General features: G+C 44.9%; 2 protein-coding genes across 2 annotated transcripts; both read right to left on the bottom strand.

The window, feature by feature from the left end:
- Positions 1 to 21,422: 21,422 nt before the first annotated feature.
- On the bottom strand, positions 21,423 to 35,035 carry DMRT3 (doublesex and mab-3 related transcription factor 3). Its single transcript, XM_044756984.2, has 2 exons — positions 34,547 to 35,035; positions 21,423 to 22,642 (listed from the first exon to the last, which is right to left on the bottom strand). Exons 1-2 carry the CDS (start codon positions 35,001 to 35,003, stop codon positions 21,678 to 21,680), a joined length of 1,422 nt encoding a protein of 473 aa, XP_044612919.1. The 5' UTR covers positions 35,004 to 35,035; the 3' UTR covers positions 21,423 to 21,677.
- A 6,993-nt stretch (positions 35,036 to 42,028) lies between these two features.
- Positions 42,029 to 143,669, bottom strand: DMRT1 (doublesex and mab-3 related transcription factor 1). The gene is made up of 7 exons (XM_070495695.1): positions 143,337 to 143,669; positions 139,676 to 139,859; positions 126,356 to 126,361; positions 104,820 to 105,103; positions 84,512 to 84,656; positions 43,671 to 43,821; positions 42,029 to 42,266 (listed from the first exon to the last, which is right to left on the bottom strand). The coding sequence occupies exons 1-7, from the start codon at positions 143,667 to 143,669 to the stop codon at positions 42,029 to 42,031; spliced, it is 1,341 nt and encodes a 446-aa protein (XP_070351796.1).
- Between the last annotated feature and the right edge of the window lie 510 nt (positions 143,670 to 144,179).

Genomic DNA, 144,179 nt, shown 5'->3' with positions numbered 1-144,179 from the left:
GGAGGGGCTGGCCCTGTGGCCAAGTGGTTAAGTTGGTGCGCTCTGCTTCAGCAGCCCAGGGTTTCGCTGGTTCGGATCCTGGGCACGGACATGGCACCACTCATCATACTCTCCGAAAGACATATGCAAGCCATGCTGAGGCAGCATCCCACATGCCACAACTAGAAGGACCCACAACTAAAAATATACAACCATGTACCGGGGGGAGAAAAAGGAAAAATAAAATCTTTAAAGTAATAATAATAATGATAATAATGGAAAGGAAGTGGAGATTTTTGGAGCCAAGATCCCAGAAAGAGGAAAGGCATGGAGAGGTGAGCCTGACATTCAGCCCCACTCCTCCCCTCAGGCATTTTCCAATACGTAATTGGTGACCAAGAGGCTGAGAAGCTAAGCAGAGTTTTTAGAGCTGGGGAGACAAGATTGGAGTTTAGGAGGAAAGGCCTGTGAAACACCCCAGGTTTCCTGTTAAGATCCCTGACAGCCTCTACTTCAAGACTAAGGACAATGGAAATAAGCCAGTTCTCACACATACAGAAAGCGAGCTTCTAATTAGCCCCAATCCAGATTGAATAAAGTAATCCACTCCTAGTCCATCTGCCTCCCAGAATCAGAAGACATGACCGTGGAAGTGAAAAAAGCAGAAGAATCAACACATCAACTATTAGACTGAATAAGTGAATTTAGCAACATACTTGGATAAAAGGCCAAGGTACAAAAAACAACCGTATTTCCATATATCTGTAAGAAAACATTTCTAAATGAAATATTTATAACTGTACCATTCACAATAGCATCAAAAAATCAAATGTCTGGAAATAAATCCATCAAAAGATATGCAAGACCTCTATGTAGAAAACTACAAAATATTATTGAGTGTAACTAGAGAAGAATTAAGCAAATGGAGGGACACAGCCTGGGTTGGAAGACTCAACTTGATCTATAGATTCAATTTATTCCCAATCAAGACCCCAACCGGCATTTTTTTCCCCTGAATAAGTTGACAATCTAAACCTAAAATTTATATGGAAATGCAAATGACCAGGAAAAGTCAATAAAATCTTAAAGAACCAAACCAAGGAACTTATATGGCAGGATATCATGACTGACTATACAGCTATAGTAATTAAGGTGATGTAATATTGGCAGAGGGATAGACAGATTGACCAATGAACCCAAAAATAGTCCTGAAACAAACCTGCCTATAGTCGCTTGATTTATGATGGAATTGCAATGCAGTGGAGGAAAGACAGTCTTTTCATTGGTGGTGCTGGGTCAACTTCAAATCTATATGGGGAAGAAGAATTAATCTTGACCCCTACCTCAGCCCATACACAAAAATCAGTTCCAGATGGATTGCAAATCTAAACATGAAATGTAAAGCAATAAAGCTCCTAGATGAAAACATAGGAGAATACCTCGATGACCCTGGATTTCATTAAAACTAAGAACTTCTGTTATCAGTACGTCCAATAATAGACTTGAATTCACAATATACAAAACTGCTACAAATTAATAAGAAAAAGACATATAAACTAATTTTTAATGGGAAAAATGTGAATAGACACTACATAAAAGAGAATACCCAAATGGTTGGTAGATATATGAGAGCTAAGCTAAGAAGCAGATCTTAAAACTTTTCATCACAAGAAAAAGAAATGTGTAACTATGTGTGGTGACAGATGTCAACTAGACATACTGAGGTGATCATTTCACAATATAAATGTATATCAAATCATTATGTTGTACACCTGAAACTAATATAATGTTATATGTCAATTATATCTCAATAAAAATAAATAAAAATTTTAAAAATAAAAACATATGAAAATGTGCTCAACATCATTGGTTGCCAGGGAAATGCACATAAAATTGCAGTGAGATCATCACTGAACACCCACCAGGATGGCTAAAATTAAAAAGACTGACAGTACCAACTGTTGGCAAAGATATGGAACATCTGCAACTTTCATGCACCACCGGTGGCAGCATAAGCTGCTACAACCCCTTTGGATAACTGTTTGGCAGCATCTTCTCAAACTGAACATACGTATACTCTGCCTGAGCAACTCCACTTCAACGAATATACATAACAGACATATGTACATATGCTCTCCAAAACACATACGCAAGAACTTCACAGAAGCTCCATTCGTAGTAGCCAAAACCCAGAAATAGCGCAAACGTCCATTCCTGGTAGAACAGATAAAGCACGGTATATGCATTCAACAGAATACTATACAAAAATGAAAATAAACTACAACCGCATGCAAGGATATAGATGACTGCCACGGAGGTAAGGTTGAGTGAAAGGAGCCAATCACAAAAGAGGGCAAACTGTATGATTCCATTTTTATAAAGTTCAAAAAGGCAAATGGAATCTAGCATCAGAAACCAGACTTGGGGTTGCCTTTGTTGGAGGAGCTGATGACTGGAAGGAGAAACAGGAGGTGCCTCTGAGGTCCCAGCAAGGCTTTAAGTCTCGGCCCAGGTGCTGACTGCGTGGGTGTGTTCATCTTGTGAAAACTCATTTTGCTATTCAGCGATTTGTGCTCTTTTTTGTGTGTATTTATACTCAAAATCTATTTTTAGGTTGTTGTTGCTAATCGGAATTTTACTGGTTTTGTTTGTATTTACTATGAGGATAGGAAGATAATATCTAGTCATATTGATACATATTTAAATTATAACAAAAGTAATTTAGGACGTGGGGACAAGTATTAATACCTTAGAATCATTTTTTCACACCTTGCTTGAATTTTAGAGATTGCTAAATGATGCCAGGTAAAAAAATCCAGGAAATTAAACGTCTTAAACCTCCTTCCACCTTCCTCCCCCAACCTTCTGTTTTTGTTGCTGTTGCTATTTTTATTTTACTATATCGTCTTTAACTTTTGCATCCTATTCGATAACCACAACCTCATGGCTGTTTTCTTCTTAGTTCTGGTTTGTATTTTTCACTTCTCACCACCCATCTCTTCATTTCACTTCAACTTTTTCGTTCCTGAATTTGTCAAAGGATGAGACCACCATTCAACATCTAAAATAAAAAGACAAACCTGGAGTTACTGCTTTATTAGAATCTCTCCCAGCAGATCAGCCTATCATCTCACATAGGGTTTGGAGAGAGGTGGAGCTTGGGGGGGGGGGGGGTGGGGGCGGTGTAAGTGGATAACGTCATCGAACGAGACTATTGTTGATTGGTTGGCACTCAGAGGCGGGTTTATTGGAGTGAGTCCCTCCCTGATTGGCTGACTTTCAGAAGTGAGGCGCTGGCACTGATTGGTTGGCTTGTAAAAAACGTGTCCACCGAATTCCAGTGTTGTTGATCCGTTGACAGTTTAAAACCAAGGATATGTCTCAAGGCTCTTTAATTTGTAATGGATCCATTTTCATGTCATTTTGTCATCCCGTTTTTGAATTCTCTTTGCTTTTGGGTATTTTTTCTTCTAGAATGGGTTGTTCATCTATCTGCATGCTCTGCCTCTCTCGTTCCTTTTCTTTTCTGTAGTATTTTATACATTTGCCATGTCATTTCTTTTCATCTTTTTCATGCTTAACAGGGGCAAGTCCATCCAGACAGTCTACATCAAACTTGCACCTCATGAAACAAACATGTATTTCGTTTGGTCCATATAGTATTTTATACAAAGTGCAACTTTGTTACCAACCTTTAAAAATTGGGAGGTTCCACGTAAAATTCCAGAATTAGAGCTCTTGAAAAAAATGAGAAGACATGACAATACTGCACCTGCATTCTTAGATGGCAACAATCAGCTAGAGACTTTTTACATTGCCACTTCTCAAACTCTAGTGAGCGTCAGGAACATCTGGAGGCCTTGTTAAAACAATTTTTCCTAGGCTCCACCCTCCAGAGTTTCTTTAAGAAATTCGCGTTTCTAATAAGTACCCAGGTGATGCTGATGCTGATGCTGCTAATCAGAGGACCACACGTTAAGAACCACTGCTGGAGATGAAGCTTTTGCTCTCTACTTACCATGGACACACCACTCCCTATTGTCTCATGCCTAACCAGCAGCACTTAGTTACAGCACCTGCCTGGTCCCTGTAGGCAATGATGTTTATAACACCTGTGATCTATTTGATCTGAATTTTCCTTGACAGCCTGACACCTGGTCATCATAGCAGTCCAAGCTGCTATTGGAAGATTGCATAGTGTGTTTTACCCACTTTTCCCAGCCTAAAGGCATAGAGAGCTTCACAGGGGCTGTGTAGGTCCTTGCTGAAGGTTCTGGGCTCACCGGTCAACACAAGGTTTTGTACATGTCCTGTACAGGGAGATGAATCTTATTCCCATGAGAGGACACCCTCAGGGGACATTCATCCGGTTCTGATGGATCACTGGAATACACCAGATCTGTTGGTTTTCTTGCCTTTGCTGAAGTCTCAAGAACTCACCACACCTTTAACTTTTCCTTTAGGCTGCCTATTTACTCTTTAGGGCTTGTTTGTTTTTCTTTATACTGGTGGGTAATAGTGAGAATTCTCAGGATTTTGTCACAAGCCTTCTTTCCTTAAAACAACTTCTGGTGGGCAGGTTGAGGCAGGTAGGCAGCTGTCTATCCCACACCAGAATCTTCTAGGCCACCACGTTTCGAAGTTCCTTGGAAGAATTTGTACCTCTTTCTCAGTTTGTTTACTACTGGAGCATGTTTGCTGGGTTTGGACCTCTTGTTTTTGTTCCTCTTGTGAGGTCTTCGAGGAGGAAGGGTCTGTGGTCCAGCTTCCTTGAACCATCGCTTGGTGAAGTCCAGCTCCAGGAATGGCCCTATTCTCCCAGACTGTCCAATGAAATCAGTTTGGTATGATGCCTAGGTATCAAAATATTTAAAAGCTCCCGGTGTTACTCTGATGTTCCCTGAAAGTTGAGAACCGCAGCTATAGCACAGTGCTTTTCAAATTTTAATGTGCATACCAATCACTGAGGGTCTAGTTAAAATTCAGATTCTGAATCAGAAGGTCCAGGGTGTGGCTCAAGGGTGTACATTTCTAACCAGCTCCCAGTGATGCTGCTGCTATGCCTGGTCCTTTGACCACCCTTGAAGCAAGGTTCTAGAGCTAACTTGGCTAAGAATCTTGCCTGGATATTCTTGGTCTCTCATGCCCTCAGATGGATGCAGTGGCCAGTGCCATCCCCTCCGAGTGGCAGACGCCCTGCCTGAAGCAGGATACAGTCATGTATGTAGACTCTGCTTTTTGGGAAGTACTTGAGACGTGTGTGGTGGTGCTGGAAATTCCCAAATTCTTATGGTTCAGAGAAGGACACATAAAAGATAAATGCATCCCCTTAAATCCTAAGAATAGATTTACACTGTTTTTACCTGGGTACCTGGCATTTGTCCTCAATTCTCCCAAGCATAAATAGGGCCACAGAAATAGAATGGCATCGTGCGTGTGGCACCAATGCTCGTGATGAGAGGCACAGGAGTGAGGCGGTGCCAAAAAGAGAGAAATAGCGAGTAACGTGTCATCATCTCCGAAGCTGAAGGAGGCCGGGCACCTGACTGCACTTGCTCTATTAAGTGTAAAGACAAGAAGATGTCACAAAAACAGGGATTCTTGGGAACGGTCTTGGTAAATCAGAATGGATATAAAATCTAGCACCACTGCCGAACTGTGTTAGCACAATATCACCACAAGGTGTCGCCGTTGCCTCGAGGAACATAAGGCGTTGGTAAGGGTCGGTGTGGATCTTGTTCCAGCCCTCCTTCAGGGGAACAATCATCCTTAGACAGGTGAAATGAAAATGATAGGAGTGAAAAGGCAGGGCTGCTAGAAGCTGCTTTACATCCGACAAGTTACCTCTGACATTTGGAACAATCCAGCCACGTCTAAAGGGCATCCAGCTGTTGGGGGCTGACGAGGGAACTTGTTTATATGGCAGAAGGATCCTGGAGAAGTTGTCTGGCCCCCGGATTAGTGAAAATGGAATCTTTTCCTACAAACACTAGTAGAATCCTTTTGTGAAATGAAAAAACTCCAACATTGTTTGTTTTCAAATTCTTTTTCAAAGTTGCTTTGTATTGAGGGCTTGTGTGAGTGGAAATGGGTTTGGAGCTTGAAGTGCATTTTGCACTTAAATCTTCATAATTCCCTTGTGGCCTTATTATTATCCCCATTTTACAGGTGGGGAAACTGAGAGCTGAAGAGATTAAAGCAGCTTGCCCAAATGAAGAAGCCAGGACTTGAACCCAGTTTGCTCGGCCCCCAAATCCTGTGAGCTTAACCACTTACTACCTCCCAATCAGTAGTCATTCACAAATGCACATGTCCATACAGTGGACTTTCTTAGTCTGGTATTCTGAGACTTGCAGCAAAAACATCTTACATGAAACACTGTGATAGGGAAGAATGGGTACTCTAGGTGCCCATAACAGGGGCACCTAACCCATTCTCGAGTAGCAAAAGTTTCCTGGAACATCTTTATCTCTTTCTCTTCTTCCTAGTACTTCGTTATAGCATGAAATGCCCTTAGCTGCCTTTACTAACCCAAAACTCAGCCTTCTTACAACCACCCAGGCAGTGCCCTGTACACAGGAACTAAACTCTCTCTGTTCACTGCTTCCTTCCCAGGCCAGTTTCTCCCCACTGACTCTCAAAGAAATTTCTTTTTCCTCAATAAGCTGATCTGAAATGGAAAGCAAGCTGGTTGCATTAATTCTCACTAAAGTGTATATGACTGATAGCCACTACAATATGTTATCTAAAGAAGAGATGTTTTGTTTTGGATCTAAAAGACTATTCAGTCATGCTATTTCACTCTACATGCTTGTTTACATCTCAATACTTTGCTTATTCAAGGATACTGACCCTGAGGAGAAGACAAAAGGCAGGGAGAAAGGATAAGACGAGCAGTTAAAAAGAACCAATTAGTAATTATGAAATTACACACACCGTTGGTGCTGAACATTCAATGATAATGAGTAAAGCTAAGAAAGCTCTCTCCTAGGCTAGTTCCAAGGTCTGAACACAATATGGTCCTCTTTTTATATTTTTCTCAACGGGTAAAGGAGAGACTAATTAAGAAGCAAAGAAACCTGAGGAAATCATTGGCCATTTTAAGAATGGTATAAACTATTCCAGGATGATCAAATGGCCCTGGTTTTCTTTATTTATTTTTTTTCTTTGAGGAAGATTAGCCCTGAGCTAACACCTGCCGCCAATCCTCCTCTTTTTACTGAGAAAGACTGGTCCTAAGCTAACATCTGTGCCCATCTTCCTCTACTTCATATGTGGGATGCCTGCCTCAGCATGGCTTGCCAAGAGGTGCCATGTCCACACTCGGGATCCGAACTGGCGAGCCCCGGGCCACCGAAGAGGAACGTGAAAACTTAACCACTGAGCTACCAGGCTGGCCCCTCTGGTTTTCTTTATATTAAAAAGAAAAAAATCTAGCCAATAAATGTAAAAGGAATGACAGAACTAGAAAATCTCCATTTTTCAACCCCTAATGAAATAACTGACTCAGGCGACACAGTCGGGGGAGGAGACCATCATGTGGACAGTTGAAGAGGAAGGACTGAAGGGGAAATTTGCAGTGGAGGGGTCTGCTGGCATCACTTGACCTCCCTGATCTTGCACAGTGGGACAAAAGACCCACTGTGTGCCTTCCAAACCGATGCAGTAGGAGGTGCCCAGTGTGTCCTGTGAACTCTCACCCGAATGTTTGAGCCCATAACAAATAAGCTTCTAGAACCAGCTTCTCCTCTAGAGGAAATACAAGGGGTACAGGAACAAATTAAATGACTCCACAAGGAAGCAAATATTCAAATTCAGAATGGATGGCATTCTGCCGAATGGATGGCAGTGGACTCAGTTTCCTCACCAAGGGGAGAGGGTCTGCTCTGAGACAGAGGACGCTCAGGAATCCTCAGAACCAAAGCACTGTGTAAACCCTGCATGAAACCGACTGACGGGAGAGGGACGGAGCCCTGAGACAATGGGGACTTTTTACCGGGACTCGGCATTCGAAGACGCCAAGGACTCACTGCTCATCCTGTCAGATCTTATCATAGCATTCCAGTTCTGTGTGAATACATCCCCTCTTCAGAGAGGTTTACTGAAGCAGATATTTGCCCTAAAATGTGAATCAAAAGGAAGAAAGAGGAAACGGGATCAATGAATCCAGTGTGGCATAATATTTAGAATGGTTTCATCTTGGTGATGTGTATATTGGGACTCACCCTGCTATTCTCTATATGTGTATTTTTTGTTTCATAATAAAAAGGGGTTTTCTAATAACCAAAAAGTAAAATGGCATGCCCACTTCCATGATATTCGGGGGGACAAAAGAAACTCAGTGGGTCAATGAGATCACTTTCTGCCTTGAAGGAACACACCCACAGCAGATACTAGGGCTCCGTCAGTATTAAGCCAGGACCCAAATGTCCCCCGGATCAAACTGCTTATCCATCTCAGAGGGACAGATGGCGCCATCAGCCTAGTTAGCACTGGATTTGGTGCCTCCAAGCACTTCCAGTGGAATGCACTATGAGCAACTTGCTACCCAGGACAGTCACCTCTGCATCTCGGTGACTGGCCGCAGCGGGTTGTGCCAGCTTTGAGCTTGGGTCAGGGGTCTGTTCAAAGCCAAGTGTTCTTCCAGAACTCCGAGAAAGAAATGCTCGGTGATGAAGATGGCTCTAAAACATATGGAAGATGCTTACCCTCACTCATAATAAGAGAACGCAAATTAAAACATAGTGAGATTTGCAGGTGGTAGAAAATCAGAACAATTGAAAACACGTTCACTGAAGATGTAGGAAAATGGATAATCTCATCCTCTATTAGTGGGAGTGTAAACTGGGACAATCCTACGGGGGACGGTTTGGCAGCATCTGGTATCAGCTTCCAGTCTCTGTGCCCTCTGGCGCAGGAATTCCTCTTGTACGAAGTTATCCAACTGGCACTCGCTCCCACCTCAAACCACATTTGTCTAAGGTTATTCACTGCCACATTGCTTGTCATCGTAGATGATCTGAAAACTTAAATACCTATCAGGAGACTGCTAAACAAACTGTGAAACAGCCACACACAATGGAACACTATGGAACTTTTTTTAAATGAAGAAATCATTTCTATAATTATATCAGACCATCTCCAAGACGTGTAAAGTGAGGGAAAAACAAGATAAAGCAACTGTGTATACAGTATACAATCATTTGTGTAGAAAAGGCAAAAAAGAATACCTCTGCTTGCGTATCCACAGAATATTTCTGGAAAGATGCCCGACACGTTAGTAACACTGGTTGACTTCAGGTAGCTGGCAGGAGAGGGGTTTTTCTCCTGACTTTTGAACTCTGTAAATGTACGGACTGTTCCAAAAGTAAAGATAAAAATAATTTTCTAACAACCAAAAACAGAGTCCGTTGACTTGCAAATGGAGTTTAAAGGGAAAGAGTTGTTGTCTGGATTCAGGGCTGGGCTGGGGCAGAGAGCTGGAAAATGTGCTTGCTGGAATGTGGGCTACTATGCAGCAAAAAGAACAAAACATAGTTCAAGCTCCCTGGAGGGGGAAACTATAATCCATTTGAAGTCAAACTAAAGCCAAGTCATTATAGCTGGTCAAACTAACGCTGGTGTCGTCTTACACTCAGGCTGGAGTCTCCAGATGAGAGGGTCTCTGAAATCCTGAGCAGTGGACTCTGGGAGCCTGCTGGAGCCGTCAAAGCCCCAAAGCCCAGTGCTCCTCAGGTCAGCAATGGCAGAGCCATCAAGAGCGGGGCTCTGTAATGCCGCCCTCAGGAGAGGAAGACCAGTCCCCGCCACCCAGCTGTGTGACCCTGAGGAAGCAACCTCCGCTGGGTACATGCACACGGAAAGAATGAATCGCTGGAACAGTATGCAGTGGCATCAAGGTCATTTTACAAACATGTCAGTTCAAATACAGACAGCGCCTGTTTTTGTAAATCTATAAAACATGTACCTGTAAAAAAATAAAATAGTTATCAGGAAAAAACAGTATCTCCCGGGTAGGCTGCTGGGAAGATCAATGAGTCAATGCACACATCTAGTGAGAATTAAAATAAAGGGGAGCTCTCAGTGTCAGGAAGGAAAGACGGGGCCTGGGAATGCTTAAAGATCAGAATACCCGGGGCATCTGTTCTGCTGGACGCTATCAGTCCTTGCAAAGGGCGAGCCGGTACATCTACAAACCGCACCATATGACCACCCCAAAGGACAGGATGCAGGATCTTGGAGCTGAAAGGGGTCCCATAGGCCATCCCGTGCCCTGGGGTAGCCCCTTTTAGTGCTCATAGATACATTTCTCTGCTCCTTCCCGGGCATACAGAAAAATGTGCAGCCCTTGCTCTTAATGGAGGCCATGAGACTGCATCCAGCCAGTGAAATGTGAGCAGAGGAGGGGGCATCGAAAGCCCTTTGGCAATCTGTCCCCTGCCACAAAAGCCACAGGGTGCGATGGCGGAGCCACAGGAGAGAAGGAAACTGGCTCCTTGGGTCACCCCTTACAGAGCTACATTTTGCATGGGCTTTAACGTTTCTGTGTTAAGCCACTGAAACTCTGGAGTTTGTTTGTCACCACAGCTTAGCCTAGACTAACCTGACGGATAAGACCCCCACCCGCTAGTGGCTCCAAAGGCAGCCATGGGGGACCTGAATGTGTTTTCAGCAAGGTTACACGAGCTTACAAAATGTTTTTGCTTTTAGAGGGAATTTGATCAATGAGGTGTGGTGACACCAGTGAGCTCTCAGGCTGGCCAGAATTCACAGGCTGTTTGTAGTATATGTCATTTTCTCAGGTAAACAAGATCTTTCAAAACATTGGGTCCACAGCGGCACGAGGTTGATAAAACAGGACTTTGGGGACAAAGAAAATGTTGGGAAACATGCATTCGCCTCCCCCGCAGTTTAGAGATGAAAATGGAGACGCAGAGGGAGGGTTAGGGACTTGCCCATGTCACGTCTGGGCCCTTCGGAGGAGCAAGTTACCAGGTCAGAAGTGGGGGGTGAGAGACAAAGAGCCCCCACGCCTTACATCAACCTGATCAGGGCCAAGAGTCACTCAGGGCTTTCAGGACCAAAGAAAATTCCTCCCTGCCCCAGGGCGAGATTTAGGAAACTGTGTGTTTCCGATGAGTCGATCCCCAATTCAGCCACAGGAACCAGGAGCAAATGCGCGAGACCACAGCAGGCACCAACTGATTTGTTTCCAGGCAATATTGCCAGATCTCCCACTTTTTCCAGAAAAGCCCAAATACCCAGCATATTTGTGAGCGCTCCCTATTTTTAAATGAAAATAAAAATTCCATATGGGTCAAACAAAATACATCTGAGGGCTGGACGAGCCCTCCAGCCCAGCTGGTTAGGCCTTCGGCTCTCCTGCTTCCTTGACTGCAAGGATACGACCTCGGCCATGGCCACAGTCAGGCCACAAAAGCACTGTGTTCCTGGTAGGGTTGCCAGATTTAGCAAATAAAAACAGAGGACATCCGGTTAAATAGGTGTTCCGATGAACAATGAGTAATTGTTTAGTATAAGCATGGATAGTTACATATAATGATGTTTCAGTCAATAATGGACCTCATTTATGATGGTGGTCCCATTAGATTAGTACCATATGGCCTAGGTGTGTGGTAGGCTATACCATCTGGGTTTGTATAAGAACACTCCATGATTGCACAACGATGAAATCGTCCAATGATGCATTTCTCTGAACATATTCCCTGCATTTCTGAGAATGTAGCCCCATCGTGAAGCGACGCATGACTGCACAAACATTACTTATATAATATTGCCCAGGACAACCTTATACTCTACAAATACTGATGCATGTATGCATACATATACACAGATGCTGGTACAAATATTGCCTGGGACATACTTATACTAAAAAATTATTCACTGTTTATCTGAAATTCAAGTTTACCTGGTGTATTGTATTTGGCTGCTGACCGAGGCAGCTTATTAGTGAGCTCTTCTTTCTTTTACCTCGATTGGCCAGGAAATCTAGAAAACAAAGGGGTTTGGGGCCAACTAGGCTTAGAGCAAGTCACCAAAGCTCTGTAGTGTGAATGACCGCCTGGGTCAGTACAGGAAGGAGTGAACTTGATCCCACCCACAGAGAGAGATGCTCGTGGGCAAGTGGGGCCCTGGACCACTGGAATTGGCTATCTGCTCAGGCCCCCTAAGCAAGCTGGTTTCCCTCCAGGTAGGTCTTCAGGCCACAGTGGGAGTACATGTGACTCTCCCCAGCCCTTCAATGCCCTGGGGGCCAGGCCCACAGCCCTCCAAACACTCCTCATGCCCTTGGGTCCTGGTGGGGCCCCGTGGCGCTGTGGAGCTCTGCTGGGGTTGCTCCAGATCTGCTCCTCCCACTCCCTGAGAGAAGGAGGCCAGCTCAGAAACCACAATCCTCTCCTCCTTCCAGTGGACTTTACCATCTGACATTGTCCATCGTCAGGAAGGAAAAACTTTTCCTCTATGCTCTTATGTTAAGTGACTGGGGACCTGCAAATTAAACTGACAAAAGATAGATTAACAGGAGAAAAGGCACCCAATTTTTATTAATATTTACATACATGTGGGTTCACAGAAAAGAAGTGAAACTCAAAGAAGTGGTTAGATGTAGGGGCTTTTGCATTTTTTTTAACAAAGGAAAGAAGGTTTTAGCTTCAAAGGTGATAAATTGTGGGGAAGTGACTAGGAAATATATTCGGGGAACTAAGGGAAAATAAGGGCTATTTTAGTAAGGTCTGTGTATGCAAACTCATCTTAGTGTTGACTCCCCATCTTCAATGAGAAGAGTCGCTCTTCTCTCCCCAGAACAGAGCAGGCACCTTCTTCAAAGGGAAACCAATGCCCTGCTTTGATGCGGATGTAGCGTGGCAGAGAACTCTTCCTGCATCTGCTGATTCTCAGTTGCCTTCAGCTCAAAATAATCCTTATGCCAAAGTGGCATATTCTGGGGTGGCATGTTCTGAGCCCCTTCATTGCCTGCTCCTGGAGCTGTGGTGGATATTCTTGTCGGCCAGGAAGCTGAGCAGAGGTCCCAGACGCTACCGCTACCACCTCAAACTCTGGCACAGACCGTAGACCTCTCACAACCGAGCCGGGTCTGAACTGCACAGCTAACCGTGGTGGAAGCTCCACTCTGCCCCAGGGACAATCTCTATCTTCACCGCCTCCTTTCCCCTCTTCTTCCTCCCGCCTCACAAGGAGTCCCCCTGTAAGGCAACCTGGTCCTCCACCTACATTTCAAAACCCTTACAGACTGGATCTAACTCCAAGTTTAGAGAGAAGAAAATTCTCCCGGAGTAATTTTTCTTGTAATTGAGCAAATCAATCTGCAACTGTCAAGGGTAAATAATTGTCCCCTCACTCCAAGCCCTGTGGGGGGTGATTCACTTAATGTTACTAGTTACTTGCAAACTCTGATGTTAATATCCTCCCCTGGCCCCCAGTGATTGGACAAATTCATTTGTGCATTTACCCCAAGAGAGTGTTTTCTTCACCTGGGTGGGTAATTTAAAGATGAGCAATCTAGCCTCAAAGATTATGAGTAGATGTGTCTTTTCCTCCCTCTCTGCAGGGCTGGAGTGTGCTCTGGAAGGCTGTTCTGCAGACAGGAGAGGGTTTCAGCAGTTCTCATTGCCACTGTGGATTGGGGGAGGGGTCTGTCTGCTCCCAGAGGTTCCGACTGTCAAGGTTTGGGAGAAATCAGGGATCTAGACTGTTAACAGACGTCTCAGGACATGCCCGATGCAGGAATTCATAGACAACACTTTGAGAAACTTATTAAATGACCTTCCTGATTTTATATTATTTGTCTAGCAGCTTTAATAAGGTGACTTAAAATTTCCTGGTGGCTTTAGAGAATACATATTTGAATTTAATCCAGGTGCCATTTTCCTGTCAGTTTACTGGAGATCCGTGCTTCCGGAATCTCTGTGGTAAACAGGCCAGCTACCAGCGGGAGAGAAAATCGCTCCGGGATGAGTTCACTCGTCAATAGGTGGGGGCTTCTCAGGAATCTCCTGCAGGTCCAGTGTCTCGGGGTGTGTGACTGCTTTGGTCCGTAATCACAGCTGTCCCGGAAGAGAGATCCTAGAACTTGAGTGAAATAGAACACAGCAAAGATGCCTTTGAAATAGCCTCACACCTTTCTTGTTTGGCCAAGGGATTAATTATGACCAAGGAGCAGAGGGAAAATGCTGATGTCATCCATTTTACCCCCGCGGACCTCCAGGGGGCAGCAGAGCCAGGAAGAACATCCATTGATGTAGGCGGCTCATCGTCATCATCAATCCGTCCAGCTGTACTTGACTGGCTCGCCGATGGAAAAGGAACACAGCGAGGGTTCTGGTTGCTTGAATGCCCAGCATTCTGCAGCCACAGCGGCGTTTCCCACCTCTGATGGAGCCGTCTTGGGATCCAAGAGAAAACCAGGGGACTGAGCTAAAAAGGCACAGGAGCTCCAAAAAACCCTGTGAGCTCTAAGCCCGCAGAAGGGATCCAAACCCCTGAGCCTGAAACCCCAACTTGCCTTGGGCAGGTTACTTCTTTGTTTCCTCATCCAACAAAGGGAAATAGTAATACTCCCGACCTCATGTGGTTGTTGGGAGATGAAATAAGTTCATAGATGTTCATCACTGAGAACATCGGCCAGCACAGACTAAGTGCTTTATAAATGACTGCTCCTGAGTCACACATAACTCCAAACCATTTTTGGAAAATGCTGGATTCTGGGTAGCATTGGTTTTAATGAATTAATTTGCATTTGCATTGGACTTAGACAGATATTTTTAAATAATAACATCTAACAAGTGCTTTGAACTGCTAGTTTGAATACATCTGTGTTGGATAAACAAGATTTTGTCTATGGGAATACATGGACATATAGAATATGTTTCTGACAGATACACAAAGGGTACTTTGGCAAATCAATATTCCATTTAATCGGGAGTTATGTATGCATCATGCTCAATTGCAATTTTCAAAACTCTGCCTGTGATAAAATATCTTTAATACTCAACCACATTAGACATAATGTTTCTTGAAGATTCGGGGTCTGCAGAAAGTCCCAGATATTACTGTATTGGAGATATGCAGATGGGCTGGTCCAGAGCTCTTGGAGATAGGAAACTGCAGGCATCTGTGTTGGCTGCAGGCATTTTCACTCATCCATCAGCTTTGTTTTCCATACACTCTGTCTACTCAGGCAACCCCAGATGCTATCTGTCTGCCTGGTTGCTGGTGGCCTGAGCTGTTTCTAGAGCAGAGACTATCCTGAGAGACACACTGACGTAGGAATGGAGGCCTGAGATAGCAAATGCAAGTAGTAGTGCTCAATAAAGGCGAGTCCTCCCACACCTCCACGAGTTTCTATCTCAACGCCCGTGAGTGAGATTTTTTGAAACTCTGAACTGAAACTACTTTCTAGTTTCTCAAAGGGGCAGCCAAGGGAGACGGGGTGGTAAAGACTGATCAATAGCTTTGATCACTAATTCCTTCAATGTTCAAGCTGTTCTCTTGCAACTCATTCACTCTTTTTTCTTCTCCCTATCTTTTTCCAGGGTCCCTGCTATACTTTACTATACCTTTGTGCAAAGTGGAAAAAGGCATCTCCCAAAATGCACCCTTCCTTGTCTGGCAAATTAGAAAAGACCACTCATTCTGGATCTGAGCCCCCACTTGTGCTCTTAGCTGAGCCCGTTGGTGCAATTCACAAAATGCACCACCACCCACAGCGCCAATGTCACCAGGGCCCCCTGAAGGTAGAAGCCAATGAGGAGGGCCAGGGCCTGCATGGGGAGCCAGTGGTCTACTGGTGGAAACACAGCCCACTTGTATCGGCCGTGGCAGCCTTGGGTCCAAACAGGAACCATCACACGTCAAACTCACCTGCCCTCCCTCCACAGAAGCCATCACTCATCCGGTTCTACTATGTTTGGCTGGGAGACAGAGATTCCTTCTTTCCCCCAAAGAACCTTCCACAGACCTTTGGAATCTTTCATTTAAATCACAGTGTAAGTGTGAGGGCGTGGTCTAAAGCCACGAAGCAGGGACTCAAGGCTTCTGCAGGAATCATTTTTCGGAACAGTTGCTAAGTTTACTTTTGGGTAAGTCCAGTAGCCTTGCCCGTGGGATACAGGAAACTCTTGACACGGTCTAACAACCCTGGAAACTCTCGGCATCCAATTAGTAAATAAGCTCCGTTGTGATTTAAGGAAAAACCCTACCCTTGCTATTTACCCTTCACACTGAAACAGGAAATGATACTGTGGGGACACTGAAGCACTCTGCTGAACAGACCATCAGCAAAGGCAAGATTGCCTCTTCCGAGGCTGCTCTGTCCTCTAAGATTGGAGTTTGGGGAGGATGCATTGGGAAATGATTTTTTTTTCCCCATAATGACAACGTTCAGTACCACCTAAGAAATGAAATTGAAGCATTGATCTTACTCTTCAAATACAGGATAGCTTCAATATTAAAATTAACATATAAATTCAGCATCCATCTTCTTTTCGACTCACTTCTGCTGAGTAAATGCACATATAAAGAATGAATCACTGAAACAATATGCAGTGAAATCAAGTTCATTTTTCAAATATGTCAGTTCAAATGCAGTCAGCGCCTGTTTTCTGGGCACCCAACAAATGTTCCCAAGACACCCCCCGCTCCCAGCACCTCCCGCCCGTCTAAGCCACAGGGCAACCTGGGGACCTTGGCAGATGAGTCCCTGAAGAGCAAGCACCATAATATGTGATTGCCACACTGTATACCCCTTCCTCTGCTCCGAGTTCTTTTTATAAATTGTAAATGTTCCAGGCTCTTCCAAGCCTGCCAATTAACCATAAGAGCCTGGACCACAGGTCCAGAATCACAGTCCCTTTTCCCTGGCACCTGTTGCCTCTCCAGGTCGCTCTACTGTTAGTTTCAACCACAGCTGTGTACCTGGCCAACAAACGCCTTGCTTCTCAACCTTGTGTGAAACTACTTTTGTTTTTCCCATCATTAAGAGAGTCAATATTTCACAATGAGATATCACCTCACACCTGTCGGAATGGCTATTATCAAAAAGACAAGCGAGGGGGCCGGCCCGGTGGCACAGCGGTTAAGTGCGCACGTTCTGCTTCAGTGGCCTGGAGTTCGCCGGTTCGGATCCCGGGTGCAGACATGGCATCGCTTGGCACGCCATGCTGTGGTAGGCGTCCCACATATAAAGTAGAGGAAGATGGGCATGGATGTTACCTCAGGGCCAGTCTTCCTCAGCAAAAAGAGGAAGATTGGCAGCAGTTAGCTCAGGGCTAATCTTCCTCAAAAAAAAAAAAAAATGACAAGAGATAACAAGTGCTGGCAAGGATGTGCAGAGAAGGGACCCCTGGTGCACTGTTGGTGAGAATGTAAACTGGTGCAGCCACTTTGGAAAACAGTGTGGAGGCTCCTCAAGAAATTAAAAATAGAACTATCATGTGATCAAGCAATCCCGCTCTTGGGTATTTATCCAAAAAAAAAAAAATTACTATCTCAAAGAGATATCTGAATCCCCATGTTCATTGCAGCGTAATTCACAGTAGCCAAGACATGGAAACAACTAAGTGTCCATTGATGGATGAATAGATAAAGAAAACGTTATATACTAGTGAAATAAGCCAGTCACAAAAAGACAAATACTATATGATGTCACTTACACGTGGACTCTAAAACAGCCAAACTCATAAAAACAGTAACTAGAATGGTGGTTTCCAGGGGTTGGGGGAGGGGGTGGGGAGATATTTGTCAAAGGGAACAAACTTTCAGTTATAAGATGTGTAAGTTCTTGGATCTAATATACACATGGTGACTCTAGTTAACAATACTGTGTCGTACACTTGAAAGCTGCTAAGGGAGCGGATCTTAAATGTTCTCACCACACACACACACACAAAAGGTAATTATGTGAGGTGATGGGTGTAACTGACCTTATGGTGGTCATAATTTCACAATATATATGTATACAAATGATCACACTGTACACCTTAAATTTGCACAGTTATATGTCAATTATATCTCAATAAAGCTGAGGGGGAAAAAAGATTGTTGATATTTCTTAAAACTCCAAGTTCCTGGGAAAAACCTATTTCCAGGTGTCTCTAGTAACCTGGGGATCCTGCAAGAACTGAAGGATCAGCACACTAAAAAACCTGAGGACCTTTAGGTGCACTCCCCTTACAGGAAAGGGTGGCACATGTATGCTAATATCTGGTCCTTTCTCAACCAGAAGTTTCCAGAAACAGGCATTTCTGATCCCAAATGTGTCCTCAATCTAGTCACTAACATTGATGCCGAAGTTATTTGAACTAAAGCTAGGGCGTGCACTAAGACTGCTTGCATGTTGAATTTTACTCTTGCCACAGAAAAGTAGATGCCAGTGGAGGGAGAATTTAGAAATCTCCAGCCTTAGAGTTTTTATCCCTCAGCTCTTTTACTTGGCATACATCTAAGAAGAAAACCTGAGGATGTGATGCAGAGTGAGGTACTTCTCAAATCTTAGTGAGTTTAAGAATGACCTGGAGAGGATGGTAAAAATGTAGGTGCTCAGGCTACGAGGGATTCTGAACTTGACCAAAATTAAGCACTGGGGGCCTGGACCACACTTAGAGACAAACTGCTGTAGAAAACATGACTAACCCACCCTCACTCACATCTTAGATGAATGAAGCATTTCCTCCAAGACTAGCAGTGGGCAGGGCCTCACTACAAGGGGCTACACGCACTGTGGTGTAATGGGAATTAACTCTCTACCAGGCTGGCTTGACTCAACTGCAGTTATACAGCTGAGCATCCAGATATGTTGTCTGTGTGACAGCTGAGATTTAACTAGAAGGAGCCATTTTGTTTTTCTCTTTTCATCCAGATGTTGAGTTTTATGTGAAAGAGTAACCAAGCAGCCATGGGCAGATGAGTGTTCATTTCCCTTGAACTCTACAAGCCATAGTAGGATGGTCTTCAAGAGGTGAGCCAGAATCTTAGAGGTTTTGTCACTTTAACTGAGGGGGCTCAGTGGACAGGACTGCAGAGGAAGCAAAATTGACAGCTGGAAGCGGGACACAGGATCTCGACAACCAATTTCTCCCTTCTAACCCGACCACCAGCATCCCACCTAAGATGACGTTTTTTGCTGCAGAAGATGATATTGCGAATCAAACATACCTGCACTAGCCCATGAATAAGCTGTCTTACAGATAATTCCATTTTTCTGGCCACTGTAAAAAGAACTCAACGACTCTGATGATCTGTGGGTGAAATCAAGCTGTAAGGACACTGTATCTTAAGCTGAGTTTTGCTCCTTCGGGTCATTCAACCCGAAGAAGTAACAGCCGAAGACAGAGTTTGGAGGCCAACCCGGTGGTGTAGCGGTTAAGTTCGTGCACTGCACTTTGGAGGCCCCGGGGCTCGCAGGTTTGGATCCTGGGTGCGGAACTAGTACCACTCAGTCAAGCCATGCTTGGCATCCCACATAACAGAGGAAGATTGGCACAGATGTTAGCTCAGTGACAACCTTCCTCCAGCAAAAAGAGGAAGATTGGCAACAGATGTTAGCTCAGGGTCAATCTTCCCCACACACACACACAAAAAGACAGACTTTGTAGCACCATTGGCTCACATAGGACTTGTTATCAGTGTTGTTTGTTAAATAACATAGGTAAACTTTTGAGATATAATATCTTTGAAAATACATTTGTCATAGGTAGGGCCAGACATTAGCCCATCACTACCACAAAAAAGTCCTGGACATGTGTCTTTAGAATCAGAGGTCAACTTAGTCTCTTCTCCCCTCCCTCCCTTTCTTCTTTTATGTAAAATCTAATGTTGAAATATAATCCTAACAAACTGTGTTTACCTTTAAACACTCTGATATGTAACTATGTCAATTAAATACACAGTAGTCCAACTAAAATAAGGAATTCTTTTCCCTCAAAGATTTCTCATTCCAAAAGTACCTATAGAAATAAAAATGCGATGGTTCTTTTGTTTTAAAGATCTCTTTTTCTCCTGGGACCCATTGAAGGGTGGGGGCGGCAACTGATGTCAGCGCCTGTCCCCAGCTGAAGGAGCATCTCAGGCCAAGATGATCAGCCCTTCTCCCTCCCAGACAGAAGGGCCTTTCAAGACTCATCCTTGCCCTGCATCCTTGTCATGCAGAGGCTTTTATTTATTTGCTTATTTACTGTCCCTCCCACATTCCGACCTAAGCAGTCTGACTCAGCAGTCATCTTTCCTTTCAAACACTTTGAAGAACGGAAACAGTAAGAAGTGGTTGATGTGGGCGCCATTGATCATAGTTTGAAAACGCACTTTTAAAAATATCTGAGCCACCAGTTTGCCATATACAGCACCTCCAAAAACGCTTCTAAAATGAAGGGGAAAAGCCCTGGTTTTCAAGGTTTTGGTGTGGTCATCCCTCAAACTGCAAAGGCATCTTCTCCAAGTGAGAATGCGGGAATTCACTTCCACATCCTGAACGCACAGCTACTCAACTTAATAACAGGAGTGACAGCTCTCATTGACTGAGTGCTTTCTCTGTGTCAGGTACCACGTTACTTCCTCCCCTCGCTATAAGTGTTTCCTGTTTACTTTGTCTTTGATGGGATTCTCCAGTCCACTCACTGCTTATCTTGGACTCACAGGCCAGTAACTTGGACAATAATACACAAATGGCATTCTCTTATACACAGTAGGCATTCAGTAAGTATCTGATGAAGAAATGAAGGAATGGATGGAGGGATTGAGTTAACTCTATTCTTGAACAATAAATTCTCCTTCTGAATGCAGCCCCAGAACTTTCCCACTCACATTTCCCAATGAATGTCCCATTTAACTCAGACCTCGATTCCTGGCCCGTGCACTACTAAGTAGCTTTTATGTCAACTTTCTATTTTTAGAGATCCTCTATCCACAAGTAGAAATGACATAAACCAAGATCATCTCCTTAGTTTATTTTTTCTAGAGTCCTTAGCATGCTACATTAACCTGACAAAGCTTAATCTTGTGTTCATTTCACAATACACTTCATGCAGTTCACAGCTGTGATTGGTTTTACATTGACATTACACATGTTTCGATTCGGTCATGTGAAAAGAATAATTCTTAATGGAGTTTGTCTCTGAAAACTGTCCAAGCTTAAATAAGCATGTGAGCAGTTCACTCTATTCTTAAGTGCAGTCTCTCTTTTAAATGCAAAGTTTTTAGCCTAAGAATATAATGTCCCTGTTTCTGGTCCATTTGCAACCAAACCACTTCCTTTAGGTTTCAAATATCCTGAGGAATCCTTTTTTACAAAACTGCATTCAAGTATACAATTTTATTGAACATTCCAGGTTGAGTTTAGGAGCAAGGCTGACCTTCAGCTTTCCATCCCCAAATAAATCTTCCGTGGACCCAGCTTTCCCAAGACTATTCTTAGCATTAGACTCTCTTTTACAATAAACATTCAGCACTAAAGCCACAGAGCAGAGCTATTTGGCATTTTCCAGTGAAGTGCAAGAAATTAAATAAGTTATGTTTTTATTGCTAAGGTATAGAATCAAGCACAGTCACTTTGTCAAACAGAAGGAAAGGGTATACACAGGACGAGGCTTCTCCTGGGGAGGGCAGGGGGTCAGAGTTCAAATGCACAGAAAATGTCACCTGGTCACCAGCCACCCGGTACCACTTTAAGATGATGTGTTGAGTATTCTAGAGTCTGAGGAGTCGGACCTCTCGTCATAGTCATCCTCGGTGTAAAGAGACTGCTTTGACACAATCGGACACCCATCGTCAGGGATGGAGATCCGAGGGTCTTCGGGGGCGCGCGTGGGAAGGACAGGCGAGCTTCTGAAGACGCTGGGTGAGCTCCCGGGGAAAGGGCTGACGTACTGGGACCTCAGCTGGTACTGCTGCTGCAGCGTCATGGTGTTCCACAGGGTGACATCATTGGGCAGGAAGGGGCTCGACTGGTTTCTCGCCAAGGTATTCCTCAGCATCAGAGGGTACCGGGGCGGCTGGGGGAAAGGATGCTGCAGGGGCACGGCCAAGGGGTTGGGGACAACGTTACTAGAGTCTGCGGAAAACCTCAACGTGTCTGGGACCCTGAAGGCCGATCCCACGGACCATTTGGAAGAGGAGATGGGGTAGGAGCTCAAGGTGTGTTCAAAGATGTGCCCGTTGGAGGGCAACACGAGGCTCTCGGGCTCTGCCGAAGTTCGGTCGGCGGCCGAGGCCGAGGAGCGGCTGGAGAGGAGGACCTCCACGGCGCTCACCAGGTCGCCCCCACAGCCCTTCAGGATGAGCTCCAGCACCGTGGGCTTCTGGTTGGGGAAGATTTTTTTTAACACTTCCAGGGGCGGTCTGTTGGCTTTCAAGCTGAAGGGCAGAGAAACGGTCCCCGAGGGGCCCTCGATCAGGAGGTGATTCTGTTCCCCGTGGTACTTGGGACTGTCGGGGCGGCTCTCGGAGGTGCCTCCGTTCTTCTGCACCGCATACCCGCCTTCATCCACAGACACGACCTCGGGGCTCTCCGGGGTGAAGCAGCCCTTACTTTTCACCACATCTGGGGAGCTCCTCTGGTCGGTGTCTTTGTCGCTGAAGGTCTCTGTGTTGTCTGCGGAGCTGCCGTCCCCAAGTCGCTCCTCAGTCAAATCTGGAAAGCAGAGAACAGCTGGGTTAATCCTTTCCTGGTGTGCATAAAAGGGAACAGATGTGCTCAGGAGAGCCCCACACAGGCTTCTTGGAAGGAGAAATGCATCTCAGTGGGTTATAACATAGTGCAAGCCTTAAGAAAAAAAAAATCCAAATTATGTCACTGGCAAATGGCAAAGAAAAAGACCCTGTAAATAAAGATCTAGGGGTCAGCCTGGTTGCCCAGCGGTTAAGTGCGCATGCACATTCTGCTTCGGCAGCCCAGGGTTCACCTGTTCGGTGCTGACACAGCACCGCTTGGCAAGCCATGCTGGGGCAGGCATCCCACATATACAGTAGAGGAAGATGGGCACAGATGCTAGCTCAGGGCCAGTCTTCCTCAGCAAAAAGAGGAGGATTGGCAGCAGATGTTAGCTCAGAGCTAATCTTCCTCTAAAAAAAGAAAAGAAAAGAAAAAGATCTGGAAATCAGAGTGATTTCTCAGAAGGATGTGTGCAAGGAAACTTGCCTTCAACACAGAACAGCGACGTGATACCTCTAACAATACAAGATGTGACTGTGTGGCAGTGACAATTTCTAAATAGGAACCCTCTGTGGGGCTGCGGATAAACAGGCCCAGGGAAGGATAGGGAAATGAGCTCAGGCTTGTCTTTCGGCTCCTCTTCTCCAAACGAGGCAGCGGCTGTAATCTAAGGACATCATCGGCTGATGCATGACACATAGGCCCACAGGGGATTCTAATATTCTAAATCCACTTTCTCACAGGCTGATTTTGTGTTTAATATGTCTTGTGAACTAGTACTCAGTATGTGTCATCAGGTTACCATGTACAAGAACTAGTCAATATAATTGCCAGAGTGCAAGAAAGAAGCCTCTAGTGGTTGAAATCTGTCTTAAAAAGCCACTTGAGGGACTGACTGTGGGTTGCCTGTAACTTGCACGAGAGGCCAAGCAAAACCAGCTCTGAGTTCTGGACAGGCTGCAGGAGAGAAAGAAGGAAATGGCTGGAGAGGGCCTTTGAAAAAGTGCACAGGGAGCGTGACCCATCCATGAAACAATGCGTCCGGAACTCCAGGACAGCGGGGTGCAAGAGGTGGGTGTGTTTTCATGAACAGTTTTATTAGTAAAGTTCAGGGAAAGGACTTAAGGATACCTTCTTGAATTACATTGAGAGAAAAAAAAAGCTTCCCAAATAAAGCAGAGATTTGCCATGAAGTAAACCAGTTGCAAATTTAACATTTTGACCTAAGACATTATCTCCAAAGGGGTATTACGGTGCTAAAGCAGGCAGAAACCAGTAGATAAGACTGTTTTGCTTGCAGAAGTAAGCTCTAAAAGACCTTTATAATAAAGGAACATATTCTTTATTAACAAGCTATATGCAATCGGATTTTTATCCTTTCTAAAACAAGTACTATCTGTGTCTACTCAAAGCCAATGTAACTGATCTAAAGATGAAAATTATTCATGACCCAGTGGTCCAGTTGTAAACAACCTGTTGGCCTGTGTTTTCAGCGGCCCTGCCTGAATCGCCTCATTGTCTCCTTCTCTGTGGGCACACCTGATTATGTGTAGATAGCCAGCCGCTGAAATTTCATCAAAGCAGCTTCTAAAAATCCATCTCCTCCCATTTGCTGTTGTTGATTTTAAAAGCCTGAAACAACGGCCCATTTATGAACATTTTTCTAATATGGGATATATCTCAACTATGATTGAAAAACAAAACTTTGGTTCTTCATGAAGCAATAAATATGTGCCAAGTGTAAATAAATACTCTGAAAAATATTCTTAAACTATATCAGTGCAAGTTTCAATCATAAATCTGATACGAATTCACACTTATCTCAAATTTCCATTTTAAGTAAACTGCTTCTTTTTCCAATGCTACAAGGTTTCCACGTGGGGATCGTTTGCGGCCCACTCATATCAAGCCATCTTTGCTTTCTTTAACAGCTCTGAGATGCGCAAAAGACCTGTTTTGCAAAAGAAATTTGACATATTCTCTCCTGCAACTTTCTAGGACAGGGGACCCAGCTTTCATCTCTTGAGTTAATGTGGTACTTGTCCTTACTCCCAAAGAGAAAAACAGCAACAAAAAGGTTTCTACAGATTCGCATTCTAATCAGGTAGACCTATCTAAATTTTTCTGACTCATGACCCCATGCATATGTCTTGGCTGTTACTCTATTATTAAACACTCGAAAAGGAGTGGACAGTGACAGTGTATTAGCTTGGCAGTGAACTGAACACACAGCTGGATTCTGGCCTCTGCTCAACAGAGCTTGGGAAAACAAGTCAAATACTCTCCCCAGGTAAATATGGACATAAAATAATGTTTTAAATACTATGTATCTCTAAACAGTCTTATTTAATTTTGGCTTTCATTATCTATTATTATCAGTATCGAGTATTTGTATCCTTATGATATGCAAGATACAGAGGGAAAGAGAAAAAAAGGCAGAAAAATACCAGGAAGTATAAGACCTGCCCCTAACTTGTGGAACTTCTTAGTGAATTGGTGAGATAAGATGCATGTGCAGGGGGAAAAGCAAACCCAGGCAGGCAGAATTTGCTAAGCATCAAATATAACACACATTGTACATGAATGTTCATAGTAGCATTGTCCACTATAGCCAAAAGGGGGAAGCAACCCAAGTGTCCGCCAGTGAATAAACGGACAGACGAAATGGGGTCTGTACATACAATGCGATATTTATTGTTCAGCCTCAAAAAGGAATAAAATTCTGACACATGCTACAATATGGATGCACCTTGAAAACACACTAAGTGAAGTAAGCCAGTCACAAAAGGACAAATACTCTATGATTCCACTTATATGAAGTGCCTAGAACAGAAAAATTCAGAGTCAGAAAGTAGAATGGGGGGCTGAGGAAGCAGGAACGGGGCCTTACTGTTTAATGGGTACAGGGTTCCAGTCTGGGGTGATGAAAAAGTTCTGGAAATGGACAGTGGTGATGGTTGCACAACATCGTGAATGTACTTAATGCCACCACACTGTACCCCTAAAAATGGTTAAAATAGTCAATTTTATGTTATGTATGTTTTACCACAATAAAAAGAAAAGAGAAATATGACACACAGTAACACAGGAAATGGTGAGATTTCCTTAAGCAGGAGAAACAACTGGTTCTTCTAAGGAAATAAAAGGTACATAAGTACAGCTAAAAAGCTCAAAACTTAGCTATTTTTAAAAGAGACATGTGAACCTAAAAACAGCATCCTATTTTAAAAGGCAAACGTTTCCCCACCCTGGATGAGTTTCACATTTGAGGAAAATGTTTTGAGGTCTATCAACCAAATTCACTCATCCACAGAACGCTACAGGCTCCAGAGGAAAGTGATTCAGAGAGAAGTTCAGTCGCAGGGGAACTAGGGAACGATATTCTGGCTAATCTGACATATCTACCATGACGACAATGTAGTATTTTTTTTCAAGATGGTAAAGGACACACTGTCCCAATCAACTGGATTTAGGATGGCAGGATTATAAATCTGACAACACGAAATTCCACTTTTGAACCAATTTTCCTGTTTTGCACAACAGGCCACAGTGGAATCTTACATGGATGCGCACTTGTTCGTCAATTGTGAACCCCAGACTGCAAAAGCCTGTCTCTTATTTCCTTGTGCTACCCCTTGCCCCTGCTACTGTGACATGAACAGTGCAGCATGCGCTTCTGGGTACTTCTCAGGGAGCAGGGGGTGGATGGTGCTGATTCATCCAGACTCTCTCCATAGGTTCTGGGCTGATAAGCCTCTCCCAGTGGAAGTCCAGATCATGTCAAAAAGTGAGAAAAGCTAGCAAGATGTCACAGGAATCAAATCTACAAATTCAGAACATCAGAGTTCAGCACTGTTTACACTGAGCTCAAAGGGAAGATAGAAGACGTCGAAAGAAGCAATGAGTGAAACACACCTATAGTGTCATACACCTGAGCGGCACATAAAGTCTTGCTAAGGGGGGGTTGGGTGAGCAGAACCCCAATCCACACCCAAGGCTATTGGGTTTCAAAACTGGGAAGGGAGGACTAGCCTCTCACCTTGACCAAGAAAACTTCTTGGCCAACAGCAATTTCTGAAGGGCAGAATATACAGTCCCTGGAGTTTTGTGTCTAGTATTGGTTGTAATGTTGTACCCAAACTAGATGTACTGTAAATTATTCTACTATAAATACAGACTTTCACAAGTAATTATAGAGGGTGAGTTTTGAGCCCAGTGATAAGGCGTAATTTAATAACAGATGTTTCTTTACATCTCTAAATTTTTTCCTAAATGAACTTTATAAATTGTTCGTGTTGGTTTAAAATACAAAGGCCTTTCTAGATATAGAAATGTGAAACTGCCAACTAACAAAATGAAAAAGGAAATACTCACCCAACACTTTACCCTCTTTCTTCTTGAAACTGACACCCTAATTCCTTGAACATATAAGTAAGAGTATATTTCAACTGATAATATTTTTACCCCTAATATACGGGTGCAGAAAGCAAAAACTACTAGATAAAAAGTAGAAAGAAATCAATTTCATCTGATATTACAAACCACCTTTGAAAGTGATACGATCTGCTGTTTCTAATGCTTATCACCTGGATATTTTGAAAATCTTACTAAATGTTCACTCTTCAATTTCATATTTTTCATGATGTAGAAACACTCAGAGCCACTCATGAAATAAACTCTTTGCTGGGTAAAAGGAGTAGATACTCAATTAAGATGGAATATTTTTCTATGAGTAATAATACTACCAACTTCAAAATATGTATATGCCATAAGATAGCTACAAGATTTTAACTAAGGAGAGAAAATGAACACACACAAAAGTGACTTCCAATCTAAAATTATAGTTTGCAAAATCTAACTTTCTTTAGAGAATTTTTTCATATGAAAATGCAGTTAAATTAAAAATTGCAGGTATTCATTTCAGATATTTAAAAAGACTACCACATACGTGAAACAAACATTCTGCTCAAGACATGTAAAATGGAAAATCTTTCTGACTTAAATGTGGTGGGTTTTATCCATTCTATCCAATGATCAAAACCAAAACATATCTTACATCCAGAATTAAAACACAAAAACATTAGCATAGAGAGTAATGTTTCCTAGTGCAAAAGTCACGGGACTTTTTTCTTTAATTTTGAAATCATGTCACACCTTTTGAAACATGGATTGTCATGTCCTCATCTGTTCACTCGAGCCTTGGGGACACACCTCTGAATAACTGTTCCCTGATGGGTCGTTTTCAAAGCACACAAATCCTACAGCAACAGCAGGGAGGGAGCCCCAGCAGGACGGGGCATCCATTGCCCAGTCAGAATTCTAACAGGAGACGTGCTTTTCACCATTTCTCTTATCTTTACCTCCCACTAGAAGTGCTGAATCATAAAAACTGAATGGTTAAAAACCTAAAGTAGAGCAGGGCAGGAATGTCGGTCTAAAATCTTTCCTTTTCCTCCTGAGGGAGAAGAAAACTTGTGAAAAGCAAAAATAAATAATCATGCTTTGCTTTTAAAAAGTTGTTAACAACACTGGTTTAATAATGTATGGAGGTATCAAGATGGTTCCTGGGGCCCAATATTTTGGGGGACACTGGTATAGAAAGGGCTGAACTTAAGGAAGTTTGGCTTGCAACTGTGCACTTCCTACGTCCTGCAAAAATTTAGTTTGGACCTCTTTCTTGAGTTACAAAGGAGCACTTTTCAAGAAGCAGGAGGGAAATTACCTATAAATCTAATCTACATGTTTATTTGGTACTTACAAAATTGCAGCTGGCTACTCATTCATCCATCTATTTAAGAAATATCCTTCAAGCCCTCACGATGTGCCCAGGCATCATGTTAGGTAAGATGACACAGAGAAAATTAAAGCATTGCCTCTTGGCCACTGAGAGGCTTACGGCATACTAACTAATCTTTTGCAAAATGTCCAAGTTATCTGTGCAGTTGGTCAAATTTTACATTGAAACACAACATGTAACTCAAAGGCCAGGAGCTGGGCAGACCATGGTGTGTTCGCGGGAGGGAATTTTATTCTAAACATTCTCATATAAAGACTGTGGGTGCAACAGATATTCATACTGAACTAAAATAGTCATGGGGGGGGAGCAGAACACAGATCCCAGCTTTGCAAATTTATGTCTGCTTAGTCTTTAGAATCAACAGAGATTAGAGATTCAGTAAAGAACTCATGTTCTGAATGTTTTCTGTAATATTGTTATTCAGTAGTTGATTGTGCTTATTTTTTATAGTTGTTTAACTTACGATAAAATGCAAAAAGAGAAACCCCACCTAGTTATGTTTTAGTTTCCCTTAGCTTCTTCAGAGAGCAGCAGTCTGCAATGCTCAGACAAGGGGTGGCTCACTAAAGCCATATGGACTCGGGAGTGACATGACAGAATCCCAAGTGGATGGAGCTGTGATGACCAGCTGTCCTACCACTCAGGCCTCAACCTCTGCCATGAGTGCCCATGCATACCCCGTTCAAGGCCCACTCTGCACTAGACATAGGGGTCCAGGGACCTGAGTGGCTGATGGCTGAGGGGTCACAACAGGTTAAAACGGAATGCAAGGAAGAAAGGAAGAGGTGAGAAGAGGGAAAGGGGAGGCAGGCAAGCAAACAGATTTTTACTGAGCTCTGTCCTCCTCTCTGTCAGAAAGAACTGCAACATTTCCAGAAAGGGGCTCCAAGTCCTCCCGGGACGCTGATTTATGAAGATTTACTCCCTTTGCCTCTGTAAAGCTGTTAACGGAAAGTGCTGACTGGCTGCAGCAAAGAATTTCTCATCAATGCTCTTTGATTGTATTTTGCAAACAAAATGCCTGTTGCTTGGTAACATTTCACTTGAGCCTGACCTTCCCCGAAAGTTATTGCTATCGGATTCGATTTACACTGTCCTCCTGTGATTACTGTAATCTTTTAAACCCGGGAGTTCATCCATCAGGGAAAAAGAAAAGTTGGTTGTGTAAGTCGAGAGCATGGCTATCCGCCAGATTTATAACCCGGAGGAGTGTGCTGTGGGGAGAGATTTTTCCCCGCGAGTGGAACTCTGGTTCCTAGACGCCGAAAACGCTCTCGTTTTTGCTTTCATCCCTGTCCTCAGACCCACAACATGGTCACCAGCGCCTCTCCGATGCCTGCCCGGGGCAGCTCGGGCTCCACGGAGAGAAAGCGGCGGGGAGACGCGCACCAGTGCCCCCCACGCCCAGGGCGCCTTGCAAGGCGATTGGGGCTCGATGGGGACCGCCTCGGCCTAGGGTTGGCAGCGGAAATAGCAGGATGCCCAGTTAAATATGAACTTCGGATAAACAACGAATTTTTTCGTATAAGTATGCCCCATGCAATATTTGGCATCCTGGGGTGGTTTTTTTTGCGTGTATTTGCATGTTTTTTGTTAAATTTGACAACCCACCGAGGCTCGGGAGGCCGGCCCGGGGCGGGCGCCGGCGTCTCGCTCCCGGCCGCGTCCCGGGTCGCCGGCAGGGAGCGGGGAGGCAGCCCGGGCCGCGGCGGCGTGCGGCGAGCAGGGGCGTCCCGGGAGCGGCGGCCAACGAGCCCGAGCGCAGGCGGCCCGCGGCTCGGGGCAAGGGGACAGCGGCCCGTGCAGCCGCAGGGGAGCCGCGCGCCGCCGCCCGCGCCTGTCCCCGGTTCCCGGAGCGCCGCTCGGGGAGAGGACAGCCCCTGCGCCGCGGGCCACCGGGGCCGGGCCCGCTGCCCCGCACACCGCCCGGCGCTCGGCCGCGGGGGCCCAGGAGCCTGGCGCGCAGATCGCCCGGCGCCCGCGGGAGAGGCCGGGAGCTGTGAGCGTCCTGGGGTCCCACTCCCAAAAGCCAGCCCTGGGCAAGGTTTGAAAGAGACCAGTAGTCTGGTACCGCTTATCCCTTTTCATTTAGGCCGTTTTGTGTTTTAAAGTGCAACTCTGAGTCAGGCCCCTCGCCCCAAATGAAGTCATCTTAAAACCAGACCCCGTTTTTAAATCAGAGGTTCACTTCAGGAATGACTGAAGTCTTCCCTACTTTTTGTCTGCTTCTAGCCTATAGTCACAGAGGGTCTCCCATCCCGGCCTGCACCGGTGATCCCATAACACTCAGTATATCTGCAGATACCTCTCTCTCTTTAAGTTAAAAATAAAAATAAGGAAGCAGACTGGACAGGACTCAGTCAAACAGGAGCCGAAAGGCCCAGAGCACGCATAAAGATGCTAGGAGGTGCCGGGCAGGAGACAAGATAAAACAAAGGCACTTTTCCCAAATCTCCTAACTTCTCTCCCTATAGTTCTCTTGTTCTCTCCTTTTCAGGAGAAATAAACAGGAAAGGAGATTCTACTCTCCTATTTGACCCTGCTTTCCTAGTCCTAACCAAATAGGATGTTTTCAATTTCTTTTACCCTTAAGGACACTTTAAAAGAACTTGTGTACATGTTTATTTTGATGGGCACATGTAGAGCCTAGAAGTATCTATAGCCACAGATCGGTCCCCTCACAGCACCCCCACCTCCTGGAGGAAAAGTTGGGGGTGGGAGAAGGGAGCGAGAACTCAGGAATGTAACTTTAGCTTCTCACCTTGGTCGTGACCCTTAACTTTCCTCAGCTCTCAAGCCCAGGTCCTGAAAGGCTGGCTTGGCGGGTTGACGGTGCTGACTCAGATACACTAAGAGCTGAAACATGTTCAGCTTCCCACATTTTCATGGGGGGGGGGGAAGTGGTGTGAGGAGGATGAAGAGGGAATTTAGGAGGATAAGTGAATCACAATCTAATAATTCCAGGCCAGTCATAGATGATAATCAAGAAGCATGGGAAATCTACACCCCAAAAGAAAAAAATGCTTCAATCCATAGCTAGAAGTAATAACCATTAGAATATGAATATTCTCCTTAAAACCACCACCACGTTGAAAGGGATGTTCAACACACTACACTGTTAGATAAAATAACCTCTGTTCCTTTAAAGAAACTGAAGAGATTTCGCCCAGCTACACAACCAAGTTTTGGTGTTAATGTGTCGCTCCCTGAACTGGGTGTTTTTTCCTCCAGTGGTGCCCAGCAAACATACCCTTCTTTAGGGCCTGTACTTTTTTCTCAAGAATTTCTGATGAGGGAAAAAGACTTGTGCACCTGCATTTGTATCCAACAAAAAAAGCATATGTCTCTACAGCTATGTACTAACGAGGCCCTTTGCAAAAGAACAACCCACGTTTTGGACACAGAGATCAGAAAGAAACAGAGCTCCACGATTTGCCAGCAGATGTTCAGAGATTCCTCATGGCCTGTGAACTTACTGTACATGGGGACCTACCACTAGAACAGAGCTTCACTCAGTTCTCTACCTGCGGGGAGCTGCTTGTCCAGGAGTATCTGATATACTTCTAAATATCCGTGGTGTGGTACATACAAATACATTATAAGAACAACTGCAAAAAAAGGCCTAATACAGACAGCACCAGCTAGTCTCATCCACGAAGTTTTCTCTAACTTAAACTCCAAATGGGCTTTCTTACAAAGCATTGCACAGAAATGATCCGCCTGTGTGCTTGCCTTCCTAGTGGAAAACAATTATCTGTTATTTTCTTGCCCCCCTCATTGGATTGATGATAGGCTGCCTTTTTTTAAAGAATGGAATTATGGGGTCAAACCAATTTAAAGAAGAAAAACAAAACTTATATAAATGAATGTGCAAGGTATGCAGCATGGCCAGGTGGGAACGGAGCCTTGGTCCCTGATGGCTCAGTCTCCTAAAGACATCACTCTGACCTCTCCTTCTGATAAATCCTATTCTCCTTTGCAATCACTTGTTTTCAGTTTGGAGGGCTCAGGCTATCCTTGAATACTAGGTGGGAGGAAAAGAGAGAGCACCAGGCCTGGTTTGTCCAGTTGAAATCAGTCTCCCTCTTTCATTCTCCCAAACTATGTATCCTTCTGATGCTGCAGCTGCTCTCTGGCTTTTCTTCCTGCCCTCACCACCCACCTCCCAGGGTTGTGTTTGGTTTTGTGACTCTTCAGAAACCACCAACTTGGCTATCCCGGAATGGTTTGAAGAGCAAAGGATGGGAAAGGATTCTTGGACAAGGACCCCAGAACCCAATGCCCCTATTACAGGGGTGCCGCTGGGCAAGCAGCCACTGCAAAATGCTACCACTGACATGAACTCAGCCTCCTGCCCTGGTACTGGGGGAAATGGAGACAGGGAAACTGGAAACAGAAAGGTTGGGAAGTTACTGGCATGGATCAACTTCCAGAACTGAGACACTTTTCTACTTACTTGTTCTAACCTAAAGGAGAAAAACAAAACACGATACCCTCCATTCCTCTGTGGCATATCTATAAACTAACTGACAAAAGAGAACTGTGGGGGTGGGGAGGGGCATTACTCAGAGAAATGCTTGCATCCTACCTTGGATTAAATTGCCACAAAATCCATGCTCAGCAACCTCTCTTCTGTCCTTAAAATACCCAGCTGTGCTCTTCTCATAAGATGTTCTCAAAGCTTCAGGCCTGGAGAGCATAACTGAGCAAGAGGGCAGCACATCTATGCCTGCCAGGCTGCCTATCAACCCACCTCCAAACCAGTAAGTCTGCATTTCCCCCAGCTCCACACAGCAGCCCAGTGCTCCTGGAAGCCTCTCTCCAGAAGCCAGAGGTGCTGTCTTTTTTGGGGGGAGGGGGAGGCAGAAGTTCTACCACAGTTCCACCTACATAGAGCTCTGGGCCTTCCAGGCCTTCTCTCTGTGAATTCCAGCATATCCTCTAATCCCCTTCCGGAGAGACTGCCTCTTTGCCTTTGTACATCCGCCCAAGTGAAGGAGAAACACCATCCACAAGTCCATTGAATTCCAAGATCCTAAAATCAAAGGAACACTTGGGCTGGACAGGATGGCAAGCTAGAGATTCCTCATGAGGAAAGAGACTCAACTGCCAGCGCCGCAGGCTCCGGAGGCCTGGAGTGGGGAAGGAGATAGAGGCTTGGGGGGAGGGGGGGGAATCTGTCTACCCTAGGGCTCAGGGTAAATTCTCTCTAAAGCACAGCAAAGGACGAGAGGGAAGGAGAAGGAAGAGGAGTCCGAGATCGTTGGCTCCAAATTGGCAGTTTAGCAGATTTCCCCGCCTCGAACGGGGGAAAGGGCTTCCGCGCTGTAGATTGTTTTGTTTTTATTTCTTTAAACCACAAACACAGCTGAGGGCGGCCTAAGGAACAGTGGTCAAAGACCTGAGCGGTTCTGCAAAAGGAATTGACTCTGGGCGCGCCAGATTCTGGGTCCTCGCTATCAGTTTAGGCACCTTTCTGGCCTTTTTTTTACTACTGCTTCTAAATGGGGCTTCTTTCAGCGAATTGCAAGAGAGTGGAGACCACAGAGTGCTACTAGAAAGGCTTCGGGGTCGCTCTTGTTAACCCCGGGCCGGGCCGGGGCCGAGAAGCACGCCCAGGTCAAAGTCAGACAAGCCTTGGGCCCTGGCGCTTTTCCTGGAACTACCCGTCCCAACCTCCAAATGCAAGGCCCTCTAAGCCCGCCGCCAGAAAAGCCCTGCCGCGCGGGGGCTGTGTGTGCCCGCTCGGATTTTAATTTGGTGCCGTCTCGATCTCTTTACCGCTGAAACGAATAAGTCCCCGTTTAACCTGGGGAAGGCACTTGGGATCCGGAGACACAGTCCAGCCATTTGGCGCGCCCGTGGCGCCTTTCCCACGGGCGCCTGGCTTCTACCTGCCCGGTATCCAGACTGATGGCCGGCTTCTGCCCGGAAAGAACCGGCTTGCCGGGGATTGTGGAGGAAGGCCCGGCCAGGCCAACTTCCGAAACCTTGCCTCCAGGCCTCCCAGGCAGAGCCGCAGCAAGAGCTCCGAAGTTTTTGCGCCCACGCGCCTGGCCTGGCGCCCGCCCCGCGGAAGCTCTTACCTGGCTTGGCGAGCTGCGCCTGCAGCGCCCCGGGCTGCGGCTCGGTGGCCCAGCGCAGCGCGGCGGCCGCAGCCAACTCGGCGGCGGGACGCTGCGGCGGCGGCTGAGACGGCTGCGAGGTCGGCGGCGGCTGCGGGGCGGCGGCGGCGGCGTCCCCCGGCGGCGGGGGGCCGGGCAGAGCACGCAGCGAGTCGGGAATGAGGCTCTCGAGGCTCTCGTTAGCTTGCTGCCGGCGCAGCGCCACCTGCGCCGCCATGACCCTCTGCCGCTCGATGATGAGGATGCACTTCTCGCAGGTGCAGTCCTTGAAGCGGCAGTAGCGCTTGTGACCCTTGAGCCAGGACAGCACCCCGTGGTTGCGGCAGCGCGCGCACTTGGGCGTGCGCTGCAAGGGCGCCCGCGGCGGCTGCGACACCGGGCCGCCCATGTACAGGTAGGGGGAACCGTAGCCGTTCATGCCCCGAGCTCCCGGAAGAGCTGGCGGGCTGGCGGCGGGAGCGGGCCAGGGGGCGCTGGACGGCGGGGCTGGGAGGCGCGCTCAGGGGCGGCCTCCGGACGGCGCGGTCCTTGGTCCCGCAGCTCCGGCGGCCGCGTGCGCTCCGGGCTGGCCAGAGATGCGGCACCCGTCTTTGCGGCGCTCGCAGCCTCAGTCTCCCGCTGGTGCTCCGCCAATCCCACGCTGGTCACGTCTCCGCCAGCCGCTGCTTTGGCCGGCACGTCCTCCCTCGCCAAGGCGCTGCAGCGGCTGCGAGGAGCCGGCGACAGCTCGGGTTAGGGTCTGAGCGTGCTCGTCTGCAGCTCCCGCGCGCGCTGGCCAGGCCCAGCGCCTCCTCCACCGCCCTCCCCACACTCCTCCCTCCCTCACGTCACCCCCACCCCCCGAGGTCCGGGTCTCCTTGCACTTCCCACCCTACTCCACGCCTTTCTCCTTCCTTGTGCCTCTCGAGTCCCTGCACTTCACCTTCCTTGCCACCTGCAGCCAGGCTCCTCTCGCGGGGGCGCTCACGGCCCCCTCCGCCAAGTTCTCTGCGTTTCCCCTGCCCGCGGCGGGAGGGACTGCGGCGCTTCGGGACGCGGCGGTGCACGCGGGGCGGGGATGGGGAGGCCCGGCGGGGGTGAGGGTGGGGTGCCCGTAGGCGAGTGAAGTGGCCGTTCCCCAACGCTCTTCTTTTCTCCCTCCAGGCTGATTTGGCGGCACCAGGCCTGAGGCCGCTTTTATCCCAACACTTTGCCGAGAAACTCGGCTCGGCGAGAGCCAGAGCCTACTGGAGCGTGGCAGGTGCACTGGGGACCCGGCAGGAGCCGAGAGGGTCTTAAGTTGGGGCGAGCCAGGCCCCGCGCAGGGCCACTGGCAGTAGGGCGGTGATTTGTAAAATTTGGGCTCTTTCTTGATTTCCTTTTGCAACATATTTTGTCTTGCTGCTGTAGAAGAAAATGAATGTTGTTGAAAACCTGCTGGCCCAAGATGACAACCCATTTTGCAGGCTATTTCAAAGGGAAAAACAGTCCTCCTCCTTTGGCGCTGAGTTTATTTTTCTACACTCTTCCCCACGTTTTAGTTAAAAACAAGTCTCTGTCCTGAAAGGCCGGGGAAGTGTTCGTGTGGAGGATTTGCTTAAGTACTGCATCTTAACTTTCAGAGTGGACCAAGGAGCCACGTTAGCGTCTGGAAAGTTACCGGACATGACCTTCCCTCTCCCCAGCAGCCACTGAACCAGCAAACGGAGGTCTCGCGTCACGCAGTTCAAACCCCCACGGACTCAGTGATTTAGTTATAGATAAGGGATGGGGTCACTTCGTCCCTGCCGCCCCCAGCGTCTTTGGATAGTATGAAACTTTGTTTAAACTGTTATTTGCATATTTTTAATCTCCTCCGAGTACCCGAGTACCCGTTTGACCTAATGCAGACTACTGCCACCAATACACAGGGACCTCAAATCAAAACACAAAGACAAAAAACAGGTGGATTCAGCGGCGCAGGGTAGCTCAATGGCTCTGTGCGAAGCGGGTGAGATGGCAATCCCGGAACCGTCGGTCCCCAAGCTTCTGAGAGCGGACATGAGCTTATCACTAGGCGGTATGAGCGAATCGAATTCGAGAGGAGAGCGGAGACGAGTTCACTGCAATGGCCAACCCTGAGGCTTCACCACGGCCCTTGTTCCCTCGGGGAGGCCACTTTTCTCTGTACTGTCCTGGAAGCAAGCAGGCAACCCGAAAACGTCTCTTCTGTGTTCTCTGTGAATTCAAGTAAAAGTACAGCCACGCATTCTACTAGCCAACCCTCCGCCTAGAAGGGTGATTCTGGGAGGCAGGAGGGTTAAAAAGGGAACCTTGAGTGCGTTTCCTTTGAAGCCCTTAGGCGTCCCCCGTTTCAGCCCTGTCCGGGAGCTGGGGATCGCTGGAGGCTGCCCTGGTGGGGCGTGGGCGGGAAACTCTTGCACAAGCGTGCTAACCCTGGGAGGGCTCCCCTCAAAGCTGCGTCGGGCAGGGACACCTGGGTCTTGCCCCTTACCCCCTCCCCCCCACCCACTTCAATATCTCCTCTCCTCCCAACCTTCGCTAGGAAAACAAGCCCTAAAACACTACAACGAGAAGGAACTTCATATGTTCTCCGGACTGGAGGCAGAGGTCGCCCACAGCCTGGTGGGCCAGAGGCCAGGAATTGGGGAGTTGGCAGCCAGTCACTTCAAGTGATGAGAGACCTACAGGGCCTAGAATGACACTGAATCTGGGAACTTCCGCACTGACATCTCCAGGTCGCTTGGGAACGCGAGGAACATGGACTTTTTTCAAAGCCAAATTTCTCCCGATTTTCTCCAAATGGTCAGCGAACCCGGGGGAGTATAACGGCCTTGGGAGTAAAGAATTTTTTAAAGGAAAGCATCAGAGCTCTGCACCAGGTTTGAGGGCATTCCCACTACCAAGATGACCCCCTTTCCTTCCTCGGTCACCTAGCCACCCTATCCCTTTGCCACTCAAACAGTCTGGCATTATTTGCTCCGGGGCCCCGTTTCACTCCAGTGCACATCGGGGGCTGAGATCTAAATACTCATTTGATATAGCGCAATAATCCCTTTCTCATATTTGATGGGAATGTTTTCCATATCCCAGTATTTGACAACATCTCCCTATAGGGACAGGTTTGTATTTATGTTGGTAAAATGTCCCCTGCCTCAAAGTCTATTGTAACCCAACACCTGACAACCCCAAGTCCCATTTCTGTTTGCAGAAAGGGTTTATTCAAGCACATAATGGGATCCCAGCAGAAAGCCTTTCAGAACAAGGGGCTATGGTAAACTTCACCACATGAACTCCGTTTCCAGGGCTATTAAGCTTTTAATTGGAAAATAGCAGAGGAAATTTCAAGGTGACTATAACGTGTTAGCAGTTAGTGCAGAGAAGAAAAGCCTGGAGCGGGAATGAATGTAGAAAGCATATGGTCCGAATCACATTTAGGAGGAGCGGCTCACTTCTACTAAGTCCCAGCAGCTTATACACTTATGGGAAAAATCATCAAAGAAATTGGAAAGGGAGGAGGGGAGAATTACAAATGTAACCTGACTAGACTGGATCCACTCGCGTTCTGCTCTGGGTGGGGAGTGTGTGTGTGTGTTTTCAAACCACAATTAACCAGGTAGAATTGTGACAGGTATTAACAGTGAAAGGGTGAAAGATGACGTGCATATGTGGTTCTCTTTCTCTTGGCACACACACAATCACATGGTGTGTGTATATCTAAAAGCTGGGAATGCAGGTGTCCTTGCTGAGAAACTGAGGATGTTCTGCCTTCACATCTGGGAGTGCTGGTGGCTGCTCCTCACTGCAAGCAACATTTAATCAAAAGGACGGTTTCATATTGTCCCGGATGTATACGTCAGGAAATTTTCTGCTTTGCTGGACGCTCTTGGAGGGGGAGGTCAGGGTGCCTATTTTGCCGTTTTAATCGCAACCGCCGTGTCGCTGGAGGCCAGGGCGTGCAGAAACCCCTTGCAGGAAAACGTAAACCACCTCCTCGCGGATGAACTTCTCAGCTCTCACCCTGTCCGTGCCTCTCGGCATCGCTCTTTGACCAGCTTCTAAGGGAAAGGGAGGAACAAATGTCTATCGAGGCGGTGGGACAACCAGCAATCGCTCTTTTAAGGTGACAGTAATGCCCTTCTTCTCCCTCAATTAACTGGGGAGAAACTCGTGTGCACCCCCCCATGGCATCCCCGAAGCCACCCTCTGGGGCGCGGGGCAGAGAGCAGAGACCGCGTGTGACCGGGGGTGAGGGAACGTGCATCAGGCGGCCCCGGGGGACGCCACCGAGCAGAAGGAAGGGCCTAGACGGTCACGTCCTCACATCATGTCGGCAGTGGACGGCCTGAGGTTCCTCAGACTGAGGCCTTTTGGAGCAAACAGGGGCGTAGAACGGCCTGCAGCCCTGCTGGCCTTGTGCAGACCAGGCAGGTGCTGCTCCATCTTTCATGCTCTGGAACTCTGGAAGCCAGCAGTGGCGTCACGCCCGGGAGCGAGCGCTCCCACCAGTGCAGATTCCAGAGGAGACACTAGGCCGCGCGCGCCCTCACATTTTGGGGTGGGGGTGTTGCTCCTGCATTACTTCATCCGAAGGGATGCTCCCACTGAGCAGCGACCCCACCCCCCCACCCGAAGGGAAGGACTAGAAAAGAGCGCCCTCGGAGCGCTCCCCACTGGGCCTCTCGCCCCTGGAGGCCCGGGCGCAGCCGCTCACTCCCGCTCTGGCATCGGCCTGTCCACTGCCGTAAAGTCCCCGGGGAAGTTCTGGGCTCCCGCCCTGCGCCCAGGAGCGCGTGCGCGCTCGGGGCTCCGGAGCGAGCGGGACACCCTGCGCCGGGCAGCAGGAGGGCGTGGGGGGCTGAGGCCGTCGGGCACGCCTCCCCCCCATTGTGAAAGAAAGTCTCAACGGTCGGCCTGCAGACTCTGCTTTTTGTGCAAAGGAAAAAAGAAACACGTACCCGCTCAGGTAAAAGGAAAGCAGTCCCGACTTTAAAACAGTTGGAAGATAACCTTTCTCCTGCGATTTAAAATTAAAAACAAACCCTAAAAAGGCTGAGGAAATCCTTTTAGTTTATTAGAGCAACATTCAAGGGATAACAGTTTCTTTTCCCCAGAGTGTTTGCTCTCGCGGAGCTGGTGCAGTTCTATCCCAGGACGAGCCCTTTTTCCAGAACTCTCTTCTGCTTCCCCGCCCCTGCTGTCCCGGAACGACGCCCGGGTGCAGAGAAAGACGGCGGATGTGAAAAGAAGTCTTTGCTCAGTTCAAGGGGCCCGGGACTCATGAGGGGAAACGGTGGGCGCCGCCGGCACCCCAGGGAAAGTGGGTGTGACATCACGAACGAGGCCAGACTGGTGGCGGGAGAATAACGCGACAAGGCCGAGGCGCTGCGCGGGGACGAAGTGCCTGGGGCTTGAGAGACTCGAGGGGCGCCCCAAGGCAGGGAATCTCGGCCGAGCCCCGCCCCCTTCGCTGGCTTTGCCGGCGCCAGAACTTCTAGCGCAGGGCGATATCGGGAACACTCGGGGCTCCGCCCACTCGCCCAGCGCCCCGCCCCAGCCCTGCTCGCCCCGCCCACCTGTCCAGGACCCTCCCCAGCCCCCGGGACTGCAGCTTGGGACCGTTGAAAAGTTCGCCGTTTGTTGAGGGTGGGGGAGATTTAACGAGGTAGTGGCTGAGTAAAGGCCATTAGGGTTTCTGAGGGGGGGGGGGGTGGGAGGAGGATGGCAGCGGCTGAGCGCCAAGGGCGCCGCTTCCCGCGGCCGGCGCAGGGCCGAGTGGGCTCAGGTCCCGTCTGCGTGCGTGCGCGCGGAGGGAGAGGGGAGGGCGAAGGGCCCGCGCAAGTTGCCAAAGCAAACTTCCCAGGGGGGCGGCAACGCGCGGGTAGGCAGCCGCGACCCCATCCGGCCGGGCGGACGTGCCAAGGGGGGGAGCCGCTGAAATCCTTGTCCCTCGACAGAGTGCCCTCCGAGTTTCTTTGTGCCGCGAAGCGCATTCCATAAAGCGCTTTTACAACCACTTGATGCAGAGCGTCAAGATGCAGTGCAGTGTCCGTGTACGTGTGAAACCTGTCTATTCGGCACTGCAGTTCGCGTGGCGCAGAGGGAGCTCGATTTCTACGCGTGGGCGCGCCTCGTTTCCACTAGGCGCGAGGGAGACGATGGTTCGGACTCGGCGAGTCTGGCCCACTCTCCTGGCCCGAAATGCGGCTTCGTGCGTGGGTTTGCGGGTATGGCAGTGGTTGTGGCAGCGAGGAAGAGAGTGTCACCAACGGCACCCTGGGCCCCGGGGTGGCTTTCCCTGAGGCCCTCGTTGCGCAGTGCGGGGTCTACAGCACGTTAGTGGGGTGAGGGCCAGGGGCCCCCGGTGGGGCGCCGGCCCCTCCGCTGTAAGGGGGGAAGGGTCACGCTCGCCCCCAGCCACTGCGGGAGCCAGAGGCGACCCTGGGAAAAGGCGCGCCCTTCGTTTGCCCACAGCCCCGCGTCGCGTGGCGGCAGCTTGCTCAGCGCCCAGGGGAGGAAGGCCTGGCGAGTCCGCCTCGGTTTCCCCGCCGGAGCACAGAAGTGCCTGTAAAGGTTCAGAAAGGGCTATCCCGGCAGCCCGCCAGACGCCCACGCTTGCACACACGTGTTGTGTGCACTCATACGGTACACATCACGGATACCGCCAGCTCAAGAAAGTGGCAAGTCTCTGTTCGCAGCGGCAGAGCTCTGAAAAACTGGCTGCCCCTCAGATGTGTGTATCAAAATATGGTGAAAACCTATCCTGTCTGTGCTGTACTGTGCGTTCAGAATTTGAGAAGTTCGTAACCCAGTCCGCCGGGGCCAGGCCCTTGGCCTGCCTAGCACCCTCCTCCCAAGCAGTCGAGAAATAAACAGCCAACTTGCAAACTTGAGCGTCACAGGGCCACTCCACCCCACGGGCGCGGGAGGAAGGCCCCAGGTCCGTCTTTTACGGGGCTGTTGCGCAGGGAAGCCAGATCTTCCCGCGGCTCCGCCTGGGCCTGTCGTGGTCCTGGGGAGTAGCCCTTTGGGGCGGGATCCTCGACAGGGGGCCCCGCGCGGCAGCGGCCCGGATTTGGAACCAGGCTAAACGTCAGGCGAGGCAAGTGGACCCTCGGGGGCCAGGAAACCAAAAGGACCTCTCCAAAGAATGGGCGCTGCCCACCCGACAGCCTGATCCCGGAGCGCTGGCGGCCAGGAGGCGAGCTCGGGCCAGCAGCAGGAGGCCGGGAGGGGCACTGCCCGCGAAACCGGAGCCCGGCCCTCGGGGCGCACCAAAGGTCTAGCAGTCAGGGCTCTGAGAGCACTGGCACGCTTCTCCAGGCTCCGCCTGGCTTTCCAGAAACGCGGGGGCACTTTAGGAGGCTGTGTCGGAGGGGACATACACCCCCCCCCCCGCCACTGAGGGGGCGTGCCGAGCTCCTCCAACAAAACCACCTAACAAAATGAGTGTGTTGGGGTCATCTAAGGAATGGTGGCAACGGGAAGACTCCTGGATCCGCAGAAGCCAGGATTATTCAAAGTAGAGGGGGACCTGGGTAGCGACTGCGCGGGTGAGCGAGGGGTCTTCATCTCCAGAACGCCACCGTTAACGCCTTGGAGGTGGCGATTCCGCGGCCGGGTCCCTGTCCTGCGCGCCCGGTAGCCTCCCGGCGTCGCCGTCACAATAGCTACAGCTACAGCCGCCCCGAAGGGCACACGGCTGCAGTAGCAGCAGCCTGACAAGTGTGATAAAATGATCTTCCTTAACTAAACTCGTAAAGCACTGGGCAATAAAACTCAATCTTCTGTAAAATCCAATTAAGTCATTATCTGACTGATTGTATCTTTAATTGAAAACAGAAGTGACAGTAAATTTCTGTGATATATCAGGATCAATCGATACCGCTATACGATTCAGCCCCAAGAAGTGATTTATAATGTCAAACCTATATAGGTAACTCCACATTATTCTCTCTAAAACCACTGGTGGATGAAATTAAGAGTAAGTGCATTTAATAAAAAACAAGATGGTCAGGTTATTGATTACAACAGATGGGGGGTGAAATCAAATAGATGTTTTCAAAGCACAGAGCGAAGAAAATACAAGTAATTTCTTTTTTTCCTGTTTAATACCGCTCACCAAATATACACACAAGAAAATTCAGTCATCAATAACATTTTTATTTCAGGTACAGCTGCAACTACACAGAACAATGAATTTTTTTAAGACTAGTTTCATTTCAGGATGGCTTCTGTTACATAAGGAAGTACTTCACAAGCAATTTTTAACAAAATAATGAACTCAGAAATCTGTAGTAACTTTTAGAGATGTACTTATTTTCAAATCAGATTACAACCTAAGGTTACAAAATAGTCTAGATTGCATCCATTTTTTCCCCTAGTAGAAAGAATAAGTATGATAAACTCAAATTATTCTAGAAACAACACCCAGGAACTCTGCATTACTAGGGTTACTTTAAATTGTGTTGTTTTCAAATTACCCTTTACAGAAAAGGTAGTGATTCTTAAGGGCTTTCGTGTTTTTCTCCCTCTGACTATATTTCAGTCATGTTTTGGAGTTGGAGCGGGGTTAGGCTTTCCAACAGCCACACAGTATTTCCATTTACTCTGACCTTCTGCATATAGCTAAAATAATCAGTAACTTTGTCTGCTCTTTTCTTCTCACCGGTCAGGTCCTTGGCTAAATTTATATTTTTGCAGTTTTATTAAAATACTAAAATTCAAAAACATCTAAGGCACCTAAGATTTCATTTTAAAACTAAAAGTAACATCTAATTATGACACATTTAGATGCAAACATACTGCTCGACTTGAGTGAATGATTGTATTTCTTGAAAACTACAAGTAAACCAGTGTCATAAGAAAAAAAAAGGGACAACGCTATTTAACTCTGTGGGCGAGGCACTTAATTCTGGCCGGTGGTAGTCACGGATCCTGAACTACTCCAAATGTGTTTTAGCCTCTGGGCTAAGCTCTAAGGAGTGTAAGCCAAACACATTCTCAACAGTTAAGTCAAGGCAAAATATTAACAACAAACCCTGTGTATTAATGGAATAAGCCTGCTATTTCAAGTGAACGGCCAAAGGCATCGGTTGCTGCTTACGCGTCCTCCTCGATGACGGGAGTGACCGTGAAGCTGCTGGGCTCCGAGGCGGACTCACATTCGAGCACTCCCTTTGTGCTCTCGTTACTAATAGGAGAGCTGCTGGAGAGGGAAACCAAGCCAGAATCTTGACTGCTGGGCGGCGAGAACACTGGGAAGTGGGGAGAGACGGAGAAGAGTCCGTTAAAAGTGGCTGGTCTTTCTACATTCACTATTCAATTAGGATCCACAAAGAGGCACTCTGCATTTCTACTCCAAGTTGAAAGGGTTTTTATAGACACATTAAAATACCCAGGGCTTCTTTGGAATAAAAAAATAGTATTTCTGCAAAATACATCTATTTAACTCAAGGGGAAAGTTAGGAAGCATATAGTTCCAGTTTTATGCTCATTAAAAACAAAAAACAGTCTGCTCCCTCCGCTTTGGGGAAACTATTTCCACCCTTCACTGAGACCCTCCCCTTTATGTAAAGGATGTTAACGGAACTTGTCAAGTGATCCCCTGACAAATTATGGTGCCAAGCAAGACTCCACCCTCATCTTCCCACCATTTGACAGGCAACTCTAGTTTTTCAATAGATAGCAAGTGAAGATGATATTTTATCAACTTTCTTGTTATTTCTCTTGGATAGAGGACGACAAACACTTGGGAGGGGGTCAGCATACACAACTTTTAAAAACTAAAAAGCAGTAACTGGGACGGAAACTTTTTAAAAACAAAAGAAGTAAAAGAAACTGAATTATACCACACTAAAATATTAGTCAGGTGAAGATTTTAAAAGCAAACTTGTGAACATAAAACTCCACTGGGAAAATGACATTAAATAGGAAGGATGCAAAAGTAATAATGTGTTGAACAATTTTTGCAACCTTACAAGCCATAGTAGATACAAAATTTAAGCAAAAGGGTCTCTGACCTTCTTAACCTTAGCTGAGTTCAGATCCACCCCCAGAACTCCCTTCCTGCCTAGTGTGAATGTAATTAAGGGGAAGCTGCAGTGGTAATTTCTCTCCTCATTAACTTCCTGATTGGTTTCAGCCTCAGGATTTTGCCGGGCAGTAGTTTGTCACCAATTCCAAATGGCCAATCGTTAATACTAATGTTTGTGTAACTAACTGCCAGCATCTGCCACGGCTTCTTGTACAACAATAATGGTGAAAGGGTACATTAGTGCTCCTGTGTTAATTCAGCTTGTGTTCATCAATAGGGAAATCTATGATGTAATTAGCAAAATGCATTGGGAGCTGCGTGCTGAAGTCATTTGTAGAGAACTAAATCATAGTAGGAGCTGTACTGGGTCCTGATGTGTTTGCCATCAATACTTATTATGTTTGGAATTTAATAAGGTATATTACCATGCTGAAAAGAGACCTTTTTACAAGAGAACACTATTTACGCTTGTTATGGATTTGGAAAAGGTTTGCTTCAGCCAGTGAAACCACACAGAAATAAAAGAACAGAGCTGGGATTTAAGCAGCAGACCTTTAACCACTCCACTGGACCAAATTATTTCAGAAAACCCCTTTCCTCTATTGTGACATATGGATGGACAGACAGATGGATGGATAGTTTTGTACAGCTACGTCAATATCCAATAAGGAATGGTATGATCTGAAAGTTTAGTAAGTGAATAAATTTGAAAAACAATTTAGGCAATTTCCTGACAAGCAATTACTTTTCATATTGATAGTATTTGTTTAGTAACTGAGATAAAAAGCAAGGGTAATATTTTAAAGCTTTTTTTTTAAAAAAAAGGTAAAGAGCCATTCAATAGTATTTTATAGATGTCAGAAAAGCATGCACATGAATATATAAATATATAGTGGCAACCAAGAAAAACCAGGAACCTATGAAATCTGAAGCCTTCATTTTATTGCAGTTCATAAAGGCTTCTTACTACATTTGAATTGTTATATGGATTTAAAATTCCCTGCAAATCCAAGCTGATTTATGAATTGTGTTACATGCACAGGGATGATGTATATACACAGAAATGTTTTCCAAAGGCGGTAGACTTTGCTCTGACATCTTGTCACCATACACAGATCTGGAGAGCGATGAAGACCCAACCGGAGAGTATGAGTTAATCTGCCCACCCCCATCCCCACCTCAAACCAATGACAGAAGTTCCTCTACAAACAAGTGTGGGGAAGGAAGTGAACATTTACTGACTACTTCCTGGATGCCACATACTTTAATGAGGTATTTAATCCTCAAGCCATTCATTGAGAGAATTCTCTCCATTTTACACAGGGGACTGACCCTGTGGAGCTGCCGAGGGCAGTGTGGCACGGGTCAGCCCCACTCTCTAGCTTGCTCCGTCCCTGCACCATCCCACCCTTGGGTACCCCATTTAGTCACTGGCCACTGAACCTTCCTAATCTCCGTGTGAGTTTAAAGAGGCAAAATAACGGACCCTTGTCAGACTAATGCAGAGGCTATAAAGGAACAGGTGAGTGTCCTTCTGACATATTCTGAACCCCTGGCCTGCCTTCTTCCTTCAGACAGTAGCTGACCTAGGAGATGCCCTCCACTCCAGCCACACACCTCCCACTCCCCATTTAGCCTATTTGGGATTGAAAAAGGGAGGGGCAGGAATTCTGCAAAAGAAAGGAATTAGGGGATGACCCCCTTTTGCTCTCACTTGCCTTGTGGGTATTTTCTTGGAAAGTATTCCTGTGACTTGGGGCTACAAGACATGCAGAGTATGTCACCTGCATGGACTAGGGAGGCTCCCAGCATACTTAATGCATGACTGCACTCAGAGAAGATGCAAATAAATGAACTCAGCCTGTTTTGAACAACACCTGTATTTTTTAAAGCGTTTCTCCACTCAAAATTTAAATCCATGTTATTTTTACTTTTGTTCAAGGCTTAGCATTGTCTCTGAGTAATGGGCTGTTGCAGTCAGGGATGGTATCTGTTTAACTCACTTTGTGTAGCACCTCATAAAAGCAGTTCTGAGTACATTAAAGATTTTGTAAGTGTTTATCTTAGGGACTAATGTCCAAAATCTATTTTACTAGCATCCTTAAAGGTATCCCCCCCCATTTTAATACAGCTTCACTAAACTTTGTTGGGGGAAAAGAGTAATAATTGATTATTGTCAATCATTTTATACCAATTAAAAATTCAAAAGTCAAAATTACTGTTTTTGCTTTTTAAGTTGATTTTAATGAGCCCTGCCTGCACAAGGCTAATTTCAACTCAAAAGGTTCCTCTTAATTATTTTGTAAGAATGCTAATGCCCAGTGTCAGTGGGACTGTGAGGAAAGATATGCTGTTGGTAGCACTAGAAATTGGCTCAATCTTTCTGGACAGCAATCTAGTGACATGTAATAAGAACCGTAAAACTGCTCATACCCTCTGACCTGGTAATTCTACTCTGGGGAATAAGGCCAAAGAAAGAAAGAATAATTGGTCCAGAGATGCTCAACACACTACTATTTGCATCAGTGAAGATGTGAGCGCTTTGCTAAGGGGGTGGGGATAGGGGCAGCTGTGTTGGGGTTGGCAGGGGGCAGGAAGCATTCACAGGCAATAAACAATCAGGATTATGCTACCCTGTAATCATCAGTAGGCTCCCAGCACTTACAGAAATGGAAGAAATGACTTCTGGAGACCAAAGTAGAGACTGAAAAGTAAGAAAAAGAAAAACTTACCCAAACTGATCTGTTTTCCTGTTACAATGAAAGGTGGGTAAACCTCTGAGACTGACCCTTGTCTGAACCAGCAAGCCTAGGATAGGTTTTCTCTCAAATAGCCTATTTGTCTACAGAAGCTAGAGTATTCCTTTATTATTATTTAAAAACAAACAAAAATCTTACACATAATCACTTTTACCTATGCTGAAGAAAAAAAAAAGAAACTTGAGATGATTTCAGTAATGCCATCTAAACATCAGTACTCTTTTTTGGGAAAATATTATATACTGCCCCCCCGCCAATCTCTCTAAAAAACAAAACAAAAACGTCTCTAACTGCTAAATCTTTTGACACGGCAAAGACCCCTGACTTTTAACTTGAATGATCTGTTGGAAGTCAATGGACTGGAACGAATAATTCTCTGCCAGTGATGTGAGAAAACAGGGTATTCATTCTTGAGGAAAAAAGTTTTCTTCCTCTGTATGTTAAATACTATTAAATTCCCACTAAGAAACCATTTCAAAATAAAACACGTAAGTGGCATTCCTCAATTGTTAGGAACTCTTCACTCAGATGGTGACAGGAAGAAAATAAAAGTGCTGGCCTCTTGGGTTTCCTTGAGTTTGCAGGCGTTTAAGAGTCTGGTGAAAATTTCTTCAACAACAAATTCTTCCGCTTTGTGATAACCATGGTGTTTGGAAATAAAATCATGTCCAATAAATACCACTTAGCAGATATTTAATGTTTCACAATAGAACTCTTTTCCAAAGTGGAACTGCTGCCCTTCTCACTAACATTTAAAATAATTAGGTTTATCTGAGCCGTCGGAGGCTTGGCAGGTTCAGTTTGTACTTTGAAACAGCATTAATTCTTGGCACTCAGAACAAGGGATGAAAGGTAAAGATATGAATGGAGATCTTTATTCAACCTGATCTATCATGGATTAGCTCATTCTTTTCCAGTTCATGCCTGCACTCTAGTTAAGAGGAAGGCTGAGCTGTAACTGATGTAATCAGAAACCACAAGCTGAGAAAAAATAGCCCTTTATTAATCTCCCCCATTTACTACATATTTACTAAAAAAAATAATAATCTTTGAAACAATTAAATGTGTTTTTTCCACTAAGTGTAATCAGAGAGTAATGATGAGAGAGAGGGACTGTTTAGGATTATGCTTTTCCTGAAGATGTATCTTAATTGTCAGTTCTAAAATCTAACACCAGTTTTGAGAGGGGCCAGCTCTGCATTTTGCATAATGGAGAGAGAAGTGGCCAAGCCAGGGCAGACAAGAGCTCCTGCGGATGGAACCACGTCCATTATCAGTGCTTCCTCCTTGATACGACTATCACAGCCTTTGTCACGGGAACTGCCATTTTTAAAAACTAAGTGAACTTACAACAGAAAGTACATATTATGCAATATCAACAGTATCTCTTTCCCTCTAAATTCCTTGTATAACATTTGTATACAATTCACAAAACAATAGTAGAACAGCTTTTTACTTCTCAAAATAAACAGAAGGCTATCAAGCGTCCTTCTGTAGCATGTTGGAGAGAGCGCTGACCTGGGAGTCTGCGGACGCGGGCTCACAGCCTGGCGCAGCTGTGCTGCAGGCTAGCCATCCTGCTGCTTGAGAAACTAAGGGACATGCACCGAACCTACTCCCTCACCCACCTGCAGAGTTCAGCATAAAGGGAAGAATCTTTTTTTCTTTGTTTTTATATAGTACACAAAAAGGGAAAAGAGAGAAGGGACACCATTCAGGCTTCCTCACCACCTGGGACCCAGGCAGAAGCATCTTGGGGCCAGGCCTTCCTCCTCCACCCCCACCCCCAAGCCCTGCACAATAGACCCTCTCAGACTACAGCATGGCAGCTTCTGAAGCCCCACCCTCTTTGTTTATTTCATAGACTGGGTACCAAAACCAACCTGAGTCTTCAAGCCAGCCCATGAATGAGCACTGCATCCATGACAGCAGCCCTCCCCAGACAGGGGCTCAGCACCCTCCCAGTACGTCCTCACTCCTCACCTCCCAAAAACCTCCTGCCCATCAGCAGCAGTGATGCTCCTGGCTGCTCCCTCATCCCCAAACTGTCACCCATCAGTTGTGGAAACTTTTCTCTCACTGACTTATTTCTTCCCGAATACTTTCCGAAGTGAGCAAGTGTGTACGTGATGGGTTAACTCATTATCCTCGGCTCAACTGACTAGTCTCATGCAGGGAGGCAGCATTTGGTGACACACACAATCCAAACATTCAAAGAGCCTCCAATTCACTGGGTTTTAACCAAAATATGCTCAGTCTCGAAACCTAAACATAGTGTTCCTTTTACTTCTCTTCGACAACAACATCCTGAGGTAAATCTTCACATCGGCTGACTCAGCTCTGTTTTCTTCTTCAGTGAAATAACCACAAAGCAGACTCTGAAGAAATCAGCTATACTACCTGGGTGACGGACTTAAGCATCCCGGGCCTCAGTTTCCCCAGCTGTGAAATGAGGCTAACAACAGGTCACTGTGATATACTGAGTATATATTAGTTCCCTTACTTCCTTTGTCTGCAGTCTCAGTCTCAATGTTTTAAAGTTAGAAGATTCTTGTCTTTTTTTTTTTTCAAAGATTGGCACCTGAGCTAACAACTGTTGCCAATCTTTTTTTTGTTTTTATTTTTCTCCCCAAATCCCCCCAGTACATAGTTGTATGTTTTAGTTGTGGGTCCTTCTAGGTGTGGCATGTGGGATGGCGCCTCAGTGTGGCCTGACAAGCAGTGCCATGTCCATGCCCAGGATCTGAACCAGTGAAACCCTGGGCTGCCAAAGCCGAGCGCGAGAACTTAACCACTCGGCCACGGGGCCGGCCCCCAGATTCTTGCCTTTTTTTTGAGGAAGATTGGCCCTGAGCTAACATCTGTGCCCATCTTCCTCTACTTTATATGTGGGACACCTACCACAGCATGGTGTGCCAAGAGGTGCCATGTCCACACCTGGGATCGGAACTGACAAACCCCGGGCTGCCAAAGCGGAACGTGCGAACTTAACCACTGCGCCACAGGGCTGGCCCCCAGATTCTTGTTTTTGAAGGTGCCAGAATTCAATCAGGATTTAGTACAAGGTCCATTCACTCCAGGCCACAAACATGTGCACCTTTTGGAGAGCGCCAGGAACCAGGAAGAGGAGGAGATAACTTCCTTTTGGGTCTATGTAATAGCCAAAGTGTCATATAGAACCTATTCCTCATTTGATGACAGGTCCCTCGTTACACAAGCTCTGCCTTTTTCATTTTTGGGGGGAGGGGTTGAGAAGATGGCTGGTGTCAAGTCAAAATCAAACAGCAGAATGTCTGTAGACATGCTTTATAAACCACACAAAAAGTAGTGTTGTTACGCAATGATCAAGCAAACCATCCCTTCAGACAGCAGTATCTGGGAGCAGGCAGGATCTCTTGTTTTTGAGCCTAAGTTTGTCCTAAAAGTTGGGAACTCTGGGAAGTACTGTCATGGGCTTCTGTGTTCCAAAAGAAGTAGGGCTCTGCTCAGTCCCTAGTCTCCAATGGCTGAGTCCCTGGAGCCCTGGCTGAATGCGGCTCGCTGGGCTACCAGAAGCTGCCCCTCAGTCCAAATGGAACGGAGCAGAGCAAGGGGTAGGCATGTGGCCTCTGGAGGTGGAGGAAGCCCCTGGACAAGTCCCTTACCTCCTCATGCCTCAGCTTCCTCATCTGTAAAATGGAGACAGAGTAGATGGTTCTACAAAAAGCACTGAGGCCCCATTAAGCCCGATACAGCTGAAAAAACCCACATTACAATTGCACACAGCTTCACCATGTGGTCACCCACACATGTGGCCTGGCAACATCAGCACCTCAGCAGCGGATGCTGACCGAATGAAGCCCTGTTCCTAGCGTGACTTCCCAGCCCCTATCCTGCTCTCCTCTGCCCTCGTCTACAGCCACTCCTGCCCTGCTTCATCTTTCTTGAGCGCTTGAGGGGCTAGTGCTGAGGAAAATCAGGCCGCTGTTCCCAGCCCAGCTCCTCACTTCTGGGGAGGCAGACCGTTTTCCCACCCTGTAAGTACACTGATGAGGGCAGAGGGGCCAAGGGTTGTCCTGCTCCTAGGTTGGGCTCTCCTCACTTTGGAGGGTCCATTAGGCTAAGCCAAGCCCTGCTCCAAAGAGAGTGGGCGTGTGAGAATCAGTGTGGAAAGACCACGAGCTCCATCATCACACACTAACACCTCAACGCACACTTCCGAGTCTCAGTTTCTTCAACTGTTTGTGTTATCTCACAAAGTTGCTTTGAGGATTGAGGAGGATATATGACAAAATAGTTTGTCAATGTGAAGACTCAGTACACCTATCTGTCAAAATGTTCTTTGCTGCCTCTCCTCTGGCAGGAGCCTGTATACTTCTCTAGGGAAGAAGTATGACTGAGTCTCTGTACTCCGCTGTCTGAGACAAGACCAAGAAATTACTAAGATTTTTATTAAATATTGATTGGTAAAGAAACAAAAAGAATGAGTGACAAGACAGCTCAAACATTCTGGAATGTTCTCCAACAAGTTTCAATTCTGATGTTCAGGGAAAGGTGGCTTTTACTTTATTCATCCTACTTTATAGACCAAAAGACTGAAAGTTAAGATAAATTCCAAACTTAAACCCGAGCCTGTTATTTTGTGCTTTTGACAGCATCATGCACAGGCCTTCAGTTACACACGACGTTTCCTGAGGCTGGGCCAACAGGCCAGGAGACTTGGCTGAACCAGGCTGTGACGGAGGGCCATGAGAACCACCTCGTGGCAGAAATAGGAAGAAAGCCTACAAGGTTCAAGACAGCATCTGGCAAACTGAAATGAAGCTGAGAACATCCACCATACATTGTCTAGTACAGTGCAGTGCACACAGTAGGTGTTTAATAATGGAGGGATGAGTGGGAAAGACTATGGAATTTAGTCTTCACGACACATGCTGTCACCCCAAAACAGGGCTGACCCACACATCAGCAAGGACAGTCTCAAGCCTAAAACCAGTTTTGAGGACTTTAAAGTGAAAGATTTTATTTAAGTCCATCTGTTGTAATGCACAGAGACTCTATGCAAAGCCCAGGCCCTGAGGCAAAAAGAAAAGCTGCAACAAACACACCCTGGGACAAGTAGTAGAACCATGACCTCAGCTGGGGCAGAGGCCAAAGAGCCTGGCTCTCAATGAGCACCCGGGACCACGTTCCGCCAGGACTCTGCAATGCAAGCGAGGGCTCAAGTGCACATCCAGTGCCATGCCTGGGTGGTCACATGAGCAACTGGATTTGAAAACAGAGTTCAAATGCAGGTATGATCATCTCAGAAAATAAGAAAGACCAGGCAAAGAAGAGGCTCTACAAGTCCTCCCTGGCATAGATTTCCCATGTGATTCTGGGACAGCTGTTTTCTCAGATAAAGCAGGCTGCGGCATCTGCCATCCTAGAAACTGGGGTGGCCCTGTCCAGATATTTTGCAACAAAAGAAATTTTTCAAGTAGCCTTGCAGAGAATTTTCTTTACACTGAGAAGAAAGAGTCACAGATGCTTCAACCCTAAGGGATAATATACGAGGGAAACCTCAACCTTGATGGGCATCTTACTAAGGCTAAGAAAAAGGATTAAGGTTTTGGAGTCAACACCACTGCCAGGAGAGCGGGTCACAGTGAGAGTGAACGCGGCCTTCTAAATGAGGACCCACAATCAGCTCGGTTTCCCGCTAACGTGCCAGGCTGCAGTCAGCTTTTCACTTTGGAATTACATCATCTCCCAGCAAACACAGTTACTCAAAACAGGGAAGATGCGCAGCTTTAGCTATATGGCTTTTAGGAATTATTTCATTTAAAAATATTCTGAGACTTTGCAATTGAAAGAATATAAGAGAAAGTTCATCATCTATTTCTCAAGTAAAACTTGCATAAAATTTGCAGCTTATAGTGTGAAATTAAATACTGTGCCCCAATTTGTATGCTAGTAGCAAGGTAGAGAACTGTGTCAGGTACATTATCTTATCTTTACTACCAGGAGACTCAGTCTTCTTCAAAAAGCAAATACAAAACTTTGTCAGTATTGGCTATCATACTATGCCAACTTTTCCTTCTCTTTCTAATTAGCATTACAAGAAATTTAAGACTAGTAATTAGTCATGTGTCGCTTAATGATGAGGACATGTTCTGAGCAATGCATTGTTAGGCGATTCTGTCCTTGTGTGAACCTCACAGAATGTACTTACACAAACCTAGACGGTACAGCCTACTACACACCTCAGTTACATGGTGCTGATCTTACGGCACCACCATCATCTATGTGGTCCATCGTTGACCAAAATTATGCAGTGACCGTCACTGCATAATGCAAGGTTAACATTATGACATTGACTGTCATTATGCATTGTTTTTATTAATATTTTTCTCTGATACAGAAGAAGTTGGCAAACAACAGGACACATCTAAATAAAACATGTATCGGATGAAATCAATCAGGACAGAAAATTCCAGGCATCTCCAGACAGGAGAATACATGTCTCCTCGCAGTCACACAACTTATTTTACCACTTAAATACAACACAGCCACCGTGGATGGATAAGGGAGTTCAGATTACAAGAGCGAGAGTACACTCTTTTGGAATGGTTCACATTAAGGGTGAATAGAAATAAGAAAATAGTGCAAACGGTACGTTTTTCCAAAAGACTATTTCTACACTTTGCATAAGACCCCAACAACTGAAAAAATTGAATGTATGTATTTCTTAAAATATTTTCTTTAAAATGCCATCTGTTCCATTAGCCCCCAAGAAAGGACTTCCACCCTAAAGCTGTTAATCTGTGGGTGCTGGAAGGCATTCAGGGAATGTGAAGGCACGTGCCCTCTCCAGGTGTTTATGATTATTTTTCAATTGTTTCAGGAGAGAAAAGTTCATGTTTGAACAAGTAGTTTAGTTTGCCTTCAAGAAAAGTTTTCCTTTTTCTCCCCAACTGCATCCAGTCTGAAGGCAAACTTAACGGTAGCCTTTCTTTAAGGGCTTCTCAGAATAACCACCAATGGTGTCTGGGTGAGAGGTTCCCGGACAGGGCCTGCGGGCGCTGGTCAGCCAGGCTCAGCTCTCACCTCAAGGAAGGAACCTAACGCTGGCAGCTATTTACCAAAGCACGAGACCAATTTTTACTTAACTCTTCCTTCCATTGGTCAACAAACTGATTTCCCTTTCAGGATTAAGTTTTCTGTTTTTAATTTTTTATTATGGTTAAATACACATAAGAAATATACCATTTTAACCATTTTTAGGTGTACAATTCAGTGGTATTAAGTGTATTCACATTTGTTGTGCAACCATCACCACCTGCCATCTCCAAAACTTTTTCATCTTCCCAAACTGAAACTCCACACCTATTAAACACTAACTCCCTCCTCCCCCGGCCCCAACCACTCTTCTACCTTCTGTCTCTATGATTTTTTCTTTTTCGAGGAAGATTAGCCCTGAGCTAACTACTGCCAGTCCTCCTCTTTTTGCTGAGGAAGCCTGGCCCTGCGCTAACATCCATGCCCATCTTCCTCTACTTTATATGTGGGACACCTACCACAGCATGGCATGCCAAGCGGTGCCATGTCTGCACCTGGGATCTGAACCGGCGAACCCTGGGCCGCCGAGAAGCGGAACGTGCTCACTTAACCGCTACACCATCGGGCAGGCCCCTGTCTCTATGATTTTGACTGTTCTAAGTATATAAGGGGAAGCATACAGTATTTGTCTTTTTGTGAGGGGCTTATTTCATTTAGCATAATGTCCTCAAGGTTCATGCATGTTTTAGCATGTGACAGAATTTCTTTCCTTTTTTAGGCTGAATAATATTCCATTGTATGTATATACCACATTCTGTTTACCCATTCATTTATCAATGGGTATAGGGGTTTGTGTCTGCCTTTGGCTGGTATGAACATCCGTATTCAAGTCCCTGTCAATTCTTTCGTGTATATACCCAGAAGTGGAATTGCTGGATTATATGGTAATTCTATTTTTAATTTTTTGAGGAACTGCCATCCAGTTTCCCACAACAGCTACACCATTTGACATTTCCACCAGCAATGCATAAGGGTTCCAGTTTCTCCACATCCTCAATAACACTCGTTATTTTATGTTTATTTATTTATTTTTTAAATAATAGCCATCCTAATGGGTGTGAAGTGCAGGATTCCATTATTGATCCTTTTCTATTAACCCTTTCCTCCATTTCTTCCCACTCTTCCCCAACCCTAACCTACTGTCCTGTCTCTATTTTATCACCACCAAAGGTGACTGAAGAGTCTGCCTCGCCGCCACTCACTGGGTGACGTCTGACAAACGCAGCGCTCTTATTTCCAGAAAAATGTTCTCAAGGTCACCCAGGACCTGCTCATCACCAAAGCCAATGGCCTGTTCTAGTCTTTTCCTTCTTCCCTCAGGAGCACTGGACAAGTGACCATGCCCTCTTCTCTCCATCTTCCTCCATCACTCTCCAGGTTTTCTCCCCTCCTCTGACTATCTCTTCTCTAACCCGTACCCTAAGCACAGACTCTCTCCAAACTACCTGACTTGGTCCTCTCTTGTCACACAAGCTTTCAATATCACCTCCTTGCAAACAACTTCACAATTTATATCTCCTGCCCTGCTTTCTCACTGAAGACTACTTCTGCATTTTAAATATCTGTTCAACATCTTCACCTGCATGAACCTCCTGCAATGCAAACTGTCTTTAAAATTGAACCCACCATCTTTTCCTCCAATAGTAAACCTGACCCTCCCTCCTGTCTTGGGTTCTGAGGACACCCACTTCACCTGCTCAGGCTCTGAGCCTCAGGCATTATCTTAGGAACCCGACTCCCCATCTCCTTCTCTCATAAGCAGCTGCTAAGTCCTGCTCTCTTGAGCTCCACGGAGCTCTTGCACGTCTCTCTCCTTTTCAATTGCCCTACCCACCACACTCTAGTCTGAACTGCCGCCCTTATTATCTTGTACTTCATCTGCTGGCATCTGGTTGCCCTATGCAGTCTTCTCTCTCTACTTCACTTTACTCAGGATGGCCCATTACACTTCCAAAAGCATGTCTCTAACAAGACACTGGTGGCTTCTGAAAAAGTCCAAAGTCATTGGCCTGGCGTTTGAGGAGCACCCCGATTTCCTACCTCTCCCCTGCACTTAGCCATGTTCCAGACTCACTCCTGCTCTTGATCCTAGCACAGATCTCAGTTCTCAGCTCCTCTGACACTGAGCTCATGTTGGTCCCACTGTCTCCCCAATCTCCACAGCTCAACACCCAGCTCAAAAGCCAACGTTCCCCAATCTCCCTCAGTAGAAACAACCTCACCTCCTTCTAACGCCCCAAGTATTCTGCCTGTGCCTTTCTTGTGGCACTATCCCTTTCACCTTCCTGTCACCTCCCATTAGAGAATGAACAACTCCCATATAGGACAGGGTAGGTCCATGACACATTCATCTTTGAGGCCTTCAGTGGTCACCAGTTAAAAGCCTTACTCATGTAAGCCCTCAACAAGGTGGAGTAGATGAATGAATGAACTAGTCATAGCAGTTGGTCAAAACCAGCTGATCTGTTTCCTAGACCCTCAATCAAACATGACCAGCATACTTTATGAGGATGCCTGAAAAGAATGGTGGAGGGGCGGCTATAACGACAAGAGAGAAGTGACAGCTGCCAGCCCTACACGAAGGAAGCGGTGAGGAAAACCTAGAAAGCAGGCAGGGAACCAGGAGAGCAGGAGTACAATACTAGATGTGACAATGAACCTGAACCCTCAAGAAAGGACCAGCATTCTGAAGGCAAGAAAGAAGAGGACCCATTTTATAAACATCCCTGCCATCACAGGTTGGGAGGCAGGGAACTCTTGGCAATCGCAGGAGAAATGGTCAGTTATTTGGAAAATTCATTTATGTGAAACAGATCATTTCTCAGTGATGGCGAGTTAAGGGGACATCATGAATCTACTCATAAACTCAGTCCTTGGTAGGATGTAACTTTACTCTGGACACTAACAGAAATATCACAATGACTTAAGCTGGAAGACAGAAAGGTCTATAGACTTTTTTTTTAAAGATTGGCACCTGAGCTAACAACTGTTGCCAATCTTCTTTTTTCTTTTCTTTTCTGCTTTTTCTCCCACAATCCCCCCCAGTACATAGTTGCATATCTTAGTGGTGGGTCCCTCTGGTTGTGGCATATGGGATGCCACCTCAAGGTGGCCTGATGAGCGACGCCATGTCTGTGTCCAAGATCCGAACCAGCAAAACCCCGGGCCACCAAAGTGGAGTGTGCAAACTTAACCACTCAGCCATGGGGCCAGCCCCTATGGACATTTTTTTCTCCATAGTAAAAGAAGCTTATTAAAACTACTACCTTAATAAGTAATGTGGATTTGCTTTTATTAGTGATTGACTGATTGATGCTTGATTGAAGCTGCGAACAACACACTACGTAAGCTTGATTCAACAGACATACATAAAACTCTGGCCCCAACAATGAGCGAACCCACAGTCTTCACAAGCACACGTGGAACATCAATACGAAATGAGCGTGGACTAGTCCACAAAGCCAGTCTCCACAAATTTCAAAGATGTATATCTTTCAAGCCTTTGAAGTCTTGGAGATTTAAGTCTGTACTCTTGTCAGAATAACTACTAAGGAGAAAACCTTCCAGCTTTAAAAAATGATAAACAAGAAGAATATAAATTTCATTGACTCTGACTAACCAACAGGCCGACATTCGGTCACAATATAATTGATTTCACCCTTAATGCTACTGTTGAAAGTATTTAAATGCCTGGGCACTGACTCCAACCCACATACTCCTCCTCCATCCCACATTCCAAGCAGATCAGGTATTTTCACACTTGGTTCATCTTCAGTGAAGACTGTAATTAAATCTTTAATTTGAAAACAAGAGTGGAAGTCCAGCACCCCCTACATTATTGGCTGCCCTCGAAGCTTAGAGCAAAGAGCAGTCAAATAACAAATGGCGACCTCAGCTCCTTCAAGCTTAAGTAATCTGCTAATTTCAGAAGGTACCAACCAATTTACATGTGGAAATGTTTTCCACAGTTATCTGCAAGCTTCCGGGGAATCAGAAACGTTATTTAAATTGCATAAACTGTCAAGTTTACACGCTGCCTGGCCCTTTGATTACACCATAATTTTTAAAGCGTGAATTTCAGAACACACTTTATTTCACGTCCAAGGTGTTGGAAGAGGCCTCTTAGGGAGCTGAGTAGTCTCAGGAACATGATGACTACTGTTGGTCTTCTTTATTTCTTAATCTACCTCCAGAATTGGCTAAAACTCTTCTTAAGCATGAAAGAAGGCAGTGGAGTGCTACTTGGTTACTTAATTCACAGAATATTTATTGAGCATCTGCTGTGTGCCCACCACTGTTGCAGACACCGGAAACAGCCGTCAATAAAACAAGTCTCTGTTCTCCTGAGGAAAACGCCAGGGACACTTATAATCAGAGATACCTGGGACCAGATTTCGGCTGGGTCACTTATTAGAGACTGTGGGCAATAACTTAACAACGCTGAACCTCAATTCCTCATCCATTAATGGAAAACAGTATGTCAAAGGCTGTTGGAATTAAAACTAAAATATACCAAGGATTCAATCGACACTAGTTCCTTCCTCTGCTTGTCCCTTTCCATAATAAGAGGTCAGACAATCAGGAAGTGCTTCAAATGTACACCAGGGACCATGTGAAGCAAAATCCTTGTCTCAACTATTCTTTGCGTCTCCCTCGCTCTTCGAACGTTTTTTTTCTATTCGTAGGAATCTTGTGTTCTCTCATCCTCTCCCCTGGTCTCCTCCCTGCCTCTCTTCCCCTCAACCCACTCCAGAAATAGCTGTACTCTTGGAGTACACCGTTTGGAGCTCTTGATAAAAAGCATCCAATTAAACTAATTCACTCAAGAGGGAAGTGCAGGCCGCATGCTCTAACCCTCTTGTTGACAGTTCATTTCAAAAGGGTGGCTTCTAGACACTGCAGAGATCGCCATCTTTGGGGGCAGGGCAAATTTCTAAAGTGTTGCCCATATCACTCAGTATACAGAATGCACTGCTATTAAGTGGGTAAATCCTTGAGTTTCACTTGTACTACGTCAGGTTTTCGTAATTTACAGAAAAGACACATTCTTGAGGAGTGACGTTCTGGTCCATGCCTAGTCTGCATCCCCACCTAGAACGGAGTCACAGAATCTCAAGCTGATAATCCGCTTCCCTTTCACTCTGCCTTCCAGGAACTTAATTAGAATGTAGTCCTATGGATAACTAGAAAACAACAGGTATTTAAAGAATAGAATTACAAGACTACTACTTTCCGCTAACAATAATTCTCATATTTTCCAGTGCTTCAATGAGGCTCCAGAATTCTAATGAAGTATTTGTCAGAGTGCTGAATAAAATGAACTTTTAATTATTTTTGTTAGGAAATATGACTAGTTACAACACTAAACCAGATAAAATTGAGAGAAAAGGAAAAAACACAAATATTAGCATTAGCTAAGGAAGGTGTTTGGTAGTTATGGGGAAAAATTTTTTATAATGCTAAACCAAGGTCAAATATTTACATAAAAAATACTTAGAACCTTCTGTGTCAAAACAAACTATTAAATAACAAAGGATTTAATTTGCTTTAATAAACATGCATTATTTTTGTACTAACAAAAAAGGCAGAAAACAAGGATAACAGGAAATCAAAGACAAGAGAAGCCACTGCTGGAAGCCTGGCTCTCCTCTCTTGAACTGGAGGAGTGAACCGCTCTCTCTAATGAATGTGGCTGGTGGACACTGGGAGAAACAGGAATTCCTATCCTAGCAAGGCTGGTGTACCAGCCTCAGGCAGGAGCTGGTTAGTGCTGACTTAGGTAAGCAGGCTTGTGAAATGCGGTTCAGCCCACATTATTTATTAGCATAATTATTAATAATAATTGCTATCATTCCTTGAGCCCCAATCATGTTCCAGGTATTGTACTTTACTTATCATCTTCACAAAAACGCTTTGGGGAGGTGACTATTAATATCCACCTCTGACAGATTTTAAAAATTGAGGCTCAGAGAGGATGATTAATTAGCATCCATGGTCATACACGTGCAGAGTGTCAGAGACTCGGGACTTGAACATGGGACTGTCCGCTACTAGGCCACGGGACATTGTGGTAGGTTTGCTGGTTTATTTCCTCTGACTGCCTACTGCTGACATGCCCCAGGGGACTCTCTGTCATGAGTTTTCCTCTTCTGCACATTCATGGAGTTGCTGCCCGATTTCGTCTCCAGAAAGCCATGGTTTTCCTACAAAAGGACAGCTCTGAAGTCCAAGGCACTGCCTGAGTTGCAGGTTTGCCTTCTGAAAATGACTCCAGGGGACCCCAGTTCCCACATCTTTCAAATCGACTTTCCAAGCACAAGAGACTTCAAGGATCCATCATGTGATTCAGTGGAGTGAAGGGTTCAGGGGAACTGAGCAGTTTGCTGCCTATCAGATTCCAGGTTCAGAAAATAGGGGTCCACTTGGCAGAACCCTGCATTCTCTTCAAGAGCAATCTCTTGCTGCAGAGCCTTCTGAGCTCCAAACCAGCAGAACACAGAGGATGGACAGTCTGTCCTGGCCAGCAAGGAGGCTGCCAGGGGCCATGGAGAGGAGGCCGACTCTACTAAGACTCCTGAGCATCTGGTAGGAGAGTCTGAAATGGAACCATAGGATCTGGGAATTTGAGAGCTACCAGACACGAAGATGTCAAGCAAGAGCGTCCAAGGGATCTTATTCTTCCCAAGTTACAGGTGCCTGGGGAGACGAGAGGAAAGGGGGACAAAGACCCTTCCCAATACAAAATCTTTGACCCTTCATCTGACTCAAGATAATGATGACATGCATTGTTCAGCAAAGCACACATCCGACAGAAGAAGGAGAGCAGGGACTGAGCACGCAGCGGGTGGGTTGGCACCAAGGCCAGTTCCACCCCCGAGGCCTCACACTCACCGCCACATTCCCCAAGCACAAGGAGGCACAAGAGGGCGGAATTCTGGGCAAATCCATACAGGTGAGTTTTCAGAGTAGATAAGTAATTACCCAATTCCACCTCATGTGACCTTCCATGAAGTTAGGATGGAGACAATGAAAAATGAACCAATTCACCCCAGCAGGCTCCAGCACCTCCCGGTCAGCAGTATCAAGGGCTCCTGATACATCTAACAGAAATGCCGCGGTGCCTGACCGGGGCCACCAGCGGGAAAACTCTATCAATCAATGAAACTAACAGAGAGTCCAGCTCACGCTCAAATCTAAAGCTAGACATCACGAAACGGTTCGTTGCACAATAATAAACTCTCAGATTCATACGGTATGTCTTTAAGACTATCCTGTTTCTCGGCTAAGTCATCTGTGGGGCCTCAGTTTCCACATCTATAAAGTGAGGGGGTTGAGCTCGATGACTTCTAACTTCTCTCCCAGAACTAAAATTCTCTGCATTATGGTTTCTCATTGTGTTATGATTTCTCAAATCTCCATTTCTTTTAAGCTCCAAAGGTTTAAGTGCCCGCTCAAAGTCAGAATTAATGAGTAAAAACAGACCTGGGTAATTTAGCACCAAGCGATTACTTCCAAATCAAGAAATTAAGACTTTTTCTTCTCTATTAGAGACATTAATATTTTCTGTCAATAACGGACTAAGCTCTTTCCAATCACTGAGATTTTGCCACTAAAAGGGAGGTTCAATTCCTCCATCTTGGTGCTGCTGTAGAAAAGTAGCTTTAGGTGACATGTGACAGCCTCTGCCTCAAAATCAAAGGCTGATCATGTTATGATGACTCGGTGGAAATCAGATCATTAGCTAACTTTTCACAACAAATGTCCTAACACTACCAGTTCTTCAGTATCTTGATCGGCTCAATCAATGAATCCAGTCTTTGGTGGAGTGTCAATCACCGTCTTTTGTGTGAATCTCAACTATTGTCCATTGTGACCTCGAAGACCTGGATGCCCACCCATTAGCACAGAGTGGACACGTCCCTATATTTTCCTACCGAGGAGGCAGCACATTTTTAGCCACATTGAAAACACAGTTGTCCCCACACTATGTTAACGAGAAAGCAGGTGAAACTGCCTTCTGCATTCTGGTTTTGGGCTGTCTTCTAGCAGACTAGATCCTCTAGTAATGAGAAAGCAGCTACAAGCAATGAAAATAGCTAGTCTTTGCAAGCACTTCTGCTCGTATAAGAGCTGGTGATTTTATGTGGAGATGGATTGGGATTCAGGGCAAGCTGACTGTTAGGCAGAGACGGACTATGCTGGGGGGCTTGTCTTGTGACCTGTGACCTGCTCTTGCACTTTTCTTGCAGGGAGAGGAAGGAGCACTGGTGGATGACCTGGCGTCTCAGGCACTGCCCAGATGCTGGATGGGGGCACCTCCCTTACTGCCAGGCCACTCAAGAGGTACTCTGGCTTTCTGATGGAAATGAAAACCACTGAAAGACTCCATTTTCCACCCAGCGGCCAGAGAAAAATGTAGATGTACAATAATGTCACACTAGCAAAGGTTGTCTGAATGTGGTACTTTCAGATACTGCTGCTAGGAATGGAAACTGGTGCGGCCAGTCTCGGGATTAATTTGGCAGGATTTAACACAATATAAAATGCAGGCTTTCTTTGAAACACGTCTTCTTTGCACTTCCACAGGAAAACAGCAGCACATGTGTACAAGGAGACTGCAGCATTTGTGTAAAACAACATGACAGTCAATAAATAAGGAAATTAACCAGTAAAATAGGATCCGTCCAAACTGTGGAGTAGTATGCGTCAGTTAAAAAGAATAAAGCAGACCTACATGTACTAACATGAAAGATCTCTAAGACACACTGTTGATTGAAAAAAGTAGATCTGGGCATCAACATGTTCACCATGACTCCTCTCATGTTAAAAAGCCAAGCAAACTATATATTTCTACAGAAACATGTATCCGCATGTGACTTCATAGCAAAAAGTCTGAAATGACACACATTAAAAGTTTAGCTCTTGGGGACCAGCCCCATGGCCGAGTGGTTACGTTCGCGCGCTCCACCCCAGCGGCCCAGAGTTTCGCCGGTTCAGATCCTGGGCGTGGACATGGCACTGCTCATCAGGCCATGCTGAGGCAGCGTCCCGCATGCCACAGCTAAAAGGACCCACAACTGAAAAAAATATACAACTATGTAGCGGGGGGATTTGGGGAGAAAAAGGAAAAATAAAATCTTAAAAAAAAAAGTTTAGCTCTTGAGGCAACTGTTAAAATAAACAAAATAAAGGAACAGTAGGCATAACACAGTATGTACATCAAGATTACAACTGGTAAAAAAATATATATGTGTATTAAAAAAACCCTTGTCAGGAATTATAATAGAAAATAAAAATAGTCTTGTTCTGTTCATTTAAGAAAAAATAAAGTTATTTTAACTGTACGTTTAGAAACACATTCTAAAAAAACACAGTTTACCAAAGTTATTTTTAACTACTTGCTTTTAAATCTCTGACTTAAAAGGTACTCTTTAGAGGAATAAAGTACAAAAGATAACTGCATAACAAGTTTCATCTTGATAGAAGTATGAAATGGCTGATTATAAACTATTATGAAAGAGAAAAACATTACCTGGAGTCTACTTACACTGTTAATATAAATCACTTTAAACTATTTTGATTTTTGAAAATGGTACTTTCCAAAAGATCTAACTTGCTGACGAAATTTGCAATGGATTTCATTATTGTTGCTGATTTGTTACAAGGCAGCAGGTCTTCACCTAACAGAGGTCTGCACAATTCCTTAGGTTAAGTTAACCATTTTGGGATGTGTACTTGAGACAACTAGATTAACTAAATTATCTTGTTAACTTAGTAAGTAGTCATGCACCTTCCAAAGCAAACAACTGACATTTACAATAAGAATATATTACAATGTCTATGTTTGAAATATTATAAAATAATGGTATTTTGTGACACATAGCCTGTTATTATAAGGGTGTGATATCATAATAGGGACACAAATATGGTATTTGGAATAAAGTTAAATTTAAAGCACTTCCAAAACCAGGATGTTAGAATCCGGCTTGGCTCCATCTGTGCAAAAGAGGTGGTTACTTATAAAAGTGATTTGAGATTCCAGAGACAAGAGATTCTATCCTCAAAATATGCCTGGCAGCTAAGGACCAAAATATCTGAAATCCCAATATTAAAGATTTATTTCTTCAGAATAAAGACCCACGTCCTTTCAAAATGCAAATAATCAGGAGGACTAAGGCATGAAATTGATATTATTTTACCATGTTATTTATCAAATTGTTTTTTCTCAAAAGAGGGAGGGGCAAGATGGGAGTAGGGTAATGGAAGTAAGAAAAAGTCCTATGTGTGTGACGTGCCCTTATTGTGCCAGGATGTTGGAGGAGAAATGATGGAAGACCAACCCTACTAATCCTTCCGTTTCTTTCCTGGAATTGGTCCTGCCTGGAACACTTTCAACTGCAATCTTTCTAAGAATTTTGGCAGGCGCAAACTCAATTAGGAGCTTACAATTAAAAAGATCATGGAACTCCTGAAAAACCCATGAAAGTAACTACAACTTATTGAGCACTGACCATGTGCCATATGCAGTGCTAAGCCCATTAAATACATTACTTTACTTAATTCACACTAAAAAAATGAAATGCACACTATCACCTCCAACAACAGAAGAAAAAACTAAGGTTCAGAGATAGGAAGACACTTGCCCAAGGCCATGTGGCGCTAAGTGACAACCCAGGTCTGGGAGCCAACAAACTCAATGCTCTGAACCATTACGCAATGATGCCTCACATCACACCCCTGCCCCCTAAAAAATACAAAGGAAGATAAAGCACTTTGACCACAAGTCAGTGCTTAAGCCCCAAAGCCAACCACATTCTCTGAAGGGTCACTCATACCTTTAAATTCATCTTTTCTTTAAATAGATATATTTTGGTTAAGAAAGGTAAAAATAGCTTCTTTCCCATGGTGCTTTTTCTGCCTTACCAAAACAAATCTTCTCAAATGGAGTACACTTCATCAGTAAATTGGAATCTGCTGGTAAATCTTCCACATATTATTCTCGATCAATCCTCCCAGGCATTCTTCCCCTGGTTGACATTCCCAGAAGAAAAGGAAGTCCATTTTGCAATGGAGCATGTATCCCACCATCCCAATGAATTTCAGACTTTAAGGAAATAAAAATAATTCATCTACCTAAAAATCCAGGACATAAGTGTTGGGTGGCCATGAGTTACCTTCATGGAAATCAGAGTTGGGTAAATGCACTGTCATGCGTGAGTTCAAATATATTCCCATAAATAGACTGTGCTAGATGTCTCTGGTGCCCCATTCCCATTCTACAGGTAAGACCTCTGTGCAAGCTTCAACTCACCTCCCTGTGACAGCATCTCGCATCAAGAGTAGACTATGGGTCACTTAGTTCCTGCCCCAGCGCTTCTCTGATGCCACAGACAGTATCCTTCCTCCGGGATTCAAACTCAGATCAATCTTTAAAGCTCGCTCTCCCCGACACCACTGTATTACACTGCTTGGTGGGTTATAAAGGACATCTATGTCCTCACCTGGGTTCTACTTAAAAGCAGAACTCAAGACAAGGACTTGTGTGGGTAGTATACCGCACGGTAATTCTGAGGAGGAAGAGTGAGGAAAAGCCAACATAAAGTTATGTTATTGAAGTCACTACAGACAGCAAGTGTTAGATCTGGAACCTTCTGAGGCGCTCCAAGAAAGCCTCTCAGAATTGTCCACCTGAGGATAAAGCAGGAGAAATATTTATTCATAGCTCCCATCCCCCAGTGGCTGAAGCACTAAGCCCCCTCACTTCTGAGCTGCACATGTGTCCTGGAGGAAGGACTTTTGGGGCAAGAGACCATGCTCTCTTTTCAGAGCTCAGTGCATTATTGGCACATATTAAGTAGTGGTGTGAGACGAGGCTGACACCTAGAGTTGGTATAATTTCAATAACAAGAGTCCAGCCTTGAAAATGACTTTGGGATAATTTCACTTACTGTGTGGGGAGACTTTTCCACCTAACAAGACACAGAATTTCCTCTCTGGTTTAACAGGAGCAAAGTGCTACTCACAGGATTAAAACATGAGCAAATCATTTGCCTCCATTTCCTGGAGACAAACATTTGGTTTGATAAGTAAACAAAAAGTCATTTATACGCAAAAGACCACTTGGATGGATATAAACAGTTCTGATTTACTCCAATGGGTCTGGAAGCGGTGTAATTTATTACAGTCCACTTAGAGCTGTAACAACTGCTTTTCAAAAACCGACACTGATCCATGAAAATGAACATACGGACTCTCTTTGCAGCATAAACCCCAACCGCCTCAGGCAAGTGCTGATGGAAATGTAGTACAAGGCATTGCCAGACCAGTATGCGGAAGCGAGCAATTACGCCGTATTTAACCCAATCTATCGCTCATCAGAAAAGCGCTTAGCACGGGAGTCAGACCCAGAAGAGCTGACAGGAGCACAGCCACTTAACTGTCCCCTCCAGCGATTACACTCTCTCAACCCAAGAGTGTGTCAAATTAAAACAACTACACATTGACTTTTCGCTTCTGTAAACATTAAGGGGTGATTGACAACTTCGGGCTGCAGCCAGCCAGGCATTATCATCCGCCTCTCTCTGCTTATCAGTGCTTAGCTCTGTAGTCTGGTTCCTTAGGAAGATTCCCCTATGGGACCCCAAAGGATTTCTGAGCTTTGCCCCTGGGGCTCACCTAAGGAGGTTCTACCCTTTCTTACATATAAGCAGCTTCAGATGACCCTTAAAAACTGAGTATTTTAAAAATTAACATTTGTCATTTTCCATTAGAAAAATGGAAAATCAGCCACAGTCTCCTACAAACACTTCTATTTTCGCAGCACTCTGATCCTCATTTTGGAAGGATTCCCTTCCCTTGTTATGCTATTCTTTATTTCAGAACTTGTAAGGAGTGGAAAAAAAGATAACAGTTGAGACAGAAGAGACAAAACAAAAATTAAAAAATAACCGAAAAAATCTATTCACACAGAGATCCAGGTGAATCATCTACCAGCAACCTTACAGGCTTGTTGTGCAGATTCAATATTCAACGTCTAGTGGTCTCTGATGGTTACAGGGGAAGGCAACAGGCAAGTGTCAAACCTTAACTCTTCTGCCACTTTCCCTTCTTGGAGCCAAGACCAATGGATGGGGAAAGGACAGTCTTTTCAATAAATGGTGCTGGGAAAACTGAGTATCCACATGCAAAAGAATGAAGGTGGACCCTTACCTTACACCATATATAAAAATGAACTCAAAATTGATCCAAGACCTAAATGTTAGAGCGAAAACTATAAAACTCTTAGACGAAAACATAGGAGGAAGCTTCATGACATTTGATTTGGTAATGACTTCTTGGCTATGACACAAAAGCAAGGTAACAGAAGCAAAAACAGACCAATTGGACTGCAACACAATTAAAAACGTTTGTGCATCAAAGGACACAATCCACAGAGTGAAAAGGCAACTCACAGAATGGGAAAAAACATTTGCAAATCATATATCTGATAAGGGATCAGTGCCACTTTACCCTCTTGGTTTGTTTTTTCGGGTCTTTTTTGCTTGAGGAAGATTAGCCCTGAACTAACATCTGTGACAATCTCCCTCTCTTTCGTATGTGAGTCGCCGCCACAGCATGGCTGGCAAGTGGTGTAGGTCTGTGCCTGGGATCCAAACTGGCGAATCTGGGTCCCTGAAGTGGAGCACACAGAACTTTAACCACTAGGCAACAGGGCCAGCCCCTACCCTCTAGGTTTTAATGTAAGCAATCCTTGGCAAGTCTGCAAGGCTGCATATGTCCATAAGACAAGTTTTCCACCCTGGGCAAGTACTATCATTCTTGGACTGAGATCAACCAAGTTCTAGATTACTCACTCACTTCCACCTGCTATTAAAAATAAAAAGTGTGCACCACAGTTAGATGCAAAGATCGACTAATGTTTATCAGTGCTCAATTAGCCCATTCTCAATCAGTCGTCCTCAACTTGACAGGCTATTTGAATAAGAGCTGATATTCCCTCAAAAGTAACACTTTTACAATGGTGTTTGTCGAACCTAGGGTACTTGTGTCACTCCTTTGTCTCATGTTTAAACACTGTGCTGCCCCTTCCCATCACTCTGAAAGTCCATAACAAAATAGCCTTCACCTAATTGTCTGAGATAGTGCTGTCCCATAGATGAGTCTGTGATGATGGAAATGTGCTATTTCTGCTCTAGGCAGCATGGTGGTCACTAGCCACACATAGGTCCCAAGCACTTGAAAGGTGGCTACTGTGAGAAAGGAACTGGATTTGTAATTTGAACTAATTTAAATTTACAGATCCCTATGCGTCTAGGAGCTCCTGCACTAGATGGTGCAGGTCTCAGACAGCAGGCTAAAGAGAAGAGTTTCAATACTGGTGTGAGTCTGAGAGGGACAGTGTCCCAGAGGACATGGAGTCAAGAGGGAGAAGACTGTCCAGCTCGACTCCCAGCTGTGTCACCCATTCTCTCTATTCAGCAACGTACTCTTCCCTAAAACAGGGTCAGTGATTTCTGCTCTACTCACCTGTGGTATCACAGAAAGGTTATTTGTCCCACTTCCTGGAACAGAGCTCCCCAAACCCTTGGAAGTTCCTGAGTGATCTTTGGTTCTAATGAGGTGACTTCTTGGTGGACCCCTACATAGTTTTAGGATGGGGGCTACTCATAGCTTCAGGATGGGGACTGATCACAAGAAAAACCCAGCCCTGATTAGAAGCCTGGAACTTCCGGCCCTACCCCCCAACCTTGAGGGAGGGGAAAAGGGCTGGAGACTGAGTCAATCACCACCGGCCAGTGACTTAGCCATGCCTAGTAATGAAACCTCCATAAAAACCCCTTAATGATAGGGTTTGTAGAGCTTCCAGGTTGATGAACCCATCAAGGTGCTGGGAGGGTGGTGCCCCCTAAGAGGACATGAAGCTCTCTACCCTCTTTCCATACTTTTCCCTACGCATCTCTTCCATTTGGCTGTTTCTGGCTTACATCCTTTACAACAAACCAGTAATACTAAGTAAAGTGCTTTCCTGAGTTCTGTGACTCATTTTAGCAAATTATCAAACCAGAGGAGAGGTTGTGAGAACCCCCCAATTTGTGGAAGGCCAGGTAGAAATGTGGATAGCCTGGGCACCCCATTTGTGGCTGGCATCTGAAGTTGGGTGTGGGGGGCGGTCTTGTGAGACTGAGCCCTTAACCTACGGGCTCTGGGCTAACTTCAGATAGTTCGTGTCAGAACCGAATTGAACTGTAGGACACCCAGTTGGTGTCAGAATTGGTTGGTGTCAGGAGGAAAAAACCTTTCACTACCCAATACGATTGTTGTTAGGATTAAACAAAATGATGTACATCAAAGTGCTTCATAGAGGAAGAGATTATTTTTCGCATTTGGCTGATAAGTAACGGAATGAGCTAGTTCATAAATGCTAACCATGATAGGTTTACCGTGAAGTAACCTTTGCATTGGTTCATAATAACATCTGGAAACGATGCATTGCTTTCTCACTCATTTTCCTATGTGGGAAGGCCCTAATTCTCTGCCACATTTGCCAGGAAAACCGGCAAAGACTCTAATTTGTAGCAGTACATCAGAGTTAAATTGTCTAAGCTTACGCAGAGCACTTCAAGAGCAAAGATGGCAAGGAATCAGAAATTCTTTTCCCAAATTCAAAGACAGAGCAAAAACAAAAGGAATTCTAGCGGGGAAAAATGAGGAAAAGAAGAGCAAGAATCTGGAAAAGAAGTGCTCCAAGTGAGTGGAGTGTCCTTATCCATGGAGCTCTCCATCTCTGAAAAAAATCCTTGCTTTGAGGTCCCGGTCTCACCTGCAGATGAGGCCTGCCACCGGATGGGCTTGAGACGTCGGAGAGCTTGGGGGATGAGTGAGCAGTCAGCAAAGGCCAGATATTAGGCCATAACATCAGGAAAGATACTCTATTCATTCTATACACATTGGCCCACCAAATCTCAGCATCATTCTCCCAGTTCCGAAGAACCTCATTGAGAAGAGAAGACTTCGAGAGACATTAAACCCTTCAACAGTGTTACGGACTGAACTGTGTCGCCCCAAATTCATTATGTTGAAGCCCCAGCCTCCAAAGTGACTGTATTCAAAGATGGGGCCACTAGGGAGATAAATGAGGTTAAAGGCGCTCTTCAGGACACAGCCCTAACCTGATAGGTCTAGCGTTCTTATAAGAAGAAGAAGAGAACTCAGAGCTCACTTGCGCTCTCTCTCTCTGCAAACACAGAGCAAAGGCTGAAAGAGAGAGGCCTCACCAGATACCAACCCTGACGGCACCCTGATCTCAGACTGCTAACTTCAGAATTGTGAGAAAATAAATTTCTGTTTTTTAAGCCAGCCAGTCTGTGCTATTTTGTTATGGCAGCTTGAGCAGACAAATATAAACAGTATTAGCATAAAACAGGAAAACAACACAACCCAGCTTACTCCATGTCCACACATGCACACCACACTCCTCTCACTGCATGCAGTAGGTTCTACTCATCACAGACATGCACGTGTTGAGCTGAAAGAGCTGAAAGCTTAATAAAATGGATAAAACACATATTTCACCTTGAGAATCTTATGATTTAGTAATTTTGCTGGGCCCTGCCATAGTTTTTGAACTCAAAATAAACCAAGCCCTTCCACAGAATGGAATATTACTTGGCCATAAAAAGGAAATGAAACACTATTACATGCTACAACTTGAACAACCCTTGAAAACATGATGCTAAATGAAAGAAGCCAGACACAAAAGGCCACATATTATATGATTCCATTTATATGCAACGTCCAGAACAGGCAAATCCACAGGGACAGAAACTAGAAAAGTAGTTTGCAGGGGCTGGGAGGGAGGTGGGAATGAGGAATGAGTACATATGGGATTCTTCTTTGGATGATGGAAATATTCTGGACTTAGACAGTGGTGATGGTTGCATAACTTTGTCAGTATACTAGAAACCACTAAACTGTACGCTTTAAAGGGGTGAATTTTATGGTATACGAATTCTATTTAAATAAAGCTGTTATGAACAAACAAATAAAATCAAGCCCATCCCATCTCCATGGCCATATAAATAACAAAGGTGAAGCATACCTGGAAAGGGCTGCCTATATGGAACATCTATCCACAGAGTTTGGTTGTGATACTGGTTTCTCTAAATTAGGAAGGAAACTCTCACTTAGGTTCATGGCGAAGACCCCAACCAAGGCTTAAATATAGAGTGAGAGAGCCGGGCATGTGGCTACTCCCCTGCACGCCCTGCAGAGGCTTCGAGGCAAGCTTGTTCTTCTGCGGACGGGAAGAGAAGGGCACGTGTCCCTACGACCTGCTGACATTTGGGGATCACTGCAGATGCTCTCTGCCATGGTTCATCTCCTAGGCATAATGTTAGGTCCACAGACACATAATTGGCACTCGATGAATTTATTACTTGCTTATTGACTGAGCCATCAGTTTATATCCTGGGGCGTGGGGGGGAGGAGCTTCAGGAAAGAGACAGAGAGGAGCTAGTCCTACCGGAGAGTTCCAAGAATCACTGTCACGCCTGGCAAAGCTACAAGGGGACAACGGACCCAAACGCACGAAAAGTATAAATTTCCATTTTGATTCTGAGCAGCAGGGGGTTATATTAAAGGAGCTGACCTATAAAACACGAAAAAAGAAATGTCTGGACCTACTAGTTACCTAAAAAGAGGCTAAAACAATACAGTGAATATGTGCAGGGATAAACTATAATCCAGAAACTTTTCACTGAGAAACCCGTGAATGGCTTCAACTAAAACAGGAAACCGTTCCACGCAGGATCAGCACGGCCTTTGGGACTGTTGTTGTAGAAATATAAATGAAACAACTCTTAAAACTGCTGAATATGCTTAGAGAAAGGGCTGCCCTCCTCTGTCTACTTTCCCTTCTCACCTTCTACTGCAGGGCCCTGAAATGGTGGTTTGGAGAAGATGTGCATGAAACACAAGGTTGCCAGATTTAGCGAATAAAAATACAGGATCCTGAATTAAATTTTCAATTTCAGAAACAATAAATAATTTTTGGTATAATAAAATACTGTGAACATGCTCATGTTAAAATAATTTTTGTGGTTCATACGAAATTTAACTGTAACCGGCCATCCTGTGTTTGATTCCACAATGCAAAATGAAGTGACTGCCCTGGATTAACTTGGGGCTAGTCTCTCTCCCCCATGGAGCTTCTGGCCCTAGCCCCTGAGCCACCCCTAGAGGCCAGCATTGTACACCTGCAATTGTGTCCTGTGCTGCTTCAGGAAGCTCAGACGTGGGGCACCGTTAATCAATCTCCAGTAGGAAGACACTGCAACTAAGAGGACACATAGCCAGAGAAACAGCAGAGGGGCATGGCGGGAAGGCTGTGTTTACCTCTGCATTTAAGGGGGCAGGGGGAGGCAGCCCTACCCTAGACTTGGTGTAAACAGGGGAGAGATCCTGGATTCTATGTGGCACCAGATATGTACAGACCACAAAATGGTTCTCCTAACAACCCTGCTACACTGAAAAGAGAATTTAAAAATATGTGTGTTAAGAAGATGATCATGGAACTGCAGGGTCTGCTGTTATCTCTGAATATTAGTTTTTTATGGAGCTCATTTTTAATATCGGCACTTTTAGGGTGAATGTAAATAAACCTGATCATGCAATAAATTCAGTGTGCTCTTTTATTTCACAGATTTAAGCTAAGACACCATAAGTCTTCTCTTGGAAGCTGCATCTTTCAAGATAACAGAGGCAGCTAGGATTTTGATACCCACTAGAAAAATAATAAATAAGCAACTGGCTTCAGAGACCTCCCCAAGCGCATGTGCTCAGCAGGACAGGCCAGGTGCTCGACAGCGGAGGAGGAAGAGTCCTATGAGTTTCTTCTCTTTGCCCTCATATCAAAGGGATCATGCTAGTGTACCACGATAGTCCCAGAAGAGAGGGGTCCCTGGTTTTATAAGAAAGGATGGTAAATATGAGACGTTACACACAGCAAAATCAAACCCACTTCTACGATGAAATAACCATCTCCTCTAGTTCCCCCCAAAGATTCCATTTACGCCAATTTCAACGAAACAACAGTTGGAAGGTACATAAAAGCTGGTCACCATTCTTTACAGCAGAAGCCCACTTGGAACCTGACCTCAGCATATATTGTATACCCGTGTATATGTGCAGGATGGGAAGTATATGCCTATATATAAATATAAATACATATAAAGCTAACTTTCAGTGTTCAGAAAACAAAAGCTATCCCCATATAACAGCCAAATTCTGACATAACTCAATTTGGACACCTCATCTGGTGTGCACCGTACTCATTTCCAGTGTAAACCCCAGCGCGCCGGGCAATGATATACTGTAATGTCACATCGCAATCTGGATTTACTATAAAGGGCCGCTGACGAGCTTCAGAGCAGTAAACATTGCAGCGAGGTGTATTTCACACTGAGCTGGTTTTTATGAAGAACACTTCACCGCCCAGGCACGGCACCTGGATGATGAATGGTGAAAGATGCATGACAAGCTTCATCATTGTTTGTAAATCTTAACTGTTCCCGCTCACTAACTCTGGAGGCAATTTTCAAAGACAGCGGCCGACAGAAGGACAGCACAGCTTTCCTGAAGGTTATTCAAGTTGTACTTGGCCTGGCCCGTGCCTCTGAGGAGCCGAGGAGGGAAAATAAACTCCGGAGTTACTCCATACCAAGCCCAAAAAAGTTGCTGAGGCCCAATGGATTCAAGTCAGGCTAGAGTGAAGGAATCTCATGCGTGATGACGTCGGATGCTCTAACCCGAGGGGCTACTGTCATATCCAAGTTAATGCCTCCATGGGCGCTGCTGCTTCAGAATTCTTAAAAATAGACGGTCACTGAATGAGTGACAGAATCAGCAAACTTGATGATGTGTGATGTACCTACAATACATTGGGTTCCCTGCTCTGAGTAGGCAGGTAGGAGACTAAATGTCATACTTGAATTCCATCAAGATACAATTAGCATTGGAAACATGGGCAAGCAATTTTCTAGTCCTTATGTTCAACCTGGTAAGGTCAGGCCACTTAGGAATTCCTAAAAGTGTACTTTCCAGAGCTTGCTCCCTCTGCGTCCTGCCCCAGACCGTAATCTTTAGCCCAAAGGAAAACCCCTTCAAAGGTGCCCTGTATACTGAATTTAGACTTTTTAAAAAATAAGTTAAACTTGTAAGAGCACCTCATAATAAGCCACTGACAGAATAAGTAGAGTGTCAAATGCTATCTTTCTCAGAAATTATCTGGGGAAAATCGACAGGCCTTTTATTCACACTAATTTTAAAATGATAGCATACATCTACGGGAAAAAAAAGAACTATAAAAAATTAGTTGATTGTGTTCCCATTAGCACTTACAATTTCAAAGCTAATAACTAGTTATTTCATTTTATAATGTCTGCCTTATTCAAATGTTAACACTTGCATTCACTCACTCTTGTTAAAGAAAATGCAAATATAACCACAAAATTAGAAGTGAGTTTACTGTGTTAATCAAGTCATAAAGGGGTTTTCAAGTTTACATCCAGCTTCGGGAACAGCAAGGTAAATACCACACCTGATATGATGGTGGCTTTTTGTAAGGCGATTTTTCAGGCTCTTTTGCTGGATCACCAGCCTGCAACAGAAAGACACCCCTAGACGGGGGCATTTCTGCATGAGGCACATGCTGGGGGAGCAGATTCTGGAATGCTATCGTTACAGCACAAGGAGCATTACTGCATCCACGCCTTCAGTCCAGCAGAGAGGACATTTCCAAGTGCACTCTCAACCTCCAATCACAGCCATCATTTCTTTGAAAATATTTCAAACATGAGAACACCAGATCGTAGCCGAGGGAGGCCTCAGACAACAAGCTAAGCCATCACCAGTTTCTCCACCTGCCACGTGGAAATGAGGACCCCTTCTCCTCCCTACCTCACAGGTCTTGTCTCTACGCCTCAGTGTCCTAATCTGCAAGATGGGAATATTACCGTTATTAGGAGAATAAAATGAGTCATCCTCATAACATGCACAGGACATTGTCTTACAGACACTGAGGGCTACACGGTGTTTGTGAGAAGAGGAAAAGGAGGGGAAGGGAGGAGGAAACCACAGGATACACTCGCAGAAAGAACACAGGGAAGTGGTTCAGAGATCCAAGTTCCTCTGCCAGCTCCTCTTTCTCCCTGCACCCACCCCCAAACCCTGACTCCCTACCCCCCACCACCCCGCTGAGGAAGATTCACCCTGAGCTAAGATCTGTGCCAATCTTCCTCCACTTTATATGTGTGTCACCACCATAGTGTGGCTGACGAGTGGTATAGGTTTGTGCCCACGATCCAAACCCACAAACCCAGGCCGCCTAAGCGGAGCACATGGAACTTAACCTCTACACCACAGTGTCTTCTTAAACAGCACAAACGAGGCTCAAAGACGTCACACATTCTGCCTGCAACTGCACCCAATCTCTCTCAAGTGTGGATACTGATTAAGCTCCCCTTGACCTTGACTTCTCTTCCAGGACAGTGTTATTATTCAAAAATCATAATATGCAAAGAATTATGTCTTTGAAATTCGAGTTTTCCAAACAGAAGATTCTACATGATACGAATCCAGGATATGTTGCAGCCTGAGGGTTGCCCCCTGTGTTTGTCACGTCTGATTTATTTCACTGAATGGTTTATCAGCATGCCTAACTCTAATCTCTTGGATGCACCAGGAGAAAGCTTCAGTTGCTTATTCCTTCAAGAAACCACGAACCATCCCAGAAGCCCTCCGAGAACACGGCAAGATGCTAGGCACCTGGTGAAATGCGAAGCTGAATGACTCTGATCCCTGCCCTCCATGTGAGAATACACCCTGAGCATCCTTGCTAACGTGCTGCCATGAGTGAACTTTTTCCTTACATGAGTGAGTCTGACCTCCCTCGGACAGGCCCCTGGGAAGTGCCTGCTATTTCTAGACTGGCGGTGGCCTTGTCAAAAGGCAGCGTTTTACAGAGGATATGATAAGGGCCTGTCAGCTCTCTCTCTTTTCATGGAAGAAAAACAGATTTGAAGAAAAGCCAGAAAGAAATCTGTGTGCCCTCATCAAACAGCATCTCAGCTTGCCTTCTATACTATTCTCTCTCTATAAAGGGTTCTGGTATCCTTATATACTCCTCTGGTTGTTTCTTTTGCTTTATTTAGGAAGCGTATCATACGTGTGATATATTAAAAATAAGCCGTCAAAGCTGCCATTTCTAAATGTTTACAATATGCTTAAAATTAGTGTGCTTCATCTTGCTCACTCGGCAAACTATGATGTCTAGCTAATTTCGAGAATCACAATACACATATGGTTAGTTTCAAAAAGGGGCCCTGTAGGGCTAAAAATGAGCCCCCCTCAACGATTGTCGTCACTTTCACTTGTACAGCCCACTGCCAGGCACTTGCTGAAATACAGAGATTTAAGACATGGTGACAGGTCCTCACGTTAGAATAAGGGAGTCGACAGCTTCTATTGTGCTTTTACATAATTTTGTGTGTGATCCATATATAAAAATAGGTAAAGCTGCTACTTTTTTCAACACTGCAGATGAGGGATCTGAAGCTCCGAGAGATTAAACAAGCATCTTGTAATCAAGCCCAGAGCTGGGAGGATCTGAGACAGATTTCTTCTCCTGAGTGGGCATCTATTCCCTTGCACAGTGGCCTCCACCACTGTTGCCACTAAAGCTGAGAATAAAAAGGTACATAAGGAAAATACGTTTACCAGCCCAGTGCTCTTTCTTCGAAATGTAGCAAATGATAAGTCGTTTCCTAAAGTAGCAAGCTACACTCAATAGTTTCTAAATGTGGCATAAAACCCATTCAGCTTTCTTTAAAAAGCAGGAAAAGAAAAGGGCCAATGTTGTTCGCCTCCTACAGGCTTGGCATACAATTCAGAGTGGAACATACACAACAAAGGCAGCCCTCAGATGCCTTGGCCTGCTCTCCTTCCTCTCTGAGAAAGAGTCTAAAACATTTCCAGAACATCCTTCTCCCTGACAAGAAGAACGGCCTGAAACATCATCACAACCCTTGCAGAAAGGAACGGCGAAAGTAAGAAGAGCCTCCTGCCACCTCTTGTTGCCTTTTCTGATTTACAGAGCTTGTTTACATACGGGACACAATTTCATCCTCACAACACCTGTGTGGGATTGCCAGGGCCCACCCCCTCAGCCTCCTCCCTTAACAGGTGAGGACACCAAGGCTTAGAGACCAGAGTCTGACACTCCCAAGGCTGCACGGCTGGCGAGTCATGGCTCCCTGCAGATGCTAAGCAAGCACAGAATGTTTTTACCCCCCTAGCCAGCCACTCAGGGCAGAATATTTCATCCCCTCACCTAGAAGCCAGCTTCAGCATCCTGGATTGTGAGCAAGGAGATCTGAGGGTGCTTCCAACAGGCAGCACAACCTCACTGTTCTCACCTGCAAAACTGGGAGGTTTGGCCAGATGACCTTTTGCTAAAATCCAACTCTAACGTGTAGCATTAAGCAAATCCATTGCATGGAGCGACAGCTGAACCATTTTGCATTTAATCGTGACAACTGTGGGGGAGGCAGCATATGCCATCAGTGAAATCAAGCACTTCTAGACACATTGGCCTACAAAATTGCTATTGCTGAATGGATTCAAAAAGTCCTATTTGGGAACACACAGGCCTCTGCAAGCTACCCAGACATCACAGAAGGAGATGAGGCTTTCAACCCAGAGATGCCCTTCCACTGACCTTGGCCATCTGACCTGGGGTAAAATGTAGATGTTCTGCCCCTTGCTGTACAGAGGTGTTGACATCCCTTGTGTGTTAGACGAATAATACACGAGCAGCTCATGATACATAATAAGCACCTCAAATGTGTGCTTCTTTCTCCTGGAAAGAGCAAAGGTTGAATAGAAAGGAAGGCTGAGTTTGCACAGGGACCTAATACCACCGTATCTGAGCCAGAAGAGGCCAAAGAATCAGAAGAAATAGGATACGTCATTTCTAACTTTCAAACTGGGATTGCAAAATAAACAGACCCAAAGATCTAAGTATGTTCATCTTTACCATTTTAAACCTAAACCTTTTGCAGGTGTTGGCCAACTAGGTGTACTCCAAGAACTTATACTCAAGGAGTCAACATATAGAGGAAGATGCCTATTTACAGATACGAAATGCCTGCCAGCCACCTGCAGACACGTGTGCGTCTATTAACACAGAGGTCTTATTGTGGCACCTACCTCTTTAACCCTAGCTGAGGAAGCATTATTTCCAGGCTGCCCTTCCACCACTTTCTGAACAACTTGCCCCTGTTACCAGGAGCAGGCCACACTCCTCCACCAGCCAACCTGCCACCCGAACACCAGATCGGTGTTTCTCAAACTATCTGTGGGGAGAGACCTGTTTTGTTTAAAAATTTCTTTTCAGTTTCCAAACCACTACGGCCTGATACTTTTATAAAATACAATAAAAATGAATTGCTAAGTCATAATTTTAAAAAAACAGAAAGCAGTAAGTGTTGGCTGGAGAAACTGAAACCCTCATCCACCGTGATGGGGACAAAAAAAGGCACACCCGCTGTGGAAAACAGTTCGTCAGTCCCTCAAAGCGTGAAACACAGAATGCTCATATGGTCCAGCAATTCTGCCCCGAGGTATAGACCCGGAAGAAGTGAAAACAGGTATTCAAACAAAGACTTGTGCACGAATATTCACAGAAGTGCTAGTCACAATACCAAAAAAAAAGGTGGAAACAAGCCAAATGTCCACCAACTGATGAACAGATAAAACGTGGTCTATCCATACAATGCAAACTTATTAGGCCATAAAAAGAAATGAAGTACTGACAGATGCTACAACTTGGATGAACCTTGAAAATGTTATGCTAAGCAAAAGAAGCCCGTCACAAAAGGTCACATATTGTATGATTCTACTTACATGAAACACCCATAAAAGGTAAATCCATCAAAACAGACAGCAGATTAGTGGTTACCAGGGGCTAGGGTAGGGACAACTGGGAGTAACTGCTTAATGGGTATGGGGCTTCCTTTTGGGGTGATGAAAATGCCTTGGACCTAGATAGAGGGGATGGTTGCCCAACATTGTGAATGCACTAAATGCCACCGAGTTGTACACTTTAAAATGGTTAATGGATAACTTTATGTTAGGTGGATTTTACTTTAATAAAAAAAGTAAAAAGCCAAAAAATCCAAGCCCCAATTTTTTTTATTAGATTTAACAGACATAAAATTGCTCAAACAAGTTGCAATGAAGTTTTTGTTTACTCTTAATTCCCTTATCTCTTCTTAGACCAGTGACAAAACATCCTCAGACCCACACCAGTCCGCAGCCCCCACTGCCCTGGATCCCATCCCATACTTGCTTATTCAGGGACACTGCCTTGTCCCCAACAGTTGCGCCCCCACACATACCTTGCACTAGCTCATTTTCTCTCTAGTGGATCACTCCCGTCAGCAAATAAACCTATTATATCTCCCTTCTTCACAAAAAGGGGAAAAGGACCTTCCTTGAACTCACCTCCCCCTCCAGTACGGCCCCATGTCAGCAAAACTCCTTGAAGAACTGTCTGTACTCACACCCCCAATCTTCTCTCCCACACGCTCCTGAGTGTACAGTCAGGCAGTGGTTCCCACCTCCCCACCACAGTGGCCCCTGGTCAAGGTCATTGATCATTTCTACCTTGCAACAGCCAATGGTCAATTGCAGCCCTCAACTCACCTGACCTACCAGCATTATTTGGCTATTCATGGAAACACTGTCGTTACTTGGCTTCAAAGACAACATTCACCCTCAGTTTTCCTCCTACCTCATCTGCTCCTTACTACTTTCTCCTTGGCTGGTCCCCATCGTGTGCCAGACCTCTCAACACTGGAGGCCCCAGGGCTCAATCCTCAGTCCTTTATTCCTCTCCACCCACACTCACTTCTCCAAGCAATCTCATCATATTAACTTCAAATAACATCTGTGCACTGAACTCTCAAGTTTTTATTTCCAGCAGGGGTATCTCCCCTCAACCTCAGACATCATACATCCAATCCCTACTTGACGATCCACTTGGACGACTCATGAACATTTCCAACTTAACATGTGCAAAACTAAACTCTGAATTCCCACAAACCTGTTTTTCCCATGGTCTTCTTTACCTCAATAAATGGAAACTCCAACTTTCTACTTAGGTAAAAAATTACGGCATCATCCTTCACTCTTCTGTTTCTGGCACATCACAAATCCGTCTGCAAATCTTACTGGTTCTATCTTCAAAATATATCTAGAATTCAACCACTTGTCATCTCTACCATACTCCCACCCTGACTAAGCCACTGTCATCTTTTGCAATTATTATTATTTTTTTTAAGATTGGCACCTGAGCTAACAAATGTTGCCAATCTTATTTTTTTTGTTTTTTTTTTTTTTGCTTTTTCTCCCCAGATCCCCCCAACACATAGTTGTATATTTCTTTGTTGTGGGTCCTTCTAGTTGTGGTATGTGGGACGATGCCTCGACATGGCCTGACAAGTGGTGCCATGTCCACGCCCAGGATCTGAACCGGCGAAATCCTGGGCCGCCAAAGCAGAGCGCGTGAACTTAACCACTCAGCCACCAGGGCCGGCCCCCGTCTTTTGCAATTATTACTGTAATTGCCTTCTAACTGGCCTCCCTGCTTTCACCTCGCATCTCTACAGGCTATCCTTAAACCATAACCAGAGGAATTTTAAAAACCAAAGGGACAAACACATCACTCCTTTGCTGGAAAACCTCCAATGACTTCCCATCTCACTTGAAATAAAAGGCAAAGTGCTGGCAATGGCTTACAAAGTCCTCCACCACTGGGCCCTGCCATCCTTCTGATCTCCGTCCTAACACTTTTCAGGATACGGAAAGGAGAGGGCATGGCTCCTAGCCTTTTTACAAAGAAAAAATTAAATAGTAGCAACACGGCAAAAGAAAACCTTGCCCTGTAATTCTTTCCCCCCTACATTCTATTTTCATGTTGCAATCTTCAGCAAAACCAGAGGAAAATCTTGAACTTGGACTCATTTCTTTAGATGGTAAAGAGAGGTTAAGCTTATCCTTAAGGAAACTAAAGAAAAATCGATTTAATGGACAAATTTATAGCTAAGACTTTAAAGAAAACGTTAAACCTACTGAAAAGTTTCTACAATTACTTGGAAGTCCTCACTTAGAATAATTGATACACTATTTGCAAATCATAACTTATTTATTAACACAACCAACCAAAGGACTTCAACTCAAATTTGATAAAACTGATGAATGTAACTGATAAATGGTTATCAGCCAGCCTTTGTCACCTCCTCACAAATGAAAACACTGATGTCCCATGCCCACCGCTGCACCCTGCCACGGCCCCACTTATCAGAAAGGCCTAACTTGCCCCAAAGTCGTCCTCACTTGTGTCAATCCTGATAATAAAACTGAGGATCCAACACCCCATAAGATGATCCTGGGGTGTTCTCGTTGACCCCCGAACACAACTTTCTCTTTCCTCTTCCCTTCCCAATCTGCTCTATAAAAATTTCTTGCAATGCGGAAGCCTCAAATAACAAATATTTGGAAGTCAGAAAGCCACATTTCTTTTAAAAATTACCTAAGATTTGGATTTTCTACTAATTCATACTCTCCTCCTGCATGACAATTCCCAAGTAGGCATCACTGAGATTTCACTGTACTTCTTCCTAGCTACCTGCTTATGCCTGAGGCTTGACCCTCCTAATGAATTATCAGTGAGTTAGAGGGGTACCACAAGGTTAGGCCTGAGGTCTCCTGACACCACACTTTCCAACGTACACATCGCCAGAAAAGTTTTAAGAAATCCTAGCTGTTAGTCACCCAGTTTTTCCCTAGGAACACTGGTGCCGCTGTCTCCTCTTTCCCAGACTGTAACCTCTTTCCTTCTGAGTCTTTTCCTTTTCTGCTATAAATTCAAATGCCTACTGCTGCTCTCCAAATTCGTTCCTCTCTGCTCTAATAAATTTCCTCTTATCTGTTGGTCTTACTGCCCTTCTCTGAATTTACACCTTTGTCTCAAGAATGCCAGTGCTTCTAAAAATAGTCCATTATTCCTGGAGCAAGAAACTCAGGCAATTCCTTCCTGAAAGCAGGTTTCTTTCCTAATTTTTTATATGAACAAACGTTTCTTTAACTGTTTCATTCTCTAAATTGTGCGCTGGCTCCATCAGACAAACAATGAGTTAGGATACTGACCTTTCAGCACTGTGTTTCCTTACAGAACAAGCTTACTTGAAAATACTACCTCATTCATTCATTCATTCATTCACTCAACCAATAAATAATAAATAAAAGGAAAAGGCATCATAGCAGGTAAGAAGGTATGTAAGATGTGTTCTCTGTCCTTAAGGAAGACACCATCTAGAAAACTATACAGAATCAAAAGCAGTATGAATGAAGGACCATATGGGCATACATTACATGGTATGAATATTTATAATACAGAATTATGCTTGTCCATTCCTGACAAAAAGTAATTATTAATAAAAGTCAAAGTGCAATCAACAACGTGTAACTTCGGTCTCTCTACAGTTCAAATTGATCAGTTCCCTTGACCTATATATTCCATATTAATGGAATCCTTTATTTTATTTTAGTGTAGTAAATAAAGCATAACTTGCCCAGCTTTTTTAGACTTCATTGTTTTGAATTTGGAAATGAAAGCATGGTTCTGACTCTCATTTTCTAACACTTCCTTTACAAAGAAAACAAGTTCTCTAGAGAGAGTCAAATTATTGAGAAAACAAACTTCTTTCATTTCGTACAGGGTAAGTTCTAGTAGTCACTTTCTCCACCAAGTCACTCAGTATTGCTCTGATTTCCACTTACTGCCTCAACTGTGTGTTTCTCATTTTCCTAGATCAAAATTTGATGCTTATACAGCCGGCCTGGTGGCACAGCGGCTAAGTTCACGTACTCCGCTTTGATGGCCTGGGGTTTGCCAGTTCAGATCCCAGGTGGGGACCTACACATTGCTTATCCAGCCATGCTATAGCAGGCATCCCACATATAAAAAATAGAGGAAGATGGGCAAAGATGTTAGGGCGGGGCTAATCTTCCTCAAAAAAAAAAAAAAGATGATGCTTATATATAAAGAGCTTAAAAACAGGGCCTGGAAACACAGCAGCCATAAAAGACCTGCCTATCATTGCAGCATAAATGTTGGGGAGAAGGTTAAACCCGAAGTTGAGGAATTGTATATTTCAAAGTACTTTGGTTCATTGAACAGTCATTTTTTATTTTAAAGCATTATATCAGAGTTATTTGCTACTGCACAAACTCTGAGGCCTATTGTATTAAAAAATGTTTTATTATGTTATTTTATTTCCTCCTCAAAAGACGAACACACATTCAATTTTAAAATGAGAAAATTTTGGAAAACAAGTATTCGATATACAGAAATTCACTTCACCAAAAATATCAGGACTTGAATCATATCTAAAATGCCCCTGTGTTTCTTACTGATCCTCCAGAAAATATACTTTTAGCTTCTGATGAGTCTCTCATCTTATTCTTGTGACTCTGGGCATCCAGAAAAGAGAAACATGACATTAAAAATCTGGCAAAGTGGGGCTGGCTGAGTTAGGCATACAAGTTCCGCTTCGGCGGCCTGGGGTTTGCCAGTTCAGATCCTGGGTGCAGACATGGCACTGCTTGGCACGCCATGCTGTGGTAGGTGTCCCACATATAAGGTAGAGGAAGATGGGCACGGATGTTACCTTAGGGCCAGTCCTTCTCAGCAAAAAAAAAAAAAAGGAGAATTGGCAGCACATGTTAGCTCAGGGCTAATCTTCCTCAAAAAAAAAAAAAAAAAGAGAAAAGTCTGGCAAAGCAAAACCATTCCATAACTGAACACTTTAGAGAATACTTATGTAAGATTTACACAGCAATAAACTTTCCAACGGCTCCTAACCAGTAAGCCATTAGAGAGGGCTGGAGACCCAGTGTTGGATGCTCATCCTCTCTCCACCCCAGATCTAGTCTGTGTAACTAGACACCTACCAGTTGCTTTGGCTTCCGCGTAAGAGGGGCCCTCCTCAAAAGTGAAGATCTGGGACACGCTCTGGCCCAGGTAGGAGGGAGGCGGGTAGTAAGAATGCATCCTGTACTGGGAACTCATTGCGTGACGGTTCTCGGAGTTTTTCATCTGCTTAAGAAAAAAGAAAGAATACATTGAGATCAAAGTTGCATTTTACAATTATTACAAGAAGCCTAAAGGTACAAACCCCCAGTTACAAAATGAGTAAGCCCTGGAAATGTAATGTACAGCATGGTGACTATAGTTAATACTACTGTGTTGCATTTTTAAAATTTGCAGAAAGTAGATCTTAAAAGGTCTCATCACAAGAAAAGAAAAGTTTGTAACTATGTGTGGAGATGGATGTTAACTAGACTTACTGTGGTGATCATTTCACAGTATACACAAATAACGAATCATTCTGTTGTATACCTGAAACTAATATAATGTTTTGTCAATTATATCTCAATAAAAATAAATTTATTTTTTAAAAAAAGAATTGCCTAGGGCCCAGCCCAGTGGTGTAGCGGTTAAGTTTGCGCACTCCACTTTAGCGGCCCCGGTTTGCCAGTTTGGATCCTGGGCATGGACCTACACACTACTTATCAAGCCATGCTGTGGCAGGCGTTCCACATACAAAGTAGAGGAAGATGGGCACAGATGTTAGCTGAGGGCCAGTCTTCCTCAGCAAAAAGAGGAGGATTGACAGTGGATGTTAGCTCAGCGCTAATCTTCCTCAAAAAAGAAAAAAAGAAGAATTGCCTAATTCTTTAAATTAAGAGGATAACCTATTAAAGTTGGAAGCATCCTCAACCACAAATCTGCCCCTCCAGTGCACTGGTCCTAGAAATATTAGAAGGTGCATTCTGAAGGTGCCTTTTCTACCTTGGGGTCCCCTCTAAAGAACCCCTAAAATTCCAGGTGATCATTTGATGTTCAGTTAATAAGTACTAAAGAGAACAGAGTCATAGAGAGGGAGCAGGTCTGCTTAGGAGCCAACGTAACCCGCTGTAACACTGAGCAGCCTGTTTGACAAGTTAACTTCCTCACGTGTTTTCTCATGTGTGAAACTGTCGTCTTATCTTGGTTACCTTACAGCATTCATATAGAGAATATTTTAAAAAACAAACAACATGTAAACTGTGAGTGAGGGCATGGGTAAGCTGTTGTCATCAGCATGATGCCATGCTGGATACTGTCACTCGGCGTCCCTCCCCACCCCCTTCTATGCTTTTCCTTGCAGCAAGGAAGGGAATCTGGGATCTCTGTGTCCCGGGCTCTCCTGTCATCAGGGTTCTGCAGGTGATGTGGATTTTGGAACAAGACATGGAGTGAGGCCTGGAAGGCAGAAGAGAGGGCAGAAGGGAGGCACATGCCGCCCCTCCAGCAGCAGTGGCAGCTGACGTTCGGCAGTCATGCATTTTTCCGGCAATCAGACCCTGCCTTTGGGATTGTGGGGCATCTTTTACATAAGAAGCAGTCCCCACAGCTTCTTGACCTCTCGCTCAAAGCTAAGGAGATGCGACCTGAAAGCACAGAAGGGGCCCTGATTTCTGCTTTCTCGGCCCTTCCTGGCTACTTCCACAAACATCTAGAATTATTCTGTTCTCTCCTCAGACTCTAGTACAGACTCTGAGCCTTAAACACGTGATCCTATCTTCACAGTAAGAACAGCTGGACTTCGATTATTTATACTGCCTTTGAAAAACTACATTTAGATGGTACAAACTTTCTTTTTAAAAAGCCAATCTAAGGGACTGTTCAGGATAAACGAATTTTGCTCAAGGATTAAGGAATAATTTCGAAATCATGTTTTTGAATCAAATCTTTACAAGGCTACCTGATAAAGAAAATAGTAGTAACTTGACAGAGCCTGGCAGGAGAAAATTAAGTACTGGGCTTATTCAAGATTTTCTATGAATACCTAAATTTTGGACAATATCCCAAATAATACAGGCCTAAGTGTACTTCGACTACTCTGGCAGTGCTTGGTGGAAAGGCCTAAGTCCCCGATTTCCGCGTGCTCATTTGAGGAGCTCATTTTTGACCCTCCCAACTGCTCCCAGCGCAACTATCTTCTGATGCGTGGATTATTCTTGCAGAAGCAAAGAAGACTCCATCCCACCTGATTACTTCCTCTCAAGTGAAGTTTATCTGGCAGTTCCCTTTATCCTTTCTAGTTTGTTTTTCTGAAGCACATAAAATGGTATCTCTTCTAGCTTAATTACCCAATTTTCATTTTCCACCATCGTATAAATCCTTACTAAATAAGATGGCTAGCCAGCTATACCAGAAATAGCCAAAGGGGAAAACTGGCTGCCTTAATGAGTGAGTGCAAGTTGGGAGGGTCATTAAGGGGCCGTGAAATCCTTTAAGAGGGAAGCGGTGATCAATGCTCAGTTTACTGCACAGAGCCTAGTTATCAATTAGATCAGTGCTTTCCAGCCTCTCCGAACGTGCATATAAATAGCCTAGGGATCCTGTTAAAAAGTAGATTCCGATTCAGTAAGTCTATGGTGGGGCCTCCAGAGTCTGACATGCTCCCAGGAGACGCTGATTCTGCTGGCTCACAAACCTTGCTTTGGTCACAAGGAACTAGGATACATGATCCTGTCTCTCATACTTAGTGCCTGCAGGGGCCCATGACCAAAGGTGGACCTTCTAAAAAACTCTTTTAAACAATTGTTTACAACCATCCACTTTCCATCTGAATTGAGGGATGGTGGAAATGATGTAAATAGCATTTTTAAATTTTTATTGTTTTTCTTTTTATACATGAAATTCCCCGGAGCTTTTTTCCAGGAGTCTTCCACCGTCTAGAACTGCTGCAAAGTAATAACAAACTCAAACATATTTTGCGTTAAAGAGCCATTTCTGCCTCTGTAGTCTTCCCTCAAGTCAATTATACAGCCTAAGCAATGAACATTTAAGTACGTATGAAGCGCCATAATATAAATGACAGAGATGGGGCCAGCCCTGTGGCCAAGTGGTTAAGTTCCCACGCTCCGCTTCGGCGGCCCAGGGTTTCGCTGGTTCACATCCTGGGTGCGGACATGGCCCTGCTCATCTGGCCACGCTGAGGCAGCATCCCACATGCCACAACTAGAAGGACCCACAACTAAAAATATACAACTACGTACTGGGGGGATTTAGGGAGAAAAAGCACAAGAAAAATAAAGAAATAAAAATAAATAAATGACAGAGCCTCTCCCTTCTGGGTGCTGAGTTGGCCACATCGCCTTCCTGTTTGACAATATCTTTGAGTCAGTTCTTCAAGGAAAATGCTTTTCAATTTTCCCCATGTACAAGAAAACAGAGGATATGAGCCTGCAGGCTCTGCAAAATGCCGGGTTTTTCTCTTACTATGAATTTTGTATAAATCTCTTTTCAAAATATTTGAAAAATGTTTACTGTGAGTCTAGAGCAGGAGTCAGCAAACTTTTTTCTGTAAACAGCCAAATAGTAAATATTTTAGGTTTTGCAAGCCACAGGGTCTCTAGACTATTGGTAAATGGATGGGCGTGGCTGTGTTCTAATAAAACTTTATTTATAAAAATGCACCCTGGCTCTCAACCTTCACTCCCACTGAAATAGAAAGAGGGGACCCAGCACCGATGCCTGGGCCCCACCCCTAGACCATCTGATGTCACCAGGCTGGCATGTGCCCTAGGCCTTGAGTTTTCTCAAAGCTCCCCAGGTAATTTTACTGTGACACCAAGATTGAGAACCAGTTCTATTCTATTCTAGAATAGATTCTATTCTAGTTCTATTCTAGAACTGCCTACATACTTCCCACACCCCGAGAAGTACGAAATCCCAACACGCCCAGGATTAACTCAAAAATGCAAAAGGTTAGGTCTGACAAACAGACAGGTCAACTGCTGTCAATCCCAGCGTGTACGTTATTTGAAAAGAGATTCAGATAAACTATGGAGTTCTTTTTTCCTTCTTTTGACTAAAGCTTACAGGAAAACAAACACAATTTCAAATCCATGCATGTGTTTATTTTTCACTTAATTCTTTTTCTGTGTTTTTAGAAAGCACCAAGCAACAAAGATTATTTAGAAACAGGAATTGAGTTATTTGAACTTACACATTCAATTTCCCCAAGATCACTGAGCTATAAAAGACTTCCAGGTAGAGAAGAGATGCAAAGGTCAGACTCCATGTGAGGTTCTTAAAAGGTGAACTTACAGAGGCCATCCACCACTCCAGCTACATCCAACTCGAAGAATAATCTGCAGATAACCCTCCATGTAACAACTTGACCATAAGAAAGAAGGATGGTTCTATGTATTTCTAAGTGCCTGAAGAAACCTCTGAAACATGAAGTTAACATCAAATTATGATTCGTCCAGAAAAGGGCGTGGCAGAATGCGATTTAAAATTCTAGATCACTTTTTGCTCTCTTCCAACAACAAAAAAAATCACAGTCCTACTACTTTTGGCTTAGACAAGATGAGTAAATAAGGAAACCTTTGAAACGCGTTTTACTTTAAACCAGTAGTACTCAGCTGGGGGCAGTTTGTCTCCAGGGGACATTTGTCAAAACCTAGAGACACTGGATTATGACAACTAAGGGAGGGGGTATGTTACTGGCATCCAGTGGGTAGAGGCCCAGGGATGCTGCTAAACACCCTACAATGCACAGGACAGCCCCACAGCAAAGGATTACCCAGCTCAACACTTCAATAGTGCCCAGACTGAGAAAAGTTGCTTTAAACTAACCTAACACTACCCCCTTGTGCTCAGTCCCTCGCCTCCAGCTAAAATAGCAAAGTTCCATGGAGGGACAGAAGTCGCAGACAAATTAAAGGAACAGTTCAGTTCTGCTAAAAAGATATAATCTTTTTCCTTTACACAATGCTGACTTGTTTCTTAAGATTTTATTTTTCACTCCTTTAAATTAAGCAAACAAACCAAGTAAAACCTAAAAAAAGGATTCCAGGTGAATTATGCCTACTATTATTATTAGCATGTGGTAGCTGGCAAGGAGGATGTTTTATAGTCTTATTACTCACCCCAAGTCTCTGAACCAGAGGATGACCCGCAGAGAGGAGCTGGGCTGGCAGAGAACGTGCACGGTGTTAGTATTAACCCCGGAGGAAAACCTCAGGGCTTTGGGTTTTTATTTTATTAAACTGTTTGAGAACATACAGCACAATAAATCTGAACCATAGCTCTCCTTTATATACACCCGTCACCTTTTTTTACAGTAACAATAAAATCTCAACAAAACATAGAAATGTTAGAACCCACTTCCTTTAAAAAGAATTCCTAAATACTATTCATGACCTGTTATCTGTCTATTAACGCTTCAGATAGGAAGAGAGTCTGTTCTTACACTGAACTGGCCACTCCATCTAGGTAATGGCTGAAAAGAGATTCCTGAAGACCAAACTGTTGTCTAGTTGTTTACTGAGCGTGGCGCAGCTGCTCAGGATGCCAACTGAAGAAGAAAGGGAACGGTCTTCACGAGAAGAGTGACGGTTAGGACAAATTCCTAACTGCAAAATCCGACGGTGAAACGGAGAACGTGAAGATCCCCGTGGCACTGACACGTGGCTCACACTCTTTTAAACTCTGCGAAAGTTGCATTTGGGACAAGCCTTTGGTTTTACGAACAGAAAGCTTTTTTAAGAAGAAGGCAGGGCGCATCACACGCTGTGGTAAATTCTTGGTCTCCTGGTGATGCTAAGAGTGAGGGTTGGGGATGACTTTTGCCCTCATTAAAGGACTTCTTTAGTTGTAATAAAAGCTTCTTTTCAAACTCTCTGAATGGGATGCCTGTCCCCACGCTCTCCTAATCACACACTGTGTGCCCTCCTGGTCCACAGACCTTCCCTGTGCCAGGGACCCCCCCCCCCACACACACACACCTGCAAGTGCCCACTCACCTCCTGAAATGCCTGGCTCCTCCCCTGGGAGTCCACACCTCACAGCTGCAAGGAATTATTCTTAAACACACAGGCTAGAAATGATTGCTATTATGCACAGCTTTCAGAGATGACCGGCACACCAACAGGCCACATGCTAAGGCATGTGACACAGGCGATTCCCTAGGACTACAATACTTCCTTCCTCGCCTGTCCCTCTGGTCCTCTGGAGGTCAGTCCTCTCTCCCCTAACTTCTTCCTAACCTTGCTTTCTCTTAGGTGCTCAATCTATGGAAAGCCCTCTCCTCGCTAGAGAGAGAAAGAGACAAGGAGACTGAGAGAGGGAGACTGGACTTGTAAGGACTCAGGCCCTCGTAAGGGATTCCCAGAAAGCCTGGGTGGGCTCCTTCAAGGAGCCAGGGGGAAGGTGCTGAGCTGGAGGGTCAGCACGTAGACGCTGGGGAGCATAAGAGCCGTCTGCCCACAGACGGAAGGGATGCTCTTCCTCCCCAGAGAGGAGGTGGGAGGGGACACAAGGAGAGAGAAGACAGGAGGAGGATGCTCATGCAACATGGCAGAGAGGACAAACCATTCAAGAAATGACACATCGAAGATGTTTGAAGTCTAAAACCCCAAAGCTTCAGTAAGTCTGTGACACATGAAAGGCAAACCAAACTTGTGTGGGTGGGCTCTGCGAAAAGGATTGAAGAAAAGCTAAATTCCAGGTTGGATTAATATCAGAATAGATTTTAAAAACATAAAAAACAGCCGAGAGGATGAACCACAGAGAAAAACAGAAATCCTCGGAGAGCACGGAACAGGGAGTCATATCACTCACAAGCGTGTGTAAACTTGGTATGAACTTTAAGGATGGAAACTGTGTCTGATAGCAGTATTGTGTTTATTAGTGGTCCATTTTGTTCGTCCTTACTAAAAAACAATTAAGATGTGAATATTTCCACATTTTAAAAAACCCAAATTAATTTTTTAAAACTTGTGTCGCTTAATTGGTTGTCTTGACCATCCGCATCCCGGTACTGACAGAACAGAGTTTACTCCTCCAGATAACGTTTTACAAAATGCAGCATCGCCACCCTTTTGTGGGTCCAAAAATAGGTCAGAGGGTTGCAATCGACATATATATTTTTAAGAATAGTATGGAAATGAATGGAATGAAACAGAATAGAATAAAATGGAATAGAAATACGAGAATTTACTGTATACAGTATAGGTAAGAACTGTTCTATGAAACTTTTCATTTTGTGTTTTTGTGTATGTATAAATATATACTGGATCACAATATAAAACATTTCTTACTGTGGGTCTTGATCTAAAATGTTTGAAAGAAACCGATGTATATAAATCAGGTAAAGGAAAGCAAGGACCTTTAAAATTGGTACATAGTAAGAAAAAGCCAATTTTAAGAACAGTTCCTTTTCCTGGAACCTGGAAGGGTTCGATACATTTAAGGGGCTCACAGAAGAGAGAGGGGCCATCCGTTTGGACACAGTCTCCAGCTGGGACCAGCCCAGCGCCTTCCTCATTTTCCCAAATCACAAATCTATATGCAGGATTTTCTAGCTCCAGGCTCAGAAACTTACATTTGTGTGATTCACTAATCTAAAACACAAGCCCGGACTTCCCAACTGAGGTCATACAGAGGCAGGCAGCATGATGGGCGTAAAAGCCAACAGGCAAGAGCTTCAGTAAAAGAGCTGGTCTGGTGGCACAGTGGTTAAGTTCACACACTCCACTTTGGTAGCCTGGGGTTCACAGGTTCAGATCCTGGGCACAGACCTACACACCACCATCGGGCCATGCTCTGGCGGCATCTCACATACAAAATAAAGGAAGACTGGCACAGATGTTAGCTCAGGGCTAACCTTCCTCAAGCAAAAAGAGGAAGATTGGCAATAGATGTTAGCTCAGGGCCAATCTTCCTCACAAAACAAACAAACAAAAAGAGCTGGTGGAAGAGGGCATGAAAAAGTTTATATTTTTAAAATTGGGTTAATAACTATCCAGACACAGGACTCTCGACTCTCTCTAACAGGCTGAGTCTCTGAAAGCATTACCTAACACTTCTTAAGACAGATGGAAGGGGCTTGTAATGATGTCATTCTTAACGCAACTTTCCTGAGAAATGGAAGGACTAATGGAATTTCAGAGGAAAAAAACGAGCATCTATTCAAAGATACTATAGAGACTTATCCTGTTATTTCATGGAGTCCTCATAACGTAATCATCGTTAACATAGAAGAAACTGCTCAAAGAGACGGAATAACTTAGTTCTGCTCACAACGGGATTAAGCAGAGAAGGCAGGATTCAAAGCAATTCAGTCTCAGAAGCTTCTATTTTAAATTAAGATACCTGCTTATATAAAGACCTATTCACTGCCTTTGGCTTTTGACTACTCTTTACATTTTCACTGCTTCAAGATCAAATAAGAAACTTTTTTTTTTTTCTGGAGACTCTGAAAATGAGAAGAAAAGATGCTTGTAACCACACATGCAGGAACTTTGATTTTTGGACGGAACTATCCGAGGGATCCATATCTGTTCCCATCTTGATGGACAAACTTAATTAACCTTTGCTACTCTGTCCCAACCTACTGGTGGAGACAAAACTAGTGACCCACAAACAATATGCTACCATCAGAATCAGAATGGCTGTGACGCCAAGAGAGATGGCTCTATCAGCACTATCGGGAAATAAGCCACTTGGATCAGCCGCTCTAAGAAATATGGGTTATAGTCATGTCACACATGAGCTGTCAGAAACATTAGGATACTTTTAGCATCAATCAGCAGTGTGAAGGGTATCTTATGAGTACTGAACATGACATACTGCTGGGAGGGCAAGGTGAGACTGTCTGGGGCCACCTTCTAAGTGTAAGCACACACACTCACATACTTTACACGCACTGGTATGAAAATCTGAAGGCAGGCTGGTGCCCGCAGATGGGCACATCTAACTCACGGTGGGTTAGTGGCACGGAAGGGCCCTTCCCACTTCGAAACCATGATGGAGAGAGTCCACCTCTAAGTAACCAAAACGACACAAGAATGAACCCAAATCTGTTTCTCTAACATACACAGAAGTGCGAGTGTGTGTGTGTGTGTGTGTGTGTGTGTGTGTGTGTGTCTGGGACCACACTTGAGAGCCATATGTGTAGTGCCTTAAATTTGGTTAATGCCATCAAGACACAGGACTCTCCTCCACTCTCTCTAACATGTCAAGTCTCTGAAAACATTACATAAGATATGTTATGTCTTATAAAATCTTACATCTGCCATAAGATACAAGAAAATCTTATATAACACTTCTCAAGGCCTCATACAAGGAAAACCAAGAACTTTGCGCTGCCCTATGAAGAAGGCAGAGATCCACTGGCAATGAACATGCCCTCAGCAGTCAGGCACACCCAGGTCCAAACTCCAGCTTCCCCACTTACCGGCTGTGTGATACCGGCAGGTTATTTCGTCTCCCTGAGCCTCAGCTTCCTCACCCACAGAGGGGCTCCCAACCCCTGACACGGCTGTGCTTAAGGGTGAAGCAGAATATGAGACATAACAGGCCCAGCCCCATAAGGCTGTTCAGTAACTGTCCTGTCGCATCCTCCCCTTCTCCTCATGGGGCCTCCTGCTGTGGGAGCATCAGTGGGAGGGTGGTGGCCACACTCGAGGACCCTTCTTTTGGGTTTGTTACCAAATACCTCCGAGCCCTATCACGGGTACATCAGGAATCCAGTAACAAAGAGGGAGACAGGAAAACCTGCCCACGGCATACTTCAAAAATTATCGTAAGTATATGTTCTGTTTGCTATTTGAAAGAAAAATCCATTCTCTGAAATTTTCCTACTTTTCAACCTTAAAAAGTTGAAAAACAAACTCAAGATCCTACAGTGACGCTATCTAACACAGAGAGAGAAGAGGGTCTTTAACAGTTTTTGCTTTTCTACCATTACTTAAGACATGAAATTACTATGTCTGCCTTCCTTCTCTCCGTATTGGCTAATAATAACTGGGATTTGCCAAAAAGAATGTCTGTGAGATGAACTGTGATGAAAGAGGGTGTGAAAAATAAAATGAGGAGATAATCCCTTTTTCCTTGTTTCTCAGTCTTCGTATAAAGCCCCCTCCCAGGACGCTGTGCACCTACCTCAAGGGTGATGCTCACAGGATCACCATATACCAAGGAGGGGGTGCTGAGAGCAACCCATCCTGGGTGCAGGCCATAAGGGGGGGGGGGGGTCACTCTTTGTAGAGAAGTTCTAAAAATAATAAAGCTTACTAAGCCAATCTGCCTTTATTGTTTTTATTTTTATTTTTGGTGAGGAAGATTGGCCCTACCGCCAATCTTTTCGCTTGAGGAAGATTGTCCCTGAGCTAACATCTGTGCCAATCTTCCCTTATTTTGTAGGTGGGATGCCACCACAGCATGGCTTGAGGAGGAGTGTGTAGGTCCACACCCAGGAACCAACCCCACAAACCCCCAGCCGCCAAAGTGGAGCACACAAACCCAACCATGCGACCACTGGGATGATCCCTAAGCCAATCTGCTTTCATCACCATACAGCAGCAATTCTAAATTATGATAGAATATTTGTCCTTGCCCCACCTTGTCCCACCCCTTGGCATGCCACTGCACAGGGCCCACCTTTCCACAGGCATCACCACCCTCCCTGGGAAATCTCCAGACTGATCACAACACTGATTAGAGAATTAGAATTACGCATGTCCTGTAATTCTTTCTCATCCGTTCCACTGTGAGCTGGGACGTGAGAGTCTGGATAGTCTGGCACAGTCCTGGGCCCAGAGTGGCACTCGATAAATGAATGATAATGAATGAGTGAAGGGGTTTCCTACATTCACTCTGTAATAAGCTGGAGATTTTCTTGTAACCCTATTCTTTTTATTTTTCTACTATCACATTCATATGTCATATAGTTTTTAAAACATAGGACAAATCAGCCTGTCATGCGTTCCCTTGATTTTAGTCTTTAGTCAACTAATGAGGGACAGACACCTAACAAGCCAGAGAAATAGGACTCCCAAGAAATGTGAGAAACACTCATCCACGTACTTATTCTGAAAAGCAACTAATTTTATATCATATTCTTATCCACAGAGGAAAAACAGCAAGCTAAGAGGGCAAACATAAATAGCTAAGATTTTGGCCACCAGTCCAACCAAATCAAACCTGAACGCTTTCCAAAGCTGTAATCTAATTATCTAATTTGCAAGCCGATACAGAATCCCCAAATGACCGTATTATTTACTAACCTGACACTGCTGTGGCAGGGATCAGGCTGTGTAACAATCTCGCAAAAGACTGATGACGTATTTCTTTCTGCCTCCAATTGAATTGTGGAGCAGTCCCTGGAGCACACTAGCCCTTTCCAGGGCTTTCCAACTCAGTTCAGATCCCACTAAACTCATGGAAGAATGGAAATGAACCCACAGGACAGCCCAGCATTTACTGGAGTCTCCCAAAGAGTTCTAAGAATCTGAGGTTACACTCTATCTGGATTTCCTGGGATGTTACTGGACGGCTTCACCAGGCTGAGAAGACCATCCCTTAGGATGTCCAGGGCCTGGCCCCCTCCCCTCCATCTTCTCTCAGAATCAGGGCTGCCTTTCCCAGTACCTGCGTTTCCAGAGGCAAGTTCCACTCTCTTCTGTAATCCACACATTTTCAACCAAAACACTCGGCAAAAAGGACTCTACGGCGCACTGCTGTAGTGAAGAAGCATTCCCCAGGCCCACCTCTCACCATCTGTCTGAGTTCAGCCTTTAAAATGCCGACCACCTCCCTCCTCTTTGGTACCAGACCAAGAGCCACCAGGAATATGGTCACAGCAGGTACCGAGTCCTACAAACCACTGCCCTTGCTGCAGGATCAACAGCACGCAAGTCATTAAACTTTCATCATGTGTGAAACAGAACAGCAATTCCTTCCAGAAAAGGTGTAATAAAAATCAGATGACAGCTGTCGTGATCATCACTCGTAATCATCTAGAATGAGATAAAATAGCAATTCCTTTGTGAAAGTGCATGTAAATAAGGGGGTAGTTTAGAAACAGAGAACTGGATGGCATTCATCCGGGCTACACAGCTCGAGGGTGACAGGTGGCTGGAGACCTACTGCTGCCCCTCCCAGCGTCTCCTGGCAAACAGAAGCTTTCTCCCTGCAAGGCTGAGTAGGTTGTGAAGGCCCAGGAGAACTGGGTTTATTATTTCTCCTTAAAAGAGAAGAAGCTGATGAGGAATTATGTTTCTGAAGAGAAAATTACAGATGTGGCTAAGACTTGACAAGCCACTTAAGGGAAAGTTCATAGCAGAGGCAATGTGACCCCCAACCTCGAGGAAGCCTCACACTTCACTGGCTTTAAACTTCCAGTGGTCTAGAGTGACTTTCACATTTCTTTAAACGCCAAGAGTCTCCAAGACTGGCCTTCTGACCCGGCAGGGCCAATCCCTGTGTCCCCACTGTACCAGAAGGAGGGACCTACTTGGGGTACATGAGAAGGAGGCCCACAAATTGCTGGGCTAGCACGAGAGCGTTTACAGGGCTGCGATAAAAAGGAAGGGAGGGGCCAGTCAGGTGGCACAGTGGTTAAGTGCGCACGTTCCGCTTCAGCAGCCCAGGGTTTGCCAGTTCGGATCCCAGGTGTGGACATGGCACCACTTGGCAAGCCATGCTGAGGCAGGAGTCTCACACATAAAGTAGAGGAAGATGGCCACGGATGTTAGCTCAGGGCCAGTCTTCCTCAGCAAAAAGAGGAGGATTGGCAGCACATGTTAGTTCAGGGTTAATCTTCCTCAAAAAAAAAAAAAAAGGAAGGGAAAGACCAAAGCACTCTGCCCCAAGGAGTCAAGCTGAGAGCGAAGTCAACACACCTGCTAAAAGCAGCATCCTCAGGACCCTGGAGAACTGTGCTGTTGTCATGGTGACACAAGGATGGGTGCAGTGGTTTCCAGACTTCAGACTAGTCAAGTTTTTTTTTAAAGGGTGGGGAGACACAAATAGTCTCATCAACTTTTTATATTGCTGAGTAAGGGCATTTATGAAAAAAGAAATCCTGCCCTCTAATAGGATCATCATTTTATTTAAAGGAAAAAAAAAAGTCGGAAGGTCACAATCTCAATAAAAACAATTTTTTTGAATGGAATAATTTAGTTTTAAGAAAAACCCACTTGTCCTTATTCCCCTCATTTCTCTGTAAACTAGCACAGGTAACATCTTGCATAGATGACAGTGAACTCCTAGACACATTCCCAGTAAAATAAGGAAAAACAGGACAACCAGCATCCTCTACTGGGATCTAACCTGAATAACCCACTAAAAACATAAATTAGAACTGGAGGTATTTAGGGGGAAGAAAAATGTCAGTATTAATATTTTTCTATGAAATGACTAACCTAGAAACCCCAAAACGAGCAACTATAAAATTACTAGATTAAACGGTTCACAAAAGTGGCCAGATACAAAATAAATACACCCCATCATGGCAACAGAAGGAGCATACCCCTTTCAGTCATCAACAGAAATTTAGGTCTGTATAAGTCCCCTTTAAGGAACCAAATTATCATTGTTAGCCCTAATAGCCCAAGGCAAATACCATATCTATTTTAATTCCCTTTTTCTGAGCAAAGAAATTACTTTAAATCTTTTAAACTGAATATGTCTTATAAATTCCTCTTGTATCTGCTTGCAAACTTGGCCAATGCGTCCTTCCAGAGGAAAAAGCCAGTCAGTGTCTGTCCACCAACAGAGAGTGACCAATAACCCGTCTGCTCTAAAAAGGGGAGCCAGGGTTAGTTTAACCTGTTGATGACATGGGTGACGGGACTGGCAGCCCAGGGGACCACAAGATTGTCTGTAGAGAGAGCACCTGACAGGCTGAGGCGGCCCGAGTTCGGGGCCTGGCTTTCCTTTAGCAGCTGTGGTCCTCAAGCAAGTCACTTCAACATTCTCAGCCCAGAACTACCCAGGAGGCTGAGGCGGCCAGATGCACCTAATCCTGGGGGCCCTGACAGTACAGCTCGGTGGTCTGAGGGGAGCACAGAAATTTATCTGAAGTCCCCTATTTCATCTTAAAAACTGAAGTGGAGTTTGCATTCTACTATCTTCTCACCAACGTCTTTTAAATTTAGGAATATCTTAAAATAATGACTATTAATTATAACTGCCTCCCTGCGAAGAGGAGGCAGAATTAAGCCTTGGCTTTATACCCACCATCCCTACGGCTGGACCCTCCTGGGGGGCCACCAGAGCACAGGTGTGGAGGGATACAGCTGCTCCCACACAGCACATGCTGGAGAAGTCCCTTCCTCTCAACATCCTCTTAGCTAACAGGTTGTTCTCATGCTAAGCCATGCTAATGAAAAGAGGAGGGTGTGTGAATACAAGGACCCCCGTCAGGCTGCTCACCATAGGACTGAGAACATCAGCGGGCAGCCCAGGCATGCAGTCAGGAGGCGGCGGCTTTAGAAAGTGCCCTGGCTGACCCTCTGGCCCTCAGCTGGCAAAGGTGTTGCAGGCCATCCCAGAAATGCTCACAAGGGGGCGCCTTTCTCTGTGCACCAAGGCCCAGATGCCAGAACCTGGTTTCCTTCCTGCCCGTATCTCTGTTTCAAACCCAGAGATACCTAGATGATGCCCAATTTCCCTTCCCATTTTGCACAAGATAGCAGGAGCCTTCCCCTAAGAAGCGTGTTTCACGTTTTTGTCTGTCTGGTTCAGTGGTAGATCCCTAGCACATAGTAGGACCTCCAGGCATGTTTACTTAATAAATGAATGCATTCCAGGGAGGTGCATGATCATAAGTGGGCAACCATATCATGAGACACTTCAGACCAAGCCCAAAACAACCACGAGAAGGAAGGCAACCAGCCCTGTTGCCATTGCGACCACACCCTAACTGTGGTGGGCATGTGAGTCTGCGCATCTGGTGGCACAAACTTCTGAAAAGCCATCGAGGGCGTCTGCTCCAGGGGCGGAAAGGAGATCCCAGGTACAGCTCAGAGTCCTCCCATATTTATTTCTGCTCACTTGATATGCACCTCTCCCTTGTCAACCTGGTACAACATGTTTATTTAAGAGATAATGTTGCCGTGGAGGAGTGCACAAGGCAATAAACAGCTTTTGCAGGCAATTAAATGCAGAAGTGAAATTGAGCTGCTGGTCAGTGGAACCAGCCATTCATCGTGAGTTTGTTCCAGTGTCACAAATGTTATTCCTGTTTCACAACAGGACAGGAACCTCTGATTGGGCCACAAATCTCCAGAGGCTGGAGACAGACCAAAAGCGATTAAAGCAGCTGCCGGCATGCAGGGCATTAACACGAAAGAGCTTTGGGATTCTGGAATGTTCACCTACTAGACTGCTCAATTTTTTACAAATTTATTTTATAGGTTTAGCACTTAGTAAGTGCTTGCTGGATTTTATAAGGAGACTTGCAAGAAGTTTCGAGTCTACAGTAAAAAGTCAATGGTTGGGTTTCTCTTTGCAAATAATTCAGCCCCTATTAATCTCTAAGAAGTCTAGCTTTAAAAAATTATGAAGATCTCCACTAGAGTCGATTTTTTCTAGGAATCAGAAAGGAGCTCTCTGCTGAATAACATTTCATGCGGCTCCCGCAAACGCACACTGACACACAAAGCAGCAAGGAAGGGGGAGAGAGTATCAGAGGGTCACTTGCTCCAGTCAAGAGTCAGGAGGGAAGCTGGGTCTTAGCAACAGAGAGTCAAGAAAGCAGATGGAGGAGATGCTGCCTAAGACTCAGGCCCCTCGGGTTAAGGCGGGGTCAGACCAAGGGAAGATGCAGTCAGGAGAGACTAGCACAGTGCTCTCCAGGGGCAGATGTGGGACACCTTCCACAAAGGAGACAGGCATGGCAACAACAAAGGGAGGGCGCCCACCCAGCCTTCTGCTAGAAGCTTCCACCAGGAGGGGGCAAGGCACTGGTCAAAGACCAGAGCCAGGGCACCTTCCAGAAACAGCAAAAGAGCAAGGTCCGGGGAGACCCCATCCCAGATCACTGTTCTCTGCACCTCTGCCCAGCAACTGGTTAACAAGCGAGCTGTCCAGTTCTCTCCCTTCAACATTGCTTATAAGTATTATTTGTAAGTGCTTACTATTTAACTAATACTTCTCTATAACTATCCAGTATAATCAGTATAATGTTTGTCTACACTTCCAGTTTTCTATCTCCTAATCAATTCTCATTTTGCACGAGATAATAGGAGCCTTCCCCAAGGAACCTTTTTTTGCATTGTTGTCTGTCTGGTTCAGAGGTAGATCCCTAGCACATAGTAGGACCTCCAGTCATGTTTACTTAATAAATGAATGCATTCCAGGGCGGTGCATGATCCTAAGTGGGCAACCATATCATGAGACACTTCAGACCAAGCCCAAAACCACCACGAGCAGGAACGCAATCAGCTCTGTTGCCATTGGATCAAATTCTTCTCCAACTCTGATAAAAATTCTTCCATACACATCCTATTCGGTCCATATTCACGTGTCACGGTCTTTTAATAATAACTAAAATGTGCATTACGTATACCCTATCTTGTTACAAAGGGGATCTGAGGTAGCTAAAATTCATTAAGAACAAAAGGCTGAAAATTAAATAGATTAAAAAAAGAGCAGGGCCAAGTCAAAATAATGGTTAATGCAATAAATTCATTGCAGTCAACATTGGCATAAGAGTTCTTGGTGTACAGAGAAACTTGCACATACACTCATCATCTCACATCAGTTATCACACCGCCTTAGGTATCCATGCCAGAATCCTATGAAGGTGGTCCTATGCCACTTTACAGATAAGAAAACTGAGATTCACAGGGTTAAGTATTTTGCTCAAGCCTACATGAACAGTTAAATCGCCAAGTTAGAATTGAAAACGGATCTTCAAGCGCCAGAATCCATGGTCCTCACAGCAACCCACATTGTTCCTTTAAATCAACAGGCCTGGTTTCTAGTCCAGGTTCCGGCATTAACTAGCTGTGGGCGCCGAGCAAATCCTTTCAGCTCCACACCTCAGTTTTCTCTGAAGCAGGATGCAGAGGACCTAGAGCTCTGTAAGAATCTATCTCAGCTCTAATCATCACTGCACTGATTTTCATCTGTCATTTTACAAACTGATGACTTAAATCCATGTTGGCTCTTGTTTTTGTTTTGTTTTGTTTTTAAGGAAGATTAGCCCTCAGCTAACATCTGCTGCCAAACCTCCTCTTTTTGCTTAGGAAGACTGGCCCTGAGCTAACATCCGTGCCCACTTTCCTCTATTTTATATGTGGGACGCCTGCCTCAGCATGGCTTGATAAGCAGTGCAGAGGTCCGTGCCCAGGATCTGAACCGGCGAACCCTGGGCAGCTGAAGTAGAGTGCGCAAACTTAACTGCTGTGGCACCGGGCCAGCCCATGGCTCTTGTATTTTTAATGAAAGAGTTTATTTCCAATAGAACTAATTTTTGTGGGCATGACTACAAGGTTGTAAGTCAAGCTTGTGTGCACATTTGGTTACAAGATCAATCCACAGACTCGTAAAATGTCAGACTAAGAAGGGACAGAGAGAGGCCATATGATGAAGCCCCTCCCTGCAATTGTTCTGATAATTTTCTACATTCCACACACACTGCAGGTGTGCCTACATGTGCTGTACTGATAATCCCATGCACAGAAAACTAGTACACAGATTCCAAAAGCAACTCCCAAAGAGCAAGGAATTCAGCATATTTTAAACACTAACGGTTGAGGCTGCACATTTCAGGAAAGCATTGGAAGCTGCACTCTCAGCCATCTGAAGTAACCACGCCTCAGCACTGTTCTAGAAGTTTCTACTTACTTCTCACCTCCACAAGGGAGGAAAGGAAATCAGAAGAATTCCAAGAAGATCACCAATGAAAAGCAAAGGACTTAGGGAGAAACTCTAAGCCCCAAGGAACTGATGAGGGCCTCAGTGTTTGTACTTAATGGATCTTGCAGGTAAGGGTCACCTCAGAGACAGTCTCCACTCTCCTCAGAGGTCTCAGCTCACAAAGGCCAGGGCTCCTGGGTGGCAGTTTCCGTAGCCCTGAGTTAGTTGCAGACCCAGAGATAACCAGACAGTGCTGAGAAACACACTTTGGAGCCAGACAGATTCAGATTCAAACTCCAGCTCGCCCATTTGGTGGCTGTGTGACCGCGGCTAAGTCAGTCTCAATGTCCTCACTTTTTGTAAAAAGGACACAATACCATCTGCCTCCTATGGCTGTGGGGGAGGATTCATTGCTCAACAAACGATAGCTATCAGAATGGATGTTATTTCTAACTAAGGGGAATGGGCATCAACCACAGTGGCAGAGAAGGATCTATTTCTGCAAAATCATTTGTTACATGAGAATATATTACCAACAGTGACCAGCTAGGAAATAAGGCTTAAGCCCAGGCCTCCAGGAAAACAAACACATATGTAAATGATGCCTCGGTGTCTCCCCTGGGCCTCTAACCGGGGACACCTCTCTCCAGTCTATTAAGTGGTAGTTCTAGAGAAGGCACTGACAGCGTCAAAACTGCTCGCCCCCCACAGGACTAAGAAAGTTTAGGCAAGACTTTTCCTTCCACGCTTGCTGGCAGGAGCACCAGAACTTGCCCTCAGGGGACTCTCTCCTTGTGCTCAGCAATGGAGGCAGCTCTCTAAGACTGGGCAACCTTGCTGCCCAAGAGTCCACCTCTTCCCAGCGGCCGAGAAAGTGGACTTTGGTGAGGGACCTCCGAGGAAATCCAAGACCTCTGCCATACCCTTCCCAGGTTTTCCAGGTAGAGTAAGAACAAACAGTGTGTCAGCCATCATATGCCATCTGAAAGATTCTGACAAAGTGGGAGGGTTAATTAATATAGGCGATCTCTGACTCTCCTGTAAAGCTGATCTCGAGCTGTCTTTCTTTCAGAAAAACATTTAGATTTTTCTTTCTCATCTTTTATCTCAGAAGCCAACAGGTTCACAGACCCTCCCTGCTTTATCCTTAAAAGCCTGGAAGTATCCAGAAAACCAGGACACTCCAATGGTAGTCCCCGGATCTTGGGAATCTGCGGGATGAGCTGGGTTTTTTAGAACAAGATACTTCTTTCTCTTTTCAGAGAGGGGAGGTCTCTAATAGAAATCAACCTAAAACCTGCCCCAAGTCATACCCAACTGGCACTTTGAAAGGCCTGAAGGGGTCCAGCTTGAAGATCCATAAATCATTGTACTTCCTTTTTATGCATATACTTCTCAATCCTAACACCAACAAGCTTTCAGTGCCTTTTTGTAAAAGTATGATTCTAAAAATGAAATATATGGAAAACTTAGGAAAATGTGTGGCCCAGGGGATGAAAACTGACATTTTAACACACCCAAGAAGTCAAATCCCTGAGGGTAGAGCGAGAGAATCCAAAAAGTGGGGTGACTTGAATATTAACAAGGCCCCTGCACCTAAAAAAAGTGCAGAGACAAAATGGAATAGAACTGCTCCCAGGAAAATTTCAACTCACATTTTTTAAAGTAGGCAACTTGCTCTAAACTCCCCAAATATACACATGGCATTGTGTTGGAATCAAAGCCCAGCTGAGAAAGCCTGAGCATGGCAGATGCATCCTAAAATGAGACCAAGTTCTCGCAGCATCGTGACATCGCACGGCTGGAGGGGGATGGGAGGGGTTGGATCTAAGTGCTCAGGAGTGCACAGAACCCAGCCCCTGAGTGCTCTCAGTGCTTCGAATCTGCTACTAATACACTGGCAAGATGGAAATGTTAAAACGGAGGAAGCAGAAGAGCTCTAGATAAACGCTCCTTCCTTGATAATGCAAAATGCTTTGTTTTACCCCCAAAAGCTCTTGATTGTACACTATTTTAAAAATACTTACTTAGTGTATAAAAGACTGACCTCTATTCCCAGCTAAAAACAGCTGGCCCAGCACAGCAGCAACCTATTCTTTTTTACCATTCTTCCATGCAAACCTACAGCCTATAACCCCTCTCCCTCTCAGGGTGCAAGTTCATCACTAAGATTACTGTCACCCAGAAGGGTCTGCACCCAGCACTTTCCAAGCTGCTCAAAGAAAGTGTGGGCAAGACTAGAGGAGGTGGGGCCTTGTACAGGAAGCCACTATGAATCCAACTCTGGCCAACTGGGTATTTATGCAAAATGTCATTGAAAAAATGAAAAAAGTAAAATTTGAAAACACAAACAAATATATGCACACTTCTTTACAATTCCTTGCACCCAATCTCTGGGGTTAAGTGACGTTATGGGTAGAGTGAAAATTTCTTACACATTTTGCATAATATGCACACGTGTGCTGAGGTGGGCATGCACGTGCGCGTGGGTGTGTGTGTGTGTGTGTGGTTTTCACATATCCAGTTCACTCTCTGGGTAACATTTACCTGCCACTGGTTTCCTGTCTGACCAGGCACATACGGTGCTGGGAGGCTCCGAAGGCTGTTCTTCATGGGGGATCCCCCGAGGGGGCTTCCCACATCCCCAGAAGAGGCGTCGGCAGCCAAGGCCACAGAGTACTGCGGGTAGTTGTACAGATTGTTGTAGTAAGGGAACAGAGACGGCTGGTAGAAGCCGCTGTAGTAGGTGGGGTCCGAAACCAGGTCAGGTGTGTTCTCCACGTGCCCTCTGCTGGTGACAGCAGGAATATCCTGGATGACCATGCGTGCCTCTAGAAAGAGAGAGAACATGGGATGAATGTGCAGGCCCACCAAACATCACCTCTAAACCTCAGCAACGCATCCCCTTCCTCCTCAAGATGTGCAGAGCTGCAGAACAAGGCGCCAGAGCACGCTGCTTCTCCTGCAGCCAGAAGAGGGGGGGGGTTCCACGGCTGGCGTAACTGGTGGCGCAGCTGGGACACTCTTGATGACTATTTTTATCAAGAATACCAAAAACATTTTAGAGGTCATTCTAATACGTCAAGCCTGACCGTCTAACTTCTACCCAGGAATTCTTATCCTAAAGTCAAGAAATTAAGAGATCAAATCTAGTTAATTTGGCTGTCTGCAAGCTTCTCCCAACAAAATTAATTGTGCTTCACTATAAATGGAGTAATAAAAAAAAAATCCCAGTGCCACACAGATATGTCAGACAGCCAAAGCAAGAGGTTGAGAGTTTAAGCAAACATTGTTTCCTTCACTTCCTTCCACAGCTGATACCGTAACCTTCGGAGGTCTGGGCTATGGTATAGACCAAGGGTAGACAAACAACTTCTGTAAAACGTCAGTGAGTAACTACTTTAGATTTCCCGGGCCACTGAGTTGCACAATGTACAGGCTGCTGCCTGGCTGTGTTGTAATAAAACTTTATTCACAAACACAGGCAGTACGCCAGAGTCCTGCAGGCTACAGTTTGCCAACCCCAGGTCTAGACTTTAAACTGTGGCAATTCCAAGAAACAACCCAATGGACTCTTAAGTCATCCCTCCAATGGACATTTATTAAACAATGTTCTAACAGCTGGCCCAGGGGCCTGAGATGGCTGGAGGGTGCCAGACTGCCCTGCCCTCAAGGAGTCTACAGTCTACAATGAAAAATATGACAGCATTACGAATACCACCACCACGGACTTTCATACAAGAACACCCATAAACCTTTATGGAAATTCAAAGGAAGGAAAGACGACTTAGCCTAGAAAGGAATTACGGAGACTTTCACGGAAAATAATACATCTGAGCCACACTTTAAGAGGAACAGGAAATAGCTAAAACAACGAGAAGAAGAGAGTACTGAGAAAAAAGCAGCAAGGCAAAGGAATGGAAGCAGGAAAGTGAGAGGAGAGAGTGGGAGTGATGGACGGGGCAGTCAGGCTGACGAATCGGGTGCAGAAAGGGAAAGAGAGGCCCAGCTGACAGGTGGGCTGGAGCAAGGTGAGGGGAGCCTGTCCAGCTCGTTGCACTCTCTTTGGGGAGCAGTGGGAACCACTGAGGATTTCTGAGTAAGGAGCGGAGAGGGTCAGAGCTGTTCTTTGGGGTGGTTTATCTCATGGCAATTCTTAAGACAAGTGAAGGGAAGAGAGACCAGAGGCAGAGAGACCCACTAGGGAGCCAGTGAAGTAGTCAGAGACCTAGAAGACTGCAAATATAAGAAACCTGTGCCAGGGACATGGGGGAGACAAAACGCAACAGAACTGGAGCACTGAGGAGACGTCAGGAACGAAGATGCAGGGGACATGGTCCGGGAGAGGAGGAAGCCTGGGAGGGCGGAGGAGAGGGAGGTGGTGAGTCCTGCTTAATCAAGACGCCAGAGGGACACACAGGTCGGGGAGATGAAGGTGGGCAAGAAATGTGAGGCTTGCACTCAGGGAGGAGGCTGAGGTTGGCAGCTTAGATTTAGGAGTCGCCACCGGGAGATGCTGGCTGCATCTGGGACGGGGAGGAGCGGGTTGTTACGGAAGACCATGTTCTGAGAGAAGAAGAGAGAGCCAAGGTAGGAAATCGTGGCAAACTGAAGGGAGAACGCGATGTCAGAGAGGCCAAAGTTGGGGCAGATCCCAGAGGCGGCAGGCTGCGGTGTCAGCTGCTGCGAAGAGATCAAGGAAAATTAGTTCTGGAAAACACCAGCAGAGGACTAAGTCTCTAGGGCCTTGGAGTCTTAGTGTAGTGGAAGGAGCGGAAGCCTGCAAGAGAGCGAGAAGCACATTAGCACTGACAAAACAGAGGAGAGGAATCCAAGGCAGAGCCTTCTCCCTCACCAGAATGTAAGATCTAGCAAGCAGGCGCCACGCCCCCCGGCTCACCCGTGCATGCAAGCACAGTGTAGCACACGTGGTGGTAAATATCTGCAGAAGGGATCAAGGAATGATGGTTTATCAAGTAGCCTGGCACCAAAAATAAATGTCAGGAAAAAACAGAAGCTTCAAGGAGTGATATGATGGTGTTACCGTAGTCCCCTTTTATCCACGGGGGATACATTCCAAGACCCCCAGTGGATGCCTGAAACCACAGATAGTACTGAACCCTATGGATACTATGTTGTTTCCTATACATAAAGACCTATGATAAAGTTTAATTTATAAATTAGGCACAGTAAGAGATTAACAACAAGAACTAATAATAAAATAGAACAATTATAACAATATGCTGGAATAAAAGTTATGTGAATGTGGTCTCTCTCAAAATATCTTAGTGTGCTCACCCTTCTTGTGAGGATGTGAGATGATGCAGCGCCTATGCAATGAGCGGCAGCGAGGTGGATGACGCAGGCACTGGGATGTGTAGCGTCATTTCCTGACCACAGGTGACCGCAGGTAACTGAAACCACGGAAAGCGAAACCGTGGATAAAGCGAGACTACTGTAATTCATTTTTAAAACACCGAGAAGGGTTGAGTACAAGGAGGTAGGGAGAGGAAGCTAGTAGAGGTAAATTGCCAGCACAATGCATGGCTCAGAGCAGGTGCTCAGAAAGTGTCCCTTGGCTGAATGTGTGGAAGGGGAAAGAGAAAATACACAAGGGAGCACAGGACCAGAAGCAGAAGCTCTGGAAGGTTTGGGTGAGATCTACCACAAAACGGAGTTTTACAACCTTATTTTAAAGTCAGCACTAGAGTCCCTTTTCTCTGACAGGATACCAAACCCATCTACCTCATGCTCCTGTAAATGCATGGTCAGGCCACTATTTTATTCTAGTTCCTTCCTTACTTCTCTCCTCCTCTTCCCAGCTAACGAGATGAGAAATTCCAACTCCATTATTCCACACCGCTTCTGGAGAAGGTACATGTCATTCCTCCTCACCGGCCCCACTGGCCCTTTTTCTTATTTTAAACACCAGTTTAGTAGCATAATGGGTGTTTTTCAGCATCTACTTCTTTTGTTTTCAATGTCATGTTTTTACTGTTCCTCTGATTACAAAAGCAATAAAGACTTTGGAAAGATGACAAATTATACAGATGTTTAAATAAGAAAAGGAATGAATGACACATTCTTGTCACCCGGTCATATGCATTAGTGGGACATCCATACACAGTCTCATCGACATTTAGGAAGGCACTTCAGATGCTTACCCTGTCCCTGCAGTGGGAGAAACCAGATCCTCCTTAGGGCCTGCCATTCAAAAGCAAGGTTCTTAATAAAGAAAGTAACACACAATAGCAGGCAAAGAATTAAATGCAAACCCAAGGACACCAGCCTTCTAGGATCAGGGCACAGGTTTTCTGCATCATAACCTTAGTCAGGACCTTTGCTCAGGCCTCAGTTTATCCAGCAATAAAACGATGTCAGTAATAACTCTCAAGGTAACAAGACAATGGCTTCAATACACTGCACAGGAAACCTCAAATAAAATGCTATGTCAGGTCAAAGCAAGGATTTGCTTTACTACAGCTGATTGTAATTAACAATGCCATCACTTGCCCATATTTTATTTCCTCTTTCAAATTATAATGATCTTTAAGAATGAATTAAGATCTAGGTTGGAAAAGTTTCATTTGATACCAGTATGTAAAATGTAAAAATCATTTGCTCTTTCTAAGAATAGATGTCTAAATATTTTATACTCTGAAAATATTTAAGCACTCCTAAAAAGTGACATTTTAAAAAGTACTAAGAGGGGCCAGCCTGGCGGCATAGTGGTTAAGTTCACACACTCCCCTCCCGCGGCCCAGGGATTGCAGGTTCAGATCCCGGGTGGGGACCTAGCACCACTCATCAAGTCACGCTTTGGCGGCATCCCACATAAAATACAGGAAAATTGGCACAGATGTCTGCTCAGTGACAATCTTTCTCAAGCAAAAATAAAAATAAAATAAATAAAAAGCACTAAGAGAGGGGACCTGTTCCAGGGACACATGGAACCACCAAAGTCTGTATTTTATGAATCACCAAAATGTATTTTAAAGTTCTAAATTAAAACTCTTGGCCAATGTTAAAAGCAGCTTTATGACTCCCAGCCTTTGTGTGCATGCTACCAGTACATGGAAATTTCCCAAGGTTGAAATAAACATCCAGCAAACCACCTGTGTGTCATCCAGTGGCGCTTAGAGTGCGGTCCTGAATCAGCAGCATCAGCACCACCTGGGAACTTGCAGAAATGCACATTCTCAGACCCCACCACAGACCCAAGGCATCAGAAACTCTGAGGTTCAGGCCCAGCAATCTGAGTTTCAACAAGGCCCTCAGTAGGTTCTGATGCAGAAGAGCTTAATTCATCCATCTAACTGCTTATCTGACAAACTTTAATAATCTTCATAAGGCTTCAGGACAATCAAGAGGAGCAGAGGAGCGGGTAATATAAACATCATTTATTCTTGACCTTAGTTGTATTTTTGTATTTATATTTGATTCATTCATTAGTTATCATACAACAACTATGTCCAAAGCTTTGCTTTAGATGTTGTAAAAGGCACAAAGAAATGTTCAAAATGTTTCACTGCTTCTTAACGATGTGCCATCTATTTGGGAAAATAAGGCATAGACTAGGAAACCTACAAAGCAAGGATCTAACCGCCACAATGACAGTCCAGGTAGATGCACCATCAGCAAAGGTGGCAGAGACACGAGCCACGACGGCGGTGCTTTGGAGAGATGCTGGGGATGGGAAGGCACTCAAAAGAGGAGAATAATACCAACAGGATCAGGAAGGAGGAAAAGGACAAGACATCTTCCAGGGACAGTGACCAGATGAGCCTGGCTGGAGTGCAGAGTTCACGTCAAGGGATGAGAGACGATGAGAACGGAAAGTTACGTTGGGTCAAACGGTGGAAGGCCTTGAAAGTGAACGCCAGCCAAGGACTTCTGGTTTCTCCTCAAGCTATAGGGAGTCAATGAAGGCTTTCAGAGCAAGGAAGCAGCATAAAAATACTTAAGGAAATGAATCTGATCCAAGCGCAAAAGATGGATCTAGGAGCATGAGGAGGTAGAAGAACAGACTAGGCTAGAACAGCCTATTCTACATACAGTGGTCCCTCCTTATCCATGGGGGATACGTTCCAAGACCCCCAGTGGATGCCTGAATAGTACCGAACCCTATAGATACTATGCTTTTTCCCGCACATAAATATCTATGATAGAGTTTAAACTACAAATTAGGCACAATAAGAGACTAGCAATAACTAATAATAAAGTTGGCTTTGGTGAAATAATTAAGCAAAATAAGGGTTACCTGAACACAAGTACTGTGATACCTCGACAGTCAATTTGATAAGCAACACGGCTACTAAGTGGCTAATGGGTGAGCAGCCTGTACAGTGTGGATGTGCCGGACAAAGAGATGAGCCAGGCTGAGGGGCGTCGGGGGAGACAGCGAGAGATTTCATCACACTACTCAGAACGGCGTGCAATTCAAAACATATGCATTATTTATTTCTGGAATTTTCCATGTAATATTTTCAGACCGCAGCTGACCTCGAGTAACTGAAACTGGGAAAAACGAAACTGCGGATAAAGCAGGACCACTGTATGTATGTACATATGGTCTATAGACTAGAACAGACTAGGCTCTTTAAATAATCCAGCCTGAAGAGATCATTATGAGCTTGCAAAGGGAGGCTGCGGGAATAAGAGAAGGAATCACATGAAAATCACTGGCACTTCTGGTGTGCTGGGAATTCTCTTCAAACAACCAAGTTACACTGCTCATTCTGTCACCCAGGGACCAGGGAAGCCACCCAGCTCCCCTTTCAGACCCTTGCTCAACTGCTCAGTGACGATGCGATATTCACTCCAGACTAAGGGACACACAGTATAGTATTGATGGCAGAATATGCCATCTCACCAACCTCTGCTACAGCAGAATTCCCATGAGAATAGAGGCAATCTCTTCAACACTGGGATGTCATCAAAGCTGGTAAGTCAAGATTAGTGCCACTATTAATTGGGGATAAACCCACAAGTAAGATTTCCAACTCATAAGCCACAAAATATATACACCAATCATTCAAAATTTGAAATATATATGTGTATATGTGCAGAAAGTGATTTTCCATGTATAAGCTCTTAATAGGCTATTCCTAATCATTTTCCGAATTACAGGAACAAAAAGAGTGAAAAGTGACAACTGGCTCTAAAAATCTGAGAAATGCACCAATATATATCAAGCCCCTCACTGTGACTGTCAATTCCTCCTGTCCTTCCCCATTCTCCATGCACACTGTGACACGGACGTTCAACCTGCATGGCCGGTGTGACTAAGTACGAAGACCACAGAAGTATCCTGCAAAGGAAGCATCCCAATGAGTTTGCTGAAAGTTCTTAATCTGGATCTCACTCTTTTTTTCTCGGATAAAAACAGGCCAAGGTTACTTAACAATGATATTAATAATAGAAAGCACAACAGCATTGTTCTCAAGAGAATGTGGCAGCTTTCTGAACCTGTAGTCTCTTATAGGAATTACTAGGTGCTCTGCCAAGATGCAAATGGAAGTATGAAGTTAGATGTTTTAAGTGTTGTTATTTATTACTGGTAGAGTCCTAATTCGTGCTCTAGGGAAGAAAGATTAGTGGGACTGCATTCAACAGCTAGGAAAGGAAGCAGGCCCTGGAGAAGTTATGTATCAGGAAAGTGACCAACAGCATCCATCCAACAGAGGCGTTGCTTGCAGACTCAACCACTTCTTATTCCAACGTTTTTATCTGTGGCTCTGTACGTTTACCTTCCACACGTTCAGTTCCTGGATCAGCCTTCCCAATTCCTCTGCTACTTTTCTTTGCACTAACATATGCAACGTGAAATATGATTCACTCCTTCAAGAGAGATCAATACCCACAGATGATAAATACACTTATTGATCTTGTGGTGTTATATGCTGGTCTCCAGGCCCGTGGCATATTAATAGGAGTTAACCAGTAATTCATTTGAAGGTCTGTGAAGGCTTCTTTTCCCACTCTTCTCTAGTGTCAAGATTCCCAGAGTGGTTGCACACTGAGTCCTTTCCATCCAAACCTGGAGCCACACTCCCTTTTCAATGACAAAACCAAACCCAGCAGTTTCCTATACGAAACGTCACAAATGAAAACAAACTTACAATTTACGAACAATAACACTATTTGCAATTCACAACGATCTCACATAAACGGTTAATTTGGGTACGCCAGGTTTATTTGTCTTCGTAACTGTATACCTTGCAGCATGCCTGTCCTACTCAGCTTCCAGTTTTAGGAGTTAACAAATAGACAAAATTGTTCACTATTAATTCCAAGATCTCAAAATTCTCCACTATCAACTAACACGTGCTGAGTGCCAGGTGGGTACAGAAAAAGTACAAGTCATTCTCCCCATTACTTTTTTTGGTTTTTTTTGGAAAATTAAGGTCTTAAGAAAAAGACTCTATGTTGTTTGTTGACACATCATGGAGTTTGGAGGACGACAGTGGGGCGCGCCTCACTGGAACAAGAAGGCTTGCTCAGCTCCCTGCTTCTGGCATTCTTCTCTGCAGGGCAACCCTGTGTCCAGGTGAAGCGGCTCCTGGCATTTCCAAGACTTAGGAAAAACTGGGAAACCAGTGGGACGCTTCATGACTCTTCCCCTACATAAGAAAGAACCTAGAGGAGCTACACGGGGAGAAAAGTCATTCTGTGAGCTGGTACCTGGGCCCTCTAAGCACTCACACAATTCCAAGAAGAAAATCCTAGAAGAGAAAATCCTTGCCATCCTGACCAAGGGAAAGGGTTGGCTTTCTGAGTTAACAGAGCTGGTGCAGACAGTTGAGGTGGCAATGTGTCTACTGTTCACATGACTAACTGGTGACTGTGATGATGAACGAGGGACACCACCACAACTGTCACCGTCCCCTGCCAGGGTAACAATTTCCATCCAATGCAATAAATTTACTGAGCACCTGCTATATGCAAGGCAACCTGTCCAGTACCTTGAGACAGACAAAGGATGTAGTGCTTAATGCTGTAGGCTCTCAAGTAAGGGGAGACTTCAGAACACACACACAGAAGGAGAGACTGACCAAAGCTATGGGAAAATGCAAAAACTGCGTGGAGGGAACGGCGAGATTAAGTCGGCCTTCAAAGTACAAGTTCTGCTGATGTTAGTGAGCTAACATCACCATTGAACAAAAGGCATGGAGTATGTTAGAGCCAATTTCTCCTTTTCCCAAGTAATTTTTTTCTATGTAATTTGGTCCTGGGGGAATCTGCCAAGTTGTCTTTTCTTCTTAGCGTGAAGGCCTTTACATAACAAAACAAACCTGAAGTTGGCCTTTAGAGCCAGGAGCAGGCTTGGTTCAAAGGTGTGTGAAATGTCAATGTGGGATGCAAAGGGATCTGGAGAAGGAAGGAGAGAGATAGATATGGATTGTTGAGCATGATCAGATGAAAGAAAGAGGTACAGGGGGAAGATGGAGAAAATATAAAGAGGAAGAAAAGGAAATACAGGGCTTTCAAGGGAGCTGGCAAAATTTGAAACTGGCTGCCCTGGGGCCACTGAAAAGCCCGGAAAGTAACCGCCACCTCCATTGTGTGCAGCAAGAATGAGCAAGAAGCCAAGCCCTGCCCTCAAGGAGCTTACTCTCCGTGTGGATGGAGAGCACAAGGGAGACTTGAAGGAATCAGCAAAGGTTTTCATAGAGGACGCTAAAAAAAGAGAGAGAGAGAAGAAATTTCACGTTAAGAAAAAAAAAGGTGACAGCACAAAAAAAGTTTCTGGGATGTTAGAACAGCCTGCAGAGCAGGGAGCCAGGGTCCACTGTAGGATGAGAAGGAGGATGCTGCTGGCACAGTAGGATGGAGTTTAGCCTCTCCTCCAGGGAAAAACTTAACTGCATCTGAAAAGACTGGAGCTTAAAGTGCAGGCTTCACTGTGTGGTCCCAAGGAGGAGCTGAGGGCATCGTGGCAATGCCTCCCTCATATACCTACCCACCCGCCAGCATTCCTATTCAGGGGGTTCTGTTCTCCCCTCCCTGACTCCTGTTCGCTCTGTGCGTCCCCTCCGCCTCCTCCCCTGTGTGTGCCTCAGAACTCCCAAGGGCCATCCAGGGAAACTGTTGGCCCTCCAGTGGGAGTCAGATACGGAGAAAATGCCATTTCTCTGACTACGAGAAAAAGTCTCACGGCCGCGACAGCCTATCTCCTGGCTGAGAAAGAGGTTTTCTCTCTGGAGGCCAGTTCAGAATTTCCTATCGTGGGCAAGATGCCAGAGACAGTCTGTGACTCTGTCAACACCTCCCAGCAGACTGGAGGAGGCAGCGGTGCCCCAAACAGGCCAGCCACAAGGCTCAAGCTCAAGAGTGGATGAGAGAAGAGAGGGAAGATGCCCAACACATCTCCTCTCCATCAAGTGGCCGAGTCTAAAAGAGGTCTTACAGAAAATCCCTTCTCGGATCTTTTTAATGTCTCTCACATTAGGAAAATTTTAAATTAGGAGCATTTTTGACTGGCTGTGTCCATATATTTAGGTCTCCACAGAAAAGGTCTGTTCTGTACTGTATTCAGACAACTTAAAATGTAGGGGCTTAATTTATCAGGGGCTTTTTTCTCAGGCATGAAGGGTGCTGGACAGAGGGGTGTCAGTTTTTGTTTGCTCATGGCCAGCCCCCTGAAGACTCTGGATTTAGATTCTGCTTTTATAACTTTCTTTTAAAAAATAAGATCACAGATGTTTCTCTTTGCCCCTATAGTTCTGAGACAGAGATGTGATATGAAGGAGTGGATTCCTAAGTAAACGTGAAGAGATAAAAAAACCAAATTACCATTCACCTGTTGATGGGCATCTGGGCTGCTTCCAAGTCTTGGCTATCGTGAATAATAAAGAAGACGTGGTATATAAATACAATGGAATACTACTCAGCCATAAAAAAGACAAAATCGTGCCATTTGCAACAACATGGATGGACCTTGAGGGTATTATGCTGGGTGAAATAAGTCAGACAGAGAAAGACAAATACCGTCTGACTTCACTCATATGTAGAAGACGAACAAACACACAGATAAGGAGAACAGATGGGTGGTTGGCAGGGAAGGGTGTGGGGGGAGGGAGAAGTGGGGAAGGGGGCACATAGGTATGGTGACAGATGATGACTGGACTTTCGGTGGTGAACACGATGCAGTCCACACAGAAACTGAAATATAATAATGTACACCTGAAATTTACACAGTGTTATAAACCAACGTGACTGCAATAAAATAAGCATAATAAAAAAAATCAAATTACATCTCAACATATTGTTTCACACGGCTTTTGTTCAACTCGAGATTATACCCAGTTCGATTTAACATCCCGGTTTTCAGTCAGGTAAAATGTTTTACGTCATCCCGAACAACAACTTAAGCAATTGCTGAGAAGGACTGGGCCCCCCAGGAACAGAATCTGCCTGTAAGCAGGCAGCTCTCATGCTCCACGAGGCAGAGTGGGTGGGGGAATTCCTCGGAGACCGGGCCACACCCCAGACCACTTTACACAGAGCCTCTGGCGATGGGGGCAGGCCCCAGAACTGTTCAGAGGACCAGGGTGAGTCCAGCACCAGCAGGACGACAACTGGTTTAAACCCAGCAGAGGCTGGTGTTTGAATGCCCCGAGGTGACACCTGACACCTCACCCTGCAGCCCTTCCAAAAACGTGGTTGGAGGCATCCAGTCCACAACTCCCTTTCAAGGGCCCACAAGGTCAAAAGCATCTCCACAATCACGTGAAGATGTCTTCTGCCTTTCTCACTGTGTTGACATTTGCACTGACGATGCGGAAGCCGTGGTGGGGAAAACCACTGGTGCCTTAGCTCAGCCAAACGGTGCTAAGAGACATTGTATTCCTCATCGCTATGAAATAAAATATTTAAAAACTTTTTATGCCAAATTTGCTTAAAGATGCCCTTGATGAAGCAGAAAAAAAAAAATAACGTGATTAAATCCCTACCTTTGAGTGAGTCTTTTTAACATTGTGTGACAAAGTGGAAAGGACTCATCACACTTCTAGCGCACACCCAAGGGTGGTTTCCTTCAAATAGGCACGTGTGCAAATGTTTGAGTTAAGAGCTGTACGCACTGCTTTTTTTATGGAACATAATAGACAGTCATGCGCTGCATAACGATGTTTCAGTCAACGATGGATGGAAGATACAACAGTGGTCCCACAAGATTAGTACCATAGAGCCGAGGTGTGTAGGAGGCTATACTACCTAGGTTTGTGTAAGTACAGTCTATGATATTCGCACAACAACAAAATCGCCTGCTGACGCATTTCTCAGAATACATCCCTTCACGAAGCAACACATGACCGTACTCGGAAGAACGAGTGACGACAAACTACGGTCATGGAGACTTTGGTATTTGGCAGACATTTTCTTGAAAATGTACAAAGCGAGCCTATCCCTTCAAGAAAAACAATCGACAGAATTTATTGCCAAAAATTTGAGCTTCAAGTAAAACTTAGAATTTGGAAAACTTATGTCTGCCACCATGTGCTTGACAACTTCCCAAACTTAAAGACTCCTCTGACAAGATCAGTAGTGATATTAATGAATGGGATTTCCTGATATTTTGTAATGGAATATGTCAATGTTTGGAAGATCCGTACATCTCAATGAACTAATATTTTCCAAATGACCAATGCATGACGTTATGAAATAACCCATGGGTGGAAGATCCATTTAAAGTGCAAGATAGACCAATGGATTTTAATTGAACAGAGCATGAAAAGCTCATTAGCATGGTTTCAGATTCCACACTGCAACGAATCTTTAAGAAATAATCGGGGGCCGGCTCTGTGGTGTAGCGGTTAAGTGCGCGCGTTCCACTTTGGCAGTCCAAGGTTTGCCAGTTCAGATCCCGGGTGCGGACAAGGCACCACGTGGCAAGCTATGCTGTGGCAGGTGTCCCACATATACAGTAGAGGAAGATGGGCACAGATGTTAGCTCAGGGCCAGTCTTCCTCAGCAAAAAGAGGAGGATTGGCAACAGATGTTAGCTCAGGGCTAATCTCCCTCAAAAAAAAAAAAAAAAGAATCGCATGTCAAACTTTGGTCTAGTATCAAGGAATAGTCACAACGATCTTAAAATGCTATTCAAACACTTCTCTCCCTTTTCCACCTCTTCATCTATGTGAAGCTGAATTTCCTTCATGTATTTCAATCAAAACAACAGAATGAATAAACAAGGAGATATGGGAACCCAGCTGTATTCTATTAAGCTAGACATAAAAGAGATTTGCAAAAATATGAAACTATGCCACTCTCCTCAATTTTTTTTGTTTTGGAAAAATACAATTATTTTTCATTAAAATGTTACTTATGTTATAACAAGTGACAGATTTATTATTTTAAGGGAACTAACATATTTTTAATTTCTCAGTTTTAGTTTCTAATTCAACAAACATGGACATATATAACCCATTTAAACAAAAGCTCTTTGAGGCCCTCGATAATTTTTAAGAGTATAAAGGGATCCTGGCACTAAAAAGTTTGAGAACCTCTGTCCTAAAGGTTCTTCTCTTTGCAGGAGGACCGACTTCAGAGCAACTGACGGCCAGAGTGATTCTGAGCTAGCTCCCTGAGCTGCACAGTCAACAGTAAAGTCCCAATTGGGCACCTCTGGCTTTATCCTTAAGCCTGGAACATTTCTTCCAGCAAAATAGACTTTAACCACCACAGAGTATGGCCAGGCAGCAGGACTTCGGGTTGAGGGCACCAGATCCCGAATCAAACTGCTTCATCAGGTCTGGAATCTACCACCCTGTGACCTTGGATCCAGCGACTTAAGTCTTCCTTGCCCCAGTATGTGTCACGTGGGGATAATGCCGCAAGAGTGGAGAAGAAGCTCTGACACTCCATAAGCACTCGACACGTTAGCTGTTGTTATGATCACAATCACAACCCAGTGATAGCTTTCCCTGCCATCAAGCAAGAGAGCCACCAAGTAATTCTGCAAAGAAGTTATCCTTGTTCCAAACGCTCATCTTTGGGGGACGCAGGAGGGCTGGGCTGCACCTGGCAGGGCCGCCCGAGTACTACTGAACTTGGAGAGGAGCAGAATCCTCCGCTCCCGGCCTCCTCCGAGGTCAGACGGTAGCCTTGAGTGCATTCGCTGCGATATACTCCCTAAAGTCATAATCAGGAAACGCGGGAACAATCTGTTTCTCCCACAAGGCAATCATGACAGGGCTATTTTAAACGTCAAATATGAACCTGGCGCCAGGGAAGCAAACAACCTCTTCACTGTGTACCTGCCGTGAGCCCGGAACCATCTCTACATAGTGAGACTAACACCGCCAGGTGGAGAAGAGCTGGCCGCCCCTTCCCTTCCCCAAATCCCAGCTCCCCCAGCCCCGCCTCCTTGTGTGTTCAATTCTGCCTCTGAGAAGCCAGGGTGCTTCCCTTCGGGAAGGCAGGGATTTCATTTATTTGGGGGGACTGCTGCTGTTTCAGGGCTGAACTTTTAGCTTGCTATAAAGTTAATGTGCTATTCAATGTTCATTCCAGGCAAGACGGTGGGGCTGTGTATTTTCTGCCACCCCCAGAAGGCCATTATCTGTAATTGCCCATTACCATGCATAATTATTTCTCCGAGCTTGGTCTATGACCTCCAGGGTTGCACCGCTGTTACAGCTAACCGCTCTCTTACCAAATTTGTGAAGGAAGCTTTTCTGACCTTTAGCCCTTTTCGTGGTATATTCCAAAGCCGATATCAGAATGCTTATCTCGAATCAGGAGTATTTCAGATCTCTTCCAGATGTACCTTTCCCACCTCCACGGAGTTTTACCTCCCCTCAAACAACAGGAAAATAAAGCATAATCAACTCTTCACTATGTGGGAGCTGATAACCCAAACTGGGAATTATCTGGAACTCTTTTTACACCCTTGTCTTTCATTTGGCTATTTAATTGCACCATGCCTTTTAAAGATTGCTACTTGGAGAAGGTGGAGACAGGAAAGGGAAGAGAGAAAGGGTGAAACTTTAAATCTTAAATTCAATATATATGCTCCTACATTTACTGTTTTTTGAGTGGGAGGAGGAACTATGTTCAAATCAATGATTAAAATGAGATTTGGGGATTCCATGTGCATTTAAAATATTAATTCTAGAACTGACCTTAGGTGACACATCCCAAAGCGTCATTTTACATTTATCTCAGTTTTCGACATTAGCAGGATAAGAGAAAAGGGGATGAGGATTTGCTGGCTGTACACGTGGCTGCCGAGATGCTGAGCTAGTCATGGGCATTTCTGTGTCTTCATCATCCCTCACCTTCTTCAGAAGCCCTCACTGCACTGCTCAGGTGTGAGGGTTGAGAGGTACCTCGAAGTTCTATAAAGTTCGCAGAAATAGTGTGAAAGAGGGTACGTGGCTAGAATCGAAACAACTCCCACTGCTTCTGAGCCTGTCCACCAAATCTCCTCCATGTGTCCACTCTTTACACGTGCATTTGTCATTATTTTCCTTTTGTCTTTCCTTCTTTTGAATAAAGCTCCTCCAAAATTAAAAGAAGTCGATTCTAAAAATAAACACTTGTCCCTTCTTTCAACCATCATTTTTACCAAAGTCAAGTAGGGCGAACCACAGAGAATTGAAGCTGATAGCTTTTCACAGAATCCGACAACAGGGAAGACCCGGAAGTAATTTTACCCCTCCTTTCGATGTCTGGAGAAGTTAAAGCAGCCACTCCAAGACAGTACGTGAAGCTGACAGTGGGACCTCGGCCGAGGCCCCCGTCTTCAACCTCACACTTCACCACTAGGCTGTGTCATTAAGGGAAAAGGAAGCTACACAGATGTGGCCAATGAATTTTGTAAGTTAAAAGACATCTGTCGCTACTGACAAGGAGTCAACACTGATGATTTCCCGGAGAAGAATCTAAATGACTACTAACTATTTAAACAGTGGCGTGGAGGGGCATCAACCACAGAGGTCAAGAGAGTCCTCAGACTGCGAAGACAGAGACCATAATGGTCAGGACCTCATCCTTTCCATTGGGAAGCGTCAGGCAGGGCAGCGGCTGAGAGCCGTGACGTGGTCCAAGGGCACATCACACCGGCCCAGAGTCCCCAGCTGGGGGCTCTTCTGACTCCTCCCTGAAGCAGCTCGCTCCAGCCCTGGGTCCTCGTTCAGCACTGCACCCTGCAGCCTTGTCTGCCAGCTGCTGCCAACCCACTGTGCTGTGCTCAAAGTGCGTGCACAAGTCACGACACACCATATAAGAGGATTGTCTCCACACTCTCAGTTATCTCCTCACAGCTACCTGCTCTACCAAACACGTCACCAACCACACGGATAGGAGGCCCTAGCGAAAAATGCCATACTTATGACAATTCCTGCTTCCTCAGTGTAGGGGGCCAGAACTCAAATTCCCAGCCTCTGTGTGCTTAGGGCCAAGGCATGCAAAGAAAGCTCTGCCAATCAGATCACCCAAGGGAGACCACAACTAAGACAATGCCCTTTCTATTTTTTTTTTGGCTGAAGCCAGAGGCTTCTGGTTTTTAATGGTGGCAGAGGCCACAGATGCAAGGCCCTGAAGGCTCTGACAACCTGGGATATGTACATATATCCACAGACCCACATACATATACACACACAGACACACACACACACACATGCACACACAGAGGTCTATCTATACTTAAACCTATACCGATATCTATACCTAAATCTATATATCAATCAACATCTAACTGGACAGAAAGCCCAATCTTAACTGAAAGAAACAATTACCAAGAGCCAAGTGGGCCTGTCAACTAAAATGTTATCATGATGACTAAGAAACAACACAACAGAAGCTACGTAACTGGCTAATTTCTTACAACCACCGTCATACCCCATCACCTCTGTCTTTGTTGTCCACATCTAGTGACCTGTGTTGTACCTGTGGATTTTGTCCATCTGGATCACTGGAAATCTAACATACTTTCAGACACTGCATTTCACAGAAACGTCACCAGGATCAGGGACTGTTTGGCAGTATTCAAAGTCAACACAGAGCCTTAGGAGCAGCTCTGCGCTGGGGGGCAGCCCGTGGCACGGTGGGAGGAGGACAGGAACTCTGCAACCACTGGGCCTGCATAAAGGGAGCCCTGTCTGCGGCAGAGGAGTCGGTAAGCTGTGGGCAGCAGTGGTATCATCTGTGGCTGCGTCAACCACCAGCCACACCCGTGCTTCTCAAGGTTTACTCTATCACAGAAACAATACTGGATTGACAAGAGAGAAAATCAAGTGTTTTTTTAACCAACAATGAGGCAAGGTTAAGTATCTGAACACTATCAACAAAAAAGCACATACTCCTACAAACATACAAGTTTTAAGATTAAGTTGTTCCCCCCTCCCACCCCCCAGGAAAGGCAAACAACCACATAGGCAGAGTCTCGAGACTCCCCTGGGGTTCTCTTTCATCCCTGGTCTGGACACAGACCAGGAAAGTAAAGGCTGACCTGCTGGGAAGAGACTACAATGCTGTGACTGAAAGGATTTCAGAGCTGGAGGGCCGGGTTTCCTGAGATCATTATGGATGCTGCCACAGGAAGGATGCACAAAAGCCAGCCAGGGAGGAGCTAACAGAGTGGTTCTTTCGTACAGGTTGAGCGGTCACAATCATTTGACCCAGAAAGGTCAACTTGTGGGAAAAAGCCCTCAACAAATTCATTCATTCATTCATTCATTCATTCCCAACTGAGCGCTCAACTGTTTATCTCCAAGGCAGGAAGGGTCATTTTATCATGACATCACCACATGCACAGGAAGGTGCCTTCAGATTCCGCTGAGTCTGAAATGAGGAAGCCCACCGACTCCACGGAATGTGTAACATTTTATTTACTGCAAGCCAAAATACAGAGAGAGTGCAGCCTTGCCTTAATAGCTAAAATAAAACAAATGTGTAGACAAAGGAGAAAAAGACTATTAAACAGTGCGACAGAAAATATGACACCTTAAGAAAAACTAAGAAAATAATAAGCAACAGATTATTAAATTCTCAGGGACTGAAAAAGCAAAAATAGGGAGGAGAAACAAAGTCACTGCAGATTAAATATGGAGAGTTTTAAGCCAATTATAAAAGATCAAAGAGAACAAGAGAGGGGAGGAGTAGCCTTACAAGTAACCTAGATAGGAGACCTTGGGAGAAATACGACCAGGGTAAGATCATTACAGTTTACAGTAAAAGTAATCTAGGGATGACTTGGGAGAGAAATTCACTATTGAGAGAGAGACCACTATTGCGAGAACAGCATGGGGACAGAAATCAAAAAGCTCTTTATTTTAAAGAGGCATGCACCTCTGGAGGGAAGGGAACGGACTTCTATGCAGAGCAGCGAACAGGACTGGCAAGTGAAAAGTGCAAATGAAAAACGCCACAGCGCCTTGAGCCACATTTTGGATTTCTATACCATCAACCTCTGGCTAGGAAATTCAGTGTGATCTTCATGACATGCCACCATAGGCAAGGGTTATGGAATTAGTAGAAAAGCGTCCTTGAAACTCACTTGGCACTTTCTGTTTTGCCCCCAATAAAAACGTGACACTGCCCCCAGTGAATAATGTCCACTTCCTCAAAAATCTCAACCATTACTGATTATTCTAGATTTTAACCTAGAGGAGGTGAGCTAAGAAAAGAGCTGCTAATGCAAATGATGCTAACTTTTAATTTTAATACTATCTTTCATTTATGGAATATTCTGCAATTTACATAGATTCTTTCAGTTGCTACCTACAACGGGTCTGTGAGATTGAAAGAGCAGGAACTACATGCCTCCCTGGAAAGCGGAGCTGGCCGTGGCTTAGAAAAATGCTGCGCATACAAAGGAATAGGTAGAAGTTGGAATCTGGATTTAACCCAGGTCTTTCTTTCTTTTTTCTTTTTCTTTTGGTGAGGAAGATTGGCCCTGAGCTAACACCTGTTGCCCATCCTTCTCTTTTTGCTTCAGGAAGATTTGCCCTGAGCTAACACCCATGCCAACCTCCCTCTATTTTGTACGTGGGCTGCCACTACAGCATGGCTGCTGATGAGTGGCACAGGCCCCCACCGAGGAACTGAACCCACACCATCCAAGTGGAGCGCATCAAACTTAACCACTAAGCCACAGGGCCAGTCCTAACCCAGGCCTTTTGATTCCAGGTTTGGTACCTTCTCACAATGACATGAAAAACCCACACACCCAGCTCTTCACTTTTATTCTGAGTAGTTAATTCTGTGTATTTTGTTTTTGGGTTTCTCTTTCTTTTTTTTTTTTTTAGTATTCATCAGTATAACTGGATGTTATAAAATATCAGAATCAGAAAGCCAAGGGAAATACAGAATACTGCCAAGGAATCCCATTACAACCAGCACATGAGATCAAAAATAATACCTGCCTTACAACACTTTGCTTCCCTCCATGAGATTGTATAGATCACCATCTAACCACAAGGAGGACTAAAAGCTTGTGGGATAACTGGATTTACAGAATGAGAAAACGTAACATTCTAATAACAGCACTTACTGATACCGAGAAAACGTATCTCAAGAAAAGAAAAATAAAGAGAACTTTGGACATCTACTATCTTTCTAACCCCTGTACCTGGATACAAACTGTTTACCTGGCTAAATAATTTAGTGGGTCCCAAATTACTACCACCAGGACACGGGTGATGGAGTCCAATCTATGGCCTGAGTGTGGGCTGTGGGCCACAGACCTGGGTTTGAATCCCAACACCACTCCTTAATACCCGTGCGACCTTGACCATGTTACTGAACTTCAATTTCCTCATAAGTGGAAAAAATAGTTCCTATTTTACAGAGTTGCTGTAGAGATTAAATAAGTACATAAACAACAAAGCGGCTAAGACAATACCTGGCATGAGGCAGACACTCAGTAAATGAGAGCTAGGAGCGCGGTAATTATTACTGCCGCCTCTGAAAACGTAATGCCAAAGAGTCGGGAATTAAACAAACTACACACTCAGATGGGAAAGAATAAAGCAGTGCCCACTGTCCCCACTTCACGCAGACGAATTAGGGAAACATTATTCACAGTCATGAGTGGATCCTCAGTTTGAGAAACATCACTTACTCCTGCCATTCTGGTTCCTGGCAGCACGAACTAACATGAGAATTACATTTCTTTGCTTAATCACCCTTATTATGCTTTGTTTCTTCAGTTCTACCCATTTTCTCCCCGCTCCTAGATGCAAGCTTTTGTTCCCTGTCAAACTCCTCACCATCGCTGTAAATAATCTCTCTCCCTCTGTTATATTACCTTTCAAATATTTATAGACTGTTATTCTCCTTCTCTCCAAGCCATACATCATTTTTGTTGCCCTTCCCCTGGATTCTCTCTAGTTTATCTACATCTTTTAGAGAAAAACAAACCCCAGGTGCTTCATGATGAAAACAGCACACCCAAAGCTAATAACCCTAACCCAATAAGACCCCTTATTCAAAAGCCACAAGAAAATTCTTTGATGTGTTTCTCAGCCCTTTACTCCTGTAACTCATAATTCCATCTCTCAGATAAAAACTGAGGCAGAGAGTGATAAGGGAAACGAACACCACCCTCCTCAAGTGAATGGCGGGGGCCCTAAAAGACAGCAGCTCTGGGGTGGGACACTCTCAGATGCATCTCCAACTCGGTAATGAGGAATTAGGCACAGTGCGCCTCACTTCTACTTGTTAATTCCTTCCCTGTCCGTTGCATTCGATATGAGTATGTTAGAAGCATGTCCTTGAGCCTCCCTTGATGTCTTCTGTTTCACCTCTAAAGAAAAATCTGACACTTTATTTTTAAATACACACAGTTTGGGGAGGGTTTCTAAAAAGGAAAACTTCTAAAACTAAATGCTTAAAAATACTATCCTCAGGGGCTGGCCCTGTGGCTGAGTGGTTAAGTTCGCGCGCTCCACTGCAGGCGGCCCAGTGTTTTGTTGGTTCCAATCCTGGGCGTGGACACGGCACTGCTCATCAAACCACGCTGAGGCAGCGTCCCACATCCCACAACTAGAAGGACCCACAACGAAGAATATACAACTATGTACCGGGGGCTCTGGGGAGAAAAAGAAAAAAAATAAAATCTTTAAAAAAAAAAAAAAACTACTATCCTTATCACCAGGCAGACACCCTTTCACGGTGGGCAATAGTCAGACTCACCGAGCTCAGCTTCCCCACATTTCTTCTGGAAGGTGATGTCAAAGTGTCTGCCACCCAACAGGTCTGTGCCGAGAGCCCCTGCTTCTTAATCCCACATGCATGTCCGAAGGTTTCTAAAATGTGTCCAAACTGTGAGAGGCAGCAAGATATTGACCGTCTTTACCCATCTTGCTGAAGGTAACTTCCTCATCTCAGAGTCCTGAGTACTTGTGTGGTTATCAACAGTCCCCACTCCCTTTAGAAAGGCTAAGAGACGGCTAACACGAAAGACATAGATCAGGAAAATTAATAAAACAGAAAGAGAAGAGTGAGGCCAAGAAAGCAAGGGGGAAGCTTACTCATATTCTAAAGTGAGGGCTCAATACATTTACTAAGTGTGAGCATTAAGATCTATGCCCGAGATTCCAGGCAGCCGGGCTGGGGGCAAGCGGGCTGGGGGCAGGGGGGAGGGAAATGTGACATAATCCTCACCCACAGACATAATTCTTGTTCTGTCAGTCCACGTAGCTTCATTTTTGCAAAAACAGTTTATGGCCATAGGGTGGATCCCAACCAGGCTCATTCCGCTGCTCCTCACATTAGTATCTGAAACTCAAGATCTCTGGCCTATTTCTGTACTTCATCGTGGTTTACAAAGAATTTTTACATAAACACCTTAATTGAGCACCATAACAATTCTGTAAGATAAACTGGGCAGGCATTAATATTTTATCCATTTCACAAATGAGGAAATAAAGAAATTACGTGAAGTGCTGAAAATCAGAGATGGCGAGTAACCGAGCCAGGTCCCTGGACGCTAGATCTTAGATTCTCTCAACGAGCTTCCTCCCCAGGGATAAAGTTATCCTGATAACAGAAAAACTCTTTTTTTCGGGTGTCTTCCATCTTCAAGATTTTTGATCAAGGTTCTACGACCAGACACCACTCTCCCAGGGGGAAACCTGGCCCTGCCATGCCATAATAAGGATTCACTCTGGGGGAAGTGCGGCCCTGAAGTGTTCCACATCAGTCAAAGAAAGCAGTAAAATTCCTTTGAAATAGCTGATGGGTAATGTGTGTCTAATTTCACGTAACACTGATAAGAATAAGATCAGTCTCTAGTAACCAGAATATCTGACTAGACAACCTATCCCATTCCTCAGTCATGGCGACACCAGTTTATTATACACCAAATAGTAATACAGTAGTTAGCCCTTATCCGTAGGGAAAATGTTCCAAGACACCCAGTGGATGCCTGACACCGTGGATAGTACCAAATCCCACATACACGATCGTCCCTCGGTATCCTTGGGAGATCAGATCCAGCACCCCTGGGATACCAAAATCCACGGATGCTCAAGTCCCTTATATAAAATGGGGCGGTATTTGCATATAACCTACGCACTTCCTCCCGCAGACTTTAAATCATCTCTAGATTACTTATAATACCTAATACAATGTAAATGCTGTGGAAATAGCTGTTATACCGTGTTGTTTAGGGAATAATGATCCAAGAAGGTCTGTACATGTTCATTACAGATACCACCATCATGGGCCTTTCAATCCAAGATCGGCTGAATCCACAGATGCAGAGGGCCAACTGTACTATGTTTTTTCCTATACATGCATACCTATGATAAAGTTTAATTTATAAATTGGCACAATAAGAGATTAACAACAGAACAATTATAGCAATACACTGTAATAAAAGTCACTGCAGATCTTAGCAACCTCAGCATATGACTTTTTTTCTTTCCTTATTAAGTTGAGAACATCCACCTTTTCACTTAAAGGAAGCCCCTTATGGCTCCTCTTTGGCATATCTGAATTGCCAGCATCACCACTCTTGCCGTTGGGGCCATTCTTAAGTAAAATAAGGGTGACTTGAACACAAGTACTGTGATACTGCAACAGTCGATCTGATCACCAAGAGGGCTACTAAGCGACTAATGGGCGGGTACCGTATATGGGGTGGATACGCTGGACAAAGGGACGATTCTGGTCCCAAGAGGGACAAAGTGGAGTGACAGAAAATTTCATCAGGCTACTCAGAACAGCGTGCAATTTAAAACTTCTGAGTTGTTTATTTCTGGAATTTTTCATTTAATATTTTCAGACCAGAGTTGACTGCGACTAACTGAAACCATGGATGGGGGGCACTACTGTGTTGAAACGTCTAGACCACACACATGACGTGACGGTGAAACGGTTTAATCTTTGGGGTCATTAGCTTAAATTGAGATCTGCTCCTGATTACACTGAAATGAGGAGGAGACGCTGGAAGAATATGAGCACAAGTTTAGCCATTCTCTTATGGCCATTTTCACTCGGCTAATGGTCTGCTGACAGGGAACTAGAAGGGTCACAGGTTTCGGTCCTCTGCTTGACTTTCAGAATGCAGGGACCAGGGCTCAGGCCTTGGGCTCCTAGGTCTCTGCACTCTGTCCCCAGCTACTCCATCTAGTCTCAGGTTGAAATACCAAGCAGTGGGGGGAAACTGCCATTCACATCACAAAGGGGCACTCTCCATAATAAATAAGGAACTCCCACATTATGGGGGGAGGCGGGGAACTCAGTAGAGGAACCGGCAAAGGACATACACACATGGTTCACAGACAAAAATACAAATGGCCTTTAAATCTACGAAAAGATGTTCAACCTCACTAACAAAGGAAAACGCGGATCATAAACTCTATCAACAATATTTGTTTTCTTTTGCTGTATAACAAATCACCACAAATTTAGTGGCTTAAAATGAGACAAATTTTATTATCTTGACCGTTCTGTGGGCCCGAAGTCTGATAATGGGTCTTTCTAGGCTGAAATCAAGGTGTCAACAGAGTTACACTTGCTCATTCTGTTTCCCTGCTCATTCAAGTTGCTGGCAGAACTCAGTTCCTTGTAGCTGTAGGACTGGGGCCCCGTTTTCTTGCTGGCTGTCAGCAGAGAGCTGTTCCAAGCTTCCAGAGAATTCCTGCATTCTCTGGCTCAGGGGCCCCTTCCTCCATCTTCAAAGCCAGCAACCACAGGTCATGTCTCTCTCCCACTCGGAAACTCCTCTACGTCGTGGCATCTCTGGGGCAGCCAGGACAAGTTCTGCACTTCTAAGGATCCCTAGTGGGCCCATCTGGGAAATCTGGATCCTCTCCCCATCTCAGGATCCTCAACTTCTCCACATTTGCAAAGTCCCTTTTGTCATGTAGGATAACGTCTTCACAGGTCCCAGGAATTGGAGTGTGGATATCTCTGAGGGGCTATTATTCTGCTGACCACACCAATGTACAACTGTTCACCTTTCAGACTGGTAAAGCCCCAGGGACAACCTAGTACTGGCAATGCTGGGGCAGCCGCCCTCTGAAGGGAGTGGCATCGACAATATGTACCAAAATGACACGTAAATTGGCCTCCACAATAGACCTCCTGCCCCACCATTTCTTTCCATCTCTACTACCGCCACCCCAGGCCCAGCTGCTCTCCCCTTTGCTCGGGCAACCGCCCAGCCTTCACTTCAATCTCTGCTCCCACTCATCCCCCTTCACACTACACCCCACACAGCAGCAGAGAGATCCTTAAGAAAGTAAATCAGATCACACCATTCACCGCTTCAACACTCCAATGACTTCCCATTGCACTCTTAATAAAATCCCAGCTCTTTCCCTGGCCTACAAGGCCCCGCGAGATGCAGGCCCCAGTGACAGCACCCTTTGCTCTCAGCACTCCAGCACACTGCCCTCCTTCCTGCTCTAAGCACCCTCGGACCTGGCTGTGCCTTCTGCCTGCACAGCTTTCCCCAGATATTGACCACAATGGCTCATTATCATTTGGAAATAGCTCCAACTTAATGTCCTTAGAGAGGCAGTCTTTCCCTAAAGAACCCATCATCGGCCACTGTCCCTTCGGACATATCCATCACATCGCTTTGTCTTTCTTCATAGCACGTACCACTTTCTGAAAATATTTTGCCTATTTACTGGTGGACTTGTTTATCCACTGTCTCCCCTGCTGAATATATAAGACCCACGCGAGGCAGAGGTTTTCTGCACTGCTGTATATTCCCACGCCTAGGGAGAAGGGTCTGACGCAAAGCAGTCACACAATGGATATGTGTCGAATCAATAAAAAATAAAACAGAAAAATAGAAGGAAGATAGAGAAGAAGGGAGGGAGGGAATCTTGCTCAGAGAGAAGACTCGCCAGGCAAGATGAATTCAATTCGGTTCAGCAAACATTTATTGGTGTTTGATAAATCTAACCTGCTTCCCTGAATTAAAGCATATTCTACATTTTAGGTAAACCCCCAAACCTCAGGCCCAGAGGTAAGGGGTGGTGCAAAAACAGGAAGTAGTTTTCTAAGTGCTGAAATCAATCAAGAGTCATCTGTTAATAGGCATCAGATTGAACTGACATAGGATGGCAGAAGCAATATCGAAGAACTCCTACTGCCAGTAAAAATCAGAAAATCTGCTATTACTATAATACTGAATCAATATTTTCTTCTGACAACAAACCAGCTACTCATAGTCTACTTTGTTTCTTATGCATTTTTTCCGAAAAGCATGTTCAGTGGTATTGTGTGATAAGACTGGATGAGTGATTGGAAGTCCGCCAAGAGACAGAAGAGACTAAACTGGGTTTGAAACGCAACCGGTTCAGCAACAGGAATCAATATTCATGTGAATCTCCTTAGGGGAGTCAAAAAGGCTGTCATGCTGAATCTTTTTACAAGTTGAAAAGTAAAGCACCTTCCGGCTGAGACACAAAATGCAGATCTGCACTTAACACAGTTTTTGTAACAATGGCCAAAGGAAGCCTGACAAGTCAAGAACCAGAGACAGCAGCTGGAGCCCCGGGGCCCACAGGCACCCCTGCCCTGCTTCCTTTGCTTCATGGCACCACAGGGAGCCCTGCCAGGTTCAGAGTTCAGATCCCCCGGCCGAGGTACAGAATTTATAGTCTCCTGCATAAGGCGTCAGGGACATTCCCCTGCACCCCATTCCCTATAAACCTCAGTCCCCTGAGAAGCTTCAGAGTCCTCATTACCCCAGAGGCACAGGTTAGACCAGTGTATGAAGCTAAGAGAGAGAAAGCAGCAACAAAGGGAAAATTGAGGCCCTAGGAGAGGGACAAGAGGAAAGAAAGGATGCTGACAGAGAGAAAAGGAAGCATCTTAGCTCACGTGAGTCTACAGGGGATTTCAAAGGCCAAGTGCTTTGAAGAGAGCTGGGCTAGCTAAAGAGGCCGTCGTTAGTCAAAGTTAACGAGAGGGTGTTATCGCCTGATGGGTACAGAGACTCAGTTTGGGAAGATGAAATAAGGTGTAATTTCTGGAGGTGTAAATTCTGGAGATGGCTGGTAGTGATGGTTGCACAATAATGTGAGTGTACTTAATGCCACTGAACCGTACACTTAAAAATGGCTAAAATGGTCAATTTTATGTTATGTATATTTTGTCAAAATAACAATTTTTTTAAATGAGTTAGTTAATAAAACAACAGGTCGGACAGCAAGGTGGCACAAGATCCAAACAGTACTAGGTGGCTGAGGCGGTGGTCAATGCACAGGATTCTTGAACCAGCAGACAACCAGGTTCAAGGTTCCGGTGGACAGTGTGGAGCAGACAAGCAAAAGTGACGACACAGATGAGCTTTTTGACATTCCCAAAGTCTCCTACAGCAGCAAATGCAAGGCTGTACCACACCACGACAACATCTAGTGTCGCCATCTATAAAAGTCCTTCAAAGCTATGACCAGCGGTGGGAGCAAATTCTAGAACAGTCTATGAACTACCCTCTTCCCATCGGCAATGTGAAGGACAGCTGTCAAGTTTTACCAACTGTCAGGTTTTCTCTTTTGCTTTCCACAAAAGTGACAGTGGTCTTCCATTTTTGAAAATCCAATGATAAAAATTATTCTTGCCAAATTCCTAGGGCAATAGAATTTCCTCTCCTTCCTTCTGAGGAAATGCTTGTCACCCAAGGTCTGAAAAGTCACTTTAGGTTTTCAGAAACAAACCATATTTCTATCAGCCTTTCAGACAACAAAGACAGCCCATCACCAGGTCCCTCTATGGTTTACTTCCACAAACACTTCCTTTCACTACAAACTGGATGTGATAATGAGGTGAAAGAAGAAATTTTTTTAAAAGACTAAATGTTAGCATATTTCTAGTGATAATAAAATGCAAACCTAGAGAATCCTCCATGATCTAAACTTCTGGTCATCAAAGAGAGTCTCACTAGGTTTTATATCTGTAGGCTTGCCAAGATGAAGGCACCTTATATCTTTCAATTTTAAAAAACTTGTTTGAATTTTCTAGAACCCTCATACACTACTGGTGGGAATGTAAAATAATGCAGCCTCTTTGGAAAACATTCCAGCAATTCTTCGAAAGGTTAAAAATAGTGTTATCCTGAGTCAGCAACTCCACGCCTTGGTATACAATCATGAGCCACGTAATGACACTTTGGTCAGCAACAGACCACGTGAACAATGGTGGTCCCAAAGATTAGTACCACATGGCCTAGGTGTGTAGTAGGCTATCCCATCTAGGTTTGTATAAGTACACTCTATGATGCTCGCACAATGACAAAACTGCCTAACTACTCATTTCTCACGTGTCCCTGTACTTAACCGACACATGACTATATACCCCAGAGAATGAACACATATTCATACAACACTGGTACCCAAATGCTATAGAAGCATTAGTCATAACAGCCAAAAAGTGTAAGCAACCCAAATGTCCATTCAGCTGATGAATAAATATATATATGACACATCTGTATAATGAATATTATTTAGCAAAAAAAGAAGGAATAATAAATACATGCTACAATATGGATAAACCTTGCAAACATTAGGGTAAATGAAAGAAGCCAGACACAGAAGGTCACATATCATATAATTCATTTATATGAAATGTCCAGAATATATAGCATGTCCAGAATAGGCAAATTTATAGAGACAAAAAGAATCTATTAGTGGTTGCCTAGGGCTAGTGTGGGGAGTGGCTGAGGAGCAACTGCTAATGGGTACAGAGTTTTTTTTAGATGAAAAGGTTCCACAATTAGATTTTGATGATGGTTGCACAACTCTCTGAATTGACTAAAAAACAATAAACTGTACATTTTAAATAGATGAATTGTGTAGTATACAAATTAACCTTAAGCTGCTAAATCATATTTGAATTTTTAGCCATTTAAAAATTCAGATCCATTTAAAACATATCACAAAACAAAAATGCACATTAAACATCAATGATTTTACTCTGATATCTGCAGGTGGATTCATACCACTAATCTAGTGTTTTACAACAATTCAAATTTAACCATCATTATTCCCTCATTCAGCAAAGGTTTACTGACTATTTACTATAAAGCCAGGTGCTGTACTATGTACATGAATAAAATGATGGATAAAATGCAATCCCTTCCCTTAAGATTACATTTCTACAAAGAAGTTATAGGTATAAACCAATCAAATGTTTTTACGTCTTTTACATATGCTGTTACAAAACTAATTCATAACCTTAAATCTTGTATTTATCTTTTTCGCGGCAATAGATGTTTCCTAACTTTCCTTTCTAGCCAAAGGGAGACCAGTATGGCTACTTCCTATATACTTTCTTGTTGTAACTGCTTTATGGAAATACTGTCTACAGAGAAGTTCTATCAGGCCAGTGAATTGCTATATTTGACATGTAAGCAAAGACTGCCCTCAAAATAAATTAAATTGATTGGGGCACTATTTAAAGCAACAGGCTATCAAAATGATCAGTACCATTAATCTTAACTGTCTTCCTTCATTCAAGCCTCCAACTATTGCTTCAGTTTAAGGAATTTTGTTTTGCTAGACATTCTGGAAATTTCTTTGACTCTGAAAGTAAAATTGGGGAATGCTTTTTTATCTGAAGGCCTTTTTAAGCCAAATATCTACACATTTTCTCTTCTACTTGAAATTGAGAGCTCGGTCTACAATCAGATGGAGCTCATCTAAGTAACTAGAATCCTTCAAAAATAACCTCTTGAACCAATCTGGATATAACATTTTGGTTGTTCATTTGAATGAAGTGCTTCTTTATGTACAACATTGGAAAACTGAAAAGACAAAAATGGAAATGTGATTTTAAATTTAAATGACTCCAGAGGATTTTTAGGGCAGTGAAATCAAACTGTGCCATACATCATCATTAATTTGTCTAAACCCACAGAATATTCAACACCAAGAGTGAACCTAACGCCAACTGTGGACTTTGAATGATTATGATGTGTCAATATAGGTCATCAATTGTAACAAATGTACCACTTTGCTGGGGGATGTGGATTATGGGGGAGAGGTTCATGTGTGGGGGCAGGGGGTACATCGGAAATCTCCGGACCTTCCTCTGAATTTTGCTGTGAAACTATAATTGCTCTAAGGAATAAAGCTTATTTTTTAAAAATTTAAATAAGTCAATATTTTCAATTGTTAGTTTATCAGTCACAGTTCTTACTGGGAAAAACTGCATGGGGACATCAGTCCATTTTCAAACTACTACATGACATGTTTGTTAAGTATTTAAGCACTCAGAAGACACACAAAGAAATGTGTTCCCCTACCAGCACATGCTCTCTCTGTGTGCTGACGTGGAATGACTGCTAAAGAAGGCAAGTGAAGGAGGGGGTCCCACCATCACCAGACACAGACCTGACTGACCCTTCCAACAGGAGAAAGGTGAGTGAAAGTGGGCTCCAGGCCACAGGCGGCTGGGCTGCCGGGGAAGGCCAGAGAGGGCAGGAGGTGGTTCGATGAGGGGGAGTGTGAATTTGAGTGTGTGTGTGCAAGTCCAGGGTGCTCCAGAAGGGAGGGCCCCAACGGAGATAACATTCAGGTCCTTACTTACAAAGGACACGTGCAGAACCCAATTATCTATAATGCAACCCTTCATCTGACAGTTCTGCACGGAAAAGGAGAGGCAAAGAAGTATGCAGATCCTAACATAAGCCCTGGGTAAAACACCATTCTACCAGTTGCACAGGAGGTTGAAGGAAAAGCAGAGTATACAGTAAAACAAAGAGGAGCCCAAATCTCAAAGAGGAAGAATGCCCAAAAGATTTTTTTTTAAGTCAGTTGATAACTTTTGAAATGAATATATATTTTATGCTTAAATTTAAAAAGTAAAACTACAGAGATAATGCTGAAGTAGCTATTAACTCATTATAATTTATGACCAAAAACGCTCACCATTTTTTTCTGGCTGCCCCCAAAATGGCCAGGAAGAAACTATTTGTTCATCAATGGTGCATCTGCTAACATCCAATCCTGCTAGAAACAGGAACGAACAGGGCATTTCTTCAAAAGGCTGTTTCTTCCACAGTCATGCCCACAATTAGAGATGAAAATCACAACAAAAATCTTTTATACTTATTATTTGAGGAATCTCCCGTCAGTGTTCTGGTCAATCTTAGCTAATCTTTGGCTAAGGATTGTAGACACTTTCTTCTAAAGCACTTAATCCTCCTCAGAGGGGTCAGTTCTCCAATAAGGGAAACAACAGCTTGGTAAATCCATTTTCTTCAGTGTCCTTAGAATCCAGCCAATAATCTTGGCAATAATTCTTGAGCCTTTCTCACTCTCATTTTTGGCACTTTCGGGAGCCAAACTGAGATAACGAAGAAACATCAAGGACATAAAAATCTACTGAATTTCACTAAGCGCTTGCTCTTGGAGACATTAAATATTAGGTCTTAGAAGGTTAACAACGTGACCCCGTGCGAGCCAGGTTAGTAGATTTAACTAATCCATGACAACTACAACTTTCACCTCTCACTAAATCATTTCAAATCCTAGCCTTCCAGACCTATATAATGGAATTATATTAAAATGGCCGTTAAAAAATTCCAAGCAGGTTTTTTTTTTGTTTGGTTGGGTTTTTTCCCTTAAGATTGGCCCTGAGCTAACATCTGCTGCCAATCTCCCTGTTTTTTCTTCTTCTCCCCAAAGCACCCCGGTACACAGTTGTATAGTCTAGTTGTGAGCGCCTCTGGTTGTGCTATGTGGGATGCCACCTCAACGTGGCCTGATGAGTGGTGCCATGTCCGCGCCCAGGATCTGAACCAGTGAAGCCCTGGGCTGCTGAAGTGGAGCACACGAACTTAACCACTAGGCCACAGGGCCAGCCCCTCAAGCAACTTTAAATGAGAGAAAAAAAAAACTAATCATACGTGAGTGGGAACAAAACACTCCCATTATGTTAAATATATGAATCCTATATATACATGAAAACAATAATCAGACATATAAACTTGTACCTGCAGCAAGTAACCCTGGGATGATGGATAGAAGAGACCCACAGTTTGGGATTGGAAGAACTATTATTTTTTGTTGGAAATGTTTTTGTAGCCTACAAATGTTTACCATTTAGCTGCACAAAGTTAAATGTTATTTAAAATAAATCCTCATCTCTGGAAATTTAATGTAAGTACAGATTTATTAACAGCAAGCTATCTAAGAAGTTGGGCCCCATGTTCTCCATAAACTGGAAGGACATTCATCCGTCAGTCAGTCAGTCTGTCTGTCTCTCCCCTGCTCTCCCCCCTCCCTTTCTCTCTTTCTCCCTCTATACATTTATGTAGTTTAATTCTACTGGCATTCTTGATTTCCTCTAGCTCATATCCCAGCCCAGCCCGGAAGTTACCACTCCCAACTCAAGAGCTGCGGGAGAGGGCCTGGGGAGTGATGACAATGTAGCTGAGGCTCCCCCTCCATGGAGATGAGCTGGCTGCGGGAAAGCCCATCTTCCCCTGGCAGGCTGTCTCCAGGGAGAGGCCGCCCCGCCCAGGCCTGAGCACACACGCTCAACACACCATTGGCTTCCATATTCCCCTCTCTTTGAGTGCTGGTTCACGACTCCAAAATGACTCGAAGGTCCATCAGCTCCAGAGGCAAGGAGGGGAATCTGGTCACATCCTCTCTGACCCTGAACCTTCTATTTCGCTCCCATGCTGCTCCTATTTGTAACCTTCCCTATTGCCACTCTGAATACCCTGTGAGAACTTCTTTGTCATTCTGAACTCCATCCAGCCTCAAATCCTTCTCTAAAGTTCTGCTCTCTTGGCGTTTCAAACTCTGACATCCCTCCCACCAGAGGGGAACGCAGGACAGCTGGCTAGACCAGGTTCATCTGTGCTGCCCTACAAAATGCCCAGCACTGACGTTTCTCCACCAAGGACCCTTCCCGGTATTTCTCCCCGTGAAGACCAGTGGCTGCAGCCTTCCATGCCAAGGGAGAATGGCAGGGACTTTTGCCCCTAACATTATTCCTATTTGCCCATTAACCTTAAATCCCTTCTGAGGATTAAACCGTAGCTTCTAATCATAATTGTCCATTTTCCAAGAAAACATGCCAACTGTTCCCACAGCCTCTCTTCACAGGCAGATGAAATGGAAAATCCATGGGCCTTGGGACCAGACAGGCCTGCATTGAATCTTAGCTCATTCAGCTTTATTCTGGGGCAGGTTCCTTATCACCGGTTTCCTTTTCTGTAAAAGGGAATAATAATTCCTCCCGTATATGATGTTTATGAACATCAAATGAGTTACTCCCCTCTTTTCTCCTCTGACACACCTCTGTTCCCAACTCAGCCCTCCAGCTAAACCCACCACATCAGCCCTGACCAGGGTTATTTGGTAATTAACCTTAGACACAGCTTAAAATCCCAAAGTGTAAAGATCATATTTCTGATAAATATACTCCTTCCTTCCTATGAAAAGGCAAGTTTGGAAACTGTTATAAGTATGTATTATGAGAAGCCAAGCCAAAAAAAGAAAATAATACCGTGTCCTTTAGAAACTACAAACTATAGCCCCAGTAACGCACTCAGTGACAGAAACACAGACAGACCTACCTGCAACACAGAGCTGACAGTTCCACTTCTCATCTGCTTTCTCTGATGCCTGCTTACCTTCTCCTTCTTTATAATGGTCAAGACTCATAGAATCTTCCAAACACTCAAAAACCTCTTCCCCCATTTTTGAGAAGAGGAAACAAAAGGCCCAGGGAGCTTAAGTGACTTGTTCAAAATTGCACAGCTAGTTCATGACAGGTAACTGAGCAACGTTAGCCCAGGGGTTAAGTGCAGCAACCTTAGTAACTCTTGAAAAGCTTAGTTAAGAGGTACCATGCGGCATGGCTGTATTTCATGGAGCCTCAGCAGGTTCTAATGATATTCTGTGCATCTCAGCATACGGATTTAATACGTAATATATGTATTTATTTGCCAACAGGATTTCACAGATCTTTGGTGGTTTCTTAGAGCTCCTGCGTTCTAGACTAGTGCCGTCAAATGGAACCTTGTGAGAAATGGAAATGCACACCATCCAACAGGACAGGCCTCGGCTACATGTGCCTAGTGAGCACCTGAAATGTGGCTAGTGCAACTGAAGAACTGAGTATTTTCAATCTCTTTTATTTTTTCTTGTGGTAAAATACATATCACATAAAATTTACCATCATAACCATTTCTAAGTGCACAGTTATTAAATACATGCATAATGTTGGGCAACCATCACCACCAACTATCTCCATAGCTCCTGTCATTCTGTAAAACTGAAACTCTGTCCCATTGAACACTAAGTCTTCATCCCCGCCTCCCCCAGCCTCTGACAACCGCTGTCCTGCTTTCTGTCTCTATGATTTCGACTACTCTAAGTAGATAAGCAGAATCAGACAGCATTTCCTTTTTGTGACTCGCTTATTTGGCTTAGCATAATGTCCTCCAGGTTCATCCATGTTGTAGCCTGTGTCAGAGTTTCCTTCCTTTTTAAGGCTGAATAATATTCCACTGTATGTATACACTGCATTTCCCTTATCCATCATCTGTCAATGGACACTTGCATTGCTTTCACATTTAACCATTATGAATAATGCTGCTGGGTGTACAAATACCTCTTTGAGACCCTGCTTTCATTTTTTTGGATACATACCAGAAGTGGAATTGCTGGACCATAGGGTAATCTTATTTTATTTTATTTTTTTTTTTTTTGAGGAAGATTAGCCCTGAGCTAACATCTGCCACCAATCCTCCTCTTTTTGCTGAGGAAGACTGGGCCCTGAGCTAACATCTGTGCTCATCTTCCTCTATTTTATATGTGGGACACCCCCACAGCATGGCTTGATAAGCGGTGCATAAGTCTGCACCTGGGATCCAAACTGGTGAACTTAACCATTGCACCATTAGGTTGGCCCCAAGGTAATTTTATTTTTAATTTCTGAGGAACCGCTATACTGTTTTCCATAGCAGCCATACCATTTTACATTCCTATCAACAGTGCACAAGGCTTCTAATTTCTCCACATCCTTGCCAATATTATTTTCTGGTTTTTTTCATAGTACCCATCCTGATGGGTGTGAGGTGGTACCTCACTGCAGTTTTGATCTGCATTTCTCTAATGATCAGCAATGTTTAGCATCTTTTCATGTGCTTATTGGCCATGAGTATATCTTCTTTGGATGAATGTTTTCATTTTATTTCTTTGTAATTAATTTAAATAGCCACATGTGGCTAGAGGCGTCCCTACTGGACAGTGCAGGTCTAGACTTCACGGTTCTGGAGGTAAACTGGAGACCCAGTGCAGAAGGCACAGTGAGCTTCGGAGGCAGGTGGACCAATTCAGTCACTTTGCAGTTCTGCAGACTTAGCCGGTCACTTCAACTCCCTCCACCTCAGTTTCCCCATGGGTAAAGTAGGATTAATACCTCCTTCTTCAGAGAATGCAATGGAATGAATGAGCATACCCACAGCCCCGGTAAAGTCGTAGCACATGGGGGAGGACTGAAGCCATGGGACACGCCTCCCTCACCACCCAGTCCCCACTGCCACTTGACACCTAGGATTTAGCCTTTTCAAGATACACCCCCCCAAATCAACTACAGTCCTTGCCAGAGAAATGGAAGTCCAGCTCTAGAAAACAAGGATCTTTAGCTCCCAACGAGAGGACTCAAAAAGGGAGAAGACTGAGCTGAAATCTGGAATCTCACCCCTCTGGCATTCTGGGATGCGGGCTGTCCATATTCAGTCTCGGCTAATAACCAACAGGAAAGTGAAGCTGTCAAACTTCCAATTCTAGAATTCACGACCACCTCTTTTGTGAGGCAGCCAAAAACAGACCTTCAGAGGGAGAATGCTTGAAGAAAAGCCTCTGAGCTCTGAATGTGATATGTGACTCAGGACGGTCCTGAGACTGTTTTCGTGGCCACAGCCCTTCTCACACCCAGCCACCACGTGAACCCAGCCCCCAGGTTACCTGACGCTGCGGTGGTGGGGGTGCTGGCCGGCGGGGGCTGCGAGGAGCTGCTGCTCTCAGTCATCAGGCACGGGTTGCTGCCGCTGTTCTCTCTCTTGACAAGCAGCTCAGCCGCGCTGGGCAGCGGGATGGGGTGGCTGATCCCCAATTCCTCCTCCTGAGCCTGCTGCCTTCTCAGGGCCACCTGGAAGCACAGGGCAGCCGGTCATCCTCCAACACTCCAGAATCACTTGGACAGCTTGGCGAAAACCACTGAAACCCCACCCACCCCAGACATTATGGCTGATTAGCTCCAGGGGCGAGGCCTGGGAATCTCCAATTTTTTTTTTTTTCCTGAGGAAGATTCGCCCTGAGCTAACATCTGTGGCTGACAGTGGTGTAGGAAAGCACCCAGGATGGATCCCAATCCAGGCCAGTGAAGCAGAGCGTGCCAAACAACCACTATGCCACTGGCTGGCCTCTCCTTTTTTTTTTAAGCTACACTGTTAACTATGATGTACAACCAACGATGAGAAATGGTTTAGAACCAGAGTGTCTGGCCAACAGCAGGCGCTCAAAAAACGCTGGTTAAACAAGAGAGTATGTAGTGTAGCAGGGAATAATGCTGGCTAGGGAGGCTCAGGAAAACCACAGTCAGCCAAGCAGAGGAGTTCAATCTGAAGAGTAAAGGAAGTCAGCCCTGAGAGATTAGGAAGGAAGGAGAATCAGCTCACGCACTCGGGTCCACAAATTTGTAAAAGGCCACTGTACTGGGAACCGTGACCAGCAAGATTTAGTAAGAATAGTTTAGATCCCAAGGTACTGGCTGTTTCAAAGCAGAAACAGGAGGAAGGCAACTATGCAATTGCGACTCAAGACAAAAATATGGCAAACGCCCCAGAAGAGGTAGACACCAGTCCTACTGAAGAATTCAGAGACAGAATGGCTTCAGATGCAAGAATCGGCCAGAGCACGGATTGCAACAGGGCCTCCAAGAATAGGATGAGAAGGACCTGGACAGGCAAGGATGAAGGGGCAGAACAATCCAGAAAAAGTGAGTAGAGTGGGCACAAAAGGCAGGGACTGCTTGGGAAAACCCTGGTTCTCTGGGGTGGAGGGAGCATGTAGAGACGCAAGGGGGAAACGGGCTGGAAGGTGGTGTTAAATCACATTGTTAAAGGTGGAGAAAAGAGCTGTAAAGAAAATAAACTTTTTGCTTACTACATGTAACAAAAAAGGGAGACTGTTAAAATTGGCTATTGACCATAATGAAATGAGAAAGTGACATACTTCTACCTCAGAGGCCCAAATACAACCCAAAAGTTGAAATTAGAATGGTAAACAAGAAACACAACTGGAATTTATATATTCTGTTAGGAAAACTGTATTCCAAATTTAGAAAGCTGATTAATTTGGAAGTAATTTTACTCAGAACAAGAGAAGTCTTCAACTTAGAAAAAATATCATTAAGTAATCAATGAAGAGTAAATGACTAAGCTTAAATCTTGGATTTTATATTATCAACCAAGACGTTCAGAAACAGAATAGGAAGGTTTTGACCAGAAATAAAATTTTTAAAAAAATACCCACAAACCTCTAAATTCTGTCAATGCATACTTATACCCTGATTTACACAAATCCCATGCACGCACAAAACGCACAGGGTATTATATACTCCATAAACCAAGGACATTTTTACAAAAAGACTTCTCAAGGGTTCTTAGAAAATGTTATCTAAACAGAAAGGAGGGGCAATTGATTAAAAATGCAATTATTTTAGAGTCGTATCTAAGATCAATTTCAAACTATTTTAGAATGACTAAAAAATGAGTGTTATATGGATTTTAAAGGATTTCATCCAGCACAGGACAACCCTTCTGATGCAGAAAATACTGAGGTTTCATATCATAAAAGTAATCCTAAATGGCTTTTGTTTTTAAAATAGCAAACAGCCTTCTGCCAAGTTAGTGTCCCTACTAATAAAGCTTATTCAAAATTCATGGCCCTACTTGGATAAATATTTTTATTACATTTTGAGGAAAATTCCCCTCCCAAGCATACTCTCCATACTAAATATTTAAGCCAACGACTAGACGTTCAGACTATTTTTCTCCCTACAAATACAATTCAAATGTCCATAAGTTTTTTCCAGTAAGTTCACTGTGATGCGTTTGACTGCTATACTCAATGTATTCTTTTCATTCAGTATAAATGAAGCTAAAAACCTATAAAGAAGAAACTAAGGAAAATAACATTTCCATGACTGCGCTTGCCATCTGTGAAGCCAAAATATATCTAGTTTAAAACACATTTTTAAAAATCAGATGTATAGAAAAAGTATCATCTTCAAGCATTTGTGCGGTCCTGCTCAACGCTCTTAATCATTTTCACTGGAGGATATTTACACGTTTTCAATCAAAAGTAGCACATCGTTCGTAAACATTTCTTCGGTGTCTTTTGATTTAAAACTATCTGTCTTAAAAAGATAAAACAACTTTTACCTGGAAAGAATGCGTATTCTTCTCTTCTAAAAATCCTTTAGGATACCAACGCCGTTAATTATTTCCGAGAAAACGTTAAATACCGTTCTGTTTATGATGCTTAAAAAAAAGCTATGAACGACAGACAAATCCTCAAACCCTTGCATTTTCTCCCCTGCGCATACTTTTTTTAAATTCTTAATTTTTTAAACTATACGCAAAGTAATTCGTACTTAAATAAGTTAGATCGAGACAGCACACTTTTTGCAAAACTTAGGTCGAGACAGTAAACTTTAAAATGCTAATAAAATGTCCCTAGTGCTCAAAATGGCTGAGGCGCTCGGCCTGGATCCACTGGGGGCGAACATGAAAAGCGAGCCAAGAGCACAAGCCCGACCACGCCACGTTGGCGTCCATTACAGCGACTTTTCCAGAAAGACAAAGCTGCCCGATACATTATCCGGATAAGCCGCAGCCAGGCTGGGTCTCCGTTTCGCCCTCACCGCGTAGCCGGCGGCGGCAGCCTCCACCACCCTCCCCAGTTTAAGCGCAACTCTCGGGGGAGGGGGGGGCGGAGTCAGGGGTCCCGGGGATCCGTGCGGGGAGAGAACCCCCAACCCTCTGCTCAGAGAGCGAGGTCAGAAATACCAAAGTCCCCTAAAAGGCGAACCCGACAACTCTCTGCTGGGGGGGTCGGGTGAGAGATCCGTTGGACCCCCAAAGGCGCGAACCCGGCAACTCTATGCTGCGGGGAGTTGGAGATCCCGGGGACCCTCCAAGGGGCGAACCCGCCAACTCTTCGCTGGAGGGTGGGATCAGGGATCCCCGGGGACTCCGAGCAGACTGAACCCCGCAACTTCTGTTCTGAAAGGAGGATCAGAGATCCTGGGGATCCTGAGGAAGCCGTGAAGGGGTGAACCCCGCAACTCTGCTAGACGGCAGAGTCAGGGATGCGGGGGCCTCCCCGAGAAAAGCAACCCGCGCACCTCTCTGCTCTGCCGGCGGGATCGGAGACGCATCCCGGCCATCGGAGCCGGCGTCAGCGCGTGGCTGGGAGCTCCGCGTCCCGAGCGCAATGCGGCCGTCGGCGAGCACAGTTGCCTGCCTCCCCAACCCGGGCCCCACGTGGCACTGGCCACGCCGCAAAGATTTAATCCAAAAAGTTAAGGGCTGAGCCTCCGTTCCTGGGCGCCCGCACTCACCTGCGCGGCCATCACGCGCTGTCTCTCGGCGATCAAGTTGCACTTCTTACACTGGCAGTCCCGCCACATGCAGAAGCGCTTGTGGCCCTTGAGCGGCGACGCATAGCCGTGGTTCCTGCATCGCGCGCACTTGGGCAGCCGTGGGGACTTCTTGCTCCCAGCGCCCATGCCCGACGCCCCCGAGCCGCCGCCGCTGCCCCCGGCGCCCGCAGAGCCCAGGAGCCCTCCTGCCGCTTTGCCAAAGCCCCCGGCCTTGCCCTGCGGTGGTGCCCCGGGGGCGTGCGGGGCCTCCGACGGTGCCGAGGGCTTGCTGAATGCGTCGTCGTTGGGCATGGTGCCCCAAGGAGAAGCGCGAGAAGGCTCTGGCCTCTCCGGTCTGGAGACAGCTAGCAGAGGAGGGACCCAACCGACGGCAAGGCTCCCGAGAAGGAGGCGCGGAGGCGTGTGCGCTGGAACCGGAGGTGCAGCCCGAGTGGCGAGGTCGCGACGCGCAACTCCCAGAGTGGTGGGGGGTTGTGCAGGGTTTTTCTCTCCTTTTGGCGCGCGCGCGCGCGGCGCAGAACTTTTGGATACTTTTCAGAACGTTCCCGGGACTGCCTGGGCGGGAGAGGGCTCGAGGGAACGCGGCCACGCCCACCGCCCCCCAACTCTAGCCACCGAGTTCCCGCCACCCGCAAGCTTGCACTGGCTGCAAACATCGAGGGCATTGCTGCAGGGTCGCTGCAAGCGCACCGAGAGGTGCAGAGCGACCTGGAGATAGTGTGATTCCTATACTCTCTGAGGTGCCCAGGCTGAGCTGCCAGCGCACGCTGCATCGAGGAAGCTGGGCTCCCCAGGTCCAGG

The sequence above is a fragment of the Equus asinus genome, chromosome 23, assembly GCF_041296235.1.
Source record: "Equus asinus isolate D_3611 breed Donkey chromosome 23, EquAss-T2T_v2, whole genome shotgun sequence".
NCBI lineage: Eukaryota > Metazoa > Chordata > Mammalia > Perissodactyla > Equidae > Equus > Equus asinus.
Note: the sequence above shows the minus strand (reverse complement) of the source record. Positions and strands in the feature narration are given on the sequence as shown.

Excerpts from the sequence above, each read along its gene's own strand:
- DMRT1 (XM_070495695.1), bottom strand. The coding sequence starts at position 143,669 with ATGCCCAACGACGACGCATTCAGCAAGCCCTCGGCACCGTCGGAGGCC. Across the intron at positions 43,822-84,511 it reads CGCGGAAGCCAAAGCAACTG|TGTTCTCGCCGCCCAGCAGT; the intron begins GTAGGTGTCTAG and ends CCCACTTCCCAG. Across the intron at positions 42,267-43,670 it reads CCCGTCATCGAGGAGGACGC|CCGTGTGCCCTTCGGGGCGG; the intron begins GTAAGCAGCAAC and ends CTGCTACTGCAG.
- DMRT3 (XM_044756984.2), bottom strand. The coding sequence starts at position 35,003 with ATGAACGGCTACGGTTCCCCCTACCTGTACATGGGCGGCCCGGTGTCG. Across the intron at positions 22,643-34,546 it reads GGCGCAGCTCGCCAAGCCAG|ATTTGACTGAGGAGCGACTT; the intron begins GTAAGAGCTTCC and ends TCTGCTTTCCAG.